Below are 133,532 nucleotides of genomic sequence, written 5' to 3'. Positions count from 1 at the left end.
CTTTCTCTGCTCCCTCCTGCTCTGGCCTGCTTGATGCAGCTCCTCTCTCTCTCTCTCTCTCTCTCTCATATGCCTCTATTGGAGCTACTTTGTCCCTCTCCTTCTCCCTCTCCTGTGCCTCTGTTGCTGCTGCTCTGTCCCTCTCCTTCTCCCTCTTTTGTGCCTCTATTGCAGCTACTTTGTCCCTCTCCTTCTCCCTCTCATGTGCCGCTATTGCTGCTGCTCTGATGTCCCTCTCCTTCTCCCTCTTTTGTGCCTCTTTGGAGTTGCATTGCCTTGTGTAGGAGTCCCATTGTTGCTGTTGCAACCTTTGCAAGCATGGTCACGAGAAAGGCTACAAGACCACGTAATGTTGGAGTAATGTTGTGACCTCTTGTGTCTTCCACAACACTAGAAATGCATTGGATGAGTGGATCCCTTGCACCTACAGCTTAAATGACTGGATAGTGATGAAAGGATCGGCCAAAGGTCCACACAAGCTTCCCAAGAGCAAGAGAGGTCACATCTTGCATGAGTGGAAGGGGCGCATCTTGAAGTTCAAGTTTGGGAAGAAAGGATGGCTCGCAAAAGTGCAACATGTTTACATGGCCGGGAAAAGATATGCGGCTTCCTCCATCATTCAATCAATCTAGGATACCATCACACTGTGAGCCTTTCTATCTGCATACCTTTTTCACCTATAAGTGTAATGAGTCCATTTGGAAATTTTGTGTTTGTTTTCTAAGAGCTCTTATTCATAGTGGCAGATGTTTTCCCTTCAGACTTCGAGGAGTGGGAACCTGTTGAATCATTCATAGGCAAGTTCACTATGATTAATGAGGATTTAGGTAAGCAAATGCATGCCAGGGAGAAGTTGGCCTCCTTGCGAATGAAGAATGTGTATTGGTTTAATGCAACATACATCACTCCAACAACATCATCAAGCTATGGTTGTCTGCAAACCATTGCACCACCACAACTTCAAGACATGGATTTCAACACTAATGTGGACTCGAGGACATTGCAATCGTATAAGGACAAGATTGCAAAGGATGTGGGCAATGCGGCCATGAAGTTTACATTTAGATCCAAATGGGGAAGGTTATCTTGGTTTATGCCTCAAGCTATGGCCGTCTGCAAACCATTGCACCACCATAACTTCAAGAGATGGATTGCAACAGCAATGTGGACTCGAGGACATTACAATTGTATAAGGACAAGATTGAAAAGGATGTGGGCATGGCCATGAAGTTTACATTTGGATCCAAATGGGCAAGGTTATCTTGGTTTATGCCTCTGCACATTTTTGCTTCTTTATTTCAGAATACATATGCATAGAACAAAAACTATGTGGTCCTACAAGCATGTAGATGAAAATGCTCTTGAAGATTTACTTGGGATGAATTGGGTAACTAGGTCAGGCAACCAAAAGGGTGATGTGTTTCAATGTCACGCATGTAAAGACAATGTGGTTATTAGATACCATTTTTCACGCCAAATGTTGTATTTACCTTTTCAGTATAGGCACTAGAAGAAAACAAATGGCCGGTGACTTCCCCTAGGCTCTAATGATGAAGACAATATGGGGGTAAGTTTTTCTATTGATGTTGAAGAGGGAGATGTCAAGAATGTGAATGTCACATCGCAATGGACTCTAAGGGATGTGTGAGAACACCTATTGGTCATGGAGGACAGCATGTCAGAGTCCTTCTACTTTACCTTAAATGGTGGTAAGATTAGCCCTCATGTGGAGAAGTGCCTACATAGTGCCAATTTCATTCCTTCTGCAACTTTGAAGATTGCTAACAATGTGTTTGACTAGTGCAGCAGTTAATTTTTTGTCTATCAAATCCTAGTTATTGCTTCAAAAGATGATGGACAATTAAATTAAAATGTTATTTCTTTTAATGTTTTCTCCTTTCAGGTCATGGTAAATGTTTTTCAAAAAATTTAGGGATTTTATGATTAATTTTAATTTTCAGGGTTTTGATATGTATTAAGGGGTAAGAGCCCTTTTTACGTCACATTCTCACTTTCACGTTTAGAGAGCCATAGAAACTCCCATCCTCAAAAGTTACTCCCTCCATTAGCTGCTGCTATTTGCCATGGATTCAGCTAGAACTCCGTTCCATGACTTCATCTCACGAACTGCATTTGCAGATCGTGAGGAAGAGCTATTTTTAGTATTTGATAGTACTTTAGATGTCCTAGGCACATATATGCGAGCCAAGGATGACTTCTCAAATCTCATCCTTTACATGCAAGATAATTTCTCAAATTTTGCTTATACACTTGACCACTCTTCAAAGAGATGGGTTCCCATAGATTACATAAAGTATTTGTTTGTAGAGGAACCCAAGATTGTAAAGTGCTTGGCTCGCTTTTGTGACAACCTTACAGACAAAGGGTTTAGGATAGTCGAAGTTCAAGACATCCTATATGCGGGGATCACAGGAAATACAGGCACCAAAAATTTCCTTTCATGGGAGATGACATTCATCTTCCTTCTCCAAGAAGGAAATTTAGAGGAAGAAGCCTCATCGTCTAGCACCCCCTCTAGTAGAACTACTGATCTAGTCACTAGACTTGGACATGCACATGGAAGAGATTCTTGACGATGCAATAGAGAAGCAGCTCAAGCATTGAGCCTACTTCAAGAGCCCCCAGTACAGCAAGAATCTACATCGAAGACCATTGACCCAGAATCATAATTATGGTCCTTGTCCCCCCTCATCATCGATGGAGAAGAGTACGTATTCCTCCATGACATAGAGGTTATTTTTGGACTATGAGACGATGAGGCACTCCGAGTCCTATCGGGGTTCGATGTTGACACAAGTGTCAAAGATCCCGGGGTTTTAGGTTTCGAAGACCAAACAATGGAAGAGTTTCTCTTGACGACGCTGGTTTCAATGAGGGATGCAGACATGTCTGTATATGATGCACAACCCTCTCATGCAGAAGCATCCACCTCCAACACAGGTCAAGAGAAAGCGTCCACCTCCCAAATGGAACATCACACAGCACCTGGTTCCATCAATGTTGCAAATTAGGAAGGGATAGAAGCCGGCAATGCTGTAGTGGTAAGTTCAAACAATATTTTTTATTTTGATGTTCTTTCAATATAATTTATTTTGTCAGTCTTCTAATGTTTATTGAATTGTTGCAAGACACATTTAAGCTTGATGAATTCTCATCTCGATGGGGTAATGTTCGCAATGCATTTGGACAAGATCATTCTTTGGCCCATTACCTTGGCAAAGTCGCAAAACATATCGTGGTCTTTCATAGCAATTTTTCTCCTTGAGGTCCTTCGGAGCTACTAAAGTGCCAGGCATTGTTGCGCGCTATCGAATACTCCAACATTACTTAAAATGCCAACAAAGTCATTTTGGTACACCACCTGGCTGCTATCAATGCCTTTGGATCGAACATTCATGGTAGGGAATTGATGGCAACGGCTGTCTTTGGTAGCAGGAGAGGAGGATGTTAGTGTTGTTGCGGCTAGATTTATATCTAGGAATCCACTAGGGGATTCAAAGACCCCTATTCGGAATGTACTCAAACTAGCCAAGAAGAAAGATAGCCTGTGAGGCCTTTTGTATATATAAACATATATTTATATGGATATTTCAATGGATACTTGACTACATGACTTTATTTTATTCCTTGCCCTTGTCTTAGCTGCTCAATGAAGGGCTCTTTCTATATCACCTTCGCAACCATCAGATCGGCATCCTTTGATATCAACGTGCTATCTTTGCTGGGACAATTCATTAGAATCATTGCTTTTTGGGTCTTGTAAAGTTGTGCTATGGCTTTTCATTTGTCTTCCAGAAGACTCTACAACAACTTTACTGCTTGTATGGAGTGTGATCCAAAAATGACCCAGTATCTCATCTTCTCAATCTAAGTAGAGTTCAAAGCTTGCAAAGATTGGTTTGTCTCCCATTTTCCTTCGGGTCAAAAGGCATAACATCCGCCATTACCAGATTGATGTGTGGGTGCTTGAGGTAGTCCTTTAGGAGATCTTGGACATGAGAACTTGTCACTCCTTGATACACCTTGTGTTGTGGTGCTTGAAAGCACTGTGTGACATCAATGTCAAAATCGGTGTGCATGCCAAATGGGTAGTAAGGCCTCCACTTTTCAAATAGTTGGATCCCTTCATCTGATCCAACATGCTTCCACCTCCAAGTTTGGATCTAGAATTGCAAGTAGGTTATTTTCATATGTTGCCACTTCCCTATTTTAGAGCATAGCCAACTCCATTGTAGTATCGTAGAGTAGGATCTCCAAATGTGTTCCAGGTACATGCACAATGCAGAAAACTTGAATAACGTTAATAACTGAAAGCAATGGAAGCTTGAGGATCAACACACAATTAGACACAGAGAGGATAACCAAAAAAGGACTGCATATACAATTCAAGATGCCAAAATTTACAAGAGAGTTGATGTATTACTCTGAACAACAACTAAGTGGTGCTGGTTGAGCCAAAACCAGCTAATACATCAATAAGATTGCAGATCGCGATAACAATCGCCTGTAGGAATCATTCTAGAGACAAAAGTCCAAGAGAGTGTTCTTGGAGGCAGTTAATAACCAATTTTCAGTTCCAAGATAGTATATCTGAATATTCTATTCCTTCACTTGGAGGTAGTGGCTTAGTGGGGTGGTGGAGCTACCCCTCAACATGAGGACAGTATTTAGAACTACGTGCATCCCACCTTTTGCCAAAGTTTGGGGTCAACTCCAACAAAGAGCTCAATTCACAGCTCTCACTCCGTGTTAGGGCCTCGATGTGGGGACCCCTCTAGCTCCAACGAGTCCAAGAGCTTGAATCAGGAGATGCAAGACCCTGCTAGCCCGAGGGCTTTTGAAGCCCCCTACACTAGCCTAGCTCCACCTCATTCTCCTTCTCCTTCCATAGCCTCCAAGTTAAGAGGTACGATATCCAACACGTTTGGACGGTTGGGTCAAACAGATTCAGCAAAAATGGAGAACCCCTTTGCCAATATGTCCATGGAAAGGGGAGGCCAACAGTGACAGCTAGTTCCTGCGAGGTTCTTGAGCTACAGGTAGGGATTGAGCCTACCTTTGTAGACTCAATACCCATAGTCTTCACAGGACACCCTGACTCTGAGCACATGGATGACGAAGAACCATGGATAAGGGACTTCATAGGGCAAAATCTTGGCCGAGGAAATGCACGAGACTTCCAAGTGGGAAACTCTTATCAACTTTCGACCTTCCAAGTGCCCCCAAAATTCGGCGACTACGTAGCCCCACAAGCTCCACCTTACTTACCAATGCAAGGAACATCCATGCAGATGCCTAGTAGCCCGTTTCCTCCTAAGGGCCTATAGTTTACTCCCGCAGCTGCAACTCCGATGTACGGGGTAGTAGGCTTCATAGCCCCAATGTCCGTACCAGGAATCCAATGGATCCCGCCACCAAGGCAAGGCTTGAGGCCACCTCTACGACCCATTAGGCCCACAACAACATAGACTCCACATGCTTCCCAAATGGTGCTATCAGATGAGGTGGGCATCCTGGTGAACACACTAGGAAGGGGGGCCGCCCCACCTCTGGTTGCACCTGTATTCCCAACAGGGGTCACCAATCCCATTAAGAGTCGACCCATAGCCATCTCCAAATTGTTAACTAAATTTCTTGGGGAAGGAGGTCCCCTCTCCCACGTGGAGCGATTCAAGAAAATATATGAAGCATTGGGTGCTCCCAAAGATCTGGAAATGGTGATTGCATTTGGCCTCATCCTAGATGGCAAGGCAGGCCAATGGTACACGGACATCAGTCTAGAGGAGAAAGTCAAGTGGGAGGCGTTACGAAAGGCCTTCATTGTAGGGTTCACCCCCAGCCCACTAGCAGGGCCAAGAGGGACACCACCCCAAGGGAGCGGAGAGGAGGATGAAGAAAAGGAGGACCTATGACAGGTACCTTCCCATTACAAAGCCTACACGATTGAGGATCATAAGATCTTATACCAGCAGGCCAAGAGAACCAGGGAAGAAGGGTGCTTCCAAGGACACGACAACCCAACTAAGGTTAAGGAAGTAAACCTGGTGCTGAAAGGGGTGGACCCACAACCACTATACATAGCAAATGACCTCACCCCCAACGAGGAGCGTGCTTTAATTTCCCTCCTTCGAGAGTACAAGGATTGCATGGCCTAGAAATACACAGACATGAAGAGTGTGCCCGTTGAAGCATGCAGCATATGATACCCATGCTAGATGATGTTAGGCCAGTGCGCCAACGTCCCTATCCTATGAATCTCAAATATGCGCTCATAGTGAGGGAGGATATCCAAAAACTCTATTCATCTATCAGATAGAGCATATAGACTAGGTGTCACCCATTATGATAGTCCAAAAGAATCATGTAAAGATTCGAGTTTGTGTAGACTTGAAAAAGGTCAATGCTGCTACAAGGGGCAACCACTATCCATTGCCTTTCATGGAACATGTTCTAGAAAGAGTAGCAGGGAAAAAAGCTTATAGCTTTCTAGATGGATTCTCAGGATATAATCAGGTATCCATCACCCAGGAGGATCAACATAAAACTACCTTCACAAAACTGAGTGGGGTGTGTATGCAGACAAAGTAATGATATTTGGACTTACCAATGCACCCGCCACATTTCAACGGTGGTGGTTGATGATCACCGTCTTCAAGGAGTACCTAAGGGACTTCGTAGAAGTCATCTTGGATGACATGTGCGTGAACTTGACATGGGATGGTCACTTGAGATACTTGGAACTAGTCCTTAAGAGATGCAAGTTGTACCAGATATCCCTGAATCCTCTCAAGTGTCAATTCTGGGTCAAACATGGTGTGATTCTGGGTCACATAGTGTCCAATAATGGCATCTCCATAGATTACAACACGATCAAGCTCATTCTAGAGTTGCCTCCCCCCACAAATGCCAAGAGAGTACAGAGGTTTATAGGCCGTATGGACTACTATCGAAGATTCATCCTATTTTATGCAGATAGGCCATTATACAAGTTGTTAGTAGTCTTTGAGTGGACCGAGAAGTGTTAGAAATCCTTTGAAACCCTAAAGCTAGCTCTAGCCACAGTATTGGTATTGCGGGCCCTATATGGGAATCTAATATTCCATGTCCATATAGATGCCTCAAACTTTGCCATTGGATGTGTGTTAGTCCAACCAGGGGAGTACAACTTGGGAGTACCCGGTGTACTTTTCCAACCGACAATTAAACAATGCCAAGGTTAATTACACAACAACAAAGAGGAAAGACCTAGCCATGGTCTAGGCAATTAAGAAGTTCGTCTTTTTTGTTGATCATCAAGCATTACTATATTTGATTAACAAATCCTGCATGACAGGACGCATCACAATGTGGATGTTAATCCTTCTAGAGTTTGACTTCACAGTCGTAGTGCATAAAGGAAAGACCCACATCCTAGTTGACCACCTCTCAAGGATTCCCAATGGGGAAGCTCCAACAAGAGTCAAGGATGACCTCCCAGATGCTCCCCTATTTCTTATTGACATAATTCTGGAATGGGCAACCAAAATAGGCCATTACCTAGCAAACGGGTTGCCTCTGGACAAAGCCCTCAAGAGGGATAGAGCTCACTAACTCATTAAGGACGCAGCACCATATCAACTGATTGCAGGCCAACTCTACCACATGGGCAAGTATGGCATCATGCACAAGTGCGTGTGCGAACATGAATATATCGACGCTCGAAGAAGCCCATTCTAGGATAGCAGGCGATCACTTCGCTGCTTCTCCTGATGTTATGGCACATAAAGTGTTGCAGGAATGCCTTTGGTGGCCAACTCTTTTCGGAGATACAGCCGATATTATAAAGTGATGCAATCCCTACCAAAGAGTGCGAATCCCACATAAAGCGGGCATGATGCCCCTAATGGGAATATTAACCGATCAGCCCTTTGAGAAATGGGGCATCAATTTATTGGTCTGATAAGCCCAGCAGCTAAAGGAACAGAAGCCAGATACGTTATCCTAGCCATAGGTTATTTCACCAAATGGATGGAGGGGCAAGCTACAAGGAAAGACGATGCATGGTCCATAGCTAAGTTTTTGTATGAATAGGTCATTACACAGTTCGGGTGTCCCTTGGAATTAGTCAACGAGATCGAGGAACTCATTTCCTCAACAAAACCATAACGATCTTAACTAGCAAATTCATGATCATACATAAGAATTCGACACCATACTATCCTAAGGCAAACGGCCTAGTTGAGAGCTCGAACAAAACATGCTACAAGATTATACCTTGCATAGTCAAAGCCAGTTGTACCGGCGGCTGGGAGCACAAGCTCATTGTAGATTGTGGGCCTACCAAACATCTTACAGGATGGCAATGAATTGCACCCCCTTCAACTTAGCCTTTAGGGTGGAGGCAATTATGCCAATGGAGTATGTAGTACCCAGCCTTCGCCTCATAGTCAAGGAAAGGCTTACTAAAAATGCCTTGGTGAAGCACTTAATCAACCTTGAACGATTAGATGAAACTAGATTACGCGCAGCCTATTGCCTTCAAGTGGAGAAAGGGGCCAAAAAAATGGTTCGATCGCAACCTCAAGAACAAATACCTCAAGGAGGGAGACCTAGCACTCCTCTATAGTGTCTGTAACACAAAGCACAAATTGAAATATAGGGGCATGGGACCCTATTGCGAAGTGGAGATTACTCCACAAGGTGTGCCGAATAGCTACCCTAGATGGAGTGGAGATGGACGACTACCTTAATGGTAGCAAATTGAAAAGATACTATGGCCCTCTCACTCTACAAACCCTCCAAGCCATACATAGGGAAAAGGATCTCAAGGCCAAGGTAGCCCAAATGAAACGCTACGCCATCAAAGAAGCCAAGGCACGTAATGTTAAAATCAGACAATATAAGCAAATGGCCTTTTTCAAGACAATAGTAAAACAGGTAGGGCTGACCGAGGAGCTAATAATAGATATGGCTAGGTTGTGTCCAATTGCAGGGCCCAAAAATGGAATGGACGGGCTAGGTGATGCATAGAATCGTGCTGTCAGCATGCCAAGATGCAAATCGTGAAGAAAATGAACACAAAAAATATATTGCCTTATTCACCTAATGTTAATTGTGAATGTGAGTGGGTGCATTGGAATACCATGGACTTGTGAGCTGCTAGTGCATGTGGGTAATATGCCTACCGTAAAGACTCACCTTTATGACTATCCAGAATGCAATGGAGATGTATGCCGAGCAGTAGTATACCATGTCATCAGCCAAGTAGAGCACGTGTTGAGTTTGTGCATCATCTTGGTTGTCTGGTGTATATCAACAACACTGTGGTGTTCACTTTGATGGAACTCTCTCAGGATAAGGCACATGGGTTCTTGTGTGGAGGTAACAGAAGCAGAAACAAGTTCTTGTTGTACCGCCACGACACTTGATGTGGCAGGCGGGTTATGCTCAAGTAACACCACAGGTGTTCCATTGAGTAAAGTGTCCTTTGACGACGTGCGTACAGCTTGGAGGAAGGTTTTTGTGTAACTACCCCACTTTTAGGGTTCAATTCTTGTGTTGCTTCCTCGACGACCTTGGCGGCCTTCTCCTGGAGTTGTGCTATATGTGGAATCATGACACTCCTTGGGCTTGCAGAATTGTTCATCGTGCTGGGCTCGAGGGTAGGTTCTTGTGGGTCTACATCAGGAGTTGATGCAGTTCTTGTGTTACTACCTTATGAATCCCAGCGAGTTGAGGTTGCGTATTTGGTGCTGTTGGAAGCTTTGGGACCCAAACATATTGCTCGCCTTGATAGTAGCCCTAGAATTCCAAGAGCTTTGTCGCAACCCAACGCTTGCAAAACTTTTGTTCGAAGGGTGTTGGAATTTGACCTTGCTGGCGAGGCGATTGGTGACGTCGAGCTCTGCTCCTTGATGGGATTGCATGTGTTGGCATGAGACACGAAGGGGTCAGAAACCCTTCCACAGCTTCGGCCTTCCAGGGCTATTGTTCCCTTTTTAAGTGGCATTGTGCATAAAGGACGGTTTCATGCACTTGTTGTTCACAGGATTTCTGGGCTGGGGGCTTTGTCTTGGGTGTGGAAAGTAGGGGTGGGAGAGCAGTTCGTGGCAAGTGTTTGCTGCTATCGAGATTAGGACTTTGAGCTACATTCATATGGATTTCCTTCTCAAGATGGGACCAGGGGGCACTAGAGGCTTCTAGAGCTTTGGGCCTGCCCTCATTTACAATTTCCTTGTCTCTTACGGGTGGTTGTACTGTGGGGGAAGTGGAATAAACTTTTACATAGCGGAATTATTGCAGTTTTTCCCCCATTCGTGAGAGTTGCAGTTCTAGCTCTCTAGTCGATTTGGCATTTCACGACATAGAACCAGGTGCTTCCCAATATCATCTGTTCGTCAAGTACCTTTGTGGGGAGAACATAAAAATGAATCTCTACCTCCTGGCGGACAACAATTAGTTTCAAGTCTACATACCCCAATGTACTTAAGAGTTTACCATTGATTGCCCAACTGAAGCAACGGTAAGGGTTAGGGGTACCTATAGCACTTCCCAAACTTTGCTAGAGATGAAATTATGGCTCGCTCCCAGATCCATGAGTGCCTCAATCAATTGACTTGTATAAAAGGCCAAATGGTTCATTTTGGTCTTCATTGTTGTATGCACAAGTTTGGAATACAAGCTCCCTCTTCTCTTCCAACATTGTCTTTGGGTGTTCTCTTGTTTTCCTTGTAGTGCCTTTGTGTTTGCCACTCCCTCCACCTTCATTCTTCCCTTTTCCCTCTCCCTCTATTCTTCCATCTCCCCTTCTCCCTCTCTTCTCCCTTCTCCCCCTTCCGTCTTTCTCTCGTGGAAACACATTGCAACAATCCGAGAGCCGCTTGAGTGACACCTGTAGACGGCGGCTCGTGCTTTACATTGCTCTCACAACGAGTAGCTTGGAGTGGAGGCTCATCAGCATTCCTTCAAGATCCCCACGAGACATGAGTCACTGTTGAGACTACACACCCTTCTAGACACCTCTTACAAGATCTTGGCCAAGGTCCTGAGTTTGAGGTTAGGCCCCACCTTCTAGATATCACACACAATACACATACTGGTTTTGTTCAAGAATGCGGTATCCTAGACAACATTTTTACTTTTGAGAGGTAGTGGATTGGGCCAACGAGGAGGCGCAGCCTCTTGTTATCCTTCTCTTGGACTTTGAGAAGGCTTACGACAGGGTGGAGTGGTCCTTCTTGGAGGCAATGATGAGGAGATTGGGCTTTTTGGAGAGATGGATCCGACAGGTTCCAGCCCTCTATGCAAGGAGTTCTAGTCACATGAACATCGCTGGCTACACAAGAGAGGCATTTACGCTATCCCACTCGATTTGATAAGGTTGCCCTCTATCCCACTCGCTTTAAGGTTGTCCTCTAGTCCCCTTCCTTTTCATCTTTGTGACGGAGGCCATGGGTTATTTTCTACAATCCCAAGCCATCTCCCGATCTAGTAGGAGGATGAGCTTCTGGATGTGGAGTTCGCAAACAACACACGTCTATATGTGGAGGGATCGGTGGCGAGCCTTGAGATGCGGTCAAGGGGGCTCCAGCCATTTATTGTGAGGCCTCTCGAGATCAGGACTCTTTACGGGCATGGAGGAGGCCCAACAGACCCGAGACTAGGGGACAACACTTGGCTTTAGACGGATGCCACATGGACAGATAGCAAGATACCTAGGGTGCTAGGTGGTTTTGGATATCATGGTGGAGTAGCAATTTGCTCCGGTTCTTATTGGAGCTTAGCCAAGCTTTCCTTCATAGGCAAGGCTCTAGATGCCAATCAAGATTTACTCGCCACATCCTAGTACATTGCTTCATGCTAGTGTTTCCATAGGGGTTGCATGGGACAGCCCATAATACTGGTGCAAAACTTTCTCTTGTGGGTTCGAGCATCACATGGAACACCAGGGCTAAAGTGGCCTGGCAGATAGTGATCCTTCCACAATCACGACGTGGGTTGGGCATCATAGACCCGAAAATGCAAGGCCTGTCACTCCTTGGCAAGTTAGTGGTTCAGGGTCTCACACTCTGCATAGAACCCTGGAAGATCCTCCTACAAAGACGACTTCTCAGGAACACCCCCCAAACAAGTGCGCAGTGGTAGTGGTCTTATTAGTGGATCTTCTTGGAGTCACCGCTCATAGGGAAGGGTTTTTCATTCATGAGGAGATTGATGAGGGTCTGGTGTAGGGTCTCAAGGAGACTCATTTGGGCCAGCCCTTCGTAGAAGGAAGAGTTTGAGAGACAACCAATTCTTTGGCATCCAGAGATTGGAGATACAAATGGATGGTTGGTAGGGGTAGAGGACAAACATTGGATGGGCACAGTGGGACAATGGACCAACAAGATCCTTTGGGACCTAGAGACATCTCCCCAAAGACCCAAAGGCCAGGGGATGGGCACTCTCTCATACGCGAGGAGAAAATATACTGGTGGCACCGATTGATGTTGTGAACCCTGGACACCCCACTGTCAGGACGGTCAGTTCTCGAGGACAAGGGTGCCTCTCAAGGTCCGGTACTTTAGATAGCATCTGGGATTCATCCGTTGTTGCAGGTTTTACAGGGTGGGTCATGGTGGTCTCCTACATGGTGAGTCAGAGAGGGAGACAAAGGAGCTAGCAGCCTTGAGGATTCGAAGTGGCAGATGATCAAGGTTGTTGGCCGCCTGGGCAAATAATGGCATATAGATCTGACCACGGTCCTATCTAGCATCTCTAGCTGTAGGTGGGCATGCCCCTTAGAGATGTTCATCAGTGGGACCCAGGGGAGTGGTTCTGGCTGGTACGATAGGGGCACTCTAATAGGATAGAGGAGGTGCCCTTCTTTTTATACACAACAGGTATTAGTAGACACATTTCTAGATAGAGGCAACAGCATGGACCCCCCCGAGAGAGTGACACTGGCTGGAGTAGGCGGTTCCCAGGGGGATCATCAGCTACTTCTGGCCATGATTATGGCCAGCTTGAGACCATGGAAGATATCGTACTTCTTCTGGATTTTTGGCTTTTTGGATTGTGCCTGGGACATAGAGGATGTGGAGAGATTTCACATGGGGGATGGTGGTGTGGCTCACAAAGGGACACCATGCTTTCTCCATTGATACGATCCATTCCGTGCCCGCTCGCAACCTTTGCTGGAGGATATTGTTTGGGAGATAGTGGCCAGCATCACTTCTTGGAACATCTAGGTTGCCCATTGCAGCAGTCAGGTGATGGGAGGTTCCTCTGGCAACTACAGTGGTGGCCATTTAGCTAGATATCATCTTCACTTTGCGTGCCAATTAGGAGCGGGGTGTATGCACAAAGATGCAACATAGAGACTACATGAAGGAGGGAAGAATTGCTCTTGTAGTGATATGTGTCAAGCTCTACAGGTGTTCAAAAAACAAGTTTTGACAGATTGTGTCTCATTGTTATGCCAATAGGGCGAACGTTATGACGAGAAAAATTCTGGTGAGAGCGCGAGTCCGCTTGTAATTCAAAATATCGCCCACCAACACATCGCGTCGTGGCCCCAAAAGTGCCCCTAATAGGCCAACATCACTTCTTGAAACATCTAGGTCACCCATTGCACTCAGATGATGTGAGGTTCCACCGCCAATATAGTGGTGGCCATTTGGCTAGAAATCATGTTCACTCTGCATGCTAGTTAGGAGCGGCGCGTATGCACGAAGATGCAACACAGAGACTACATGAAGGAGGGAAGAATTGCTCTTGTAGTGATATGTGTCAAGCTCTGACAAATTGTGTCTCATTGTTACGCCAATAAGGCAAACATTACGCCGAGAAAAATTCCAGTGACAACGCGATTCTGCTTGAGATTTAAAAATATCGCCCACCAACACATCGCATCGTGGCCCCAAAATTGCCCCTAAAATTGGCTACACCCAATCATACATCGACCCATAGGGAGAAAAGTAGTAGTGCCATTCTCCATATCCAAACGGGGCTTTTATGAAGCACTTAAAAACACATATTGGAAATACGTATTGGAAAACTGATTTTAAGAATTATCCCATATTAGAATGGTATTGTCACTCTCCCTATGAAGTTATGAAGAATTGCATTAACACCATTCTCCATAACCTTCAAAGAGTGAAAAATATTAAAATTAATTTAAAGTTTAAATTTAAAAACTAAGCAAATATTTTCAAATTTAGTTTATTTCCCGCTCTTTGCCTCTTTTAATCTCCTTCCCCATGCATTAAGACTAAAGCATCCCTCATTGGATTCTTAAACCCTAGTTCAAAAATCAAATTTTAAATTAAGAGTTGCGAGGAAGGGAAGAGGAGCGTTTCTATGGTCTAACAAGGGAGGTAGGGTTTGCATTTGCCCATGAGTCTTTCATCGAAGCTCCATACTTGTAGCATGAAGTTTGGCCACTCATATGTTTAGTTTTAACAATGCTATGATTGCTCCCATTTTCTCAATTATATTGGAGATTTAGATCCAAGGACCTTGATGGCAAAAGACCCTTGATGGGAGATCAACCTTTCTTGAGGAGGAATATGTTATACATTTACATGTATTGTTATTTTGAATGAGATATCTTGAGGAAAGCTTTTTGGGCATGTACCCTCAAATATCTGGTGGATACTCAACCCAAAATTTTGAAGATACATGAACTATTGATCCCCAAACACATAGGGACTATTGACTAGTCCCTAAATACATGGGGGTGTGAAAAAGGTGTCTATGGATATCCAAATTTTTCTCCTATAAATACGGGTAGGATTGTGCGAAGCAAATATTGGGTGTGCATGCTACTTTCTCAATGGTCACACAACCACTTACATATCAGTAGTCATAAACCATTTTTTGAGACATGGCTTCTAGATGAGCTTCTTTTTAGACTTTTGGAGGTTGATGAATCATACATTGAGTTTCCTTATATGTAGCTCATGCTAGGGATGATTTGATTTGATTTGTAATTGCCTTTGATGTTGACATCGACAACAAGCTCTCAATCCCACAATAAAAGGATTTTGTTCTAACATATCTTTCTTGTGGACGGATGTAGGTAAGAAATGCGTTCCCAATGCATTTTTCCATTTTTGTTGAATACAATATTCCTCAGCTTTGCAAAATTGCACCGTCGACTGTCTATGAGCCATAACTTGTCTTGTATATTTTGTGATTTGTCGGAGTCTTTGTATTTTTTGTGGAAGTTACACACACACACATGAGAAGCAAGTCTTTATAACTAGCAGGGCTATTGTCCTATTTTGGCTTTGTTTTAAATCACTCCTCCTTTAGAGTTGTTGCCTTCAACACCTACTGATACACAATGATAGTGCACATAAGCATTGCTTAACAATGCTCTATGCAACTTGGCCTCTTGTCATCTCCATTTTGAAGACTCTTGGTCATGTTAGGTTTATGAATAGAGCAACGGAGTGCCAATACTAGTGCCATGCACCCTCAATGCACCCAGTTGTTACATTGGAGAACTCATGTTGAAGAGAATGGATCGAGTGGGATGGAGATGTCGACAGGAAGAGGATGGAGAGGCCAAGTGTGAGGGTAAGGCTGGGTTAACACCACCCGCTGGCCATCCTCCAAAGAAGGTGCTGTGAAGAGCTATTGTCTTAGTTTGCCCAATACGGGGGGACGGGCCTAAACATTGATCCATGAAGGCGCCCACTCCATGGCCAACACCTACATGATTGGCCCATTCCATATCGCTACACCATTGGTGCATAAAGTAAGAACCTGATGACCGCGCCAGCTCGTGTGAATCTGCACACCCAACAGCCATCCTCCAATTCTATTTCCTCCTGCATGGGCGGGCAAGTGGTTTGAACCCACCCTGAGAATGACCAAGGACAAGTTGCATAAGAAGGGGAGGGGTTGCAAACCGGCAGACCGGATGTCAAATGTCAAATTAGGTTCACGTGTAGTGGTGTTGGAGGGTGGATGAAACCAGTTTCTGGTGAGCCATGAGAAGGGAAACCATGGTGAAAGAGTGGAGAGGCTCGAAGAGGGAAGTGTGGTTAATTAACCAAAGGATGGTAAAGTTGGGATAAGGTACGTGCGAGCGGGGGATGTCCTAACAGATTGAAAAGTTGGCCACCTTTCTTTTCTACCACCTTTCTTCTTCTTCTTCTTCTTCTTCTTCTTCTTCTCTATATCCATACAGCTCGTCTTGGCTATGGCGATGGCTTCCTCTCCCACCTCGCTCCATCCTCTTCGACCCTCCCACTCCTTTTCCCAATACCAGGGTGGCTCCTCTTTCACTGTCTTCACCGCCCAGGTCCGCCCTTCCCTTTCCTTTCTTCTCGCACTATCGCATTCCTGATCGCCTTCCCTCCCATATCTCCTTCCCAGCATTCATTGCCTACTTGTTCCTGGTTCCCGCAGTGTACCTCAGTCGCCCTCTTTCGCGGATTCCATTTCTTTCGCTCATAACAAAATCTGTTTGGCTTTGTCACTTTTGCAGGGCAGCAATCCCCTCGTCAATTGTAAAATCTCCGGAAAATACGTCCACAAGGTGACCCAACATCTGTCTTGCCTTTTCCGTCTTTTGCTCAGAGAAAATAAATAATGCTGGATATCAACATGCTTTGTACGGGCATGGATTCCCGGATCCTGCAATACAACTTTTATCATCTATAATTACAGGACTTCTTTATGTTTTCTCGTAAGCTTAAGGTCGATGCGGCGTTACGTTTTCTCGTAAGCTTAAGATCGATGCGGCGTTCGCGTGACCTTGTGTCATACTGATATAGCTAGAGATTCTGCTATCGACTGGCAGATATATGACAAATCTGTGAAAGGCTACGTGTATAGTTGCTCTGGTGGAATGTCCTCAAAGATCCAGTTGCCCAAAGATGATAGTAAATCAGGTCTGCAAGCCAGTACAATCTGTATCCGCAGTCACAGCTTTCCCTGCTGATGTCGTTGTGAAGCGTTCTTGTATTTGTGAAGGACGTCTACTGACAAATTCACAGTCGACAGGACTTCAGTTAATACAACCTTATCTGGTCCTACAGCTTTTCGTGCCAAAAGGGCAACACTTCTCTTTAGAGCTAAGGTAATAGTTGAAAATGCGTGCCACGTATCCTGCTTGCCTGCGTGAAGAAAATTAATGTCATTTGATCGTTGAACTTTCCGAAATCGCAAGTTTACTAAACCCTGACTTGATGTGTAGTGTTACTGACACGAAGAGCACACGAAGAAAAATGTATTTCTCTACATCTTTCAGCGAGCTGAAGGCCACACCCCTTCATTGCCAGATTCCTTTGTCAATGGTATGTCGCACTCTCCTCCTATGCAAAATCACATTCTATCCGAAACGTATTCTCCACGTAGAATGTATTGGTCTGCTCGTCATATATGGTATGATTAATTAATCTTAGAATAAACTATGCACGGGTTGATTATATAAGGTTTACAATGTGATGTAAAGACCTATATTGAATTGTTTAAGATCGATTAGGTAATGGGACTACCTGATAGCACAGGAGCGGGTTTTTTCCTTTTTTCAAAATCAAGCATTTAATGTCAATTTGAAAAGGAGGTCCAGCTAGAAGCTTATATTTGCTCGCATGTCTTGGCTTTCCATTATATTGTTGAGCTCAACATGACACAGAACAAATCGAGCAGCTTAGTGTGCTGGGTCAACATGGAATTGATTATCCACTTAATTTACCAAATATTGCACATAGAACAAGGTGTTGTGCTGCAAGAGGATACATTAGTCCAGCGTTTCGACATGGGACACGTGTAACGCCTGGAATGAGCTCTGAAGTTTTTAAGACTCTGTGGATAGAACAGAAAAGAACCTTAGAAGTCAAAAGAGAGCTCATGCAGAGTAGTTGTAAATAGTTTTCTGCCTGCAAAGATAGGGAAGAAAGGCATACAGTCGTTGCAAATCCCTGTGAAAGATTGTAATAAAACCCCTCAGACTCCAGGGTTTTGCCAAACAAAACTTGAAGATGATAACAGCTTCAAGGTTTAGCTATAGAACAATCCCAAATCTTTACAGGAAGTAAGCACATTCAAGGGTGTCAACCTCTGATGGGATCAATATCTGCCTGCCTCACAACAGTCCTGAAGTACAGGCGATTGCCCTCAGATAATTTCCAAGCAATGAACGTAGGGAACTACATAACAGATGTGGGATCGCTATAGTTCTACTTTCATGATTGCTCGTAGGTATCTTCCATAATCAGAGCAGGAGCATATTCCAAACTTCAAGCACAATTAGGAATGGAGAGCGAAGAAACAAGAGACTAATGCAATTCATAGTTCCAGATGTTTGGAATCTAGGCATGCACATTCCAAATGCCATAGAGCTTGCTCTCTTCGTCTGTCGCTCCCCCCCCGTCCGTCGCTCCCCCCCGTCGCTCGTCCGTCGCTCCCCCCCCTTCCGTCACTCCCCCCGTCCATCCCCCGTCGCTTCCCCCCGTCGCCCCCCTCGTCGCTCAGCCTCCGTCGCTCAGCCCCGTCTGTTACGCTCTAGTCGAGGTAGCGTGACCTCGGAAGAATCAGTCGACATTTCCCTTAAAGGATCTATCTTTGTAATATATTTGTTTGCGCTTCATGTAATGATCGGGAGGGAGTTAATGTCAAGGTCCTAGGTGAGGGCTGATAGCTCCAGACTAGGTAGATCTAAGGCCAAGGGCCTAATGCAAAGGTTGTGCCTAGGGGCAAAGAATTTAATGCATCCCAAGAGAGGGGTGAAATATTGCATTAGAAAGGCCCTATATGGATAACATGTGGCATCTAGATCTATCTAGGGAATTGGGGCTTGCTGAGGCTAGAGAGAGAAGAGAAGAAAATTATTCACGTTGATTTTCGAATGGAATCTCCGTTCTGCTCGTTAGCCTCAGCGAGATATGGCTGGGAGGTGATACATGGTGTTGCTCCTGTGATACGAAGTAGAGATTAGGAAAGAATGTTTTACAATTGGTATCAGAGCCGAGGCTACGAAGTGGAGAGGATAGAGCTAGATCGTCAAACGACCTGAGCGCCAAATCGACGGACTGACTGTTGATGCTATGTGGTGACGACAAACGACTGGCCTATGCATCGATTGGCGCTGGCATACGCAAGTTTGTCATAGAGCGTTGGAGCGGAGGGTTCTTGTAAGGCCCTTCGACGTTGACAGTCCGTGATCGATCGCAGATCAACGGAAAGCCCAGGCAGGCACGGGAGACGTGAAGCGCAGGTGTGAAAAAATCGTTGACGCCAAGAATTCGGGAGCAGGGAAACCAATTGGACGAAAGTTGAGGCTTTTGAGTCATTGTTAGAGCGTGGGGATCCCGTAAGGCACTGACGGACAACGGGAGTTCGTGACGGTGCCTGATCATCGCAGTGCGCTAGTCGAACGAAAAAGGTGGACGAACGTCATCCGTCTCGTCTTATCACTGCTTGGAACGCTGAGGTGGCGTAGATCAAGCTGGCTGGCCCGTGATTTGCTGATTTGGCACACGTGTGCTCTAAGTTCTCCAGCGCTGGGCAACCTGCTCGTAAGCAGTGACTGGAGCGACGACCCATCGAACCTTGGGGACGCAAATTGGGCGTAGGAGCGCAGGGCTGGTGAAGGTAGACGATAGGTTGACGAACAACCTATCGGTTTCGTCCAAGGCCACGCAGACCTCTCTTAGGCTGTGACACATTCCAAACATAAGTAAAAGAAAACAGAGGTCGTATCAGCTGCGAGCAGAACACTACGTGGAGGCTGCAGGCTTCGGGGACTCGAATTGCGTGGAGCTTCCAGGGAGCATCAAATTTTCCTTCATTATAAGATTTCAGTTTTTGTTGTGCAGCCTATTATTTCTGTACAGCAGAGTCTACAGTTACTATGCCTGTGTGTATGCATGTGTGCTTCGGTCAGAGTCAGTTTGCAGGAATTTCCCTAGTATAGGGAAAAGCGCCATCTGAGATATATGCCTATGTTAAATGCCTGATCAGTGTGAATGTGGGATTGCAGGAATTCCCTAGTATAGGGAATTGTGTCAGACTGTTAGCACACCTGTTAGCACACTGGATTGTGTCAGCTGGTAAATACAGTTTGCTAGTGGTGTTTTTAAAATAAAAAAAACCCCAAATCAAAACACAACAAAACAAACCAAAACACCCATTGAACAGAATGGAAGCAGAAGAAGGAGCTTCCAGGAGGGACTCTGGTGAATCAGGAGTCCGGCCGACCCAGCAGGTGTCGCGCCCAGTAGCTCATACTTTATCTGGCAGGATTGCATTGCTGGAGGATGCCTTGCAACAGTTGTTAGCGCAGCAATTACAGGCCAATGCAGGGCAGTCCGAACTTAGGAGAGCGATACATAGTATGTCTGCCAGACCTTCTCGAGAGGGAGTGGTTCGCAGCCGAGTGGTCAAGCCAAGCAGGCGAGACCGGCTGAAACTCCTAAACCAAGTACCACCATTGGAGTGAAGAGGAAAGTAACCCCAATGGCAGCCCGGGCTCGGTCTAAGTCTCCCTTGAACCCAGAACAAAGGGAAAAAGCGAGGAGAGAAGGCTTATGTTTTGGTTGCCTTCAGCCTCATCAGTGGAAGGATTGTCCACGTAACAAAGATCGTCGGATGGCTGAGATGGTGATCTCAGAGTGCGACGTGGAGATGGAGGGAAGTCCCAGAGCGGAAGAGATGCTGATTCAGCTAGCGGGATCTTCTCAGAGGTTAGTACCTTGTTTGTTATGTGTGTCTGTTGCTAAGCTAGTGACGAGTGCACCTGATAACATCCTATCTAAGCCCGCAGCAACGGGGTATACAGCCTTTAATGATACGGAGTTAATTAAAATGAAAGGGCAAGTGGCCAATCATGATGTCATTGTGTTGTTTGACTCGGCGTCAACTCACAATGTGATTAACTCCAAGCTCGTGAAGAGGCTGAAATGAAAGACAAGTCCATCTGACTATGTGTATACAGTCAGGATGGCAGATGGAAGTTCAACTGAAGTATGGGACCAAAGGGTTACCCAGCTGGAGCTTCGGATTTAGGACTATGCTGAGAAGCTTGATTTTGAAATGACCAAGCTTGCTCATGCAGATATAGCCCTGGGTATGGCGTGGCATTCTAGGAAGAATCCAGCCATTGATTGGAAAAAGCACGTATATCAATATGAATGATGTGCTTTATGTCTTGCGAGGTGAAAAAGATATACCTCAGGGACCGTTGGTTTCCGTGATGGAAATCCGAAAAGCTCAAGTAGAGTTTTTATTCCTTTACACAGCATCGGTAGAGCCGGTTGATGATTCTTCGGCTAGCACTGATGTTATGCAAAGCGGTGAAATGGCCAAGCTGGCTAATCTTATAACAGAGGAGTTCTCTGAATGTTTTAGGGATGAACTACCTTATGGGTTACCTCCAGAGCGGAAAGTTCAACATAAGATTGAACTGATCCCGGGGGCAGAACCTGTAAATAGACCTCCCTATAGAATGAGTTTTACTGAAGAGGCGGAGGTGCGTAGACAACTGGAAGAATACCTCAAGTTGGGGCAGATTCAACCAAGTTTCTCACCTTTTGCTTCGCCAGTGATATTAAAGAAGAAAAAGGATGATACGTTTCGCCTCTGTATAGATTACAGAGCATTGAATAATATCACTGTTAAGCACAGGTATCCGATGACTCGGATTGATGATTTGCTAGATGCATTACATGGAGCCGTGATTTTCAGTAAGATAGATCTTAAGTGTGGCTACCATCAAATCCGGATTAGAGCCGAGGATGTGCATAAAACCGCTTTCAGAAGCAGGTTTGGTCATTATGAGTTTTTGGTAATGCCCTTCGGACTTACCAATGCTCCAGCGACCTTCGTCATGCTGGAAAGTTCGTAGTACATTTTATTGACGATATCCTGATATTCAGTAAAAGTATTACTGAGCATCGTGAACACTTAAGAGTAGTGTTCAGTACTTTGAGGAAAGCCAGTCTTTATGTAAATAAAAAGAAAACTATACTGTGTATGGTTAGGCTTGAATATTTAGGGTTCATAATTACTCCACGGGGGGTAGAAATGGATCCGAAGAAAGTGGCTGCGATACTAACTTGGCCAATCCCTCAGAGTCTGACCGCGTTGCGATCATTCTTGGGATTTGTCCAGTTTTATAGAAGGCATATCAAAGGATATTCCGGAATAGTATCGCCATTGACTGATCTGACCTCAGATAAAGTACCTTTTACTTGGGGGCAGAATCAACAAGAAAGTTTTAACACCATAAAACAAGCTGTGGTCTCAGGACCGGTGTTAAAAATAGTTGATCCCCAAAAACTATTGTTCCTAGAAACCGATGCAAGTGGCATTGCGGTAGGAGCAGTTCTCCTTCAAGAGGGAAGGCCAGTAGCCTTTGAAAGCAAGAAGCTTTCTCCCTCTCAAAGGAATTGGCCAACTCATGAATTGGAGTTGTATGCTGTTATCCATGCTTTGAAAACATGGAGGCATTATTTGTATGGCTCAGAGTTTTATGTGGATGTGGATCATGATACTCTGAAACATTTTTGTAAACAGCCTGACTTGAGGGGCCGCCAAGCTAGATGGGCAAAGCTCATGCAGGAGTTTAATTTAACGATTCGGTACCGAAAAGAAAAAGACAATAAGGTTACTGATGCGTTGTCTCGCATTATGCACAACCTGAGTTTCACGGTATTAGAGAGTGCTCTAATGACCGAGATTAGAGAAACTCAAAAGGTGGACGAGTTTGTCCATAGCTTATGGCCTAAGGCTCATGTGTTAAAACCCGGGGAAAATGAAAAGGATGACCTGGCATCCAGAAAAGGCCAAACTTATGCAAGATATACCATAAGTGATGATATGCTGAAAAGAAATGGCAAGGTTGTAGTGCCTAGTCAGAATGATCTCAGGCAGAGAGTCATTCGACAGTGCCATGATAGTCCATGTGGGGGACATCTAGGAGTCGAGAAGACATATGATCTCGTGAAGCGAGATTTCTTTTGGCCAAAGATGAAAAAGCATATTCATGAATATGTGACACGGTGTTTCTCGTGTCAGGTAAGCAAGGCCGAGCAGGTGAAGCCACCCGGACTTTTACAGCCCTTGGAAATACCACTAAGTAAGTGGGAGAGCATTTCCATGGACTTTATTATAAGGCTACCTACGACGCAAGGAGGGTATGATTCTATCCTTGTGGTGGTTGATCGTCTAACCAAGATGGCTCACTTCATTCCGACTAGATAGTATGTTACTGCCCCGCAAGTGGCGGATTTGTTCATTAGACATATATTTCGTCTGCATGGATTGCCTAGATCCATAGTGTCAGACAGAGATGTCAGATTTACCGGTCATTTTTGGACAGTGGTATTTGAGACACTAAGGACTGAGTTGGGAATGAGTAGTGGGGATCATCCTGAGACGGATGGTTAGACGGAGAGAGTCAACCAGACTTTAGAGGATATGCTGAGAGCCTATGTGTCATTGAGGCAACATACGTGGGACAAGTGGTTGCCATTGTTGGAGTTTGCCTACAATGATAGGAAACATTCCTCTACTGGGTTCAGTCCATTTGAGCTGAACTATGGTTATAGACCAGCCAATCCAACTATAGTTGGAGTACCTCAAAAAGTGCCTAGTGCCGCGAACTTTGTAGTTCAGATGCGGGAGATGCTAGCATTTGCGAGAGCTAATATTTGCCAGGCTATGGATAGAGCCAAGGTGTATGCGGATGAAAACCGGTCTATAAGAGTATTTAAGGAAGGAGAAAAAGTTTTTCTCAGAGTTCCTTCGCACTCGAAGTCGCTGACTTCAGGAGAGTGTGCTAAGTTATCACCTCGATACTGTGGGCCGTGGTTAATTCTAAAGAGAATAGGCAGTGTAGCCTATAAATTAGAATTGCCACAGGGGTGTAAGGTGCACCCGGTTTTTCATGTTTCGCGTTTAAAGAAATTTTTACATACAGGTGACTCACTAATCGAAGGTGTGATTTTGTTTCAGGAGATAGAGGATATTGCAAGGCGCAAACCAACAAGAATCCTGGACCGAGGAATAATGCAAATACGAAATCGGAAGATACCCACGGTGTTGGTTGCATGGCATGGTCAGCCTCTATCCGAAGCTACCTGGGAATCCGTATACCAGTTGCGGAGAGTGTTCCCAGATTTTATCATCGAGGACGCTGATGTCTGAAGAGGGAAGGATTGTTACGCTCTAGTCGAGGTAGCGTGACCTCGGAAGAATCAGTCGACATTTCCCTCAAAGGATCTATCTTTGTAATATATTTGTTTGCGCTTCATGTAAATGATCGGGAGGGAGTTAATGTCAAGGTCCTAGGTGAGGGCTGATAGCACCAGACTAGGTAGATCTAAGGCCAAGGGCCTATAATACAGTTATATCATATCATCTCTCTCTCTCTCTCTCTCTCTCTCTCACACACACACACACACACACATATTTTTTAGTAATACTTTATATTACTATGTGGGAAACCTCAAAACGAGTTAAAAAACGACCATGAAGTACAAAAAGAAAAACATCACTTGTCAAAGGAGACAAGAGGTCGAGATAAAAGTAACCAAAAGGAAAAGGAGGCAATTTACATTCCAGCAGGTGGCGACATAAAGACAATATCCTCCAATGTGATTGTACCAGAAAACCATTGAGTGAAGCAGTAGTGCCATCAATAAAATGCAATTTCTTTTGACCCTTGTGATTCTTCTGACATGAGTAGGAAGACAAAACCTTTGTATCACTCGGTCAAAACTTGTTGGAGCATAGGATGTACATCCTCAAGTGAAAAAGTGATTTTATGTTCATGAGAAGCTACGTGAGTATCTTACTCTCTCAAATCCACATTCTGTTCCGCATACTGTCAAAACATTAGGAAAAATCAAAGCTCATTTTGGGGCCTTTTAGTCCAGAAGGAAAATAGCCCTCTGCCAATCAAAGAAAGACCAGCGTAATGTTGGAAAATTTCAAAACAAGGAGAAAAAAAGAAGACCATTGAGTTTGCATTCAATGAGGATACCTGAGCTACTTTATTATATCTGATGTAGGGTGCAGAATTTAGTGTTTTCAACATAGTGGCACGTCCGGAGCGGGCCAAAACCCTCGGGACGACTTTTGAAACGCTGAAAACGAACAACCGGAGCCCGGAGAAGGCAAAAAAGGCCCGGAAAACCAACTATGCAGAAGAATGCGATTTGACAGGTTGGGATCACCTGACCTGTCAATTCTGCACAATTGGTTTTCCGGGCCCTTTTGGCCTTTTCTGGGCCTCTAGTAGCATTTCAAAAGTTGTTCCGGGGATTTTGGCCCGCTTTGGACACACCGATGGACTCAAAAATACCAAAATCTGCACCCTATGTCGGATATAATAAAGTAGCTCAGGTATCCTCATTGAATGCACGTCTGCCTAGAATACGTACTTTGGCAGTTTGCTTTATGATAGCATTCATTTTTGAAGCAAGAAAAAAGAGAAATATAGCAATTTCTCTCAAGGTCCCAAAATGAGCTCTGATAGTTTCTAATGACTATATACAAAAGAGAGATATCCACCTATAGCTCAAAAGACTGCGACCCAATGAGCAGAGAGGAAGGCTGAGACTCAACTCGACTCAATGACGAGTGAGGACTTAACTCCAACCAAAGGAGACGACTGAACTGAAGAAGGCTCCCAGGAATAAAAAATATCAGCGCCAGAAGGTGTTGAAAGAGTGAAGCAAGAGAGAACATCAAGAGGATCCATTTGGGACATCAGCGGCAGCAAAGGTTCAGGCATAAGGGTATACAACATTGAAAGAGCCTGGAATGGATTTGACAAGGAACCGAAGGAGATAGTGAGACTGAATCTTTTCCTAAGGGTGCACTCATCTCCGTTATTTGTTATTCTTTGGCAATACACCTTACCAAACTAGAGAAGAGTAGAAGCCTGATGGATAGACAAAGTACCCTTCACATTGTGTAAATCCCAACAATTAAGTATTAAAAAGAGTCAAAGATACTGCACTTGTCATACTAAAAGGCTAGAGACAAAATAAGCACTTTGTGATTTTTCCAACAAAGAAAAAGGAAATGCCATAGCAGTGGAAATGTGACAGAAATAAAAACCCATAAGGCCAACTAAAGTCTCTTTTGAGAGACATGAAACTAGAGAAGGTGGGGCGGTTAAGGAAGCATTAGCCTGCATTGCAAACCTTGCAAACTAGCCCAAAGAAGCTTGATATCTCCTTTATGATGCTTGAGAAGATCCAATAAAGGTTCTAGCTGTACCTAGATTGAAACTTTCAAGAACTTTATGCATGGAGGTTTTTGTATGTAGTTATGGTTGTTGAGCTATTTTTGACTTGTGTTAGCATTGGCAACTTGAACTATAGTCTCATCAACCACATTGTGTGTAGCGTCAATGGGTGCCTCTATATTATTATCTTGATTTGTAAGAGCTTGCCTCCTCATGATTCTCATTCTCTTGTTGTGCTTCTAGTACCTATGTGTGTATTTCTTGCCTTCATACTGATAGCCTATAGATTTTTTTTCACTCACTCAACCTTCCTCAGTTCAAGACTCAGCTTCGAGCCTCCAGCAACGCTTCCAGCTAGCATATGTGCGAGGTTTGGGTGTCCTCTTTCCGCAGCATAGCTCCATCTCCCGCATGTCGTAGTTAGGAGAGTGGTCTTAGCACAGTTTTGTATGCCAATTTGGTAATCATGTATAAATAAAGTAGTGCACTACAGTTAGGTAAATCTCATGTGTCTTTCATGCTTGAGTTTTCTGCACAGCAAGTCTTAGTGCTACTCCAGGAACTGCTGGGGTAGTGAGAAAGCCATTGAAGCTAGGGAAGCAAAACTGAAAACCTGGGAACTTCACATGCACTCCTGGAAAGTGTGGAACTGTTGTCTGCATGACTGTAGTGAGGGAAAGCTGGAATGAACCGGCCTCCTCTGCTGACATGATAACTGCTGAGGGTAAAAACTCTGCCACCCTCTTGGAATCTGGAACTGTGAATGGAAACGTCTCCTGAAGACCTTGTGTGATGCCAGGAGCTGTGAAAACTGTAACTGTCTGTCTGAGAAACTTCGAGAGAGATGGAACTATGGGCTCTCTCCAAGGAGCTGAGCGATGACTAGCACTGCAGAGAACCCCTCCAAGGAGGAGACTGTACTAGATGCTCTCTGAAGGAACGGACGAGCTGCTGGGAACCCCTCTAATGAATCAACTGAATGGGATGCTACCTGAAAGAACTGAGATGTCCAGAACTGTTGAGAACACCTCGTCTACCATGAATCACTGGTATGCCTCTCAAAGGAACTGAGAGATGGCTGGCATAGCTACTTCCTGATGGGATACTAGGACTAAGCATGTCCCCCTGAGGTACTGAGGAAGTACTAAAGCTGCTGAGCACACCCTGATGAATCAACCGAACTGTTGTCATCACCAAGGGAACTGCCGGTGTAAACACTGGTCACTGCTACTGTTGGTGGCTCATGATCTAATGGAGAGGACACTATATGACTAATCTCGGAGTATAGGATACAAAAATGGGAAGGCCTCGTCAACCTCTCTGCTCACTGGTACTGCAACTGCTACATTGGCTCCTAGCTGCTGATGTTGCCCACACTGCTGTTGCTGCCCACACAGCTCTAGCTCTAGCAGTTCCGCCATCAACTGCAACAGAAGCCAGTCCCGTCTATTGAGCTCTCAGCAGGGGGCATCTCTTCTTCAATTGGACTTGCCCATACCCTAGACCACTCTACATCAACAAGTGATTTGCCCGGCATTGTGAGGTGCATTGCCTGATTGGGAGTCCTTCCATTGGACATGGTAAACATACTTTCTTGAAGTGATCTTGATGTGAACTACAATAACTTCTCCGATTACCTCTTCGGGTGCTCATTGTGCCCATGGCATCTATCTTGACATCGGTGACCCTCACTCATCCATTTTGAGAGTCACCATGTGAGTGCTCCATGTAGCTACCCCATGGACTTCACCGACACATATTTTTGGACATCCATGCCTAGTGCTTCATTGACATCGTCATCGACTTGCAGGGATGTGCACACATGTGCATTAGCTACTTGGAGGACATCTCTTACTCCTAAGAGATCTATTTTTATTATTCCTACAGCTTGATGTATTTTGGGATCCTCTGCCCTGAGTAGTCTCCCTAAAATGATATTATTGAGTGTTTAATTAAAGGTCCTCTGCCTTGGATAGTCCTCCTAAAAAGATGTACTGGTTTTCCTATTTTTTTGGTGTGTGGCTTCTTAACATGTCCTGTTATGAAGCCAAGGGGGGATGTACTGTGGGAGCCATATATATTGGCTTTGATAGGTCTATTTGTTTATCAGGCCTGGCTTGAGAGTTCCAGGATGTTGGTGCATTGGTCTCCTAGACCTCTGAGTTGGTCATGCATCCATGCATGATGAGCCTCTAAGCCATGCTAGATGAGATTTCTATGTTATGCTCACTAGTCTCTGAGCCATGCTCACTTGTCTTTGAGATTATGTGGGAACCATGTCTAGTTCCAGACCGGCATGCACAGTTTTGATGACCGTCATTGTCATGTTCTGTTCTTGGTTCCATTCCAGTAGTCTCTCACCTTGCCTTCATGGGGGGGTGCTGGAATATGAAGCCAAAGTGAGTCAAAAATGAGTGTACTAGGTGTCTAGGGGATGTTTTATAGTCTAGTGAGTCCTAGACATGCCACGTGTCATATTGGGAGTTATCCCATATACACTATGGCTTTTTAGAGTATAGTGTCACACTATATAGTGTTGTACTTGTCTTGAGTCTTTGACGTCAGTCAACATCAAGCTTTATATCATGTGAGTATTTTGGTTATCATTGCCTAGCACTTGTTCTTTCATTTGCTTTCCATTATGCTTTCCATATTTCCATTCCGTTCCTAGTTAGCTTAGCATTCTCCTACCTCCATGTCTCTTCAGAAAGAATAAAAGCTACTTGCAGGCCAAGCCTTGCAGAAACATTCCCAATGCTATGAGCTCTCCTAAAGCCATTGTGTCCCTACTTTAAACGAAGCACAATAGATGACACTATGAGGTACACTTGAAACCATCTTGGTCCTGCTCCCAAGTCAAGTGTAGGGTGTAAACAGTGTCCAGCCAGACTCTCACTGTGGTGGTCGCACGACAGGTTTGATGTCCACTCATTACTAAGCTGCAACTTTCAACCTAGATATGCCAGGCTGTAAAACTAGCCACCATCTCCCAAACATTATCCTTGCATGGAAGGGAAGGGCGCCATGGGGATTTATTACATCAGTAATCTATTTATGCACCATCGAGTCTCTTCTCGCCACGTATGCTAGGGATTCTCCCTTTGTTTTGAACTAGAAGGTATGAATGTCCTCTGTGAGCCAAGCTACCTGCTTCATTTAAACACACGAGGTGCAATGATCTTGAGCATGCACTTCCAAATCTATTGGACAATGCCATAACATGTTATATACTCATAGGCAACATATGTGGCAATGTCATTTTCTCTCGCCACAAACCAATTAGTAGGCCACTAGAGATCGTCCCTGGCCAGTGATGACTAGCAGCTGGGTTCAAAGTTTGGAGATAAGGTCATTTGAGACCTATTGTTGAAGCCAATATCTCTTATTCTAGATCATCTCGGGAAGGAGACAAGTTGGAGAGGTCTACCAATGCATGTAGTATAGGAAAAGAATGTTATCCTCATCACATTGCTTGTGTGTTGCCCTTGATTTTATTCCACTAAAGCGTCATAGTTGCAATCAAACGCATTTGGTTCAATCTCAAAAACTTCAAACTCTGCTTGCTTTGGCCTTGCGCTTACAAAAAGATCTAACAGGTATGACATATGAATCATGAAGGATGATTGTTCAATGGCAAGGGATTCTATCTACATCTTTTGTATGATCGTCTATGAATGGAGAATTATGAATGTTGAGTGGCAAATGGTAAATTCTAGTTCAGCTTTCAAGTTTTTATGCGTTTTGACACCTCAACAAGTGGAGTGTTGCATATATAACATGCATTTATAAAGTTCATGCATTTTCATAATGTTTATAGAATAGCATCTCTGCATATGTGTGTGTGTGTGTGTGTGTGTGTGTGCACGCACGCGTGCAGCATGGGGGAGGTTTGAGATGGAGTTCGACCTTGCTCCTCCTTTGTTTCCAAAGCCATCTTCTCCTTCATTTGTAAAGCTGCCTTCTCTCGCTCCATTGGACCCTTAGGCTCCTTTCACTTTCTAGTTTGTTGCAGCAGCTCCAACTGTCCTCTCGCAACATTCCGGCAAATAGAAGCGGGCACTTCAGTTCTCAAATTCCACACAGCTCAATAAGATGCCAACATTTGATTTCTCAAATTTCCTCCTTCATCTTTGTAGTTGGACCTCCTTTGTCATCTCTGTGAGGAGTTCTTCTTCCAAACACAAGATTTAGGTTCATCGATGTGTCGGTTCTCCCCTCTGAGTCTCTCCTCCATAGTATTTCTCAGATGCAACAGCATGGAATCTCCCTCAATTTTACGGGGAGAGTTATGATGGCATCTATGTTACCCACATGGTTGATAGCAGCAGTTGGCATCAATAAAATTGACTCTTTTGTCTTCCTCGACATGGGTTTGTACTATGCTCGTTGCATAGATGTGGACACAATCTATCAGCTGGTAATCGTGGGTAATCGTGGCACGGGAACATGGTGCTGGTTATTTTGCTTATGATATGTCTTGGGATTTCCTTTTCGACCAAAGCCAAGAATCTCTTGCATTATCGTCCTATGTGGGTCACCCTAAAAGCCTTGCTGATACCTCTTTTCCCGCATATTTTCTCTAGTGCAGCTGAGTGCTACACCTTCCCAAGTGGGATTTTTTAGTGTTGGGCAGGGAACCCCGAATTCCTATTTGTAGGATATGGAATAGTCATACCTTTGTGTTTAGATACTAATTATGGTTTGGCGCATCCATTTCGCATTCCTTTACAATTTACTTCCTTCCCAAGTACGTGTTACAAGTGTAGACAAATTACCCACTTGGCTCGGAGCTACCCTTCATCCTCATGTCAATCTGCCAATGTGTCACATGCACCAGGGTCAAGCCCAGGTGGCAGTGACAACTGGCTGCCTAGCCTGCCTGAAATGGCCCAAAAGGGCCTGGTTTTATAGGCAAGGGCCAGCACCTGGTCAGCCAAAACCGACCAGCCAGCTGGTTGTGCTGGCCCAAGGTTGGCTGGTTCCCAGACCCCGTATAAAGGGCCTTCAGCCCCCCTTGTCACTCACTCAGCCATCCTCAGGACTCAGCTCCCAGCCTCTAGCAGCGCTTCCAGCCAGCATATGTGCAAGGTTTGGGTGTCCTATTTCCGCAGCATAGTTCCATCTCCCGCATGTCGTAGTTAGGGAAGTGGTCTTAGCATAGTTTTGTATGCCGATTTGGCAACCATGTATAAATAGAGCAGTGTACTATAGTTAGGTAAATCTCATCTGTCTCTCATGCTTGAGTTAGCGTTTTATATTCATCTATTTTCCGCACAGCAAGTCTCTGCATGTTACATTGAAATCAGAGCAGTATGGTTCCTTCTAATCTGAGTTAGGTTAGAGGGAGTCCTGGCAGCAAAGCTTAGTTATGGGGACTCAGTTAGCAGAAGAGGGAGCATGTTTGGGATATTATCTAATTTTGGGTTGGGGGGAGTCCTGGCAGCAAAGCTTAGTTATGGGGACTCAGTTAGCAGAAGAGGGAGCATGTCTGGGATGTTATCTACTTTTGCATCTACCCCGGACTAGTGGTAGTACCATACTCCATTAGCCTCTCCCTCCCAACCTTTATCGCACATCGGGCCGGCTTCTGTCTTCACCCGTATGCATTTACACCTTGCGGGGCAAGGTTAGGGGGGATTTTTTCCCCCCTCTGGCAGTCATTATTACAGCAGTTGATGGGTCTACCAGCCTTCCATCATGGGCCTGTCCAATAGAGAAGCTCTCAAGAAAGTGTTCAAGGAGCAGGATCATCTCCTTGAGCAGGATATGCTCTTTTCTGAGCAGCCCGAACAGGACAAGAAGACAAAGGAGGATGCAACGACATTGGACCATTTTCGGCTTCTGTTGGAACAGGAAATCCTTGAGGCAGCCACGAAACTATCAAGACATCGTGCGGACTTGGCAGCATATGAGGTTCAATGCAGGCGAGAACGAGAGCAGATGCTTGTACAACACCAACAGTTTCTTGTGGCCTGCTCACAGTTTCTTTCCTCATCCGTAGTACCGAGACAGATGCAGGAGCGTTGCCTCGACACCCAGTTTGGGAGATCATAGGAAGCATCGCAAGCTGGCATATCTGGACTTCCAGATGCGCGCAGACTGTAGGAGCTCAGACTACCTCTACTACCCAGACCCTAGCAGATATCTGGAGCACGAACATTCACACACTCAACGGTTAGTGGGATCAGATCCAGGGAGAGTCCCGGGCAGGGAAGGAAAAGAGACGACGTTTCCTTCGCGACTGGGATCACCGGGAGTTATTCTTCCAGCACTCCACTCAGAGTCTTCAGTGGCATTACGCCCCTCCACCGTGGCTGTTTGTCCACTCTCCGATGATTATGCCCTAAGAGGCTTGTATTTAGCATTTTGACTTCTTGGGCTGAATCCGTTTTGTGATTACAGCCCGCTGGCCTTAAGGCCTTCTTGTACTCTCGCTTTCAAGTAATATAACTAGCACTACTTTTTGCACAAAAAAAATGTAGGCAGCCATTTCCACAGCGTGCTCTCAGGGGTCTTCCATCCCTAGGGCGAGCTTAGCTCATTCCGCATGGCCAGATGATGAGACTCTTGGGTCTACCACCCACGGGGATCATCTAGCTTCAGCAACCTCTTCTCTTGGAGTTTCCACCCGAGAGGATTAGTTAGTTCATGCAATTACATTGGATGGGTCTTTTACTTGACCAGCAGCTTTATCATGTCCAGTTAGCTCCTCTGGGTCTTCCACTCCGGGAACTCAATCAGCTCGATCAGCTTTAGCAGGGGAACAAATGGTTTTCGCAGCTATGAGGGACATGTCTTCCACCCTTGGAGATATCTCAGATCCATCAGCATTTGCCATAGATGAGCCTCTTGGGTCCATCGCCCGAAGGAGTTGTCTATCCCCCATAGTTAGTTCTCTTGAGGATTCCACCCAAGGAGGCACTCCAGATGCAACAGATAGGTGTGATGGATCTTCCACCCATCAGGCCTCTTCATCAGCTCTGGTCAGTTCCTATGGGACTTCCTCCCTTGCAGCTTAGTTGGCCACATTAGTTTTAGTCGGCATGACTCACATTTCACCTTCTCATTAGGAGTGTTCAGCACTAGGGGTCTCAGTGTCTAGTCCCACTAGCTGTGATGCTCAGCAGGAGAGGGCATCTCAAGAGTTTGCCAAACCAGTATCAGGCCTCGCAAGAGGGAGTACCCTCATAACTGGAGTCGCAGGTATAGCTATCACTAGTACGGAGGTTGATGATTCCTCGGTAGTTCGTGAGGATAGTCATGCAGTTCCCTCCGCAGCACCCCTTCCTCAGCACTTTAGGGAAGAGGGCTATTGCTGGTCAGCGGAGAGGAGCTGTTGCTGGCCAGCAGAGAGGAGATGAGCAGATTGCGGGTGGAGCCAGATGATTTTGCTATAGATCACGGGTGCAGTATGCGGAATCACAAAAATGGCAGGGGGATTTGGAGCAGTAGAAGCAAGTGGAAAGAGGAGAAATGGCGGCTCAGTTGGCTGAGCAATGGCGGGCAACTCCAAGTCGTGGTAGAATCTCAGCATCATGTCGTAGATGGGTAGCTTCACGTTGGTGAGGCTTGGGTAGGAGGAGAAGAGCTCACGATGGAAAAGAGGAGAGCTCAAGGGAGAGGTCAAGTGGAGGAGAGGACCTTCCAAGGAGGAGAGAAGGTAGCTTCATGGCTACTCTCTTACCTCAACCTCTTGGAGGTGGCTCTGATACCATATGAGGAGACATGGAGGTAGGATAATGCCAAGCTAACTAGGAACAAAATGGGAATATGGAAAGCATAGTGGAAAGGAAAATGGAAAGCAAATGAAGAACAAGTGCTAGGCAATGATAACCAAAATACTCACATGACATAAAGCTTGATGTTGACTGATGTCAAAGACTCAAGACAAGTACAATACTATATAGTGTGACACTAGACTCTAGAAAGCCATAGTGTATATGGGATAACTCCCAGTATGACACGTGGCATGTCTAGGACTCACTAGACTATAAAACACCCCCTAGACACCTAGTACACTCATTTTTTACTCACTTTGGCTTCATATTCCAACACTTTCATGGGTTGCAAAACCCACTAGTTGTTAGTCGCCTTGCTCCTTAGGCAATGAGCTTGAGCGTGGAAAAAGAGCGTGTGAAGTTAGGGGTGTAACTAAATGCAAACCACAAACAACTGATAATTTTCCTTTTGTCAACCCCCTTGCATATAAGCTGATCATTGTTTGGAATAATATAAATTGTTCTAGAACTAGTAGCATGTAAGTTGATCAATTTTTAAAAAATCTTTTGAATTTCTTAAATTTTCATTTTACTAATTGTGATCCCACTCTACAGTGTAGTGCTCTGAACAAGAGGTAATGAAGCATTTTAAATTGCACTAATTCTTCAATAGAGATTGTACATTAGGTCTCTCCTACATATTCCTGCATTCACCATATCCTACTTTGTTTGTAGTGAGCAATAATACTCGCGCACGGAGGATCAAACCACACTAAATGCAACTTATGGAATGGAAACATAACTAGTTCAACAACAGAGACTCGCAATTATGTCCGAAGACCTACAATTCCCACGAGTCCACTTTGCAGGCTGGACAAAAACCATTCCTATTATGTCCACGCATGGACATAACTAGGCTAGTGTTATGGAGGTTAGGTTAACCTATGGTCATGTGTCCTAACCTTGAGACAGTTAGGACACCTGGTACCTTTGGTACACTAAGGGGAGTGTTAGGCTTCAGACACATACATCTATATAAGTGAGAGCCATTACTCACTTGGGGGATTCTCGGGAGTAGGGCCTCCTTAGAATACCCAACTAGGTTAAGATCCCATCCAGGCCTGTGTCTCCCTAATGCATCTATGCATAGTTGGGGCTACGTGGTTTGGGATGCCTAGTCTTACCTGCGTCGGGCTATAATCAAAGGTTGCTTGACCTCTAGCTCGGGGGTGATCCTAAGGGATCTACGGTTGGGTGGTGATGCACTAGCCGATACCACAAGTGTCCCTGTGTTTATATTCTGATAGTGGTCTACCATGGAGATAGAGGAGACCTTGGATCCCTAGCTTAGGGGTTGTTTCATTTGGTATCAGAGGTCTATCTTCTTGATTCTAGAGCTTTGAATGCTTTGTCTCCTTGCTGCAATTTCCTGATTGATATTGCGTACAAGAGGATGGATTAGTGAATTCGTGGTGCTTGAATCTTGAGGTTTTGATTGGAGTTCTAGGCAGTGAGAGAGAATTTGAGCTGTTGGAGAAATTCATTTTTTGGATTTAGGATTTCGTTTTTGCTGTCCTGCCTTTGTTTGCAAGTTAGAACACCTTGCAAGCGCAGGGGAAGGTCGAGAGAAGAGCAGGAAGAGAATTTGCAGCAATTAGAGAGTGTTTTCAATGAAAACAAATTTTCAGAAATAGCTGACTTTGAAGGAAATTCGCTGCAGATTTGGGGCAGAAGCAGTGCCTGGCAGGATGGATTTCTGCAGAATTTTGATCGTACAACAGCTTGGAATAGGCACATTGCTGTTCCAAGGCTGGCGATGTAGAGAGAGGTTGATTGTGCCTGATTTTTTAGGCCTGGAGCAGCCTGGAATAGTCGCATGCCTGTTCTAGAACTGCAATTTGCAGTTTGGAGCTGCAGGCAAGTGCGAATTGTGGAAAGTAACTTTATGTTACATGCACTAGAGCCAGGCATAGGTGGCAGTGACAACTGGCTGCATAGTCACCATCTCATAACATCCCAACATAGCTTATTCGCATGGTTTTTGGGGCATTCCACGAGCCCATTGGCAAGCCCATCAGGTCACCCATGGGTCAGCATCACGACTAACCAAGTCAAGTCAATTGACTTGACCAAGCAAGTCGGTCAACCGATCCTGCAGGTCGGTCAACCGACTAGTCTGGTCGGTCAAAACAACAGCCAATTGGTTGGTTTTCCAGCTCGATATAAGGGGCTATTTTCCCCTCAGTTTGGCATTCGGTCTCCAGCCTCCAACAGCAGTTCCAGCCCTTATGCATCCCTCAGCTCGTCCCCAAGCACACCATATAGCAAAAAGTTACAGCCCTTGCAAGAAGTGACGAAATTTGTTTCTGCGCGCGAATTTTGTTCTGGAGCTCAATGATTTGACAGCCCAAGCATGATGCAGCCAGCTCAACATGGAGCTGTCCATCCTCTTCATCATTGACCTCTGCTCCAACCTGCCATTTGCTCCTTCTACTTGACATTCTCATGGAGCTGCTGCCCACAAGTTGGTGCCCGTATTCTGTCCGCCATTTCTTCCTCTCCTACATCTTCATTGTGCCCGTCATTTTTTTTCCTTTTGCCTACCATTTCTCCCATTTCTTCCTCAGCCCTCCATTTCTCCCTCAGCTCGCTTGTGCCCTTCATTCTATCCATCACTCTTCTCTCTCCTAGCTACCAGCTTTATGGGTTTGCTTTCCACCAACTCTCTCCTTGTGGACAAATTCAAGAGGGACGGATTTCCCACATGGCAAACAAAAGTGCAACTCCTTCTCATGAAGGAAAATGTTTGGGATGCCATAGAAGATGATGAAGCACTTGAGGCATCAACGGAGCTTCAAACACGAAAGATTTGGAAGCAACACAATTCGAGGGCCATCGCAATCATCGGGCTTTGCCTAGATGATTCATTGATTCATCACATCGACTTCAAGTCCAAGGCAAAGGAGATTTGGGCACGCCTTAAGAATATATTTGGTACCAAGATCACCAACTCCAAGGTATTTCTAAAAATGTAATTTTATAAGCTGAAAATGGAAGAGTCTGATACTTTGAGTGCGCATATAGCAAAAATTCAATCTTTAGTTCAACAACTCTCCAATTTGAAGTGTTGCCCGGATGACGAGGACAAAATGGTTGTCCTGATGACAAGTATGAAAGGGATTTCTCGCTTTGAGAATGCCCTTGAAGTACTTCACATTGCATCGACTACATTCGAAGATATGGTGTCTCTTTTGCTTGAAAAGGATCGCCACATTCAAGCCATTCAAGTGCACTTACTGCAACAAGCTCGGTCATACGGAGGACAGGTGTTACCAGAAGCTTGCTCAACAACAATCGAAGGATCATGCCAGTTGGGTGGCATCCACCACTAGTGATGATGCAGACGAAGATGACCTGCCGACATAGGATCATGCTCTTACAGTCTATCTCCCGCATCTAGAGGATGATGGAGATCATGATTTTGCTTTCTAAAGCATAATATATTTGGGTACTCTGCCCTGGGGGTGTTTCCCAAAAATGAATGCAATAAATCATGTGTGTTGAGTCAATAAAGGTCCTCTACCTTAGATAGTCCTCCTCAAATGATGTATTTCTTTTATATTTTTGGTGTGTGGCTCCATGTTCCTCATTAGTCTTTGGAGCCAAGTGGGGATGTACTGTGGGAGCCATGTGTTTTTTGCTTTGATAGGTCTATTTGTTGGTGCGTTGGTCTCCTACACCTCTGAGTTGATCCTCTGAGCCATGCTAGATGAGATTTCTATGTTATGCTCACTAGCCTCTGAGCCATGCTCACTTGCCTCTTGAGATTGTGTGGGAGCCATGTCTAGTTGTAGATCGGCATGCACAGTTTTGATGGCCATCTTGTCATGTTCTGTTCTTGGTTCCATTCCAGTAGTCCCTCACCTTTCCTCCATGGGAGGGTGTTAGAAAATGGAGTCAATTTGAGTGACTTTTAGTGTGTTCTAGAGTAGTACTATACTACTTTATATCCTAGAGTGCCATGTGTCACTATTGGACTTATCCCATATACATTTGACACTTAGAGTGTGTGTGCCTATCCTATAAAGGCATTGTACTTTCGTTGTCATTTTCATCAAGCCTCATGCCTTTCTTGATCATGTAAGTACTTTGCTTAGTTGTATATTTCTTTCTCGCATTATTTCATTTCCATTATGCTTTCCTAGTCTTGCTTTTCCTTTCCATTCCATTCCATGTCCTAGTCTTGCATCTTCAGAGACTCTGATGCTTTCTAGCGTGTAGAGAAACCTGAATTGTGTTTTTATGAAAATTTAAGTTCATTTTCTGCAAGACACACCTATGAAGCATGCCTCAGTTGTGATTATGTTAATGATAAGCTTGCTGTCTCAAAAAACAGCAAACAGGATAAGATTGCAGCAGCTGTTTTACTGATAATAACACTTAATCCATGGATTTGGGTGCCCACATTGTGTTGGGATATCTCAAGGTGTATGCCCCAGGCACACCTTGGTTTCTATGTGTGTGTGCTAGAGGCACAGTTAGGTGCCCATAAGCACTGTTAGGTGGTGGTAGAAGCCACATAGGATGATTGAGAGAATCTAGGAGCAGATTGAGGAGATGATTGTGGAGCTCAAAGGTCATCAGTGATGTCAGTGATCATGTAAGAGGTGCCTACTTAAGGACCTCACCTTTCTTCGTTCCATAAGCAAGAATTCTGAGTTTGTGTTCACTCCATGCTTTCTTTTCAGTTTACCAACATGGTATCAGAGCCCTTTGATCCCCCTTGAGCCCATTTGTGCCACATCATCTTCTTCTTCTTCATCTTCACCATTTCTTCCCAAATCTTGCTAAAGCTTGTTCTCCTCCGTTTCTCCTCCATTCTCCAAGCCCTTCCTGTTGGAGATACCTCTCAAAGGGGTGAACCTTAACCTGCAAGGAATTGAAGTATCATCATCTCTGCTCGTCGCCATTTCGCGCAAATCGTCGAATCTCTGTTCTACGTTTTCTCTGAGCCTGCTCCACCTTTCTCTAATTCCTTTCAGGGGAAGCTTCTCCATACTTTGGGCTATCTTGTGTTGAAATCTGAGCAGCAATGGCTGCATATTCAAGGAGAAAACAAAGAAAAACTAGTCGACTTTGAAGAAGCTAGCTATGGCGACGTGACGCGGATTTGCGCCTCTCCTCCTCAGTGGATCTTCTCTGGTATATGAGCTTTCTTTTGCTTCAGAAAGCCCCTTTTTCTTTGCTTTGGAGAGTGAGATACAAGCCCTCCAAGTTCAGGCCTCTGTTTTGGACAGTTTTGACAAGGTTGTGAGTTTGATGCTACATTAGATGCTAATTTAGCATTTCTAATGTTTTAAAGTGTTAAATAGCATCAGTACAACTGTGGCTACAGCTTTGCTTTGAGTTGTTACACCTAGATTTGCTTGGAAAACTTTCATTTAGCCACCTCTGTGAAGCATGTAAGTGAAAGCATCATTGATTGAAATTTGGTCACAAGTCTTTGCTACATTGAATGCTTATACTTTGAAGCTTTTCAGTTGTTTTTCTAGCCTTGTAAGAGAGAAGACACTGCCCAATTCCTGGGTTAGACCCTCTCATGGCTACCATATTGAATATAGATAAGTTCAATGGTAAGGGCTTCCACACATGGCAGATGAAGGTTAAATTTGCATTGATGAGGGAAAACCTCTGGGGGCTTGTCAAACCGGCTTCAACTTCTTCTTCAACAGCCTCCAATGCTGGAGAATCCTCAGCTCCGATACGCCCGGCAAGAGATCCTACTAGAGAGGAGAAATCATATGGCATCATTGCTCTTGCTTTAGGAGATGACTATATTCATCACATCTCTGACTTAGAGTCTCCTTTAGAAGCTTGGCAGAAGCTTGACATTATTTTTGGTGCTAGCTCTCACATCTCAAAATTATCACTTAAGATTGCTTTCTTTGAATTGAAGATGGTTAGTGGCACTCCTTTGGCTGCCCATGTCAATTACATGCGGAGTCTCATGACTCAACTTGCTTCTATCAACTCTCCTATCACTACAGATGATGCTATGGCAGTATTGCTAAAGAGTATGCCTGAAGATTATGATCATGTTGTTACCACTTTGAAAAATCTTCCTAATCCTAATCTTGAAGGTCTTATCTCTGCTCTTCAAGAAGAAGAAAGGCACATGGAACTCCGGAGAGGCAATGACACAGCCTATGCCATAAAAATCCAAAAGAGCAAGTTTTCACCTTGCAATCATTGTGGGAAGACTAATCACCTCTCAAAAGACTGCTTCAAGATCAATCCATGCAAACACTGTGGCAAAAACAATCATCATGAAAAGTTTTGTAGAGCCAAAAAGGAAGCAACTTCAAAGACAGAAAATGCCAATCTACTTTCAGTTGATGTGCCTCCACAAGATGAGGCATCCTTTGAAGATTATGCTTTTTGAATCATCTCCATGTATGCTCCAGATCTCTCTTTTTGTTGAGTCAAGGTACTCAGCCTGGATAGTCCTCCAAAATGAATGAAATAAACTATTGTGTTTTGTAAACACCTCTGGTCACTATATGATGTAGGCCATGTGTATGTGTTTTTACTCCATGGTACCTCCTGCAGACATTGTGTGCATGTACATGCAGGGGAGATAACCATTGGAAGGTCTTTTGTATCCCTTTTGTTTACCTTACACCCATGGGAACCCTTGCTAGCTTGAGATCCTAGCCATTGATAGATCCATGACCACCATGAGATGGCATGTGACACCTTGTGCTAGCTGTATCCTTGACATAGCCTGAGGCATTCCCTTGAGGGGGGGTATGTTGGGATATCTCAAGGTGTATGCCCCAGGCACACCTTGGTTTCTATGTGTGTGTGCTAGAGGCACAATTAGGTGCCCATAAGCACTGTTAGGTGGTGGTAGAAGCCACATAGGATGATTGAGAGAATCTAGGAGCAGATTGAGGAGATGATTGTGGAGCTCAGAGGTCATCAGTGATGTCAGTGATCATGTAAGAGGTGCCTACTTAAGGACCTCACCTTTCTTCATTCCATAAGCAAGAATTCTGAGTTTGTGTTCACTGCATGCTTTCTTTTCAGTTTACCAACACTTTGATGAGTCAACATTTGGTGAGCAGTGTGCGGATGGAATATCCGCTGCTCAGGATATTTTATTAACCTCCACTGTAATCGTCTTGAATGGAATACATTACCGTTTCTTGAGAAATTTTCCAAAATTTAAAGGCCAATTGGCAAACATAGATGAGAGCATTAAGGACAAAAAGTTGGTCTCCCTCACTTACAACAGCTTGGCAACATCATATAATGTGTTTGAAATAGCTCTCAATATCTCCCCAAGGGAAGCACCGTGCACTTTTGAGGAGCTGGTCGGATTGAGTAGAGAGTGCAATGTCTTAAGTGCAGATGAGGAAACTTACAGTTTGAGCCAAAAGGACAAGAAGAAGGAAACCTCATTATGCAAAGGATAGGGATGAATGAAAGTTCAAGAAGCATAAATGTAATTATTGCAAGCAATTTGGTCATTTCATTGAAGAGGATTGCAAACAGAAGAAAAAAAAAAGGCATTAGGAGCAAGAATTTTGTTGCAGATACATAGAAAAGGGTGATTCAAAGCATCATGCTTGTTGAGAATGGTAAAATATGTTTTTGTATTGCTTTAACATATGACACTATTGATTGCAAGGAAAGGATCCATTTACATGTTGTGATTCCTCGTTCTTGTGCTTCTACTTTAGATGGGACAGCATGTCATCTTGCTTATAATTGTCATGCCTCATTTTTTGTGCAAGGACAAGGGATACCACTCACGATATACTTGGATAGCAGTGCTTCAAGGCGCATGCCTCACAGAACAGAATTGTTTGAGAGCATCAAATCTGTTCCTAATAAAGAGGTTACTGTTAGAGTTTGACACATCCTGATGTGCAGTATGAGGGCTTCTTTGTGGGTGTGCCCACCCAACATAAGGTTCCATCAGGAGGGAGATGGATCCATCCTATGGCCACATGTACAGCTAGGGTACCACGCTAGATGCAGCCATGTTCAGGGCTGGTTCAGGATGTTAAAGTCTCTCTGCCTCCATGGCATTTTCTTGTATGTGAGTTTGCTATTTTTGCTCTCACTGCTCAGTTTGCTGTTCACAAATCTGATGCACTTTCATAGTTACTAATGCAGATGTGCCTCTTATGGCATAACAGGAGTAGAAGATGTTCCCATTTGTATGTTTAGTGGAACAGCTCGGTATATGTGATGTTTGGTATGCTCATCGATTGATGTAGATTTGGGCACGTTCCTTATAGAAGTCTGGCTTTCTTGCACAATCATCACATGATTGAGGGAATGCCAAGATAGAGCAGGCCAAGATTGAAGTGAGAGAGTTGTATTCTAGAAAGGTGCATTTCTCTTAATTTCCAAAAGTTGGTTCAGTATGACCATAGAGCTTGGGCACAAAGATGTATGTGGACCCTTGAAAAGTTCTAACCATGGGGCCACATACATTGTCACTTTTATGTACGGTTTTCCTGCTTTACCTTGGTTGTTTTCATGAAAAATCAAATTCTTCACTTACGGTCTCGAGTCCATAGCGTTGGCTGAAAACCAAATAGGCTGCACACTTTAAGACATTTAGAATGAAAAAGGAGGTGAGAACATGTCAAATTTTGTTCAGTCATACTTGAAAGAGCATGCGATTTGGAAATTGGCACTCAACCATTGGTGCCATGTAAGAAGGTGACACTTATGACCAGGTGAATGCTTTAGCACAAGCAGTTGTCAAAGGCATTTTGGGGAAAGTCTGTAATTGCAAGCTTGTGTGTCAAAACACATTGAAACCACTTCCTGACAGTGAGGCCCTGCAGTGGATCAGTGCTGTCCTCACTGACCAGCAGGTCCACAACCTCTGGCAGACTATTGACGTGGCTAATTGGTTATTGCTTCTCTCATCCCTGAAGGTGATTGACCATTGCAGTTTCTGCCTAAAATGCCTGGTCTATGACTGACTGTCCTCGTGGCAACCCTAGAGTGCAAACAATGCCACAAATTGCATGAGAGGATGCAAGTAACAGGGGCATCTGCAACATTTCTTTTATTTGGTAACTAGGGAAAATATTATCAGGTTGATTTCTTCATATTATGTTTGGAAGACTCATAACTTTGTAGACAAAGAGCTCATTTTCTGGTTATCAAGCTGCACATTAGGTTGCTCCTTCCTTCCCCTTAAGAGGCCTTCATTGTTGGCTTTCCAGAATATGCTTGATTTTTTTCATACGGATTTTAAACTGGTTAGACAGATAGTATTAACTAGAAAAGAAATCGAGGCATGAGGCTTGATGCTAGGCATGGCGACGCTCGAGGGCCATAGAGAAAAAAAGGGGATGTGAGGGGAGAAGCGTGAACATGGGTGGGGAAAAGGGATTAAGAGGGGTGGGAATGAAGAGAGGGACTATGGCACAAGGGGGAAGGGAGAGGGGGAAGAGGAGCATGTACATGATGAGAGGTGGAATGTAGAGATGGAGACATCAAGGGAGGAGAGTCATGCTTTATTTGAAAGGAAGAATGGGGGAGGAAATCAGAGTACTAGCTAGGTGGCTTTACAAGATTGAGCGTGTCCCATCAAGGAATAGCCCTCTCCTTTTATAGCTGAGAGAGGGGGTCTCTCCCAATAAATAAATCCTCCCACATGCATGGTGTGTGTGGAGGAATCTCCCATGTAGGCTAGGTGGGTACGCACTCTCAATTGTGTGCGACAACCCTTTGCCTCATTTTTTCACATAAATCAAACCCCATATCTCAAGTCTAAGATACTCCCTTGATCTCCTAATACGTTCAAACATTTAAAAGGACAAGTGGAGGGTTGGCACAAGAAGTGTTGCCACCTCATCCTACTTTTCCCATTATTTAACTTGCATTCTTGGACTATCTATACCCCCCCACATGGGCCTATCCTACATGGAGGGAATAATCCAATATAATATCCATCTCCACCTATTTTATATTACTTCTCCCATGGTCCTTGGGCCATGTCTCACTAAATGTAGGCATGGGGCCGCCTAGGTAGAGGGATGGCATATGGAGGAACCATGCCACCTTACCATTTTATAATATAACTACCATGGATTATGTACAACACACCTTATGGGTCCTCTTACGTGGAAGGGTGGCACATGGTCATGCCCTGCCACCTCAACCCTGGGCCCTATGCACACCATATTTTATTATACTATTGCCACACATACAAGCACACTCATATATTTATGCCTTTTACCTTGGTCAAATTTATCCATAACAGTTCCCGCCCCTAGGCAGGGAATGCATAGCATTTCCATGCCTGGGACCACCATCACGAACAAAGAAGGGCTTGAGATAATGCTTGTTGATCACCTTCTTGCCATATGACTCATGCAGCTCCTGTACTTGCACAGACCCATTGCTACATTCATTGATGACTTTGTATGGACCGGTCCACAGTGGAAGGAACTTTTTATCCATTTGGTGGTCCAATCTGTTATCAAAGCATAGCACAATATCCCCCTCAGCAAAGTGTCTTTCCCATCCCTTGCGAGTCTTAGCATCCAAGCGGGTCTTTTGTCAGTTCTTTTGGATCTCTGTTTGATGTAATGCAAGGTATCGGGTTTCATCTAGCTTCTCAAGTTGTACCAACCTGGCCTCTATATGTTCATCTTCTGTCATCCTCCGTTCTTGTGCCAATCTCAAGGCCGGAATCTCTATTTCTAGTGGTAAAACGGCCTCAGTACCATACACCAACTCAAAAGGAGTGTGACCTATAGACGTTTTATGGATGATGTTGTAAGCCCAGACAGCTTCAGTTGTAAGAAATCCTAGATTTACTATATTTAGAAATGTGCTAAGGAACAGAAAGAAGACTAAAAATAGCAGAAAACAAGGAATATTTGTATTGCTTGAGTGTCTGTAGCGTGTCATCCATACAGTTGGGCCTCTCTTATATAGAGAGTAAAGAGTCACACATGAAAAGGTGTGTACTCCAAAGTGTATGTGCATGACGAGGTGTGTACCCCTTGTGAAGGGTGTGACCTGTAAGAAATCCTAGATTTACTATATTTAGAAATATGCTAAGGAACAGATCGAAGATTGAAAATAGCAGAGAACAAGGAATATTTGTATTGCTTGAGTGTTTGTAGTGTGTCATCCATACAGTTGGGCCTCTCTTATATAGAGAGTGAAGAGTCACACATGAAAAGGTGTGTACTCCAAAGTGTATGTGCATGAAGAGGTGTGTACCCCTTATGAAGGGTGTGACCCTTGATGAGAGGGTACATTACAATGGGAGTGTCTCTTCAATAGAATGTCTCTTGTGAAGGGTCCTACCTCATAGGAAGTGTCCCGTCGAAAGGGCATACCCTTCCACAAGTGTCCATTCATCAAACCATCCATAAGTCTAAGATATAGAGAAAGGAATACGTCATAGATCGTGACATCCCCTCCCACTCAAAATAAGACCCTGGTGGAGATAATGAACTGATGTAGAAAATATCACGGTAAATTCTGAAAATACTGCTGTAAAATGTCAGGGTATTGCTGTAAGTCTTCATCAGATTGCCAAGTAGCGTCGGAGTCGTCCAGATCTCGCCAAAGAACAAGGAATTCCGTGATAAGTCGATGTCGAGTCTCTCACTGTCAATGGTCCAGAATACGCTCAGGAATAAGGAGAACATAATCGTCTTCGATTTTTGGGACATAATCACCTGCAGGAGGAACTGCTTCATCGCCTGGAATGTACGTCTTTAGCCAAGAAATATGAAATGTCTGATGGATTTTACCCCATGATCCCCATGATTTGAACTGCTTCATCGCCTGAAATGCCTTTTGGGATAAGGAGCGTCATCTGGTGACATCACGTCATCCTCTGTATGTGTGGTACTACGAGAATCTTGGAGTTGTTGGACTTTCTAGACCAAGTCGGAGATGCTGTCTTGAAGCTGAGAAATTTGAAGTTGAAGTAGTGCTTCGCCTTGTAAGTTTACTTCAGGGGTCTTTTTTGGACTTGAGTCGCTTATCTCCGGAGAGGCTTCACGCGAGCGTTGCGACATATCTGAGGTCCTTGTGAGAAGAGCACGAACCTGTGCTCTAGTTTGTACCATTCCTGGAAGAAGATCCGGGCTGCTCCTCAAGGTTGCTCATGTTGGAGGGCAGGAGAAGCAGGATGGAACCAGCCGTGGAAATCTGGTAAAGGAGGTCCTGTCTAAGGTAACACTGGTGATGCCGAAGTGGGTGTTAATGCTCGTGAGAGTACAGGGGTAGGTTGCAGAGTCCACGGATCTGAGAAGGGATAAGGAGCTGCTGTCGGGAGTGGAGGATATCTAGGAGAAGGAGTGCCTTCAGAGTGTAAATACTATCTTGGGGAAGGTACAACCTGTGCAGAGGATATCTGGGAGCTGAAAGAGGTGGAGAGTACCCTGGAGATGCTGAAGCTGAGGGATAAAAGTCTCTCCAAAGATGGACAGCAAATTCGTGAGAAATACTGGGTATGTATGTGTCTCGTGGAACACAACCTGGACTGTGCTGAGGTCATCGATGCGAGATGTAAAATCCACCGTCGAAACCTCCTTATCGGGTTTCTTACACTCAAAATGAAGAAATCCAAAGACAGGTGACCGAACTACTCGACAAAGGTCACATTTGGCCTAGTCGCAGCCCTTTCGGATCTCTTGTACTACTTGTGGAAAAAAAGAATAAGTCAATGCGCCTCTGCATCAACTACAAAGCCCTCAACAAGCTCACTATCAAAAACAAGTATCCATTGCCTCGCATCGATGACCTCTTCGATCAACTTCTACACGCAACACAATTCTCAAAGATTGATCTTCGTTCAGGATATCATCAAATTCGCATACGAGCAGGCGATGAGTACAAGACAGCTTTTCGAACAAAGTATGGACACTATGAATGTTTGGTCATGCCTTTTGGGTTAAACAATGCCCCGACCACATTCATGACACTAATGAATGACATCTTCAGGCCTTTCTTCGATAGGTTCGTCATCGTTTACCTCGATGACATCCTCGTTTTCAGCAGATCCCTACATGAGCACAAACAACATCTTCACCAAGTTTTTGAAGTTCTCTGCGTAAATTCTCTCTACATCAACATTGAGAAGAGTGAGTTCTTCAAGACCCAAGTCGAATATTTAGGACATGTTATTTCAGCTCAAGGCATCTCTGTGGATCCCAAGAAGGTCGAGGTAATCCGAAACTGGCCTACTCCTAAGACTGTTCATGATGTTCGCTCGCTGACCTTGATTACTCGAGTTTTTTCTAAACTTGGGGTTATCTTGAGGGCAACTACCTTTGGACATAGTAGAGTTCTATGTTCTATTAGCACTCTGCTTCCCTGTGTTTTGGAAATCTGTAATGCGCTCTGCGTAAGCAATAGTGCTAGCTGTGGTGGTGATGTTTGCTTTGAGGACATCAATGCGTAACGAGGGGTTTAGGCCTGAGATGAAAGCATGAAGGCAATCATCATGAGTTAAACCATCAATCTCCAGCACCAATGTGGTGAACTGAGAGATGTAGGAAGACAGGGAGTCTGTTTGCTCTAACTATCTGAATTTTGAACGTGCTTGGAAGTTCGCATTGGCAGGTATGAACTGCTTACGGAGCACGTGTTCAAAACGTTCCCAAGTTAACACACTTTTGCCGTCCTTTAAGCGTTGTTGCCACCATAGGAAAGCTGTATCCTTGAGGAGGGAGGCTGCCAAGGCAATCTTTTTGCCTTCAGTGAGGTCAACAGTATCAAAGTACATGCACAGTTTTGCGAGCCATTGGTCAACTGTTCAGCAATTTCGTTGACCAGTGTAGGCTTCCAAAAGTTTAATGTCAAGTCTTTTAGTTTTGGAAGCTTGGAGTAAGCGGTAGAGGGCACAAAGTTCAGTGTTTTCTACCTCAAGTGGGAACGAGTCCACATAGTCGTCCGGTGGCGTCACGTCATCCTCTCTATGTGTGGTACTGCGAGAATCTTGGAGTTGTTGGACTTTCTCGACCAAGTCGGAGATGCTGTCCTGAAGCTGGGAAATTTGAAGTTGAAGTAGTGCTTCGCCTTGTAAGTTGACTTCAGGGGTCTTTTTGGGACTTGAGTCGCTGATCTCCGAAGAGGTTGCATGCGAGCATTGCGACATATCTGAGGTCCCTGTGAGAAGAGCACGAACCTGCGCTCTAGTTTGTACCATTCCTGGAAGAAGATCCAAGCTGCTCCCTGAGGTTGCTCATGTTGGAGGGGGCAGGCGAGGCAGGATGGAACCACCGGTGAAAATCTGGTAAAGGAGGTCCTGTCTGAGGTAACACTGGTGATGCCGAAGTGGGTGTTACTGCTCGTGAGAGTACAGGGGTAGGTTGCAGAGTCCACGGATCTGAGAAGAAATAAGGAGCTGCTATTGGGAGTGGAAGAGGTCATCGATGCGAGGCAATGGATTTTAACCCAAAGGCATGACCAAACATTCAAAGTGTCCAAACTTTGTTCGAAAAGCTGTCTTATACTCATTGCCTTCTCGTATGCAAATTTCATGATAACCTGAATGAAGATCAATCTTTGAGAATTGTGTTGCGTGTAGAAGTTGATCGAGGAGATCATCGATGCGAGGCAATGGATTTTAACCCAAAAGGCATGACCAAACATTCATAGTGTCCATACTTTGTTCGAAAAGCTGTCTTGTACTCATCGCCTTCTCGTATGCGAATTTGATGATAACCTGAACGAAGATCAATCTTTGAGAATTGTGTTGCATGTAGAAGTTGATCGAAGAGGTCATCGATGCGAGGTAATGGATACTTGTTTTTGATAGTGAGCTTGTTGAGGGCTCGGTAGTCGATATAGAGGCGAGGATCATGGTAGTGTTGTAATGAAATCCATGGAAATACTTTCCCACCTTTCAGTTGGAACTGGAAGAGGCTGAAGAAGTCCTCCTGGAAGTCGTTGGCTTGCTTTCATTTGTTGACAAGATAAGCAAGATGTAACCATTTTGATGACATGGCTTTTCATCTGAGGCCAGTAGTATGTTGCACTGAGTAATCTATAAGTCTTGTTGATGCCTGGATGGGCAGCATAAGGAACTACATGATGCCCTTTTAACAAAAGACGTCGAACATCCTTGTCATGTGGTACACAGACGCGATCTTAATAATACAGAAGGTCGTCCGTATAAGAATAGGATGAGAATCTTCTGTTTGGAAGTTGAAGGTTGATCTTTTGAAGGAACTTGTACTGTTATGCTAAAGTCTTTATCATTGAAATACTTCCCTTTGAATGAATTCGGAACATCCACAAATAATGTAGAGATTACCATAGCCGATGCTAGAGTTAACCTGCTGAGAGCATCTGCAACTACATTGCGTAGTCCTGGAATGTACTCAATGGTCATGTGAAAGTTGGCCAGAAACTCAACCCAGCGTGCTTGTCGAGCGTTCATGACTGGCTGAGTAAAGATATACTTTAGAGAGTGATGGTCTGTCTTGACCACCGAGTCGGCTCCCATGAGATAATGTTTCCAAGAGTGATAAGCATATACAACGGCAAGAAACTCCTTATCATAAACCGGGTATCCGGTTTGGATATCGGAATGTTTATGGCTGTCAAAAGCAATAACTCTGCCTTCTTGCATCAAGACTGCTTTTGTAGCGATGTCGGAAGCATCGGTCATGACCTCAAATGGAAGGTTTGGGTCAGCAATACCCATAACTGGTGTGGTAGAGAGTACTTGCTTGAGTTGTTGGAAACTATACTCTGTTTCGGGAAGCCATTGAAAAACTGCTGTGCTTTTCAATAATTCGGACATAGGAGCTGCGATTTCGGAAAACTGATAGACCTTTGTATGGTAGAAGTTTGCCAATCCGAGAAAAGAGCGGACATCATGAACATTCTTAGGAGTAGGCCAGTTTTGGATTACCTCGACCTTCTTGGGATCCACAGAGATGCCTTGAGCTGAAATAACATGTCCCAAATATTCGAGTTGGGTCTTGAAGAACTCACTCTTCTCAACGTTGATGTAGAGAGAATTTGCATGGAGAACTTCAAAAACTTGGTGAAGATGTTGTTTGTGCTCATGTAGGGATCTGTTGAAAACGAGGATGTCATCGAGGTAGACGATGATGAATTTATTGAGGAAAGGCCTGAAGATGTCGTTCATTAGTGTCATGAATGTGGCCGGGGCATTGTTTAACCCAAAAGGCATGACCAAACATTCATAGTGTCCATACTTGGTTCGAAAAGCTGTCTTGTACTCATCGCCTTCTCGTATGTGAATTTGATGATAACCTGAACGAAGATCAATCTTTGAGAATTGTGTTGCGTGTAGAGGTTGATCGAAGAGGTCATCGATGCGAGGCAATGGATACTTGTTTTTTATAGTGAGCTTGTTGAGGGCTCGATAGTCGATGCAGAGGCGCATTGACTTATTCTTTTTTTCCAGAAGTAGTACAGGAGATCCGAAAGGGCTGCAACTGGGCCGAATGTGACCTTTGTCGAGTAGTTCGGTCACTTGTCTTTGGATTTCTTCATTTTGAGTGTAAGAAACCCGATAAGGAGGTTTCGACGGTGGATTACTGCGGGGAATAAGTTCAATTGGGTGATCCACTGGTCGTCGAGGTGGTAACTGCTTTGGCAATTCATGTGGAAAAATATCCAGGTAGGGCTGGAAAAAAGGTTGGTTGAGGTATTCAGGAGGATCCTTTGTTGGTGTCTCCTCTACTTCCGTAACCAACAGAAGTGTGTCCATAAGCTGCTTGGAATGGAGTCATGCTGATGGCACTATGGAAAGAGTTATTACAAGCAAACTCAAGGAGTGGTAGATACTCTTCCCAAGCTACTAGGCGTGACTGAATATAATGTCGAAGCATTTCTTCCAGAACTTGGTTGACTCTTTCAGTCTGGCCATCTGATTCTGGGTGGTAGGCTGAACTGAACAGTAAGTTGTACCCAAAGATTTGAACAGTGAAATCCAAAAGTGACTGGTAAACTTTGGATCTTTGTCGGAGACGATATTCTTGGGCAATCCATGGTGTCAGAAGATGTGTTGTATGAAGAGTTTGGCGATGTCTGGAGCCTTTGCACTTCTTTTGCAAGCAACAAAGGGTGCCATTTTAGACAATCGATCAACAATTACCATAATAAGTGTTACCTCTGGAGGATCGTGGTAGTGTTGTAATGAAATCCATGAAAATACTTTCCTACCTTTCAGTTGGAACTGGAAGAGGCTAAAGAAGTCCTGTTGGAAGTCGTCGGCTTGCTTTCATTTGTTGACAAGATAAGCAAGATGCAAGCATTTTGATGACGTCGCTTTTCATCTGAGGCCAGTAATATGTTGCACTGAGTAACCTATAAGTCTTGTTGATGCCTGGATGGGCAGCATAAGGAACTACATGATGCTCTTTTAACAAAAGACGTCAAACATCCTTGTCATGTGGTACACAGACGCGATCTTGATAATACAGAAGGTCGTCCGTATAAGAATAGGATGAGAAAATCTTCTGTTCGGAAGTCGAAGGTTGATCTTTTGAAAGAACTTGTACTGCTGTGCCGAAGTCTTTATCATTGAAATACTTCCCTTTGAATGAATTCGGAACATCCACAGATAATGTAGAGATTACCATAGCTGATGCTAGAGTTAACCTGCTGAGAACATCTGCAACTACATTGCGTAGTCGTGGAATGTACTCAATGGTCATGTGAAAGTTGGCCAGAAACTCAACCTAGCATGAGATAATGTTTCCAAGTGCGATAAGCATGTACAACGGCAAGAAACTCCTTATCATAAACCGGGTATCGGGTTTGGATATCGGAATGTTTATGGCTGTCAAAAGCAATAACTCTGCCTTCTTGCATCAAGACTGCTCCTGTAGTGATGTCGGAAGCGTCGGTCATGACCTCAAATGGAAGGTTTGGGTCAGCAATAGCCATAACTGGTGTGGTAGTGAGTGCTTGCTTGAGTTGTTGGAAACTATACTCTGTTTCGGAAAGCCACTGAAAAATTGTTGTGCTTTTCAATAATTCAAACATAGGAGCTGCGATTTCGGAAAACTGATAGACCTTTGTATGGTAGAAGTTTGCCAATCCGAGAAAAGAGCGGACATCATGAACATTCTTAGGAGTAGGCTAGTTTCGGATTACCTCGACCTTCTTGGGATCCACAGAGATGCCTTGAGCTGAAATAACATGTCCCAAATATTCGAGTTGGGTCTTGAAGAACTCACTCTTCTCAACGTTGATGTAGAGAGAATTTGCGCGGAGAACTTCAAAAACTTGGTGAAGATGTTGTTTGTGCTCATGCTGGGATCTGCTGAAAATGAGGATGTCATCGAGGTAAACGATAACGAACTTATCGAGGAAAGGCCTGAAGATGTCGTTCATTAGTGTCATGAATGTGGCCGGGGCATTGTTTAACCCAAAAATTCATAGTGTCCATACTTGGTTCGAAAATCTGTCTTGTACTCATCGCCTTCTCTTATGCGAATTTTATGATAACCTGAACGAAGATCAATCTTTGAGAATTGTGTTGCGTGTAGAAGTTGATCGAAGAGGTCATCGATGCGAGGCAATGGATACTTGTTTTTGATAGTGAGCTTGTTGAGGGATCGGTAGTCAATGCAGAGGCACATTGATTGATTCTTTTTTTCCAGAAGTAGTACAGGAGAGCCGAAAGGGCTGCGACTGGGCCGAATGTGACCTTTGTCGAGTAGTTCGGTCACCTGTCTTTGGATTTCTTCATTTTGAGTGTAAGAAACCCGATAAGAAGGTTTCGACGGTGGATTACTGCTGGGAATAAGTTCGATTGGGTGATCCACTGGTCGTCGAGGTGGTAACTGCTTTGGCAATTCCTGTGGAAAAATATCTAGGTAGGGCTGGAAAAAAGGTTGGTTGAGGTATTCAGGAGGATCCTTTGTTGGTGTCTCCTCTACTGCCATAACCAACAGAAGTGAAGTCTTTACTTGACGTTTACAAACCCACTTCTTTACTTGTAGGGCAGACGCAACTGGGGTTGAAGGAGAGTCCCTAGAACCAGTTAGCTCAATAAGTTTTCCCTGGTGGACAAACTAGATAGTATGGCTGCGAAAACTGATTGATGGATCATAGTCGTGGAGCCACTGTTGTCCAAGTATGACATCGTACCGAGAAAGAGGCATGATGTTGAAGTTCAACTTGTCTGTGTAATGTTGGATGCGAAAAGACAAGTTTTTTATCCTGGTGTTGCACAAGAAGGTAGTTCCATTTGCGAGTTCAATCTGATAGTCCATGGGACTAGGACTGGTGGTCAACCAAAGTTTGTCGACCATAGAACTAGCTAGGAAGTTATGAGAGCAGCCACTGTCGATGAGGATAGTGACCGTTGTTCCATGAATTGATCCTTGGACACAATGTACTTGAGTGGCCAGGGAAGGTTCGGGGTTGCTGGCAAGGCTCATGTGGATGGTATTTGCCATTCGAACAGCTTTGCCTTTCTTGTCTTATGCTGGGTAGCATCTTCTGTTTGGGAAGTGCTAGGTTCCATATTGGAATTTTGCTTTGGTCGCTTGGGACAATCGAACCATCTATGGTCGCCTGTACATATGGTGGTACAAAGTCCTTTTGTGCTGGAGTTGTTCTTCTTATCAGTGGCTGCACCTTTATGTTGGGGATGACGATCATGACTTTGTGGAGGAGTGCTTCTGTTGGGATCCAGCATACGATTTTCTGAGACTTGTGGGGATCTTGAGACTGTCGCTGACCTTGATTACCTGAGTTTTTTCTAAACTTGGGGTTATCTTGACGGCGAGCACCTTTGGCCATAGTAGAGTTATGTGTTCTATTAGCACTCTGCTTCCCTGTGTTTTGGAAATCGGTAATGCGCTCTGCGAAAGCAATAGTGCCAGCTGTGGTGGTGATGTTTACTTTGAGGACATCGATGCATAACGAGGGGTTTAGGCCTGAGATGAAAGCATGAAGGCAATCATCATGAGTTCAACCATCAATCTCCAGCACCAATGTGGTGAACTGAGAGATGTAGGAAGACAAGGAGCCTGTTTGCTCCAACTGTGTGAATTTTGAACGTGCTTGGAAGTCCGCATTGGCAGGTATGAACTGCTTACGGAGCACGTGTTCAAAACGTTTCCAAGTTAACACACTTTTGCCGTCCTTTAAGCGTCGTTGCCACCATAGGAAAGCTATATCCTTGAGGAGGGAGGCTGCCAAGGCAATCTTTTTGCCTTCAGTGAGGTCAACAGTATCAAAGTACATGCACAGTTTTGCGAGCCATTGGTCAACTGTTCCGCGATTTCATTGACCAGTGTAGGCTTCCGGAAGTTTAATGTCAAGTCTTTTAGTTTTGGAAGCTTGGAGTAAGCGGTAGAGGGCAAGGAGTTTAGTGTTTTCTACCTCAGGTGGGAACGAGTCCACATAGTCGTCCGGTTGCGTCACGTCATCCTCCATATGTGTGGTACTGCAAGAATCTTGGAGTTGTTGGACTTTCTGGACCAAGTCGGAGATGTTGCCTTGAAGCTGAGAAATTTGAAGTTGAAGTAGTGCTTCGCCTTGTAAGTTTACTTCAGGGGTCTTTTTTGGACTTGAGTCGCTGATCTCTGGAGAGGTTGCACACGAGCGTTGCGACATATCTGAGATCTCTGTGAGAAAAGCACGAACCTGCGCTCTAGTTTGTAGCATTCCTGGAAGAAGATCCGGGCTGCTCCCTGAGGTTGTTCATGTTGGAGGGGGCAGGAGAAGCAGGATGGAACCAGCCGTGGAAATCTGGTAAAGGAGGTCCTGTCTAAGGTAGCACTAGTGATGCCGAAATGGGTGTTACTGCTCGTGAGAGTACAGGGGTAGGTTGCAGAGTCCACAGATCTGAGAAGGGATAAGGAGCTGCTGTCGGGAGTGGAGGATATCCAGGAGAAGGAGTGCCTTCAGAGTGTAAATACTGTCTTGGGGAAGGTAAAACCTGTGCAGGAGGATATCTGGGAGCTAAAGGAGGTGGAGAGTATCCTGGAGATGCTGAAGCTGAGGGGTAAAAGTCTCTCAAAAGATGGACAGCAAACTCGTGAGGAATATCGGGTTCTGGATATCTACGTGTCTCGTGGAACACAACCTGGACTGTTCTGAGGAAGTAATGTAATTGAGGTGCCTCACGCAAAAGGTATAGGATGTGGTCCAAGTCACTGGAAAGGCACATGACACAGAAGACCCACGATGCAAAAGCTTCGAAATGGGCTGGTTCTGAACACGATATTGTGTGGTAGATGATGCCTAAGGTGTCCTTGAAGGGACTGGGGAATTACCAGGGGTTTCTATGCTTTAAGGAGGAGGCTTCTAGGTCCTCTAGGTACCCTTTTGTAGGGTGCTTGGTGCCAAAAGGTGTGCCTATTCTAAGGTGTGTGACCCTTGGAATAGGTGTACCTTTTCATGAAGGGGTGTGACCCTATTTTAAAAAGGGGTGTCCCCACATGAAAAGATGTGTCCTTTTTTCCACGATGGGGTGTGTCCCTTGGGTGAGGAGTCAAAACTCTTCATCAAAAGGTGTGTCCGATGGTGGAAAAGGTGTGTCCCTTGGTTTTGGGACAGCCCAAGCACATCAAGAGACACGATTTTTGTCGTGTCCATTCACATCAATTGTGATGTGGGGGAGATGGAGAGGCCATTGATGACTTTAGGTGGGGTTGGTGCTAAAAAAAATTTATGCTCATTCTCTCCATCTCTTCCATGCACAATGTGCGTGGATATCCTTCTAGCGGAAAAAGATGTATCAGATAGGCGCTAGAAGGTGGGGGGCATTTCCTATAGGCAGGAGCGAAATTTGCTCTGATACCACTGTAAGAAATCCTAGATTTACTATATTTAGAAATGTGCTAAGGAACAGAAAGAAGACTGAAAATAGCAGAAAACAATGAATATTTGTATTGCTTGAGTGTCTGTAGTGTGTCATCCATACAGTTGGGCCTCTCTTATATAGAGAGTGAAGAGTCACACATGAAAAGGTGTGTACTCCAAAGTGTATGTGCATGAAGAGGTGTGTACCCCTTGTGAAGGGTGTGACCCTTGATGAGAGGGTACATTACAATAGGAGTGTCTCTTCCATAGAATGTCCCTTGTGAAGGGTTGTGCCTCATAGGAAGTGTCCCGTCGAAAGGGCATACCCTTCCACAAGTGTCCATTCATCAAACCATCCATAAGTCTAAGATATAGAGAAAGGAATACGTCACAGATCGTGACATCAGTGACCTTTTGATCCCACTAGCTCCTGTTTCCTATGGCCATTTTTCCCATGGATTTACAAAGGAGACTGTTGGTCCGCTCCGTTTGTCCCATGGACGCTGGATAATAGATGCTAGAAGTGCGGTGATCAATACCCATGCGATCCATGAGCAACTCCACTGCTTCATTTAAGAATGGACTCCCATGGTCAGATACTATTTCCATGGGTGTCCCAAACCTTGTGCAGATACGTTCAAATATGAAATTTGAAACTGCCTTACCATTTGCAGCGGGGAGGGCGACAACTTCAGTCCACTCAGTGACATACTGAGTGGCTACCAGAAGATACTTCTTTTTGCGGGCAATCATGGGCAGGGGCCCAACAAAATCTATTCCCCACTTATGAAACAGATGGATGGACATCACTGGGTGATGTTGCCCGGGACGCAAATCCTTCCTACCAAAGAATTGGCATGGTTCACAAGTTTTGCAATACATAGTGACATCCTTGGACAAGGTCGGCCAATAGTACCCAACATGTAAAATCTTCTTAGTTGTAAAGTCACCGGCATAGTGGACTCAACAAAATCCATCATGATAATGCTTCAATACCTTAGGTACTTCATCTACATCAATGGCCCGTCTTAGTACCCCATCCATGCCTTGACGGTACAACACCCCATCAAAGAGAGTGTAGCGTCTACTATCTCTGCGGATCTTCTTTCTCTCATAGCTAGTACTTTCTGGAGGAAAGGAGAAAACGGTCAGAAATCTGTAGATACCACCATACCATGGATCCCCAACTTCTATGGCCGCTACAAGGGTTACATCGAGGCACTCCTCCAAATCAATCAAAGCATTCTTCAAGTTGCAATAACCTCCTTCTACAATTTTGAAAGAAAAATCATATTCTTGTAAAACTGCCAACCATTTGGCCAACCGGCCCATGGGATTTGGTGATTGAAGAATCTGCTTTGCAAGACCATTGCTAGAGATTATAATGAAGGACTTTCAAGCCACATAATGCTTAAATTTCTCGATGCAGAACACCAAAGACAAGGCATGCTTGTCGGCCTCAGAGTAGCGTCATTCAGTTTCGAGCAATTGTCGAGAAGCAAATCGAACGGGATACATGAACCGATCCTCCCCTTGCTGGTGAAGAATACCCGCTAGAGTGTGCTCACCAAACCCAGGATTGATATAGAAAGTCTTTGACCAATCAGGATTGCGTAGAATGGGTTTTGAAGCCAGAGCACTCTTGATTTGTACAAATCCATGATCACAACCCTCATTCCAAGAGAAATCAACCCCATCTTTTAATAGCATAGTCATGGGTCGCGTCAAAGCAGTATATTGATCAATGAAGCGACGATAGTATCCTGCTAGATTGACAAATGAGCGTCAGAATCCTCGGTGCCTGATTCACTTAGAAGATTCACCCTTGGAATATTGGGACATTCGGTGCGATAATGACCCTTCTGGTGACACTCGTAGCATACAACATTGGCACATTCTCTTGGAGGGCGATTGGCTTGATTTATGATGCCCACCATCTCAAGACGAAGATCGTTCAGGGCCTTGGCTAGGTCATTGACTCCACGTTCTTTAGTAGGAGGGGCCGGGGAAGTAGGAAGGAGGGGGGCTCGTGGGCGAGGCTGGAAAAATCCTCCAGGCGGAGGGTGAGGATATACACCTTGTGGAGGGTAAGCATCTAAGGGAGGACCATACATTTGAGGTGGAGGCGGTGGATACATCCCTGATGGGGGGTGGGGGTATGCCCCTGAGTTGGACCCCCCAGGTTGTTGTTGCAAGAATTGAGGGGGTTGCGAAGGGACAACCGTCTTCTTTGAAGCAGGGTCAGATTGAACTTTATCAAACTTTTGAGCAATCTCTTGTGCTTGCACCATGGTCTCTGGATTCTCCCATTTAAGCTTGAGGCGGAATTCATTACTTGCTTATGCTACAACGTAGCCCAGCACATGCTGAGTCATTCCAGCTCGAAATCCGGCATTGTCCTCCTGCGTGGCAATTAAACGGTCCAAGAGCACGGCCGCTCGATCCACATATCGACGCGCCATCTCACCTTCTGACTGCTTCAGGTTTGCCACCTGCAGGTACACGTTCTTCGGCTCCTCTTCTTTGCCGAAATACTCGATCATAGCTGCTGTCAACCTTGGCCAGCTTTGGCGGACGTCTTCGGCTTGCTTCTCATACCACACTTGAGCCAAACCCTCTAGAAATGTGGGAAGAACCAACAACCATCTATCTTCAGTAAGAAAGTTGAGAGAAACACAACGGCGCTTGAAGGCCACAAGATACTCATTTGGATTTTCTTCAACCTGCGATGTTACGCTCTAGCCGAGGTAGCATGACCTCGAAAGAATCAGTCGACATTTCCCTTAAAGGATCTATCTTTGTAATATATTTGTTTGCGCTTCATGTAAATGATCGGGAGGGAATTAATGTCAAGGTCCTAGGTGAGGGTTGATAGCACCAGACTAGGTGGATCTAAGGCTAAGGGCCTAATGCAAAGAATGTGTCTAGGGGCAAAGGATTTAATGCATCCCAAGAGAGGGGTGAAATGTTGCATTAGGAAGGCCCTATATGGATGACATGTGGCATCTACATCTATCTAGGGAGATGGGGCTTGTTGAAGCTGGAGAGAGAAGAGAATAGTGATTTTCACGTATGTTTGATTTGGAATTCTCTGTCTACTTAAAAGCTTCAGCAAGGTTGGCTGGGTGGATTAACTCCGGTGCTGCTTTCGTGATCTACAGTAGGAATAGTTGTTTAAATGTGTTACATTTGGTATCAGAGCCCAAGGCTAGGAGTCAGAGAGGGATCGTGGTATACGACAGATCCAGCAATGGTCTACGATGGAAGCGATTCGTGAATTGAGATCCATCGACACTGATTGACGCGGAGAGAGGTGGGGCGTAGGTGGCGAGTCGACTCCTTGTAATCTGCGACGTGTTCGACGAAATCAGAGAGGGGGTTGCCCGTGACGACGGACAGCAGGTGAGAAGCGGAAGGCTGGTGCTGTCGTGATCTACTACGGAAGGTTGGCGCTGCTCGCAATCTACGATGGAAGCGTGGGGGATCCCGTAAGGCTGTGACGAAACGCAAGGTAGATGGACGCACGGGTGGTGGCTCGTGAATGAGGGAGACCCTTCGATGTTGATAGTCCGTGACTGACACCAGATCAACGGAGAACCCAATGGAAGGGACTAAGAGCGTAGAGCGATTAGGCTACTGTTGACCTGCGACGGACGGACGAACACGAACATACGTATCGAGGTGTTCCAACGTGCAGCGCAGAGGTGACGCAGATAGGCGTGGAATGCTAGTCGACGAACAACTGGCCCCATATTCAGGATTTGAACAGAGCACGTAGCTGTGACTGCAGACTGGTCGCAGGAGCGCAGGGGCTTGAACAATGCGGCAGATTGTTGGCGGGATCTACTTGGAACCAAGAAGGCTGTGGTGAAATCGTTGATGACCAAGGAGCTCTCTTTGACCTCCATCAGTTTCGTGTTTTTTTTTCTTCTTGATTTAGTCGGTTGATGCTCTACTTTCATAGACAGGATCTCGTGAGTGATCAGCCTGCATGAGGCGTTGATGTTGTAGCAGGGACAGATTATGCTTGAGGTTATGCCTATGTGCTACAATCTGAGTTTGTTTGCAGGAGATTCCCTAGGATAGGGAAAAGCGCTGTTTGAGAGATATGCCTGTGTCAAATGCCTGGTCAGTGTGCATGTGGGATTGCAAGTATTCCCTAGTATAGGGAATTGTGTCAGAGTGTCAGTACACTGAATTGTGTCAGTTTGTAAATACAGTTTTCTAGCGGTGTTTTAAAAAAAACAAAACAAAACAAAACACCCATTGGACTGGATGGAAGCAGAAGAGGGAGCTTCCAGGAGGGACCCTGGTGAGTCAGGAGTCCGGCCGACCCAGCAGGTGTTGCGCCCAATAGCTCACACTTTATCTGGCAGGATTTCATTGCTTGAGGATGCCTTGCAACAGTTGTTAGCGCAGCAATTACAGGCCAATGCAGGGCAGTCTGAACTTAGGAGAGCGATATACAGTATGTCTGCCAGACCTTCTCGAGAGGAGAAGGGAAAGGCTCCAATAATGGAACCGGAGTCTAGTGTCCATACGGTCGAGCCTAGGAAGGCTAAAGTGCCAAATATTGCCAATTACAGGCCAGAAAAGTATTCTGGTCGGGATGAACGACCGTAGCTCCGATGTCATTGAGACCTGGTTACACAAATGGAACGAGGCGTTCGCCATTTGTGAAATCAGAAATGACATCAAGAAGATCCGTGAGGCCACCCACATGTTTAGTGAGGCAGCGGATCGGTGGTGGATTAAACAACAAAAAGATGGTATAGCATCCACTACCTGGGAGGGGTTTAAAAGAGAGTTCAGGAAACACTTCTTACCTCCTGACGAAGCATTCCGAGCTTGGAATCAATATAGGAACCTTCGTCAGAGAAATTTATCGGTGGCAGAATACACTGATAAGTTTCGAGAGAGTGTAATGAAGGTTGATGAACCCGTGCCTCAACCAATCCAAGTGAAAGATTTCATATTTGGATTGAATGATCGAATAAAAATGGAAGTTCGGGCTAAGTACGCGAACACGTTAGATGATGCAATAGCTATAGCCCTGAACTATGAAGATGCCAAAGGTAGCAGGCCAAGTGGGTTTGCACAGGTTGGAACCCAATATGGGTATCCGAAGAAATCTGGGTTCAAGAAGAAATGGACTAGTAGAGGGAGTGGTTCTCAGCCGAGTGGTCAAGCCAAGCAGGCGAAACCGGTTGAAACTCCTAAACCAAGTACCACCATTGGAGTGAAGAGAAAAGTAACCCCAATGGCAGCCCGGGCTTGGTCTAAGTCTCCCTTAAACCCAGAACAAAGGGAAAAAGCGAGGAGAGAAGGCTTATGTTTTGGTTGCCTTTAGCCTCATCAGTGGAAGGATTGTCCACGTAACAAAGATCGTCGGATGGCTGAGATGGTGATCTCAGAGTGCGACGTGGAGATGGAGGGAAGTCCCAGAGCGGAAGAGATGCAGATTCAGCTAGCGGGATCTTCTCAGAGGTTAGTACCTTGTTTGTTATGTGTGTCTGTTGCTAAGCTAGTGACGAGTGCACCTGATAACATCCTATCTAAGCCCGCAACAACGGGGTATACAGCCTTTAATGATACGGAGTTAATTAAAATAAAAGGACAAGTGGTCAATCATGATGTCATTGTGTTGTTTGACTCGGCGTCAACTCACAATGTGATTAACTCCAAGCTCGTGAAGAGGCTGAAATTAAAGACAAGTCCATCTGACTATGCGTATACAGTCAGGATGGCGGATGGAAGTTCAATTGAAGTATGGGACCAAAGGGTTACCCAGTTGGAGCTTCGGATTCAGGACTATGCTGAGAAGCTTGATTTTGAAATGACCAAGCTTGCTCATGCGGATATAGCCCTGGGTATGGCGTGGCATTCTAGGAAGAATCCAGCCATTGATTGGAAAAAGCACGTATATCAATTCAAGATGAATGATGTGCTTTATGTCTTGCGAGGTGAGAAAGATATACCTCAGGGACCATTGGTTTCCGTGATGGAAATCCGAAAGCTCAAGAAGAGTTTTTATTCCTTTGCACAGCATCGGTAGAGCCGGTTGATGATTCTTCGGCTAGCACTGATGTTATGCAAAGTGGTGAGATGGCCAAGCTGGCTAATCTTATAACAGAGGAGTTCTCTGAATGTTTTACGGATGAACTACCTTATGGGTTACCTCCAGAGCGGAATGTTCAGCATAAGATTGAACTGATTCCGGGAGCAGAACCTGTAAATAGACCTCCCTATAGAATGAGTTTTACTGAAGAGGCGGAGGTGCGTAGACAACTGGAAGAATACCTCAAGTTGGGACAGATTCAACCAAGTTTCTCACCTTTTGCTTCGCCAGTGATATTAAAGAAGAAAAAGGATGATACGTTTCGCCTCTATATAGATTACAGAGCATTGAATAATATCACTGTTAAGCACAGGTATCCGATGGCTCGGATTGATGATTTGCTAGATGCATTACATGGAGCCGTGATTTTCAGCAAGATAGATCTTAAGTGTGGCTACCATCAGATCCGGATTAGAGCCGAGGATGTGCATAAAACCGCTTTCAGAAGCAGGTTTGGTCATTATGAGTTTTTGGCAATGCCCTTCGGACTTACCAATGCTCCGGCTACATTCGTCATGCTTATGAACGATTTACTACGTCCGTATATCAGAAAGTTCGTTGTACATTTTATTGACGATATCCTGATATTCAGTAAAAGTATTACTGAGCATCATGAACACTTAAGAATAGTGTTCAATACTTTAAGGAAAGCCAGTCAATATGTAAATAAAAAGAAAACTACACTGTGTATGGTTAGGCTTGAATATTTAGGATTCATAGTTCCTCCAGAGGGGGTAGAAATCGATCCGAAGAAAGTGGCTGCGATACTAACTTGGCCTATCCCTCAGAGCTGCGATCATTCTTGAGGTTTGTCCAGTTTTATAGAAGGCATATCAAAGGATATTCCGAGATAGTATCGCCATTGACTGATCTGACCTCAGATAAAGTACATTTTATATGGGGACAGAATCAACAAGAAAGTTTTAACACCATAAAACAAGCTGTGGTCATAGGACCGGTGTTAAAAATAGTTGATCCCCAGAAACCGTTGTTCCTGGAAACCGATGCAAGTGGCATTGCGGTAGGAGTAGTCCTCCTTCAAGAGGGAAGGCCAGTAGCCTTTGAAAGCAAGAAGCTTTCTCTCTCTCAAAGGAATTGGCCAACTCATGAATTAGAGATGTATGCAGTTATCCATGCTTTGAAAACATGGAGGCATTATTTGTATGGTTCAGAGTTTTATGTGGATAGTTTTATGTGGATGTGGATCATGATACTCTGAAACATTTTAGTAAACAGCTTGACTTGAGGGGCCGCCAAGCTAGGTGGGCAGAGCTCATGCATGAGTTTAATTTAACGATTCGGTACCAAAGAGGAAAAGGTAATAAAGTTGCTGATGCACTGTCACGCATTATGCATAACATGAGTTTCACGGTATTAGAGAGTGCTCTAATGACCAAGATTAGAGAAACTCAAAAGGTGGACGAGTTTGTCCAGAGTCTATGGCCTAAGGCTCATGTGTTAAAACCCGGGGAAAACGAAAAGGATGACCTGGCATCCAGAAAAGGCCAAACATATGCAAGATATACCATAATGGATGGTATGCTGAAAAAAAATGGCAAGGTTGTAGTACCTAGTCAGAATTATCTCAGGCAGAGAGTCATTCGACAGTGCCATGATAACCCATGTGTGGGACACCCAGGAGTCGAGAAGACATACCTGAAGGACCCTTCTAATGATGTTCCAAAGTCGGTAAACTCGTATCAAATATACACAACACTTAGTTTCATGATGACCACAATCTATGCATTCCTTACAAATAATCACCCTCATTCGTGGCTTGCGGCTTTGTTGGGGCGGTGCTTCCACTTGTTTCATGTGTGATTAAAGTACAAGCTTCACGTTCCAAGAAATCAGCAACTAAATTTTGAGCTCGAGGGATATGCTGAATTTTTACCTCTTCAAATTGTTTACAAAGTTCCAATGCTTGTTGATGTCGTGGAACCAAGCCTTTGCTCCGCACCTTCCACCTTCCACTAACTTGTTCACACACGAGTTGAGAATCTCCTCGTACCTCAAGTTGCTTGATGTGATGTTCTTGCGCCTTTTGTAGCCTAAAAATGAGTGCTGAGTACTCAGCTTGATTGCAAGTACTTGCAGGTGCAAACTTGCTATAACAATACATCTCATCGCCCGGTGAAGTGAGCTTCACACCCACACCAACAGCCTTGGTCGAAGGTTTGTATGCTCCGTCAAATTGAAGGATCCAAGATGTCATTACACCAAGACTAAAATCCGGACATCCCAGGTTTCTCGGTAGTCCAAGATAGATAGAAGGAGAGGGTGGGAAAAATTCAATACTTGAGCAAGACGTTCAGCGCCAAATAAACTTACAATGCTTTGTTGATAGTTTATCTTTCAACAAAAAAGAATTACAACTTGAAGCTCAAAATATGGCACGAAGGGTTGATTAGGTACAAAGGGATTCCTTGGTCGAAACATTACCAACCATAGCCGAGCCCTAGAAACCTTGTAGTGAGATCGAGAAGAAATCATGCAAGACGAGCTTATCCACCGGGATTAATAAGCAGATGCGCCAAATCTTAATAAAGCTTGTGGAACATCCCACCCTTGGAAGAATGTCACCCTTTTAATTACCTCCGATGCAGCAAGTAGCTCGATCACCGCACAATGAGTAGAAGTGGAATCAAAGCCCTCCTAGTGTATCACTAGGTCTTCACCTTGAATTATCCACGGTGTATCATCCCACCCGTCGTCTCCTCGAGCAATGCATTGTACAATCAGTTGTTGAAGATGGACATGAAGATCAAGAAAGAGATCTCGCCAATTGGTAGCCGTAATGAGCGGAGGATCAAGCGCCGAATCCTTGAACCCGTCGAGAAGTGACATAAATATACACCCTCCTCGTGTGGCGTGCGTACTTGAAAAAAATTCAAAATCTACAATCTAGTATGAGATATGGATGGAGCACATGAAGTGAAGTACTTTTGCTTTTTACAACAAGAGGAAACTCCCTACGGTTAGAGAGTTACAGTTCATGAGATTTCAAGATATAAGCAATATCATTACACTTTAATCACTTCCTATTTGCTGACCCATTGGTAAGTCTTCCTTTTGTCAATGGGGAGGTCTTGGGTTCAATTTTCACTCCTTAATAAGAGGAGAAAGAGAAAGAGAAAGAGAAAGAGAAAGAGAGTATAGAGGAAGAAGGAGAAGGAGAAGAAGAAGAAGAGTATAGAGGAGTGTGAGGTCTGTTACATGAAAATTTTTTTAAAGCGCGCAGAGGCCGCGACCAAAAGGCGCTGAAACGCACAGCACAGGAGACGTGCGGCGCGCGTTTGCACAGAGATCGCGTCCAGAACGCCGCACGGAGACCGCGTCGCAAGATCCAGAAAACGCGCGACTAGATTGCGACTAGAAGACGCGTAGGAGCTGCGAACAGAAGACACGCAAACTGAAGGTGCAGAAATGAAGAAGTTTTACAACCGCAGAGACGGAGAACCGCGAGCAGATGTCACCGATTGGAAGTGCAGAAACAGAGAACCGCGTGCAGTAGATGCCGCAGAACCGCACACAATTGTAGGAATAACAGATGTCGACAAACGGATTGTATGCCACTAGTCGTGGAGACTTCGGATCCCAACAGCCACACCAATTCTATTAACTAGAAAACAAATCGAGGCGTGAGGCTTGATGCTAGGCATGGCGACGCTCGAGGGCCATAGAGAAAAAAAGGGGATGTGAGGGGAGAAGCGTTAACATGGGTGGGGAAAAGGGATTAAGAGGTGGAAATGAAGAGAGGGACTATGGCACAAGAGGGAAGGGAGAGGGAGAAGAGGAGCATGTACATGATGGGAGGTGGAATGTAGAGATGGAGACATCAAGAGAGGAGAGTCATGCTTTATTTGAAAGGAAGGATGGGGGGGGAAATCAAAGTACTAGCTAGGTGGCTTTACAAGATTGAGCGTGTCCCATCAAGGAATAGCCCTCTCCTTTTATAGTTGAGAGAGGGGGTCTCTCCCAATAAATGAATCCTCCCACATGCATGGTGTGTGTGGAGGAATCTCCCATGTGAGCTAGGTGGGTACGCACTCTTAATTGTATGCGACAATCCCTTGCCTCATTTTTTCACATAAATCAAACCCCATATCCCAAGTCTAAGATACTCCCTTGATCTCCTCCCAATTTTATAATACGTTTACATCTAGGAGGACAAGTGGAGGATTGGCACAAGAGTCTTGCCACCTCATCCTACTTTTCCCATTATTTAACTTGCATTCTTGGACTATCTACACCGGCCTATCCTACATGGAGGGAATAATCCAATATAATATCCATCTCCACCTATTTTATATTACTTCTCCCATGGTCCTTGGACCATGTCTCACTAAATGCAAGCATGGGGCCGCCTAGGTGGAGGGGTGGCACATGGAGGAACCATGCCACCTTACCATTTTATAATATAACTACCATGGATTATGTACAACACACCTTATGGGTCCTCTTACGTGGAAGGGTGGCACATGGTCATGCCCTGCTACCTCAACCCTGGGTCCTATGCACACCATATTTTATTATACTATTGCCACACATACAAGCACACACATATATTTATGCCTTTTACCTTGGTCAAATTTATCCATAACAATAGTTGTGCCATTTTGTCTCGTTTTCACATGCTGACAGTGTTTTCTTGCCTTGCCATTCTCATGCATAACTGTCTTCCTTTGGGCTTCTAAAGCCCTATGTATACAATTTTAATCTCTTGAGCAAAGAATGGTGTTTGAGGGGAGGGGTTCCTATCCTTCCGGAGGTGTTACCGGAGGCCAAAGGCCACTGGCATGAGAAGCATGAGTTTTGCAATGCTCTAATGCAATGGATCGTGCAGAGCGCACCGTGGAGTAGTGTGCGAGTGTCGTATGATATACTGCAGTGAACGACGACGTACGAGTGCACTCGTACGAGTGCACTATGCTAAATGACAATCACCGGTGAACTCCACAACATAAGCAAAATAAGAAAATCCTACACTGGTGAACAATCCCCATATCCGGAAGAGACAAGAGAGATGAGAAAGTGACCGAGTTGGCCAATGTACATATCACTGTGGACGTGTCCCCAGGTCACAAGTCGCAAGTCACAAGAATACACAAGTCGCAAATCACCAGAATACACAGGTCTATCCCCACAGTAGACAAAGGGTGCACACAAGTCTCTCCACATTCTCTCCTTGGCGAGCTCGTAGCTCTAGCCTCTATCTCTCCTCACTCTCCTCTCTTTCTCCTCCCGTCTCGAATGCCGAATGCCGAATGCCCAATGCGAATGCCTCCTCTTCTCTCTCCCTTCTCCTTCATCCTCATCCCCCGCCTTGGAGGGTCCCTTCTTCGCTGAGAATTCCCCTCTTTCTTCCCATTGGTCATCCTCTTATCTCCTTAGCTGTTGAGGATAGCCGTTGCGCCGCTGGCTCTCTTGATGGCTTCGGCGACTTCCTGACTCCCTGACTCGCCAGCCTGATGGTGTAAATTCTCCATGTGCAGGTGAGCTGGTTCACCGCACCTCTTGATGGCTTCGGCGACTTTCTGACTCCCTGACTCGCCAGCCCGATGGTGTAAATTCTCCATGTGCAGGTGAGCTGGTTCACCGCACCACTGCACCACTGTATCACTGAACCACTGTGTAATATAAATACTCCTGACTGCTCCATGTGCTAAGCTCTTGATGAGATCACTTTGGACACGGTACTCCTGGTTGACCTGTGTCGACCTGTGGTTGACCTATGTTCACCTGTGGTTAACATGTGTTCACCTGTGGTTAACATGTGTCGACCTATGGTTGACAGCCTCGGACAGTACTCCTGATGAACCCGTGTGATCGCGTGGCTAACTTGTGTTGACACATGGTCAACATGTGGTCAACAGATGTCGTCATGTGGTCAACGCCTGTCGACAGGTGGTCGTGTGATAAGGTAACAGTTTCCCCCGCCACTATCATTCACCGTCCCGGTGAATAGAAAGGTTGGACGAATTCGTCATAGAAAAATAAAGATGAACTTTCAAACCATGGATATGGTGATGGAGTGGGAAAAGGACAGAGTACAGACCATGTGGTTGGCCGTGGGAGTAATCCAAGATTTGTATTAAGTGGAGATGTGAAAAACAAACTGCTGTATTACAAGGGACAGCATGGAAAATTGCAGAAAAAACTGAGTACAACTTGAGGTAAAACACTGATTTTACAGTGAGGGCCAAACAGCTTGGCAAAATCTAACAGTGCAAAAAAAAACCCAAACACCAACAGCCATGTATCAACTCTTCTATGAGATTACAGAGGGTGGTAAAGCTGCAGCCTGTTCCTCTGCCTTCTCCTCTTCCGCCTTCGTATTTGCCTCTGTGGCTTTTTGCGCATCCCTTTGCTCTGGCTCAGTCATAGGTATCTGTGGATGGGGTGCTTCCTCCTCACACTCAAGCGTGTCCATCACATTTCTCAGATTGTCATACTTGTCTTTATATCGGTGGTATCGCCGGTAGTAATGATCCTTTTGCTCTTGCAAGGTGGACTGGGAAGTTTGGAGGGTGGCCAACTGCATCCGAAGAGCTGTGAATTCTTCCTCCATGGATGCACGCTTCTTTTCCAATTCAGCCACTCTGGATTCTGATTTTTCTTTGGCAATCTCAGAGGAAGACAAAGACTCTTTTAACTTGGTAATCTCCTGGTGAAATCTGGTCACCTCGGTGACATGCTGGCTGTGCAAAGTTGCCAGGGCTGCAGCATGATGGCTGCGCAAAGATGTCATTGCTGCTTCCCATTCCTGCCTGTGATTATGGAGGCGATCCTCAAGGGCAGCCTTCTGAATATTCCAAGCGATGTCACGCTCATGTATTGCTGAGTCCTTCTCTTTCTGCCACCTTTCCTCCTGTTGTCGAAGTGTTACGCTAGTGGCGCGCTGCTGGGCTGCCTGAGCTCTCTCGAATTCTAACTTTAAATGTTGCTGTTGAGAGAGGAGCTTATGAGCATAACCTGTGGAATTGAAGACCGCTGTCCCAAGCTGTGTGAAGGTGTCATCCATGATACGCTGAGCAAGGTGCAGGGACCTTTTCATCCACGCATACTTGTCGCTGTAATTCATCCTGTCCGCCAAATTAATGACGTCCCCCAATTCCTCAAACATGTCAGGAAGAGCTCCCTCTTCCTCGGTTGACAGGTTTCCTGTAGGTGCCAATTTGTCCAAGTGCACAAAACATGTCGGGGCCCTGAAGATCTTTTTGTTCTGTGTGAGGCAGTCCTGCAAGGGAATGGTGAAGATTTGAGTGAGATCCTCCTCTTCCCCACATACTGGTGAGCGTTTTTTGTGAAGGACAGATAGTAGTTGGCTGTAATCTTCATTCTGTTTTTCCACCAGGGAAATATTTGAAAGAGGTGGGCCCGATGAAGCAGCTATGTAAGCTGTGAACATATCATTTTCATGAAGGGGTGGGCAATCCACAGATTTGGGCAGAATCCCTCCCTCAAATACCTCCTCTGAGGCTGAAGTGGCCGATGGAGCATCTCCGCGAGAGGGGCTCCCACTCCCGTCTCTAGTCCTGTCTCTGCCTGGGGAGGCTGAAATGTGAAGTACACCCTGGGATGACATCTCCTGAGAAAGCCCATGGGAGTGGGAGTCGGGTCCCAGGCTAAGATTCAGGTCCAATACCTGGTCCAAAACATGGTCAGAGGTCGCCTGAACTGTGGTGATGACTGCATCGGTGAAAGTGGTAGGGGGTGAAGACGAAACAGCTGCAGTCCTGCGTAACAATACACCTGTCGAGGAAGTCCCGGGTACAACAGTCGTCGTCACGGGTACAACAGGAGGTGTACCTGGTGCAATCCCTCCCATGGAAAGTCTGGAGATCGCTGGAGAAGCCTGGACAAGTGTGACTGATGGAGAGGCAAGTCCTGGCACGGGCACGACTGATGGAGATACAAGACATGTCACTGATGGTAACCCTGTGGCACCGGTAAAAGAATATGCTGAAGAAGCTCCGGTGCAGACTTCCGGAGGTGGCGCTCGCCGAGGTGTCCTCCTGAGCGAAAGAGGAGAAGAGGCAGTCCCGAGGGAAGGAACACTGGAAGTGACAGTGAACGATGTGGAAGAGGGGGTGACAGGAGGGGAGAGAGATATGGAAGGGAGGTGACCTGTGACAATGGGCGGAGGGTTGGCCTTCCATTGATGAAGTAAGAAGGTGAGGTGGGGCCCACAAGTACAGGTATATGTGCCCCGACGCTTGCGAACTGTGTTACGAAAGGCAGAGTAGAAGAGTGAGGCGAAATCATAGGGAGTGACCGAGAGGATGGAGTCTAAGGCAGAATGGATCGCCTTGGTGATGAAGAAGTGGCCTGGGGCAGAGTAGAAGTGTGTGAACAAATACCTCGCTAGAAGCGCCTCTCGGCTGTTTCCCTCGAGAACTTTCTTGCATTCATGTCCTCTGCGATGAGTTTTGCAGGTAGACAAGAAGGACAGGAATGTGGGTGAGCCAGTGTGAGGTGGCAAAAAGGGAAGTGTGGGAAGACGGAGATATGTGGATACGAGACTAGGAGTGAACATGTGACGGGAATTCAAGAATCCGAATGTGTCTGTTGCAAAGTCATAAGACTGAATGAACGCAGTACACATTTGGACGTCCACCTGGGGAAGTGTGACATCATCAAACTCCACGAGAGACATGCGGGCTATCTCATCAGGTGACAAGATACTAGACAGCTTGAGTGTGGGATCGAGGAAAGGTTTGAAAACCACCCGAATGATCGAGGAGGATGAAGCTGGGGGTGGAAGATCACAAGCCGTACTTTGTGGGGCCAAATCACCGCCACCGTTACTGTGACCACTGTGCCCACTGGATGCCTTGGATGGTGTTTTGATTGTACCTGTGGGGGGCAGATAGTCAGAGCCTCCATGATCTGAATCAGAAGAACTCGAAAAGGGGGATAGCTCCTCATCCGATATGATAGTGATCCTGTCGGAGGGAGGTGAATCAACTGCTCGAGGTCGTTTCGAAGTGCTTTGTGGTGTAGACCCGGCACCCAGGTCATCAGTGGTGCGTTTGCCAAGTGATGCCATGGAAGATGGTCCCGATCCTGTCGTGTGGCCTGCTCGAGCCCGATGGAAGTCAACGAATAAAGTATCGCGGGGTAATCTGGGTTTGTACTTGTGGCGAGAGGCACGGGTAGGCATGAACGATGGCGTCGGATGGAGAGGAAAAGGGTACGGAGGGGGTGTCGATGTCGAGGTCTGGAGAGGCAAGGAGGGAGGAGGAGGTGTTGATGTCGAGGTTCAGCCCGGAATCTGCTACGAGAGGATTCCGTAGCAGAGCCACCAGTGCAGGCCCATGCTTCGATGGAGAGGAAAAGAGTGAGGAAGGGGTGTCGGTGGAGAGGGAGAGTAAAAGGACGGATGTAGACTAGGGGGAAGGAGGGGGGCTGGAGCTAGGAGGGGAGAGGGGGAGATGCAGAGGGTGTAGGGAGGAGAAGGGGGGAGAGCTGCGCAGGAGAGGGGGACGTAGGCAGGTAGAGGGAGAGGGGGGGAGGGGCTGCGCAGAAGAGGGGGGGGGGGCAGGGTGGCGGGTAGAGGGAGAAAGGGAGGGGGCTGTTGCGCAGGAGAGGGGGGGAGGGCAGGTAGAGGGAGAGGAGGGAGGGGTTGTTGCGCAGGAGGGGAGGGGGCAGGTAGAGGGAGAGGACGGAGGTGCTGCGCAGGAAGGAGGGGGAGAAGCAGGGTGGTGAGGAGAGGAAGAGAGGGGGGCTGTTGCGCAGGAGGGGAGGGGGCAGGTAGAGGGAGAGGAGGGAGGGGCTGTTGCGCAGGAGGGGAGGGGGCAGGTAGAGGGAGAGGAGGGAGAGGCTGGTGCGCAGGAGGGGAGGGGGCAGGTAGAGGGAGAGGAGGGAGAGGCTGTTGCGCAGGAGGGGAGGGGGCAGGTAGAGGGAGAGGAGGGAGGTGCTGCGCAGGAAGGAGGGGGAGAAGCAGGGTGGTGAGGAGAGGAAGAGAGGGGGGCTGTTGCGCAGGAGGGGAGGGGGCAGGTAGAGGGAGAGGAGGGAGGTGCTGCGCAGGAAGGAGGGGGAGAAGCAGGGTGGTGAGGAGAGGAAGAGAGGGGGGGGCTGTGTCGCAGGAGGAGAGAGAAGCGGTGGTGAGGAGAAGAAGAGAGGGGGCCTGTTTCGCAGGAGGGGAGAGGAGGGGTGGTGAGGAGAGGAAGAGAGGGGGGCTGTTGCGCAGGAGGGGAGGGGGCAGGTAGAGGGAGAGGAGGGAGGGGCTGTTGCGCAGGAGGGGAGGGGGCAGGTAGAGGGAGAGGAGGGAGAGGCTGTTGCGCAGGAGGGGAGGGGGCAGGTAGAGGGAGAGGAGGGAGGTGCTGCGCAGGAAGGAGGGGGAGAAGCAGGGTGGTGAGGAGAGGAAGAGAGGGGGGCTGTTGTGCAGGAGGGGAGGGGGCAGGTAGAGGGAGAGGAGGGAGGTGCTGCGCAGGAAGGAGGGGGAGAAGATGTGTCGCAGGAGGAGAGAGAAGCGGTGGTGAGGAGAAGAAGAGAGGGGGCCTGTTTCGCAGGAGGGGTGGTGAGGAGAGGAAGAGAGGGGGAGTTGTTTCGCAGGAGGGGAGGCAGGAGGGGAGGGGAGGGGTGGTGAGGAGAGGAAGAGGGGGGGGGCTGTTTCGCAGGAGGGGAGAGGAGGGGTGGTGAGGAGGGGCGGGGTGGCGGGTAGTAGAGGGAGAGAAGGGGAAGAGAGGGAGCTGCGTGGAGAGGGAGCGAGCTGGTTGCCAAGGGGAGGAGAGTTGGGAGGAGGATAGTTGGCCACCCAACTAGCACGCTTGTGAGGGTGGTATGTAAAGGGTGGAGAAACCAATGGAGGGGAGAGAAAGCCAGAAAGCAAATCCGCCAAACTTAGCCTTATCCACCAAAAATAGCATATCCACTAAATTTAGCATATTCGTCAAATTTAGCTTATTGCCAAATTTAGCATATCTGCCACATTTAGCTAAGTGCCAAAAATAGGTTGGACGTGCATAGGATGATGGAAGATGGAAGAAAAGGAGATGAGTGTGACAAAGGTGGAAAGAGAAGGTATTTGTAAGAGGGAGGTAGGGGTTTGGTCATAGGGTGGAAAGAGAAGGTGTTTGTAAGAGAGAGGTGGAGAGTTGGACATAGGGTGGAAAGAGAAGGTTTTTGTAAGAGAGAGGTAGAAGTTGGACATAGGGTGGAAAGAGAAGGTTTTTGTAAGAGAGAGGTAGGGAGTTGGACATAGGGTGGAAAGAGAAGGTTTTTGTAAGAGAGAGGTAGGGAGTTGGACAGAGGGTGGAAAGAGAAGGTGTTTGTAAGAGAGAGGTAGAAGTTGGACATAGGGTGGAAAGAGAAGGTTTTTGTAAGAGAGAGGTAGGGAGTTGGACATAGGGTGGAAAGAGAAGGTGTTTGTAAGAGAGAGGTAGAAGTTGGACATAGGGTGGAAAGAGAAGGTTTTTGTAAGAGAGAGGTAGGGAGTTGGACATAGGGTGGAAAGAGAAGGTTTTTGTAAGAGAGAGGTAGGGAGTTGGACATAGGGTGGAAAGAGAAGGTGTTTGTAAGAGAGAGGTAGGGGGTTTGACATAGGGTGGACAGAGGGTGGAAAGAGAAGGTGTTTGTAAGAGGGAGGTGGAAGTTGGACATAGGGTGGAAAGAGAAGGTGTTTGTAAGAGGGAGGTGGAAGTTGGACATAGGGTGGAAAGAGAAGGTTTTTGTAAGAGGGAGGTGGAAGTTGGACATAGGGTGGAAAGAGAATGTTTTTGTAAGAGAGTGGTAGGGAGTTGGGTGGAAAGAGAAGGTGTTTGTAAGAGAGAGGTAGAAGTTGGACATAGGGTGGAAAGAGAAGGTTTTTGTAAGAGAGAGGTAGGGAGTTGGACATAGGGTGGAAAGAGAAGGTTTTTGTAAGAGAGAGGTAGGGAGTTGGACATAGGGTGGAAAGAGAAGGTTTTTGTAAGAGAGAGGTAGGGAGTTGGACATAGGGTGGAAAGAGAAGGTTTTTGTAAGAGAGAGGTAGGGAGTTGGACATAGGGTGGAAAGAGAAGGTGTTTGTAAGAGAGAGGTAGGGGGTTTGACATAGGGTGGACAGAGGGTGGAAAGAGAAGGTGTTTGTAAGAGGGAGGTGGAAGTTGGACATAGGGTGGAAAGAGAAGGTGTTTGTAAGAGGGAGGTGGAAGTTGGACATAGGGTGGAAAGAGAATGTTTTTGTAAGAGAGTGGTAGGGAGTTGGGTGGAAAGAGAAGGTGTTTGTAAGAGAGAGGTAGAAGTTGGACATAGGGTGGAAAGAGAAGGTTTTGGTAAGAGAGTGGTAGGGAGTTGGACAGAGGGTGGAAAGAGAAGGTGTTTGTAAGAGAGAGGTAGAAGTTGGACATATGGTGGAAAGAGAAGAGTTTTGTAAGAGAGGTAGAATTTGGACAGAGGGTGGAAAGAGAAGGGTTTTGTAAGAGAGAGGTAGGGGGTTTGACATAGGGTGGACAGAGGGTGGAAAGAGAAGGTGTTTGTAAGAGGGAGGTGGAAGTTGGACATAGGGTGGAAAGGTGTTTGTAAGAGGGAGGTGGAAGTTGGACATAGGGTGGAAAGAGAAGGTGTTTGTAAGAGAGAGGTAGAACTTGGACAGAGGGTGGAAAGAGAAGAGTTTTGTAAGAGAGAGGTAGAAGTTGGACATAGGGTGGAAAGAGAAGGGTTTTGTAAGAGAGAGGTAGGGAGTTGGACAGAGGGTGGAAAGAGAAGAGTTTTGTAAGAGAGAGGTAGAATTTGGACAGAGGGTGGAAAGAGAAGAGTTTTGTAAGAGAGAGGTAGAAGTTGGACATAGGGTGGAAAGAGAAGGGTTTTGTAAGAGAGAGGTAGGGAGTTGGACAGAGGGTGGAAAGAGAAGAGTTTTGTAAGAGAGAGGTAGAATTTGGACAGAGGGTGGAAAGAGAAGAGTTTTGTAAGAGAGAGGTAGAAGTTGGACATAGGGTGGAAAGAGAAGAGTTTTGTAAGAGAGGTAGAATTTGGACAGAGGGTGGAAAGAGAAGGGTTTTGTAAGAGAGAGGTAGGGGGTTTGACATAGGGTGGACAGAGGGTGGAAAGAGAAGGTGTTTGTAAGAGGGAGGTGGAAGTTGGACATAGGGTGGAAAGAGAAGGGTTTTGTAAGAGAGAGGTAGGGAGTTGGGTGGAAAGAGAAGAGTTTTGTAAGAGAGAGGTAGAATTTGGACAGAGGGTGGAAAGAGAAGAGTTTTGTAAGAGAGAGGTAGAAGTTGGACATAGGGTGGAAAGAGAAGGGTTTTGTAAGAGAGAGGTAGAAGTTGGACATAGGGTGGAAAGAGAAGGTTTTTGTAAGAGAGAGGTAGGGAGTTGGACAGAGGGTGGAAAGAGAAGGGTTTTGTAAGAGAGAGGTAGGGAGTTGGACAGAGGGTGGAAAGAGAAGAGTTTTGTAAGAGAGAGGTAGAATTTGGACAGAGGGTGGAAAGAGAAGATTTTTGTAAGAGAGAGGTAGGAGTTGGAGAGAAGGTAGAAGGAGAAGGAGTTTGTAAAACAGGATGAAAAGGGGAGGCCGTAGTTAGAGAGAGAAAGTAACACAGAGTGAAAAAGGGAGGCCGCATTTTAAGGGTGGTCATTTAGAGAGAGATAGTGGCACGGGATGGAAAAAGGTGGTCACACTTAGAGAGAGAAAGTGGCTCGGGGTGAAAAATGGAGGGCTCACTTAGAGAGAGAAAGTGACATTCGGGTGGAAAGAGAAGGACCCATTTAGAGAGAAAAATTGGCACCAAGGGGAGAGAGGAGGAGCCATGTAGAGAGAGAAAGTGGCACTAGGGGCAGAGAGGAGGACCCTCGTAGAAAGAGAAAATGACCCTCACTCAGAGGGAGAAGATGTCACCAGGAAGGAGAAGGACTAGGAGGGTGCTTTCTCATTGATCATGGTACCTCTTGATGCGTGACCCATTCACCGGGGCAGGTAGAAGTCTGCCTTCTAAAGTGGCCAAGTAGACTCCGCCACTTGGGATAAGCTTGGCAATGAGAAATGGACCTGTCCAACCACTCACAAACTTAGGTTTGTGTTTGAGAAACTTACTGGAATACAAAAGTACTAAATCTCCGACTTTGAAATTCCTTTTTCTGAGGTTCCGGTCATGCCAAGCTTTTTGTCGCTTCTGCCAAACTTCTTGAGCGAAAACTGCTTCACGTCGATGCTCTGCCAGTGCTTCCAAATCCCACAAGCGTTCCATTGTGCAGGCTTCAAGGTTGTCATTTTTGTCTGGAAGAATCCTGTGAGTGTCAAGATGAAATTCATAAGGCATAACGGCCTCCAATCCATAGACAAGCTCGAAGGGTGAATACCCAGTACTCGCCTTGTAAGCCGTTCGATAGGCGAATAAAGCAGCTGGGAGTACGTCGTCCCAATCGGCTAGAGAATTTAGGCAAAGTCGATGCACGATCCCGCACATTGTGCGATTTGAGCTCTCAGCTAGACCATTGGCACGTGGGTAATAGGGAGATGAAAATTTGTGAACTATTTGAAGCAGGTGAACTAGTGCAGCAATGGTGTCATTTAGGAAGTGAGACCCTCTATCACTTATCAACTCAACAGGACAACCAAACCGAGAGATGATCTGGTCATATAGAAATGTGGCTACTACCTGGGCTGTACAGTTTTTGACTGCCTTGGCTTCGACCCATTTGGTTCCATAGTCAGTGGCAAGCAGAGCATATTTGTTCCCTCGGCGTGTGGCAGGAGAGATGGGCCCAATGAAATCCAATCCCCAGCGATAGAAGGGAGGCACCGGAGTGAATGGTTTGAGAGGGAGGTACTCACGCCTTGTAGGCTTGGGGCCTGCTCGTTGACATGAATCACATCTGGTCACATGATCATGGCAGTCGCGGAAGAGCTTGGGCCACCAGAACCCTGCTCGCATGATCTTACGAGCAGTAGCATCTGAGGCCATATGCCCTCCACCTATGCCAGCATGTGCCTCTTTAAGAATGGATTGTGTCTCGTGCGGAAGCACACACCGTCTCAATATTTGATCCTTCCCAAGCTTGTACAATTGACCTGCAATCAACTTGAAAGGAGCAGCTTGAAGGATCCGTTTGCGTTTCTCTGTTGGAGTTAATCCTGGAGGAAAGCCACCTGTAGACAAGAGGTGTACTATGTTGGCATACCATGGTGGGAAGCAGTCCACCGCAAATAGGCATTCATCAGGTAGTGCTGTTATTCCGAACAAGCCTGCATCGGGTAAGTCATCGGTGATACCACTGGCTGGTTCCCCGGAATGTAACCTGGACAAGTGGTCTGCAGGTTGATGCAGTCTCCCAGCCCTCACCACAATGTCGAATTCAAATTCTTGAAAAAGAAGAATCCATCTGCTTATCCGGCCACCAAGAGTAGGCTTATTCAATAAATACTTAAGAGCTTGATGATCAGTGATGATCACAAACTTGTTGCCCAAGAGGTAGTGACGATACTTGGTCATGGCATAAACCATGCCGAGGCCCTCCCTTTCTGTGGTACTGTAATTGCGTTCTGCTCCATTGAGTTGTCGACTCGCGAAGTAGATGGGCAAATCAATCTTAGTATCCTGGTTAGGTTGAGCCAGTATAGCACCTACTGCCCACCCACTAGCATCCACATGGACATGAAAAATTACATCCCAATCGGGCTGCCTGAGGATGGGGGCCTTCACGAGGCGATGCTTCAGATCATCAAAGGCTAGTTGTTGTGGGGTGGCCCAGACAAACGATCGGTCTTGATGTAGGAGTTCTGTCAGTGCAATAGCAATGTCGGCATAGAAACGTATGAACCTTCGGTAATATCCTACATGCCCTAAGAAGGACTTCACCTCTTTGGGTGTACGAGGAATGGGCAATGAGATGATCACCTCTACCTTTGCGGGATCTGTGGTCATGCCCTCAGCAGAAACAATATGACCAAGGAGAACACCTCGGAGTGCGAGAAAGAAACATTTGTCAGGGTTCAAACACAAGCGCACTTCTCTGCACTTATCAAAGACCCATCTCAACTTATGTAGATGATCATTTTGTATGGCCGGATCAAGATGGGAGGCCGATTTGCCATTAAAAACAGAGAAGTCATCTAGAAATACCTCAAGAAACTTGCCGATATTCTCTTGAAAGAGTTTGGTTACAAGTCGTTGAAAGGTTGCCGGGGCATTACATAGTCCAAAGGGCATCATTCGGTAGGCGTATGTTCCCCATTGAGTGACAAAGGTAGTCTTGGGCTGATCCTGTTCTTTCACTCGAACTTGGTTGTACCCGCTATATCCATCCATGAATGAGTATAAAGCATGTCCTGCCACTGTCTCCAACACTCTATCTGTGAAAGGAAGGGGGAACCTATCACGTCGTGTTGCAGCATTCAAACTCCGATAGTCAACACATATTCTAAGTTTGCCGGTCTCTCTTTTGGGTACAATGACAATTCCACTGACCCAATCGGAGTAATCCACTGGGTAGATTAATCCTGCTTGCTCCATTTTCTGTATATCTGTTTGGACTGCCTTGCCGTAGTTGGGATTCATGCGGTATGGACCTTTAATCACAGGGTCTGCATCGGGATATAAGTCGATGCTATGCTCCATGAAATCAGCGGGCACCCCCTTCAGATCCTTGTAGGACCAAGCAAAGACATCCACAAATTCTTTAAAAAGGTCGGTGACTGCAGCTAGAAGATAGTCATGTTCCCAGACCCAAGTGGCTAACTTCAAATGCCTGGGTTGGTCCTCACTTCCAATGTTGAGATACCGCCAGTTCCGTGCCTCATCAACAGGGGCAATGCATTGGGATGTTGAGGTACTTGGTTCACCCATTCTCAGTCCTGTATGTGCTGGAGTATCTTCAAGGGGAAAGTCCCCCTCCACTTCTCTCAACCAAGATGAGGGGTAAGTAACTGGGGGGTTCTCAGGCATTGACTGAGATGTAGAATCAGTAGATGTTGCAGATGTTGTGTGCCTTCGATGCCTCGGTGACTGTTTCAGCATGCCCCGGTAAGGTAAGCCTTCCACCTCATAAGTGGTTTCCGGAAGGTCTTGAATTGAGGGGTGGTCGGCTTCTGATAAGAAAAGGTCAAGCAAAGTGAGATCGGCCATGTCCTCATCTCTGTATCCGGTATGCACCCTGGGTCCGCCCAAGACCTCAAGCTGTTGGTGGTGATTCTCCTCAAGTTCAGCAATGTCTATGTCACTTTCTTCTAAATCACTATCATCATCAGTCTCGTCTTCATTAGTGTTCCTGTTTTCTCTATCACCATCATTGCACTTAGCAGCACCATGGTTGTACACCGTAGTACCATGGTTGTGCACCGTAATACCATGATTGTACTCTGAAGTACCATTGGTGGGTTGTGCCCTACTAGCCTCGTCCCTAGTAGATCCTTCATTGTATCCTATAGTATTGTCAGCATCATTTTGACCAATGTCCTCCATGTCGGCCATTGGACGATCCTCAATGTTTACTGCAGTACCATCATTGTCCTCAGTACGATCTGTGGTGTCCACTGTAGTACCCCTAGTGACCATTCTCTTATACATGTGTGGACTATTGCAAAGTCCAAAGGGCATCCTTTCATAAACTAGTTCAGCCAGACCCTGTCGTTCTGGGTGGATTTCTGATACTGCAAGTAGGTGTTCTTCTTGATCTTCTTGTTGGCATAGTTCCACCATGTTGACCGCTAATGAGCCCAGGGCTCCCATCCAATCCAAAATGACAGCCTCCTCGTCTTCTTGATCAGCCCGATCCAACAAGTAGGTCAAACTTTCAAATCCTTCTAGGGTTGTCTCCTCATTGATACCTTGGTCACCACCCCTGGGCCAGTCCCCACAGGCCCAATGCTCCTCTTCGACTCCGGCTTGTTCTTCAAAATCCTCCTCTCCTAGTTCTATTGGTATGTGCCTTGCCTGCCCTGTGACCATATCTATTTCGAGGGATGTCGATCCCAGGGGCAATCGAACTTCATCAGTTGACCAATCCTGAATGGCTTTTGAAGACCGCAACCATGGCCGACCAAGAAGTAGAGGGTAAGTTTGTTCATTTTCGGTCATATCAAGGACAACAAAATTGGAGAGAAAAGTTACTCCGCCAATGTTCATGTGAACACCTTGGACTGCACCCATTGGTTTTACTCTGCGTTGATCAGCCATGCGTACCTGAAAGTGAACATCACTTGTCAACTTCAACCCTAGTTTTTGGAGTGTACCTTTTGGCATAATGTTCACAGCCGCCCCACCATCGAGGAAGACGTCCTTCAGCTCCACTCCATGGATCTCCACGGTGAGCTTGGGGCTTTGTTCACAAGTGAGGGCAGCGTAGGCAGAGAAGTGGTCCGGTGTAGACCCATGCTGAGCTGGTAATGTCTCTGGTGGTGGCCCACTCGGAGTAGATCCCTTGTGTCGACCTCCTGGGAGGCGATTCAGAAATGTAATAGTCTGATGCTTGATTTGGGGGGACAATAGACAAAGTTGTCGTAGAGTGAGGTTGGGTTTGAAATTCATAAGATCTTCAAACAAGGAGTAGTGGTGGACACTAGCATTAGCCTTTTGCAACTTCATCCTCCTAGCCTCTGGCTGAGGGTCGAAGCTTACACGAGGATGTGGATGTAGGTCTGAACTGTGAGTCATTGTCTCCAGTGGTTTCTCTTCCATTACTCCTTCCCCTTTTTCCTGGGCAGAACTAGGTCTTGTCCCCATAGCCTCTTCTCTGTTGAGTGCTGTTGGGGACAAAGTGGGTGGACCTACTCGTGCCTCCTTATCCCGGTACTGTCCGAGGGTTGTCACTTCTGTTGCAAACCTCACAGTTCTGGACTTGCGGGATGGAAGCTGAGGTGTGCTACCTTCATCTTCAGAACTTGTTTGAAGATCTCTCGTGACACCCTTTACTACCTCCTGATACCTCAAAGGCATAGAGTGATCCCCCGAGGATGAGGCACTCCCAGAGTTAGTGGTTGACCTTAATGGCTGTGGGCCCTTCGAGTTGGTTTCTGAATCACTATCAGAAGCCAGCATGGGTGGTCTATTCCTGGGCGTACTGTGTACCTTGGAGGAGGAGAATGACCTCGGTGGGGGAACACTTGTCGAACTCATTGGTGCTGAGGTCTCCGGTGCTGACTCTGTGTCACCCTTACATTTGTCACCTTTTGTATGTGACCGTGTCACAGCGCCCAACACTGCGCCAATCAAATGGGGATTGTTGCCCTCCCCCGCCACTACTACATCAACCATATTCACTTGGGATGCGAGTTCCACTCTTCTATTGGGACAATCTCTGGTGTAGTGGTCGTTTGTGTTGCATTGTGTACAAGAGGGTCCCCCGAACGGCTGTGTACAATCATCTTGGTAGTGGCCGTACTCGCCACATCTGTAACACATGATGGGTCTTCTAAAGTTTGTACCTCTGCTTGCACCTCCGCGTCCACCTCTGAAACCACCCCTTCGACCGCGTTGATAAGAGGGTCCATAGCCACCTCCTGACATAGGTGGTTGGTACGGGGCATAGTATGGCTGAGGATAGAAATAAGGGGAACCAATTGAATTGGGGGCAGGAGCTTGGAGCAAAGGGGGAGTCGGAAGCAATGGAGGTGGCATGACAGGAGGAGGAGGTGGCTCAGATGCTCGTGCAAGAGGGGGAGCAGAAGATACTTCTGCTGGACCAGAAGTTATGGGTACCGTTCTGTTGACTGCAGCAACTAGAGGTTCCCCCGAGGTATACTCTGGAAGAAGCTTCCTTAATCCTTTGAGGTACCTACACTCAGAGGCATCATGTCCATGGATCTCACAAAATGTACAAAATGAGGTAGAAGTAGGTACCTTTCGCTTGGAGGGGCACTCCCAGTAACCATGGTTAGAACCCTTGCATTCGGTGCACCAAAGGCCACTTCGAATTTGGGCCTCAAAGGACGATTGGCCATCCACCTTTATTCTATCTTTCAGGCCTTCTTTGATTTCTTCTAACTCCTTCTTGAGTTGCTGCCATGCGGATGATCCCTCCTCTCTTGGGAGTTGGGTGGTCGTATTCGTTGACGAGGCAAAGCTTAACTGTGACCGTTCCATCTTGACAGCTTCTTTTAGGAAGTCTTGAAGTGAGGCATGTTCAGGGAGTTTATCCACCAACCTTATAGCAATGGAAGGGGGTAATGCTTTCAAAAACCATCCCTTCATAACAGCATCATTAGGTGGCACAGACATCTTTGCCGCCAAGACCCTCATCCTTGTGTACATCTCAGAGATGCTTTCTCCAGGCTTCATGGTGTCAGTGGACAACTCTTGGACAATCATGTGTTCGAATTTTTCCAACTTGAAAGTGCGTAAGAATTCCTCCCTTAGGTCTGTCCACGTCTGGAAGTGGTCCGGAGGAAATTGACTGTACCATACATCCGCTGCATCCTCCAATGACGAAGGAAAGATGTGAAGGAACGCATGCTCATTCTCCACACCTTTAGCTTTACATGCTGTGAGGAACTTCCTCACATGAGCTTCCGCATCCTCATGGAGGTGGCCTTTGAACTTTTGAGTCTTCACGTGGACCTTGTTGAGTAGCTCAAGAAGTCTAGCTCTGTCTGGGGGACTGAGAACGGCCATCCCCACCCGAGAGGTTGGAGAAGATGCAAGAGTTGGAGGGAGTCCCGATGGGGCTGTAATGAGTGTTGGTGTTCCCAAGGAGGAGACCACCCCGACAACTCCTCCTGTGGAGGACCATAATGGGGAAGTCACTATTGGTGTAGTCATAGAGGGAGTGTACCCAGATGGTAGCGCGTAAGTGGGGGGTCTCGGTGTTGCAGAGGGAAGGGGTGAGAACATGGAAGATGTGGGGGTGAAAGAGGATGGGAGAGCATTTGGGAAAGAGAGGGACGGAGCTGAAGTCATGGATGAGTAGGCAGAAGGGAAGGAAGGAGGTGGTGGAAAAGGCAACACCGGTGTGGATGGAAAGGGAGATGAAACCATCGTGGCAGGTAAAGGCATGGCCGGAGCAAAAGTACCCCCCAATGGAATAGATGTAGAAGAAGGATTAGCCAGGAGCCCGGAGCTATGCATAACAGATGAGGTAGCAGCTTGTCCACACGAGGTTGAGGCGGGAGCAGATGGAGTCACCACTCCGGTAGAAGAGGTGGTTGATGAAGACATCGTTGCACGAAGAGAAGAGGGGCTTCCTTGACCTTGATGAGTCCCTGAGGAGCCCTCGTCCTTAGTACCCTCTTCTTTCACCTGTTCTCCGCTTTGCACTTCTTCTTCTCCGGAGTCCGGATCTGACCACCAGGGTTCCTGTTGATCCAAGTCAATGAGAGTGTCGATGAAGTTACTTGCTCTGGCTACTGCCCCAGTGGGCTCACTTTGTGCTCGAGTTGAGGGCTTCGCAAACTTACGTCGCACGTAATGCTTCTTGTACCTAGTTTGGTCTGCCGGAAGTCTTTTCTCCACTCTCCTCAAGTACCTCCTAGTTCTCTCACTAGCTCCTTCAAAGGTTTCAGAACTACTCGGCATAAGACCTCTCTCTAGGACCTTAGATCACCACTTCACTCGTGCTACTCAATACCAGCAGAGTCCCACCGTGATCGCCATAAACTGTTTGAGGGGAGGGGTTCCTATCCTTCCGGAGGTGTTACCGGAGGCCAAAGGCCACTGGCATGAGAAGCATGAGTTTTGCAATGCTCTAATGCAATGGATCGTGCAGAGCGCACCGTGGAGTAGTGTGCGAGTGTCGTATGATATACTGCAGTGAACGACGACGTACGAGTGCACTATGCTAAATGACAATCACCGGTGAACTCCACAACATAAGCAAAATAAGAAAATCCTACACTGGTGAACAATCCCCATATCCGGAAGAGACAAGAGAGATGAGAAAGTGACCGAGTTGGCCAATGTACATATCACTGGACGTGTCCCCAGGTCACAAGTCGCAAGTCACAAGAATACACAAGTCGCAAATCACCAGAATACACAGGTCTATCCCCACAGTAGACAAAGGGTGCACACAAGTCTCTCCACATTCTCTCCTTGGCGAGCTCGTAGCTCTAGCCTCTATCTCTCCTCACTCTCCTCTCTTTCTCCTCCCGTCTCGAATGCCGAATGCCGAATGCCCAATGCGAATGCCTCCTCTTCTCTCTCCCTTCTCCTTCATCCTCATCCCCCGCCTTGGAGGGTCCCTTCTTCGCTGAGAATTCCCCTCTTTCTTCCCATTGGTCATCCTCTTATCTCCTTAGCTGTTGAGGATAGCCGTTGCGCCGCTGGCTCTCTTGATGGCTTCGGCGACTTCCTGACTCCCTGACTCGCCAGCCTGATGGTGTAAATTCTCCATGTGCAGGTGAGCTGGTTCACCGCACCTCTTGATGGCTTCGGCGACTTTCTGACTCCCTGACTCGCCAGCCCGATGGTGTAAATTCTCCATGTGCAGGTGAGCTGGTTCACCGCACCACTGCACCACTGTATCACTGAACCACTGTGTAATATAAATACTCCTGACTGCTCCATGTGCTAAGCTCTTGATGAGATCACTTTGGACACGGTACTCCTGGTTGACCTGTGTCGACCTGTGGTTGACCTGTGTTCACCTGTGGTTAACATGTGTTCACCTGTGGTTAACATGTGTCGACCTATGGTTGACAGCCTCGGACAGTACTCCTGATGAACCCGTGTGATCGCGTGGCTAACTTGTGTTGACACATGGTCAACATGTGGTCAACAGATGTCGTCATGTGGTCAACGCCTGTCGACAGGTGGTCGTGTGATAAGGTAACAAATGGAGATCTTTCAGTCTACACATCTGGATTCAAAAACTGTATAAATTTAATGTTTTACAATTCTTTCGTACGTCTGTGTTTGTTTGATATTTGAAAGGCAACTCATTCACAAAAATATTAGTAAAACTATAAAAAGATTGGTGAATTGAGTCTTTGAGAATAAGATCAAATTATGCTTAGTAGCTCTGATAAAGGCAAACCTTTTTTATGCAGGTAATGCGGAACACTTGGCTTAGTCTATCTTTACATGTTGCTGATCTGTTTCGCAGCTGTTTCCGGGTAATTACTTTTCGGTGAGAACATGTGCCTTTGAATAGGACATTGATATGCTTCTTACTCACTGTAAAAGATAAGACCATAAGAAATAAGTTAGATTTTAAGGCTTCATTATCCCTTTATTACAGATCAATTGATGTAATAGTGATAGGTCCAGTATGCAAGCTGAGAAAGATTTTTACGATGAGGAGCTCTCTAGCTCTCTCACTTGCTGAAGCCAAGAGCAATGAAGAATGGCTTCCTCCTGAACACCTGTATGGATCTGGTGTTGAAGCATTGATTCAGGTTATTGATATGGAAAAGTTGCAAAACATTGTGGGCACAGTTTCAGGCCTAGAAGGTACCAGATAAACAATTGCTACTGCATCTTAACATTTAGCATGTTTCAGCTACAGAAGGGGCTGTCATAGAAGGAAATCAAAGCTAAAACTGATGTGAGAGAATAAACTGTACTAAGTTCAGAATTTTAAGCATAAAGAGGACCATGGTGTGCCAATGTTTGCCAACTAACTGTGCACAGTGTCTCCTTATCACACAATCCTGACGTTAATTTCCCCCTTCAGACATGGAGCTTCCACTTTAGATGCCTACACTCGTGATGTTAATAATGAAATTCGTCTGAAGTATTTTTTCTTTATTTTCTTCTGTCAGGAAGGCGAGAGATTGCATCTGCTCCAGTTCTTAGTGTGCAGAAAATGCATCAAAGTAAAACAGACCAACACGTACATGTGGCTTTTGGGTCAAGAATGCCTTTACCTCTGTCCACAGTTCAAATAAACACAAACCTTCCTCATGATGCAAACCTGAGTTTGGCAAACGATCAAAAGCAGGTACCGGGTCTCAGATCCTTAGGGGAGCCATGCCTCAAGACTGGCGAGTTTAAAGGTTCTGAACCTGTTCATTACCCAACTAGAACAGGTTCAGGTCCTGCTGGAAAACAGATAGAAATGAAGAAGATAGATGAAAAAGCTGCTAGCTTTATGGCTCCTTTATGGGATAGTGTTAGTTTTCCTGTTCAAGAGGAGCCACACACAGAAAATTTGGAAACAAATTTCATGGCCATGGAAAAGTGTCCAAATCTGCTTAGTAAACAGGGTCAAAAACTTCAAAGGCTAAACAGGATAAAAGAAGAAAAAAGCTGGAAGCGGCATCACCTGATGATGAGGCACTCACAAAAAGAAAACCCATTGGAAACCAAATGCAAGGAGAAAAAAGCACCTCTAATCAATGAGTCTCCACCTGGAAGCCCACCTTCTGGATGGGAAAATAATTCAAATGGAGGACTTGACAGCTTTCCTTTCAATCAAGATTTTCATGATGGGCTGTCATTGTTTGATACTGCTAGTGCTTCACCAGATTGTTTTGAAAATGGTTGTGTTCCTTTTGACACCTTCAAGGAAACCAAATGTGGGCCTTCTGGAAACGGGTGTGTTTCAGATAGCGAAGACATCTTCAATGGAAAGGGAGATGTTATGCCTTGCGGCTTCAATGAGAGGAGCACATTGGACACACATACAATTTCCAGCTTCGATCAGGAACTTGGAGAAATAGAAAGCTGGGCCCCCAGCCATTCGTCAGTCCAAGCTATTGTTAGTATACCCAAGAAAGACATTGAAAGGCCATGTGAAAGCCGTTTCGTATCAGAAAAGCTATTAGATTTATCATCTCAAGGCATATACCAACCTCTTTATCTTTTGAAACATATTCAGTACTCTGGTTTTGTAAAAGTGCATTGGAATGTGTAAGCTTGGAAAATTCCAGATTTTTATAGTTTTCTGTTTCCCTTCTATGTGCCCATTCAGTGGGCAGGATTTCCTTCTGAGATTCCTGAAATGGCATTTCTAAGACTAAGTAGTTCAAGGAATTGCACTTTCACATTATGGCACAGATTTTGAAAAGAGATTGAAAGAGGTATTTCTTCAACTTTGGCAGGAAATAAGCTTGAGGAGGATGGGCCTTTGGGCTGCACAGAAGAACTCTGGATTGTGCATGAAGAGGCAAGTATAGTCTGTATTGTTTGATAAGTCCAAAACCTTAAGTTTCAGTCGTGTCTTGCATCGCTAATATTACTGCCGCCACTGCAACAATGCAGCATCTTTCCTTTTTATTTGCGGCCTGTGTGTACCCCAAACCTGTACCTAAATATATCATTAGTCTCTATGAAGCAGAATGATCTTATCGAAGCTTCAACAACTGCATCTGATACTCTTAAAAAGCAGCATGCATCACCCAATCAAACAGCAACCGATTTAGCTAATACTCTCGCTGCCACAGCAGAAAAGGAAAGATCAATTCCTGATTGGTAAATTTCTGTAGCTTTTCATAACTGCATATTTGAAATTGTAAAGCAAAGAAGGTTAGAGCTGATTGAATTTTACAATTTTTGATATATTGTCCTCTTAGTAGTTTGAAGCATGTTTATTTTCTTCTAGCTGGCTTGATTGCTTTTGAAAAGAGGAAAAGTGAACATTGTGTAAGTCTATGGTCTTATGGTTTCAGAAATTTTGGGAAGTGGAGCTTGAGAAAGAAAGAAAGTCTATTCATGTCCATGGGAGACCAAGAGGCCATGGACCAAGAGGTCTCCCATGGACTTCTTTGAAATTGTATATTTGAAATTGTAAAGCAAAGAAGTTTAGAGCTGATTGAATTTTACAATTTTTGATATATTGTCCTCTTAGTAGTTTGAAGCATGTTTATCTTCTTCTAGCTGGCTTGATTGCTTTTGAAAAGAGAAAAAGTGAACATTTTGTAAGTCTATGGTCTTATGGTTTCAGAAATTTTGGGGAGTGGAGCTTGAGAAAGAAAGAAAGTCTATCCATGTCCATGGGAGACCAAGAGGTCTATGGGACAGCATAAAACCCAGCTAATACATCCGTTAAGGGAGGGCACAAGGCATCTCCCAAGGAGTGCATAAAGTGTTAGAACATGAAGTCAAGGGTGAATGTACCTAGTAGGTGAGGCATTAATGCCACCTCCTAGTGGTTGGTGTGTTAGGGGTGTGAGAAGATAAGGCTGCCCAGCCTATAAATGAGGCTCTTGTACTTGCTTATGATAACTGAATCTCAATCTAGTGTATGTGCCTCATCCCGTCTCCATCATGTGATTGCCTATCTCTCTCGTCCTGTTCCTGGTTTTTCATGTGGTATCAGAGCTGGTTCATTCAGCCTGTCGTCTACTTCTCATGGAGGGTTTCTAGATTTCATCATCGACTTCTTGTAGCCCATTTGCTGATCTATAGCTGAAGGCTACCAAGCTACTCCTAACGTTTCGTTACACTAGTCTGCAAGAACCTGTGTAAGGCCTTGCGCATCTTCTGCTGCCCTGTTCAGTTCTTCTGAAGATACCTTTGGTGAAATCACTGCTCTTGCTGATGTTCAATATCAAGGCGATACTCTTTGTGCTGGCAAATTAGAATCGAATCGTGCCCCTGTACTTGAGTTTCTACATGCAGAAAATTGGCTCTGTGTTGATAACGAAGGCTTGGATGTATGCTTGATTTCTTGCACAAAGAGAAGTCTAGAATCTCGCATGAAGAATCGTATGATAGAAATCCCATTTGTGAAGCTGCTATCATCTGAAGGTATTGAGCAGATTTGTGATTCGCTTATTTCTTGGAACGTTTTGAGTTGGATTGGACAATGCAGGAATCCACTTGTACAAGCGCAAGCCAATTCATAAGTCTTGACGATTTGGCTGATGCAACACATGGGCTTTGTCTAGACATATTTGGTGGTGACCTTCGACCCATTCACGCTCCAAGTTCGTTGTAACTTGATTCAACGCACTTGGCCAGAAATGGTGTGGAGCACCAAGACGAACAATATTGCCATCGCAATCTACCCAAATTTGCAAGAACAAAACTTTGGAGATGAAGAATTTCTGCTGCATTGCCTTATTGCGCTGGAGCGGCAGTGACAAAGCAAATAGATGAAGAGAAGCGAGGTGTAGCAATTTCGAGAGTATATTCGTGGGTTCTCAATTCAGCTGGGGATCTTCGCAATACATTTTGGGTAGTTGAACAGTGATGTAAAAACTTCAATCTAGAGAGAATTGTTGTGTATAAGGATTTGAGGGATTGCTTCGTTCTTGGCCATGGCTATGGCTTCTTGATTGATTCTCTGCACAAACATCTTTTGATACCCTCTTATGGACTTCTTCTAGCATCAGATTTGCTCAGATCCTTCACTGATTTGTACAATCGTTTGGGGATTTTGCTGCATTAAGCAAAATTTCTCCATTTTGAGCTGCGTTGTTCGACACTGGTAACTTCCAGCCCCTCATTTTGAGAGTCATGCTGTGATTGCCTCATGTAGTTGCTCCTATGGGCTTCATCGACTCATTCTTTGAGGGCATTCAGTTCGAGTGCTTCACCGACATTCGACTTCAAGATGTGCATACATCGGCATGCAGCAGCTGTGCGGAGGAGGACATCTCTCATTTCGAGAGATCTACATTTTCTATTACTTTATTTACTTTATGTATTTGGGTCCTCTGCCCGGGTTGTCCCCCAAAATGAATGTAATGAAGTGTTATTGAGTGTCATTGAGTCAAAAAAGGTTCTCTGCCTTGGATAGTCCTCCTACAAAGATGTATTAGTTTTCCTGTTTATTTGTGTGTGGCTTCCTACCACTTCATGTTATGAAGCCATGGGGGGATGTATTGGAAGGAGTCCTTCCATTGATGAGTTCTCCATTGTTGATCCTCTAAGCCATGCTTGGTAGAGCCTATGAGCCTATTGTGCCATGCTCTCCACCCTCTGAGCCATGCTCTTAGTCTTTTGCATCCATGCATGTTGGGCCTCTAAGCCATGCTAGATGAGCCTCTAAGGCTGTTATACCATGCTCACTAGCCTCTGAGCCATGCACACTTGCTCTGAGATTGCATAGGCTAATAGTTAAATGTTGTCATGGGTGTGCCTTCTCTCCTCTATTCTCTCACCTTTCCTTCATGGGGGGGTGTTAGAACATGAAGTCAAGTGTGAATGTACCTAGTAGGTCAGGCATTAATGCCACCTCCTAGTGGTTGGTGTGTTAGGTGTGTGAGAAGATAAGGCTGCCCAGCCTATAAATGAGGCTCTTGTACTTGCTTATGATAACTAAATCTCAATCTAGTGTATGTGCCTCATCCCGTCTCCATCATGTGATTGCCTATCTCTCTCTTCCTGTTCCTGGTTTTTCATAAAGCAACTCCAAATTTTATTAAGATACCTACAATGTAATATGAAAATGAGGACAATAAAATGGTCCTACATCAGCTTAAGACTGATGGTCTTTTGGTTTGTTTGGATTTGAACTCCTTGATGAGTGCCATGCCCTCACGATATACTGCCCATTTTCCATCCTTCCTAACATCCTTGACCTTGGCTAATTCTGTTGCCTTTTGGTTCAGTTGAGCTCATGCGAGTTCTTTGGCTATCCATATCTTGGTATCTTTCAGGTTGTGAGATTGGCGAAGAAGCTTGATTCTTTTATCTCATGTGCTGAATATAATTATAGCATGTTTCTTCCGGCCATTCAATGTTAGGGGTGGATGCTTTGATGTGTGCTAGAGTCTCCTTGTATTTATCCTCATCATCAAACCAGACTTTAGGAAGGCCTCCTATCTTGATCTTTAGCGCATTGTTGTGTTTGGCCTCATGCTCGTGCTCCTTGATCTCAACCTGAATGTCAATTTTATTTGCCTATGTATCCACCTTTACAATCATTTCCTCTTGAATGTTTGCATTTTTTGTGTCAAAAAAGAAGATCCTCTTGCAGGTCTGTATTACCTCATCGATTATTGTTTGCTTCACGGGCCCTTCAAGGACCTAGATTCGGGCTACCATAGCTGCCATCTGCAACGTTAGCCCTCGTACTTCTTGCTGGAGATAGAAATTTCGCTCTTGGGGACCAACAATGGGCTGGTTAATGCCCCCTCGTTGGTATGTCCTTGCATAGTGAGAGGGTGTTGAGGTAGCAAGTATAGAGTATAGGATCTTCCTAGTTGGAGTCAAAGTTACAAGCAGGGAAAGGGGATTTCAAGGAGCTCCATATTAGCCATGGTGTCTGAGTGCACACCCTAGCTGAGACTAACCCTAGGGTTTGGCTGGCGGTTCAGCCCAACTCCAGGTGGGGGAGACCAGAATAGGAAACTTTCATTGTGTGCCTCTACAAGCTGCAAGAAAGGGGGTGTGAGGGAGAGTGGAGTGGCTGTGAGGGACTAAGGGAGTGTTGGAACATTGTGGACAATGAGGCAAATGATGAATCACAATGAACAAGTCTTTATTCATGAGTGGTTACATATATAGGCAACTGCCTCCATGTTGGTAGATCCCAGATCCACAATCATCTCCATAATTAGCTCAATCAGTTACCTCCTATGATCACTCCAAATCCACACATCACATCAACCTGACATACCTAACTGCCAAGTCACTAGACTCACCTACTAAGGTGCTCACACAGCTTCACACATTGTCCTACAATCAATAATGTCTAGACCATATGCTAAGCCCATAATCAATTTGTTCTAACACCCCCCCACAAATTGATGACCTCACCCTCGATAGAAGTACATGGGATCCTCCAAGGCTTGCCCACCATCATGTGGCAGTACTCATGGCCCCAACCTGTGACTCACTCCTAGGATTCTTGGTTTACAATGGGTGGTGTCTCTAGAACTACCAAGTACATGGACAACAAGCACACTCAATTGACTTAAAGGAAAAACATATCATTTTAGGATGGACTATCCATGGCAAAGCACCTTATTGACTCAATCACACAATCCTAATCTAAGAGTTTAGGGCCAATGCCCTCCTAGATGAAAGTCTCCTCAGTCGATTCCTCATTGGTAGAGGTATTTGCAGCATCTTGGTCTGGTTCTTTCTTTTTGGTCTTCATAGTTTCCGAGAGCACAAGCATATCATTGTTGGTACAGCTCCTTTGTTTTACTGCTCCTTTCTTAGTGAAGTATGCTATGAAAAGAGTAGCCTCCAGCAAGTTCATATACTCGCAACAAGCTCCAGGTTTGGAAATGCTAGGCCTCTTAGCAAAGCCAGAGCGTAGCTTCATCAGTTGGGAGGTGTCTGACATGCAACCCATCGTGATCGAGAGGAGTTTGAACCAAATTATGGACGCCCTGTTGTTGCAAATTGCCTCTTATAAGCACTGCAAACTTGCGGGAGCTCCTATAGAATGATATAGAGACGTGAATAAACCGATTCACAGCTAATGCAAAGCTGACGAGACGTGCACTAGGAAAGCTAGAAGCGACTCAGAAAAGCTCCCACGAAGGGGTGGATAAGTGGAAAGCTGGCCGATTGAAGGGAGTGAAAGTTTGGAATCGGAAATTCTAAACACTACGTAGTCACACCTTGCAGATAGTTTACAACAAGAACTTCATCTGAGCGAGATTTCCACGGATCATTGATTGTGCCAGCAATCTCTGCAACAACACCGATGGCTTACTATGATGTCTTGCTGAAGCTATTCATACCGATGCTGCAGCTGACAGCAAACTCTGCTTCACAATTAACTTCTCAAATGAGATCAAAATGGATGTGGAGAATTCGCTCCTACAAGGTCGAGATAGAAGAGAAAAGAAAGAGGAAGCTCATGTTTGCAATGAGGAAGGTGGACATGTGGCATAGGCTAGGTAGGCGTGGCTAGAGGTGGCTAGAGGCTCTGATACCACATGTTGGAACATTGTGGACAATGAGGCAAATGATGAATCACAATCAACAAGTCTTTATTAAAGAGACATGGTAGCTAGCTAGGAATGGAATGGAAATATGGAAAGCATAATGAAAGGCAAAATGGAAAGGAAAGAAAGTACAAGTGCAAGGCAATAACCAAAATACTCACAATGTATTGATAGCTTGATGTTGACTAATATAATAGACAATAGACAAGTACAACACTATATAGTGTGACACTAGACTATAAAACACCCCCTAGACACCTAGTACACTCAAATTTGACTCACTTTGGCTTCATATTCCAACACCCCCCCATGAAGGCAAGGTGAGAGACTACTGGAATGGAACCAAGAACGGAACATGACAATGACGGTCATCAAAACTGTGCATGCCGGTCTAGAACTAGACATGGTTCCCACACAATCTCAGAGGCAAGTGAGCATGGCTTAGAGGCTCGTGAGCATAACATAGAAATCTCATCTAGCATGGCTCAGAGGCTCATCATGCATGGATGCATGACCAACTCAGAGGAGACCAATGCACCAATATCCTAGAACTCACAAGCCAGACCTGATAAACAAATAGACCTATATGCCTAGTGCTTCATCGACATTGTCATCGACTCGCAAGGATGTACACATATGTGCAGTGGCTACTTGGAGGACATCTCTTACTCCTAAGATATCTATTTTTAATATTCCTACAGCTTGATGTATTTTGGGTACTCTACCCTGGGGTTGTTTCCAAAAAATGAATGCAATAAATCATGTGTGTTGAGTCAATAAAGGTACTCTGCCTTGGATAGTCCTCCTTGGCTCCATGTTCCTCATTAGTCTTTGGAGCTAGGAGGGGATGTACTATGGGAGCCATATGTATTGGATGCTCCAAAATATGTGTCGGTGAAGTCCCAGGGGTAGCTACATGGAGCAGTCATGGCATGACTCTCAAGATAGAAGATGGAGAGTCACCTAAAAGTCGATGTAGAGGCCGGATGTGCCACAAGGACTAGTAGAGTCACTCAATGTGCAAGCCTAGCACCACGGGCAATCAGAGAAGTAATTGGAGAAGCTGGGAAGTAACCGTACGGTGTACCTCACATCAAGATCATTTTTCTTTATCTTCTTGATGTAAATTAGTGTGGAGTCTACACACCGTTATAGAAGGCGGATGAGGTGTGCAATGTGGCAGCTCGAATGGCGAGAAGATAGAGCTTCGTGGGCAACAGGAGAAACGTGGGCAGCAGGAGGAGCTGCGTGGGCAGCTAGAAGCAGCGTGGGCAGCTAGATGGCGGGCAGAGAGTATAGCTACGTGGGCAGCAAAAGAAGCTGCGTGGGCAGCTAGAAGCAGCGTGGGTGTACGGGTAGGTCTTGGCAGCAATCCCGAGCTTGGAGCGACAGGTGTACGGGCAGGTTGTACAGGCACTCAGCAGGCTGGAGCAGCAGATGTACGGGCAGTTTGTACGGCCCTGTTGTACGGCACAGCAGCAGCATCAGCGTGGACAGCATGGATTGCAGGCGGGCAGGCTGTACGTGCTGATGTACGGCAGGTACGGGCTATGTACGCTGATGCTAAGGCTAAAGAGCAGTCGATGGTGAGGCTTGGGTAGGAGGAGAGGAGCTCATGGTGGAGAGGCAAAGGAGGAAGAGGGAGTGCTTCAAGGAAGGAGAGGAGGAGAGTGGAACTAGAGTGGAAGGAGCTAGCCTCTCCATAGGTCTGAGATGGACTTCAAGGCCTCCTCATTCCTTGAGGAAAGCTAGCTCTAATACCATATGAAGAGACATGGTAGCTAGCTAGGAACGGAATGGAAAAATGGAAAGCATCATGAAAGGCAAAATGGAAAGGAAAGAAAGTACAAGTACAAAGCAATAACCAAAATACTCACAATGTATTGATAGCTTGATGTTGACTAATATAAACAAGTACAACACTATATAAAGTGACACTAGACTCTAGAAAGCCATAGTGTATATGGGATAACTCCCAATATGACACGTGGCATGTCTAGGACTCACTAGACTATAAAACGCCCCCTAGACACCTAGCACACTCAAATTTGACTCACTTTGGCTTCATATTCCAACACTTATTCATGAGTGGTTACATATATAGGCAACTGCCTCCATGTTGGTAGATCCCAGATCCACAATCATCTCCATGATTAGCTCAATCAATTACCTCCTATGATCACTCCAAATCCACACATCACACTAACCTGACATACCTAACTGCCAAGTCACTAGACTCACCTACTGAAGTGCTTACACAACTTCACACATTGTCCTACAATCAATAATGTCTAGACCATATGCTAAGCCCATAATCAATTTGTTCTAACAGGGAGGAGGGGCTAAGTGAGGAGAGGCTGTTGGAAAGAGAGTAGTGGAGCGGACGGGGGCTGAGAGCTATGGGAGGGGACTGTAAGCTGCTTTGAGGAGAGAGAAATGCCATGTGGCATTATCACATAGAGATGGAGAGTTTGAGATGCATGCAGGCCTTGTGGAGAATTTAAATTTTCATGGATACTTCATCTAGAAGATTTGTAGGACATTCCATTTTTGTTCTAGCATCTCTTTGATCCACTTACTCTAGACTACTATATTTTATTCCTTAGACTTGGAGGGGTTGTTCCCCAATCCTTGGTATTTAGCTAATATAACTATCTTTATTGAATGAGTATTACTGCCTCGGTTCACCGCTATGCTTTCTATAAGTTACCTAGAGCCAGCAGCCACCATCTTGGGCCTCATCAAGTTGAGTCTATGCTTTGCCTCCGTTCTTGACAAGCTTGAGAACAAATTGGCAAGAGTTGTTGGTACCACATTGTGATGGAAGCTAGACCTTCTCATGAGACAACTCTTGATCTAGGTTAGTTGCCCATGATCATCTTCACCGAACCAAAGACTTGGAAGAAAGCACATGATGCACCATTTTAAAGCCACTCGATCATAGAGCTCTTCCATCTCACCCCCGAGCAAATAGAGGTCATGGGTAAGGTCCACGATCTCACTCTCAATAGACATTTACATCCTATACCACGGATGGTAGAAGGGAGGTATCAAGCTAGCTTGCCAATAGATTCATAATTGAGGTGTTGATCAATGAATGCCCCTTGTCCAAAGCCTTCATGCCAATGTCTAGCTTAGGCCATTCAGGGCTAAATATAGCCAAAATGCTTTTACCGCTTGGACATTCATTCTAGATGGTTCCCTTTATTGTTAGTCCTAGGAGGCTTGCATTCCACCCTAAGCTAATAGCCTAGGACTAGCTACTAGTTAGCCAAGGATTTAGCCAAGGATGTAACATACTCCCTCCCCCCCCCTTAAAAAAACGATATTAATGTCTCCATAAATGACGATGTCTGTGGGAATGTAAGTGACTATCATGAGATTGAAACTGCACTATGTGTTGTGTTTTTAGAGGATGAGTTTGGGCATGTTCCTGGATTCATCTAGATAATGCTTCGGCGGTATTAGCAGACATGCAAATTGCACCTTGTGAAGTTCTCGTCCATATTGCGGCTTGTTGATATTGCAATAAATTCTTTCTATCTTAGTGGTGCATTGCTCTATCAACTAGATGTTCTAAGCATTTGTTTTTCTTAGATGCACGTCTGAGAGAGACTAAAATGAAAGCGTATAGTCTTCACAAGATGTTGTAGCTTGAATGAAGAGAATGTGGACTACTTTTTTATTAGCCTTCTCCTTTAGTGCTAGCCTTTGTCATAGCTACACCTACCCTTCACCTCCGGCATGCCGACAGAAACTTAGTATGAAGACCTTTGTATAATGGATGCTCAAGTATGTGTGGGTGTGTGGATTTGCATGTGTGAGAGCATATGTTTATACTATGGTCTACACCCATTATTGGGGGTGTTGATGATGTCAGTGGTGGTGATGTCATGGTTGCTAGTCTCTGCTATGCATGATGGAGTTTATGGTTTTCAATCTTATGAGTGACTATCATGAGATTGAAGCTGCACTATTTGTTGTGTTTTTAGAGAATGATTTTGGGCATGTTCCTTGATTCATCTCTCTCTCTCTCTACACACACACACACATATATATATATGCTGGAGCCCTCATCTTCGTGGCAATTCTCACTTCGTATGGATCTACAAAACACATAGTCTACAACACATTAACTCTGAGCTTCATTTCAAAGTCCTCCATAGAAGTTGTTCTGATTTAACTCAAGGCTCTAGCTGTGATCAGAATACCCTATGTATCGAAATTTTACATTCCCATGTAGAATAACTGTTAGGTCTTCCAAATGATTTCTCAGCTCATCTACAATAATCAACATATTTCTTTCTTCTTGCTCATAGAGAAAAGAAGTAAATGAATTCTAATAACATGAGAGAATTCTAATTTGACAAGCCATATCACCAAACATGATCATAAGAGTAATGCCTAATTGAGCTTCATGGTGATAGCATATGATGCTCTCCAAACTCATAATAATCTATGGGTGTCTTCAAATGCACCTACACTCATATGAGGACTCCACTTAGATCCAATCTTGCTCTTCCTTGAGCACCTATATCTTAATTCTTGAAGACTAGTATGAGGATGTCAATGTTAGATTCAATCTTGCTCTTCCTTGAGCACTTTGCTTCCATATCTTTAAAGTCCAGGGATGATAGAAATTTAGATTAAAGTTCCTACATAAGCATAACCAAAATATGGAATATAGCCGTATGCATATTCGAACAGTGGGCAAGTTTTCTCCAATGGGATATACCTCTCCTAATCTAGTGTTCAACATGAGACATATGTTCCTGGATTCATCCAAGCATAACCAAACTATGGAATATAGGTGTATGCTTATTACAAGTTTGAGCAAGTTCTCCCCACTGGGATATACCTCTCCTAATCTAATGGTCAACACGAGACATATGTCCTTGACAGATTCTCTAGTATGCATTCAGCTTAAACTTATTGGCTTAGCCAGTCTTTTCAATCAACTCCAATATTCTTTATTCCATGAATTGTGCTAATACCTTACAGAAAGATACGCCTTAATGTATCGACCTCAAATTATTTGGTTAACTATGTAGTATTATTTTTGTTTTCTTTTGGGTCAGCCTACTTGAAATTCTAAACTTAGGATGTGTACCTTGTCTAGTGAAAATGTGTTAGAAGAACATACTACTAATTTGAATTCATCATATTTCCAAGTAATCCACAAGTATCTGAGATTACAATCACGAATTAACTCCTAAGTTTCATCATTGTTAATGATAGGTTTTATCATTGGAATATGCAATTTCCCATAATACTTAGCTATTCCCCAAGGCAAGCATACTAGATTTCATCAAAAGTTTTACTTGAATCTTGATAGCTAAACATGGGATTCTACCCCAAAGTTTGTACTAGTATCAACACAAGTGGAATTCATGTTTCGTCAAATAGACTTGTTCTTATTTTGGTTGATTTCATAGGGATATCCAATAGTCTCAAACGACACATCATCGTGAGGAGAGCTACAAAATGTGCTATGAAGACTTTGTAATATTTAAACAAGTCCCCCCCCCCAAAAAAAAATAAAAATATAATAATAATAATAATAATAATATTTTGCTATCCCAGAGTCATGCTTACTTTTCTATGGAGTAATTAATCATATTTCAAATATTATCCTCACCCAAGAAAAGAATTTGTAAGTCTATTCATATGGCCATCATTGGTCACATAAGATTTAGTTGCTTAGGTCTTTATCATTAGAATGGCTTCAATTCATGTACTACCTTCAATGAGTCAGATTACTCCAAAAAAATTATAAGATTCGTTTCAATAAAAATAATTTCATGACTCTTACGGATATGAATTGATTCTTTCAACTTTGTCTTGTTCCCATGCACACATCTATACCAATCTTATACTCTGCATCTATATACACGCACTAGTACAACTTTGCTCATAAACTACCCTGCACATCACACGACCACTACTGCTGCTGCTCTCTCCTAGTCTACTTGCTCCATCAGCAGTTTTCCACCTGATATGGTGATGTGTAATATCAAAGAGACTTACTCAAACAAGCCATTGTAGCATCCACGTTATGAGTAAGTGTGAGATCAGATTTCAGTATGCAATGTTTAGTGACACCCATACTTTTAACTCCACCTTGTCGCCAGTCTGGCTTATGGTGCGGGGTGCTTTACTCATTCCATCTGGCTGACGAGAAACCAGATTGCCTTCAAGAACCACACATAACTGTCATGAGTTGGATCAGATCAAGGGCCTGTTTAGAACCCTGTTGAATGATGCTGCCTCATCTGTCCCAGGCAAGTGCAATACCATGTGGTGCTCTTTTGGTATCCGTGTAAAGCTTTCGTTGAGCTGCCAAGCAGTGCTGTTGGAGGAAATCCCGTCCCTTTCTGTATATTGAGTCTGACTGACCCCTTAATCAAGGCTGGCCCTTTAAAAAAAGAAAACATGTCATATATGGGTATGTGTATGCGTCGATGTATCACAAGTCTTACTGTCATCACCACAAATAACAAGCACATGGACATAAAACCAAACAAGGACGATGGTACAAGGCCACAAGATGGGAATCCAGCCACGAGTGTGAGGTAATAGTCACATGACCGCTCTCCCAACGCTCTAGCACTAGACTATTACAGCTGTATTAGGCAAAATAGCCATTGACCTTAACATTTTTTGTTTTAAAAACTGCATGTATGCTCATCCTTGATTTGCTTTGACCTTCCTACAGCACTTCACACTCATTCGATAAGTTTTCAGAACTGCTTGGCTCATGTACACAACAAACAAGCTTTGGATCCTCAGCAGACATGACTAACCCTACTATTTTGGATGCAAAATCTGCCCCATGCGAAAAAACAGATACAAGCATCCATAACAATGAACGAAAAGGTGAAAATGGAAATTTTAACCTAACATTTCTTCACAGTATTATGTTCTTTGTTTGTCGCGTCTTGCATATTGCATGGAAATAGTTTTTTTTGCAAAGATGCAAGAAAATAGTTAAATGTTCTCAGTAATGCTAACAGGTCTCAGTCCTCGTTGCAAATTTATTGACGTTTTCCAGGTATTGCAAGTAATGCAATGAATGCTGACAAAGAACTTGACTTGCTTTATGATCCTATTATGGATTGCTATTATGATCCCAAAACAAACCGCTACTATGAACTAAAATAAGGAGCTATCCATCACTGCATTGATGTGAATACATCTTGTAATTATGAGGATGAGGTTCAGATTTGGGCAGTGGAAAGAACTAGTGTAGGGTTGAAGGAAGCCTACAAAGTGCTCAGAAAGGTTGCAGACTCCCTAATTGATTGATCATTGCCATAAGGGGCTTTCCATTCTTTTGTATTAGGGCTATGAAGCCGAGTCTAAGTGAAGCGGGCATTTAATTATGTGATTTCTCATGGGAGAAAAATTGCCTGTTTGTGCTCGTTGGACTACAGGAATTGTTTGACTTTCAAATTTATGTATAAAGGAGTTATGGAAAGATGCTCACGAAAAAGGTGTTCAATCTGCATGTACCTTCGTCCTTTGTATACATACAGTCCATATAGAGAGTTTTAAAGAATGAAACTTGAAAGTGCAACAACTAGCACCTTTTGTTGAACGTTCATATCTCCTGCTGAAACTAGGCTTACAGGCACAATCATTCTAGATATTTGTGGCCACCACATGAGAATGTGTCCAAGTCAGCCAAAAGCCCTTCAGTTTCCTAGGATGTCAGCGACAAGCAAAAAAATGACAGATTTATTGAAAGTTGTGCAGGTTAATATATTGGGCACAAGCCTTGTGTACACTTTTGTTCAAAATTCATTGGACTGCATGATTATTATGAATACTTGGAACACGTTTGTATACTATCAGGCAAGGTACTTGAAAACACACTTAAAGCCTTTCATGAAACCAATGGAATAATGTGTGCACAATGCCATACTTGGAAACCTTATGTGGAAAGTGAGACTACGAGAGCATTAGGTCTCTACTTTTCCTAAAATTCATGCCAACTTTGTACATTAACACCTATATTCTTGCATAAATGGGTACTTTACCTAAAAATCCATATACAGTGACACACAAATTCTTCATCAGAAAATCACATGCACTACCACTCTAACCCAACCAGACCGACCAGATCTGAAGTGACTTGACCTGACACCCCTCGCAAACCCGCAACAAAACACACGCGTGTATACAGACAAACTTCCAGAAATTAATTAGTCCCAACATTTACAATCAACACGTTTCATATATGATTTAAGGTTTGCAAAGAGGCCATGAAAATACTCATGAATCAATTTGTACTTTAAACTTTTCAACAAGATCACAAATCCAAAAGCGAAAGATTAATAGGAATCGTATCACTGTACAACGCAGCTCCTGTTACAACCCTGTACAACCCTGTTGTCATGACCAGACACTAACGACGACTTAAGTAGATGGTTCATCAAAGACTTGACCAAACAACGGAACCATCAGGATGTAATTTGTTGAGACTTCGGAACATGACACCCAATTCGATCTCCCATCCTAAACTTGAAAAACTATTTCATCAAACCTGGCTTATCCCACTGTATTCCCACTTTAGAATGGGTTTAATGAGGGAATTCCAAATCCTACATCTTGTATCTCCTCATCAAGGCCCAACGAGTTCATTTCTCTAGCCCCTCTTCCTCTGACAACCTGAGGATAAGCTCTCGGTAGCCGCCAGGACTCTTATCCCTTCATCACTCCATCCTAATCCAAACTAGCCCATGTGTTAAGACCATAAGTATTTAATCCATACCTTAAGGAGCCTTTGAAAATGTCAACATCGAGCGAGGGAAAATCGTCACTAAATCTAGAATGTACAATTACCATCCGAGTACGTCCCTTTGGTATGCGTGCCCACTAGGAGTTCCTTCAATTTTCTAGGAAACAATTCACAACAAAACTCCGCAAAACATCATTCACTAAAATATTCAAAATTAGAAACCCGTTAATTCCCAAATCCCTTTAATTGCAACACCGTTAACTCTCATTAATTACAGCACCACTAACAAACAAGGTCGCAAAGCCCCTATAACCTTGGACAAGGTTAATATAAAGTAGCTCAAACAAAAGATAAAATAAACAATTGCATTGCCAGGATTCCCAATGGGATCTTTGTAGAGCTTAGATTACTCATCAATGAAACATGGCAAGAATTACTCCTAGCACATAGAGTACATTTCAACTTCTACTCTTAGTTTCAATTTCGACATTAGACTCTTAGGGTACACTAAACACCTCGTGATCTCCTCTCAACGGTGTTTTTCCACATGATGTAGTTTGATTTGGGGTCATAGGCCTCTTGGTAACCTTTCTTATTCCCTCCTCCTCCTCATATTCCTGTGGTATATGGATGGCTTGCATTTAGTTTGTCTAGGGTAGGCGCTAGGTACTGGTGGATATGCTAGCTCAAGCTTAAATGTGACTTGTGAGGTGAGTTAGCTTATGTGTTGTTGGGTTAGTGTTATACAATTAAGTAAGTTTCATGCATGGAGCTTTCGTTGTGAATTATGTTTGGAAAATTAGAAACCTATTGCAATTGGTTAGATTGCAAGCGTTGTGCACTATTAGGTTTAAAAATATAGACTATGTGAAATTTGAGCATAGGATAGAAAGAGATGATCTAATAATGGGGAAACAAAATCAATGAATTAGTGGTAGAGTTGAAGGAGAGATATGACTTCTAGCATTTCTAAAACCTTGCCCTACCTCTTGTTTGATTCTTACCACTGGTGATATCAAACATGCAACCCTAAAGTTATACAATAGTCGAGTCAAAGATCATGAAGGGCTATGAGCTCAATTCATTGCAATTTGATTAAGTACCCTAGCCATGATCTTGGCAAAGCTATTTAATGAAGTACTTTGCACTAATTTCCCTCACCACATAGAACCTTGCTACCATCCCTCTGATTCATAAGGCAAGGGATTCTATGAGCCTAGAAAACTATAGGACCATTATGATTGGGCATGTCATGTCAAAAGTATATGCTTTAGTGCAAGTTAGTTAATTTGTGGAATGTGAATCCACTACAAAGCAGGCTTTCAAATCAATCATGGGACTATGGACCACATCTTCACTTTGCAAGGAGTCATTAAGGAGGCCAGGGCAAGGACATACTTACAGAGGATTTGACACCTAGGTTGAAAAATGACCGATTGGTTCCTTGATACTGCTCTTCCATGGCTCTGTTGTGGAATGATATGAAATTCTATACACACTCCCACAAAGACAATGTGGTGTATCTCTCCACTATAGTGTATGATAGTGCTCTTACAGCCTCCCACAAAGATATAGTGGTATTGTTTCCTATTTTGGGTTCAAATATCAGTTTTGGGTGTGCATTAATGGCTCCACCCTTAAGTTTTTCTAATTGTATCTAGTTTCTTTAGTCTCATAGACCCTTTTGTCTCTGAAGACTATAGGCAAAGTGCACAAGTGCATGTGGACACTGCCTCCTAGTCTAGTGGTAAGCGGTGCTTTTTTATCAAAGGGGAAGCTAATGATTTTTTTAGTGAGTTGGGCTATTAAATGGATGTTTAAGTCCAATTTGTAGAATGAACTCCGTAAAATCCATCCCAACTCATTTAACCTTTTTTAACAATACACATGAAAATTCACAAAGTAGAATCCAATTCTCCAATATTACACTACCTCTAAGGAGGAAATGCTAGTAGTGTTGAGAGTTGTGGTGCCATGAGCACATGTAGAGCAAAGGTATGAGCAAAGGGCAAGCTGCCACATGGCATGGAGGACATATCCCACATGTGAGCAAGCAAATGGATGTAAGTACCCTCACCTATAAAAGGGAGGTTCATTTGAAGTAATATCAATCAAGCACTTTGCACTATCTCAAGATTCTCTTTATGAGTCCAAGCTAATCTATCTTGGAACCTAATTGACTTGAGATACATGTCATGAGCACTCTCTTCATCATGTTTCCACACAGGTTCCATCCACCTTAGAGTGCTCCATAGATCCTGAGGCACACATGTTTTATCATGGTATTAGAGCATAGGTTTAGCTCTCCTAGTTTAGCTCATTAGTAGTTCACTAGGATTGCTCCCATTCCTAGATTAGTTTTAGAATGTAAGATTAGTTTTAGATCTCGAGAGTTCTTCATTTAGAGAGTTGAGTTCATTGTGAGCTTGAGTGTTTCTTGCTGAGAGAGAAAATTCCATCCATTCAATGAAAATTATGTTCATTGCTTTAAGATATTTCCATCATTCCTAATGAGAGAGAGAGAGACAGAGAACTTCTTGATTGAAAGCCATAGAGAGTTGATTAGCGATCTGTAGGCGGGCGGCCAAAGCTTCTATGACTGGCTCTGGCCTACGCTCCTACGCCAAGCTCCATGCCAATGGTCAGCACACGGTGATGGAACTCCCACAGGCTCCACACACGCTGGGAGGGGATTTTAGCCTTGTTATCAACCACTAAGTCCATCGACACCTCGGCCCTTGGCTTCTCCTTCGCAGAGTCACAATGAAATAGCCCACCTTGCCTTCAACGACTCAACGTAACTCTGCTCCAGCGCCATGACTCAAGAGCTCTCTACAGCACTCGAGTGAAACGGCGCCCACGCAGCGAGGCAGCCCCCCTGCAGCCAGCCGACAACCAAATTGGCCTCTGCATCTTGGGCAACAAACAAGGCCATTTCCATCACCGATGGCTCACGGTAAAATCCAACAAAACTCCAACAATCTAACACGCTGCAGAGCCATAGCTGCAAAGCTCGACTCAGCCATCTCCTGTGACACAACCTTTGTAGACAATAGCTCCAAAGCTCACAGTGGCCAACAACACCGCTTCAAAGCAACAGCCGACTACCCCGACAAAGAGACAAGCAAGATTCCTATCTACAATGATGAGCAACTAAAGGAGCGGCGCACATCCAGACTCTTATCCTGTTGCGTCTCTCCAGCAGTCGAAGCTCCTCATGGCCGATTCTACAGAAGACTACGTGACAACGAGATGCGACTCCTCCACCCGTCATCCTCCAGCTCTCTCTGTCGAAGCCGTCGTCGTCGTCGCGCCTCTGCAACCTCTCCTTCTTCCTTCTCCAAGGTCTCCCCATAAAAAGACACGTGGCAAATCAATACTAACCAGGGTTGGTTAGAAGCACCCTTGGTTGAGTTTGAAATCACTATGGTTAAGTTAACCTTGGTTAAAGTTTATGGTTAGGTTCAGTTGGACCATGGTAAAGTTAATGTAACCATGGGTAAACCTATTTGGGTTTAAAGATTGCCACATGGCACAGTGCCACCTAAGCACAGAGTCCCTTGCTAACCTGTGCCACATCATCAACGGCCCTCTTCTTCACAAAACCTTCAACAAGCCGTAACTTGCAATCCAGGAGGAATTTGCACACGCTCCAAAAAGGAAAAGTGATCGCCTTTTCAAGCTCTACGCGTCTGTCAAGTCAAATTAATTGTATGCAATTAGACACTACCAATATTGAAAGAAATCAATTGGTAAGACCTTTGCAACAAATGATAAAGCAAAGCATGAATGCACACATCGTTGTCATAAGCATGCCAAAAGCTTAAGTGCATGAGATGACCATAGCACGAAGCATGGCATCCACACATAAAGCCTCAAGGCACATGGAAGAACAAAGCATCATGCATGAAGCTACACAAGGAAGAAGATTGCAGATTGAAGAACCAGCAAGTCAACTACGTGGAGTCATCATCAAGCCATGAGCAGAATGACGAGAACAAAATGTATTGAGAAGCAACAAAAACCTTGCCAACCTTGCCTATATTTTGTAAATCAAGCCTGACCACCTAAGAGTAGCCATGTAGGCACCTAGGGGAGGATTTGATCTTGTAACTCACATTTGACCACCTTGCAGTAGCCAAAGGATCATGGCACCAAGGGGAGGTGTTGAGAGTTGTAGTGCCATGAGCACATGTAGAGCAAAGGTATGAGCAAAGGGCAAGTTGCCACATGGCATGGAGGACATATCCCACATGTGAGCAAGCAAATGGATGTAAGTACCCTCACCTATAAACGGGAAGTTCATTTGAAGTAATATCAATCAAGCACTTTGCACTATCTCAAGATTCTCTTTATGAGTCCAAGCTAATCTATCTTGGAACCTAATTGACTTGAGATACATGTCATGAGCACTCTCTTCATCATGTTTCCACACAGGTTCCATCCACCTTAGAGTGCTCCATAGATCCTGAGGCACACATGTTTTGTCAAGTAGTCTCTCTCTCTCTCTCTCTCTCACTCTCTCTCTCTCTCTCTCTCTCTCTCTCACACACACACACACACACACACACACACACACACACACACATGCATGCATGCATACACATGCAAGCATGTGTGTGTGTGTGCATATACACGCACATGCACACACATGATGTGATTGTTCTAATGATAACTTAGAGTATGATGCATACCTGATGAGATGTGTTGGAATCTATTTCAGAGACACTTTTATTCTTTTGATATAGCACTTAGTACATGGAGACACTTCCATTTTTGATTTCCCATTATGAATAACTATTGTCTGATTGCTTTAAAATAGTTTGACAATCTTGCATATGCCGGTGACCATGCTGCTATGATGACTGGTAATGCAACGATATATGGGTTATTTTCATAAATACCCTGCCAATAGTAATTTCCGTGATCAACATGCGAGACATGATTAACATGGAATGAACATGTTATTGATGCACTACATTTATCTTGGCTAGCCTATTGTGTGTGCTACACGAAGTCATGACCATGGCTTACGTAGAGGTGGTTTGAAAAGGAGGAAAAGAGCCCTAAACTAAAGATAATTTTGGCCAAATATTGTTGCACATATTATGTAGTAAACGTGTCTCTACTAAGGGTTAATGCACCATTATGACTCCCATACTTTTTACGTAACACGTGATATGACGGACCGCATAAAGATACATTTCATGATATAAAGATATGTTCTACACTATGCATACATGATAACCATTTGTGTGATGGGATTACGTATGTTCTTACTCACAGCTAATAAGAAAATTGAATATCTCTTATAGAAACTTCTGCCCAAGTTTTGTTCATCCCTCTTCTCTTCCATTCATTCTCTACTTATTTCACTCTCTCTTAGAAACCAAAGTTACGACCTAAATCTGCTTGGAAGGAGTGAGAAAAATTGGTGTTCTCTCATTTTTTGTTCTTTCCCTACCTTTTTGGAGTATAGAGAGTCAACTCCTAAAGTTGCAACCTAAATCTGCTTGGAAGGAGTGAGAAAAACGGGGGTTCTATCATTTTCGACTCTTTCTCTATCTTTTTGGAGTATAGAGAGTCAATTGCAAAAGATGGAACACATACTTTCTAGGTAATGAAGTGATTTCACCTTGAGAGTTTTGTCTGTATTAAGTAGATACGTTTTTGTATCACACTTTGTCTATATATTTGTTACAAAAGACAGGGAAGAGGGAGGGATTGAGGTAGACGATATTTAAAACTACAAGACAATTTTCAACATTTTATTCTTCACTGGTATAGGAGGGATAGATAGAGGAAGGGAAAGAGAGAGAGAGAGAGAGAGAGAGAGAGAGAGAGAGATTATTTCGAACTGCTATGCTTTTTTCTATTTGAGGGGATGAGTGAGGGAGAGAGACATAAAATAGTTCTTTGTTTCTTCATTAGTATAGGAGGGATAGATAGAGGAAGGGAAAGATAGATAGATAGATAGAGAGAGAGAGAGAGAGAGAGAGAGAGAGAGAGAGAGAGATTATATTTGAAACTGCTATGTTTTTTAATCTATTTGAGGCGATGAGTGAGGGAGAGAGATAGAAAATAGTCGTTTGTTTCTTTGCTAGTATAGGAGGGATAGATAGAGGAAGGGAAAAGAGAGAGAGAGATTATATTTCGAACTGGTATGTTTTCTTCCGTTGAGGGGATGCTTGAGGGAGAGAGACAGAGATTGTATTTCAAACTGCTAGGTTTTAGAAGTATTTGAGAAAGAAGGTAGAAAAAGAGATCCTAATCAAAGAGTTTTGGGAGGGAGAGAGAGAGTGATATGATATTGATAATGTTTTCTTTGTTTGTGGAGAAACTGAGCAGGAAGAGAGCATATCTTAAACTAACTATTTCAAAATAATTTGATGTTTATTTGTGTGAGGGGTAACTTGGAAGACAGACTGAGAGAGAGAGAAGTATTCTATGTTTTTTGAAAGAATATTTTGTTTGTTTTTGTGAGAGGTTTAGTTAAAGGGGAGAGAGAGAGAGAGAGAGAGAGAGAGAGAAGAGAAGAGAAGACATAAATTTTGAGGGCCTATGGAAGTAGAAAGAGGTAGAAAGAGCTAATTTTAATCATATGGTACAGGGGCAAAAACTATGGAAGTAAAAAATGATAGATATAGAAGTAGTTTACAGTCTATTGTATTGAGGAATGTTAAGGATGAGCATAGGGAATGGATTCCTCAGCCCTACACTAAATATTCTTGGATCACAATGCAACCCACCCCCACTAATCATGGGTGCTACAAAGTGGGTCGGAAAGATGCAATGGACATCTCCAAACATTGGAAGAGAAGGATCTTAGATTTGGAAATTTCTCCTGGCAGTAACACAGTGACACAAGTATATATTCAGCATGTCTTTACCCATGCAAACATATACGTGCATCCAAATGCAGGACTTCCATATCATAGGCCCAATTGTAAGTTTTTCAATGTGTACTAGTACTTCATTTGCATTTTAGAGTATTTGCATTTATTTGGGGACTTTGACACAATTGTCTTATGCCTTGTATTTGTTTTACAGATTTATATCCATCTACTTACAAAGAGTGGGAGCCTGCAGCATGCGTAACTAGGGTGTTGCATGTCCTCCTTGTTGAGGATCGAGAGTCTTCAGTATGAAGATTGCACACCATCAGAATTAAAATTCTATGACTCAATGTTCATTGTGCCAGATGAAGAAGGACTATATGGTAGATTAGAATCTCTTCCCTTGCCTTCTTTTGATAGTCCAGAATGGCCGCTTCCAAGCATGGAGATAAGTGAATCATATAGAAATAGAATGTTTAATGATGTGAGAAATGCTATGAAACCAACTACTGGTTGAAGAAATGCTAGGTTGAGCTCGTTTCTTCCATTTCCATGCTTTGTTGATTTCTTGGCAAGTTGTACGCAATTAAGGAAAACAAAGATTACTTACACTTGCAAGGGCTTAGAATTGGACTAGCTGTCTGAGCTATTTGACAATGGATGGACAACAAGCACATATCATGCTGAAGATTTAGTACAATGTCGATTGGACACTTCAAATGTGACATTTTGGTGAACACATCTTACAATTCTTATTTGTATAAAAAATGATCAGGATAGTATGTATTAACACATCCCAAATTTTGAAGGTATTTCATTGGAAGGCAAAATCTCTACATGACTTTCACATATAGAAGGTTTAGATGGAAGAACCTACAATGGGAAGCAATGGATGATGATCTGTGCAATGCGACTCATGGTCTTGTTGTCGAGGTATCAATTTATCGACAAGGACATCCAGATCTAATGTTGGAGTTGGAAGAGGAGTGGATCATGCGATTTATCCAGTAGGGAAGAATTGTAGTTAGCAACGGCAAGCCCTCCCCAAGACTATTATTTTAGACTTGATAATCGCAAAGTTAGATATAGGGATGAGACAAGTATTTTTTGTAAGAATTGTTGCCCCCCCCATACTCTAGAGATAGTAGAGACATGATGGCAAGTATTTCATAATATCCAGTTTCTTGGATCCTTAGTGCTTCAACAATGCACTTAGCAATGAGACATTGTTACATGTATGAATAGGAATCATAAATAATACAAAGTGTTGTTTCATTTATTGTTAAGATTTTATTTATTAAGTTTGCACCTCTAGATTGATGGCTCTCTATGGTCTATGAATAATAAAGTGATAAATATTTGTAATTTTAAATCTGTGTGGGTATTTGTATATCTGTATTGTGCAAGAGAGAGAGTGTGTGAAAGAGATAGATAGCAATTAGAGTGTGTAAGAGAGACTGTGTGTGTGTGTGTGTGTGTGTGAGAGAGAGAGAGAGAGAGAGAGAGAGAAGTTGAGAGTGCAATAAGCGACACAAATAATGCACCTGGCCATGAGACAGAGCTAGATGTATGAAGAGAGAGAGAGAGAGAGAGAGAGAGAGAGAGAAGTTGAGAGTGCAATAAGCGACACAAATAATGCACCTGGCCATGAGACAGAGTTAGGTGTATGAAGAGAGAGAGAGAGAGAGCAGTCAGGGACACAAATAATGCACCTGGCCATGAGACATTGTTAGATGTATGAAGAGAGAGAGAGAGAGAGAGAGAGAGAGAGATACTATGAGAGAGAGAGAGAGAGAGCAGTCAGGGACACAAAGGGAAGGAAAGAGACAGAGGGAGGGGGAGGGAAATATGGAGATGGAGACAGGGACAGAAAGAGGGAGAGAGGGAAATATGGAGATGGAGACAGGGACAGAAAGAGGGAGATGGAGAGTGGGATAGAGAGAGAGAGAGAGAGGTAGAGAATGGGAAAGAGAGAGAGAGAGAGAGAGAGAGAGAGAGAGAGAGAGAGTTAAGATTACATTGATTCATTTGCACCTCTAAGTTGAGAAAGAGGAAAACAAGAAAGTTAATTAAGGTCTTTGAGAGACTATGAGATTGAAAAACAATTGATCCAAAGGGTGGAGCCGCTAACAAAATACAAAAAGTATATATGTAAAATCAATGTCCATGACATAGATAGCTAAGGGCAACAAGGCAACAAGATGGTCATCGGGTGTCAGAGAGAGAGAGAGAAAGAGCAAATAGGGACACAAAGGGAGGGAAAGAGATAGAGAGAGAGAGAGCGAGGGGGAGCGAGAGAGAGAGAGAGAGAGAGAGAGAGAGAGAGAGAGAGAGAGAGAGAGAGAGAAATGAGGGACACAAAGGGAGGGAAAGAAAGAAAGAAATATTAATTTCCTTGGAAGACCTTGTGGGTCTATGAGAGAGAGAGAGAGAGAGAGAGAGAGAGAGAGAGAGATAGCTAAGGGCAACGAGAGAGAGAGAGAGAGAGAGAGAGAGAGAGAGAGAGAGAGAGAGAGAGAGAGAGAGAAGGAGAGGGAGATAGCTAAGGCCAATGAGAGAGAGAGAGAGAGAGAGAGAGAGAGAGAGAGAGAGAGAAACACTTTCTAAAGTAAAAACAATAAACATAAAATTATTGTAATTAAGAGCATTTTTAAGGGTAATGCCCATTTTATAAAGTACACTTCTAAAGTCATTTTCACATTTTCAGTTTTCCACTCTTCAGTAACCTTGCATTCCACATCCTCCTCTTTCGTCTTCGCGAGCATCCTCCTACACTCATGGCTTCCCCTAGAGAGGCTTTTGACCAGTGGATTTCATCCACTGATTCCCATGCCTCTGCAGATCAGGTTTATCCTATCTTCTGCAAGGCATTCCATCTTGAGTCTCACTTGAGAGCTCTCCTTCCTGTTGATAATCCCTCTCTTCATTTTTTTGATAGACTTATCCATGGGCAACCTGTCGCGATTGCTAACTCCCCTCACCAATGGGCTTCATTGGATATTTTGAGCTCTTTTGGCTAGAGTGCTAACTTCAAGAAGACACTAGGTAGAGCCATGGATAATGTCCCTATCTCTCTCTGTGAGTACGCTATTCCTACATCATCGATGATTCATCTTCCCCAATTCATTTGATCAAGAAAGATGCAGCCCTTACTGCTCTCCTTGCATCTAGCAAGTTGGATGATGATGTTGGCGAGCAGCCCGAGGGTCTTGCATCCACAAGTTGTGGAGCAGGTCCATCAACAAGTGGTGGAGGAGATGACATAAACCTAGACTTGGAGCCTAAGGAACATACTATTAACCTAGTTGAGGAGCAAGTTGAAAGCGAGGTCATCTTATCATCATATCCAACTCGTGCATATCCATCCTGTACCTATAATCCAGGTAAGGCAGCAACCAAGCCACACCTTGCTTCAGTTGATCCAATTAGGATTGAGGATGAGGAATACCTTACCCTATTGGAAGTGATGGAAGAAGCCGGTCTTCGAGAGGATGAGGTGCTATGTCGGCTCTCGAATGACACCTTTGATTATGTCATTGACTTTGATGCTCCGGTCAATCCAGCAATTGAGGAGATTGCATGCTTTAATGACTCGAGCCTCACCAATCTGGAGGCAATCCAACTAACATAGAAAGCAATCGAGGATCCCGCACTAGAGTATGACATGTTCAATGAGCAATTCATGAATTTGAAGAGGAAATTTTTTGGGGAGAGAGATGAAGAAGCTGGCACCTCAAGCCAGCATGAAGTTCAAGACCAACCACAAAAGGGAGTCCAGTAGGACACTGTAGTAGTAGTTAACGTAGTCCACGATGAGGCAGAAAAGGTATGTAGCTTTGCCAGCTTCATCGCGTGATTCAAAATCATCAATATAATTCTAGGTTCTATTTTAGCAACAAAAAACATTGCTTTGTCTTCAATTGGTAGGGAATAAAAAATAGGGTTTAGGGTTTAGAGTACAAAACCCAACCAAATTTCATGATTTTAACCCAGGACATCCTGCCACTGCGCCTTGCCCCTGCCACTCCATTTGCAAAAACAATTAGGGTTTTGGTTTTCTAATATAGCAAAATAATATTTTTTTAAAATCATATTTGGGAGGCCACTGAGACATCAACTACCATGTGCATCATTTGTATGTAAAAAAAAACCCTACAAATCCTAAATTTGACACTATGCAACCAGAGCCCAGTTTCTCACGATGTCGAATTTAGGGTTTGCAGGGGTTTTTTGGGCATATAAATGATGCACATGGTTGCTGATGTCTCAGTGGCCTCCCAAATATGATTTAGGGAATAAAAAATAGGGTAAATTAGGGTTTAGGGTACAAAACCCAACCAAATTTTATGATTTTAACCCAGGACATCCTGCCACTTGCCCTTGCCACTCCATTTGTGGAAAAAATTAGGGTTATGGTTTTGTAACAAAGGAAAAATAACAGGTTTATGGTTTTTATTCAGGCCACATGGAAAATAATTAGTTTTAGGGAATAAAAAATAGGGTTTAGGGTTTGGAGTACAAAACCCAACCAAATTTTATGATTTTAAACCCAGGACATCTTGCCACTGCCACTTGCCCCTACCACTCCATTTGTGGAAACAATTAGGGTTATAGTTTTGTAATATAAAAAGATAATATTTAAAAAAATCATATTGGGGAGGCCACTGAGATATCAGCAACAATGTGCATCAATTTTATGCAAAAAAACTCCCTACTGCAGCAAGCCCTAAATTCGACATCGTCCAACCAAGAGCTCAGTTTCTGCACAGTTTCTATAGAAACTGAGCTATGGTTGTGCACGATGTTGGATTTAGGGCTTACAAGGGTTTTTTTGCATAAAAATGATGCACATGGTTGCTGATGTCTCAATGGCCTCTGAAATATGTTTTTTTAACATATTATTTTTCATATGTGAAAAACCCTTATTCTTATTAATTCATGAAAATTGATGTTTTATTAATTTATATAATCTTCGGGTTTTGATGTAATATGTTGGTTGTAGGATATCTTATGGGTTGATGAATATACCGAACGCAAGGGTGGAACCAGAGGGTCTTTCGGGGGGGATGGCTTCGATCGGCCACTACATCAATAGAGTGGCTTAACACGACAATTATCATGAAGTTTAGGGTCCTCAGTCGGATGGTGAAGATGAGGCCCATCCGTCCTATTGCAAATCGTGTTGTTTTGGTTAGGCGTAGTGTAGCTTTATTTTTATTCTCGGACACACGATCTGGTCCTCTCCATCGTATCATAGCTATTGTAGGGCTAGCTGGCGTTACAAATCCCTAGGCTATAGAGAATAAAATTATGCAACCCTCTCTGCTTCAGCAAGCAAAAAAGGGATCTGAACCAAGCAGGAAGAAGCGTAGACTAGAGTAGCTTGTACGTTCAAGTAGGTGTTCTTTGTAATACTACTCTATGTCAATAAAGAATACAAATTTCAAATTATTTTCTCTTCCCGCCGCTCTACGGAACATTGTTTCCTTTTCCATGTTAAGTAAAATTGAGTATTATTTCCTTTTGCATGTTCTATTGAGGTTTGATGTTTATTATTTCATTTTGCTATTGTATACGTCATAGAAAAGTCTTTCGTAAGTAAATTGGGTTTGCATGTAAGTAAATTAATAGATTGCAAATACAATGAAAATAAATTTGAGATTGCACATACAAAGACAATTTAAAAAAAGTCATTTTATTATATTGAAAAGAGGCTGATACAAGACAGATGCCCGTAGACAGAGTACATGAACATGAACTCTAACTATCACCCAAGATGGAGCATACAACATCCCTAAGTGCCCTTGGGCTTCCTAAGACGGACAATAAACTGCATGTCTTTGGCGGTTACCATCCTTCACCCATAGCACCATAGTGTTCATCATGATAGACATGAGTTTTGGAACACTCCTATAAGCTCTCACTCGATGCATCCAATGACCACTTTTCTTGGATATTTCATCCATTGGATGCAATTTCCTCTTACGTAGTCTTGGACCCATTGGAGTATCCTTCATGAATGATAATGTTTTTTCTAACTTTTTGATCTCATCCTTTAGAGCTGTGTTTTGCATCTGTAAGTGAATTGCATTTATTGTGTTCTCTCCCAATTGAGCATCTAATGTTTGAACCTTTACCTGTAATTCTTGATTTTTCTTCTCTATGCCATCATATGTAGACATTTGAACACTTGTAGCTTGTATAGATGATACTAAATGTTGATTCCAAGCCTCCAACATTGCGATCCTTTTGTCTCTTTCATTAAGCAAAGATTTATATTGACTATGAAGGCTACTTGCTCCATGACCAATCAACCTTCGACAATATCCTAACAAACCATTCTCACCCTTACATAGGAACTTTATTAAGTTGGTCAATCCATGGAATTGAGGAGTCTGACAAGTTTGTGGATCTACTGGATATATTTTCCCTTCTAACCACAAATTCATATGTGTTTTTCCTTGATTTTGAAGAGCTACTAAATCACTTCACTTGCTAAGGAGGATTCATTACTCTTTAAAAATGGTGCATTATTTGCATCTATTTGAAAATGGATATCCACCTTTTTTAAATTCTGAGTGGCTTGCATGATTTCATGCACTTTCCACCTAATATAATATAACATTGACATCAACAAACAATACACAAACATCACATGTTTCAAAAAAGTATCAAACTAAGCAAAAATGAAAACCCCAATTGCATGCAAAATCTAACGATTGAAATCTATAAATTCAAAAAAAAAATTACTTACTATCAAACACTGTTAAACTATGTGAATGAACAATACCTCACAGGGATCTTTGAAGGAAAAATGTGATCAAACTTGTCCTCCTCAATGGTCCCTCTTGTAATCCAGGATGCTGAAGTTGATGTATTTTCCTCCGAAACTAACTCCAAATCTATTTCAAACCATCTTCTATTAAAAACCTCAATAGGAAGAGCGTATCTTTTAAAACAAACAAATCTTTCTTCCTCTTCAAATCATGTATTAAAAGAAAAAACATAATTACCAAAACAAACTACAAATTAACTACTTCTTCAAAGTTGATGAGTTGAAAACTAAAAACATTCTAAAACTACATGAATGAACAATACCTTATTCTTGGAGCAAGGTTCTTTGAAAGAAAAATGTGATCAAACTTGTCTCTCTCAGTGGTCCCAAATGTGTTCCAAGAATGATGAAGTTGGTGGTTCTTGCTTCAAAACAAATTATATGCTCCCAAACATCTTGAAATCTATTTCAAGAAATATTTGTAGAAAACTATTGATAGTAGTAAGAGTGGAAAAGACTCATTTCTCATGGAATTTCTTACAAAACAAACAAAAATTTCAACGTTTTCAAACCATGTAATAAAACAAAACAACACAACTACACAAAATGAACTATGAAGTAACTGTTTCTTCAAAGTTACATTATTAGCAAACAAATCTCGTCATAATCACTATGTTGCATTGTTCCAAATATTATCTCACTTGAACCTCCATACAAGCTATCTCGATGGACCCCAAACCTTCACAAATGGTTCGAAATCATGCACCCTTAGAGATTGTAGCAGGGAAAGTGACTAGTATTGAGAGATGGGCAAAATAAAGATTGATTTTCATGCATCAGCAACTGCAATTCCTGAAAGTCAATCTTCTTTGATCCCCCCTTGGGCCTCACATATTATGAGAAATATGTACAAATATTAAAATCTTGCATATTTTTCAAGGTATATGCCTTATATTTTGTGGGAGGGGGGACATGAGATTTTCATACTTTTTCCTTGCATATTTGAAAATTTTTAAGGAAATCCATGCATATTCTTTATGGACCTTGTCCCCCCATACCCTCGATTTTGGACGAGGGTAGTAACATAATACATATTGAGTTGGCACCCCGTCACATGTAGGTTACAACAATGTGCCCGTGTGGCCCTATTTGCTTAGGTGGCACTATGATGACATGGCATGCTGACTTAGCACTGTAGTGATGACATGGCATGGTACCAACTGATGATGTGGCACTTGACACGTCTCCAATGATATGGCACTAAACAAGGTGCTAATGTGGCATATTGCCACGTGTCTTACTAATGTGGCAGGGGTAAGACAGGTGATGATGTGGATTTGGTGACCTAGCAAGGTTGATGTGGGGATTACGTGGATTATTGATGTGGAACTGTGTGGCCACTGATGATGATGATATGCTGATGTGGCACAAGGTGGCACAGATGACATGGTAGTGTGCCACATGTCAGCTGGTTGACCAAGCCTTTACCTTATCTTGACCAAGGGTGGTGAGTAAACTACCACTTGGGTGGAGATAAGATCCACCAAAATATTCCTTGATGTGCCAAAATCTTCTAAGATGCTGATAGAATCTTTTAGATTTTGTCTATGTTCTAAAAAAAACCATCGACTGTGTGGAAGGAAGACCGCTGTAGTAGCCGGTGGTTCGGTGGTTGGATCCGAGCATTGGAGCTTCATTTACTTGCTATGGTGAGCATGGTCACAACCCAAGATTGGCGGACTCAGATTATCCCTCCTCTGTTTCCAGTCAAAGATGAGACAAACATTTGATTGCCTTTTACTGAAGCTGGTACTCTTTTCCTTGATTATGCAAGGTACTTCTCCCTCCACAAGATGTGTTAGAGCAGTTTACCCCATGACAACAGAGTAGAGCAGGTGCTCTAAATTTTTGGGGATGGTCACTGATCATTGGAATCTTTTGTCTCTAAATAGCTATTCCTCCTCATAGGAGAAATTTTTGTTCAACATGGACCATTTTGTAAAAATCTTATGAATATAATATAACATCAACTTCTTTTGCCCAAAAAAAACAACAAATTTCAAATGCCCATAACTTTTGTTCTAGGTAGAATGTGGAGGTGATCTTCAAAAAAAATAAATCGCCAAATCATGCTCTACGTGATGAGCACCCCAGATCTACATTTTGACTTATGAACAGGTAAAAAACATCCAATCCTCATCAAGGGAACCACCTCCTTATCCATTGCAGCCAAGACATAAAATGAATGAACTAAAATTCATTTGCTGCATTTTGTGCTTCGATGTGTAGTCTAGATATAGACTAGCATATCCATAGGGGAGATTAAACTCCACTAAGCCAAGTAAGCCATTCCATATCACCCTAATCGTTCCCATCAGCATCAGTCCCTTTGGATCTATCATTGGTGGTGTATACATTCACACATCTGACACTAGCTTAGTCCCTTGGCATTCGGCAATTCAGCACTATAGTGTGACACTTGGCAGAGTTATCCTCCTCAGATTCAGGATTGTTGCATTCTTCTTGCACACCCATATGCCACCCATGTACAATTATTTTTTGGCATTGGTTCCTACACGTATACACATCAGCCAACTTGTATAGCCTCTTGGCTTACTCCTGACACCTAGTTGTCATCACTTTACTACAGGCTTGATCCTTGGCACACACTTATTCTTCCATCACATGATTTTGGTTCAGAGTTTGACAGATTTAGCATACGCCCCGCAATGGTGGTAGCTTTCACACAATGTTCTCATGGGTAGACCCTCTCACCCGTACATGGGTAAGCCTCTTGCTTAGAGCACTAGGCTACCTCCAGCATCGAGATATTCACATCACGCAGTTGATGTACCATTCATGACTCCATATGAGATCTGTGAGTGGAAAGATAACCTACTTCAACCATTCATTGCCACAGGGGTATGTACCAGTTTCTGATGCAAACTCGAGTCTCATTGGTTTGGAGAGATTGGCCACAGATGCTCCGCATTTTAGCATGAATCAGCCTTCACATTTTGATCATGCACATTTGATGATAAGCCCTGAGCATGAGGCATATTTGACGGTAAGCCCTTAGCATGAGGCAGTCCCATTGACATTACCACAATCTGATTCTAGTGATGCAGAGCCATCACATTCATGCATGGATCTGACTCCCTCTATTATCACATCAAATGCAAATATACAAAAGAAGTTCACCAGTGACCATGCTAATTTTCAGCCCAAGTAAGTCCTCAATATGAGGCACTTACATCTCCAGCAACATGCGAAGATATATGCCATAGTGCATTCAGCTCTTCAAGTGATTCCATTCCAGCATCCATCATTGACTCTTTCACCTTTGTCACGGAGCATACCTTGGACATAGTATCCACGAGCAGTTCAAACTCTTTAAGTAACCATCTAAATCAGTTTTGGCCATTCGAAGTAGCTTTGATTTGAGCTATCACAACTGTAATGTCTTTGGGGGAATTATTTGTTAAGGGTGGGACCGAATGTCTTTGGCTAAGACAACCCAGGTGATGATGATCTATACGTGACACGACAAATGCATATGCTATTAGGTTGGTAGCTGCTCAATTGTCAAAATCAAGGAAGGTAATGGCAACATAATAGGTTAAACATTGAGCAAGAAACTATTTTGTTGGAGGCATTAGGAACCTTGGAGCTTTAAGGTTGTAAGAGCTATGTCAAGCAGCCAAAATTTAGGCCAATTGGTTTGTTTTGGCAATGTTCTAGTAGCCACTTGGGTTAGAGGCTTACATATGCTCACCACATAGTAGAACTTACAAGATATAAGTAGTAGACTACTACGAGCACTATACATAAGCAAGCATTTAACAAAGAAGCAAGTTGAGGCAACAACAATAGTGACACGAAGTGCAAGCCAGTGACAATCGCAATGGACTTTATACAAGACTTTATAGTAGTGTGACTAGCACAACAATTAGTAGGCCAGCAATGCACTAGACCTACTCAAATTCAATGACTCACAGATGATGCTAATACTACAATGACAAAGCTATCTAAAGCTAGCCATAGTTGACTCGATGTAGCGAACATGCCCAGATGCAAAGCGAATATGCAAAGCGAATCCTAGTGCAAAGTAACCAAGGCAAGTAGAGAAACTCAATGCATGATTCAAGTAAGAGAAGAAACACGACTACTTCAAATATGATGCTATATAGCATGGTGACCAACACACCAACTAATTATAATAGAGTTGCTAAACAAACTTGCAATAGCAAATGATGTGATGTCTTTAGAATTTACAACATCCTCCACCATAACCAGACAAAGTGATGCACAAAAGGCCATGTGGTAGATAAAATGCAGCCACATATTCTGACATGTGGCAAATAAGGTGCAACCACATATTCTGACATGTGGCAAATAAGGTGCAACCACATATTCTGACATCAATCTACCACATATTTTGACATGTGGCAAATAAGGTGCAACCACATATCCAATCATCAATCTATGACCTCATCCCTATGCCACCTTAGCATAGTGTGCTAGGCTAGCACTCATATTTGTAGCATATGCACACACTTTCCACACATCACCTCATCAACATAATGCTTCATAAGCACACCCCTCCACTATCACACACCTTGCATGTGCACATGAAAGATGCATCATCATTTTCATGCACAATGCATTCCACATCCATTTTTTGATTTAATAAATGGATAATGTAGCGAATGGTTATGCAAGTTTGAGCCGCTAGGTTAGTCCAAAGAACCAACTCCACAAAAGCCAAATCTCACATATTAATTATGACACCTAGTGACCATGACTTTGGCTAGTCCATGGCCATGGTGCACACAAAGTTGTAGAATGAAAGAAGTAGTGAGATGGTGCTATAGCATGTGGTAAAAGTAGTATGGAATAATTTATTTACAATGACGAACATTTGAATCATGTGATATATGGACTTAAAGATGGAGCCTCCTAATAATTACTCCATGGCCATGTTGCACACAAGGTTGTACAATGAAAGAAGTAGTGGGACGGTGCAATGGAAAGGCTAGAGGTTGCAAGTGACCACAATTATGGCATGTGAGAAAAGAGAGAGGCCATGAATTCCACCTTGGGGAAGAGAGACCAATGGGTGGCTAGGTGACAAGTAGAGTGACCCATATAAGACCCATCCCTAACATTTTGGGCCAAGTTTTGTACAAAAGGTCTTTTGACCCCCTTACTAATAAACTTGGCATTTTATTTTCTTTTTTCAAAAAAAGACCCATCCCTCTAGCACAAGAGCAATACACCCTTGGGAACTTTTATTTTAAAAAAATGCTGGATATATTGCACGGGTGGTCGGCCTAGAAAAAAAAAGACCATACTTACAAAAATTGGTCCAGAAAGGGCTTCCTGCTCGAGACCAGCACTATGTGTAGCCAAGAACTATCATGGTGCCACGAACCTTCCCACATCTTCCAGCGCTGCACTAACCATTGGATCATTCCCTACCGTGATGATGTTGAAATCTTTGAGGTATGCGCCTACCTCTTTTGCAATGGCCCTTACCATGAAACCTTTTTGTGTTTGGTGTTTGAAGACCGATCTGTTCCTAGTTTCCCACACTGCTAGAAGTATCGCCGCCCTTATAAGGGGCCAACTCCGCTAGCCTCAATTGGAGCTTGTAAGTGTCCCCAAGGAGTGCGGCTCTCGACCTTGGCCCAATACTAAATTGCACCATTAGACCTGACTTTCTCACATCTCCCTCCACCAAATGCCACACTTCCCGTGCGATGGGGCAACCTCAGAAGAGATGTCTCACGAATTTGGGAGATTTGCTGCAGATTCTGCACATGGGTTAACTTGCAAGCGTTTTGCCAGATTTCTCCGAACTCGGAGCCACATATTCAACACCTTCCACATGAGGAGCCTAGCTTTCCAAACTGGACATTCCTTCCAAAATTGCGTGCATCTGGCCTTCCACCAAGCCGGGCCGTGTTTGAGGTTCCACTTCCTATTCTAGTCGCCAACTCAGGACTCGCTAACTAGCAATCATTTATACATGCCTCTAGCATTAACTTTGCGTAGGGGGTCTTCTCGACAACCCATTGGTTAGATTTCCAATCTTCCAATGGGACTGTATTGGAGGGCCACAAATCAGGAGTCTGGTCAATCACAGCTTGTAGCAGACCTTCCTCCCCATCAGTTAGAGCTAGCATCGAGATGCTCCACCCTGACCCAATTCACCCCCATTGGATGATCCCACAAATCCTCCCAAGTCCTTATCCCTTTCATGTACAGGCTCCTTGCCCTCTTAAGATCATGCAACACGAACAATTCTCCCTCCCTATCAGGGGCCTTGATCCACCAAACGCTTTCCTTGAGGCTCGCATCCCCTCTCAGACCCTTCCTTCCCTTCCAAGATACGAGCTCCACACACATCTTCCACACCTTAAATTAAATCAAACCTTGGACCCCAGACCTCGGATTAAATTCGCTTGGTCAACACACTTAGAATGTAGTCCCATTTGACCCTATCATAGGCTTTGTCGAGGTCGATACTAAAGAGGAGGAGCTTCTAGCCTGACTCTCTTGCATAATCAATTGGCCTCACCACATTCAGAATATTCATGAAGATATCCTTGTCCTAGACAAATCCTTTCTGTTCCTTGTCAACTACCACTCTCAGCATACCTCGATGATTCGGATAGTTAGGGAATTGGCAATGATTTTGTAGGTGTTTAGAGGGTGTTTAGCATAGTTATTGGCCGCCAGTCTCCTACTTTAAGCTTGGTCTGTCTTTTTGGAAACATCTTCATAAGACCTGCGTTGACATCGTCTGACATAGACCCCTCTCTCACAACTGCATTGGCCATCTTGGTGAACTCTTGCCCTATGGAACTCTAGAAGGTGCAGTAAAACTCTATGGTTAATCTATCCGAGCCTGGCGATCTATCATCTACCATGGATGTGAGAGCCTCTTCAAGTTCCTCTTTACATAATGGTTTGCCAATCCGGCTCCTCTGGTAGTCTATGACCTGGACCTCGAGTCCACTTGTGACAGCGGCCATACTGTCCAACCATACTGCGTCCTGCATGGCATCTTCGCCCACGATGGCTCCCAATTTCTTACGGAAGACCTCGGCTATGTGCCAAAACTCTGTGATCAAGTTACCACTAGAGTCCACCACCCTGTCGAATTCTATCTCTTTGCTGGTTTCACTGAAAATAGGTGTTGGAAGTGCAATCACCCCCTACCAGCCAGGTCAACCTGCTCTTGATGCGCGCATCTTTGGTCTTGGCCAGTTTTATTTCGTGGAGCAAAGATTCTATGTCTAACAACAACGTAGCCACTATTTGATCTCGAGGGGTCTCTTGGAGTGCCAACCAAAAATCCTCCCTTGTTCTGATTAGTCCTTCCCAGTGTAGCTTCCTTCCCATCCTTAGCTGTTTATTGGCATCCCTGGTAATGGCATTAACTTAGCGGGTCCCTGCATCCCATCTGACCATCGGATTTGGCATCGTCACGCCTTCTCACAGCTATGCAGTAATCTTTCGGCTTCAGTAGCAGCAGGGTAAAGCTTGAGGGGCACATCGAATGATCTACCTGCATTGCATGGCACACCGAACTTCCACAAGATCGGCATATGATCTGAGATGGAGGTCGAAGCAATATACTCTCCACGTGCTGGGGCACAGATTCACTAGACTTCCTCCAAGAGGTAGATACGATCAAGACGAGCTGCCCTAAACTCCGCTCCCTTTTGGCGGTGCGACAAAGAGAAACCCTTTAACCCATCGTCATCCACTTCTAAGGCATCAATTAATTCATGCTTGAGGCAAAGATTATCCCGCTCTGCGCCTAGAAGGGAAGCCGCTAGGTCACCCTCACTCTCAGTAAAATTCCAGTGACCACCCACTGGCTACCTATCAAGCTGGTGTTGAGCCCGCTCCAGCAATCTCTCCTCTCGGATGACAGGTTGGGGGCATAGACACTTGCTACACGAAACTCGAACCTGTTGACGAAAACTCTACCCCAATCGCGGAGCCTTGAGAGTCCCTAAAAATTTCATTAGGGGACAGGGAGCCCTTCACAACCACAGTCGCTCCCTCTCTACAATTCACAAAGTACTCATATCCTAGTCGGCTTAAAGAGAACCAAATCCTATCCTCACATCCACATTTTAATTCCTGGAGCAAAACTATCTTAGGTCTTAGACGACAAATCGCTAACACACACCCCCTTTGTTTCGATTCGAGACGACACCCTCTAACATTCCAGGACAAAAATCGATAAGCTAGAGCTCCCCTCCCCCCCTCGCATGTTAATGCACGAGGGCTTTGTAAGCATCCTTAAGAAAATTGAACCTATTGTCTTTACCTTCTCTAGCCACCTCTTTTATCCGCTTGGAGAGGCTTCGGTGCGGGATTGTTGACTCTTTCTCTCCGGATTTCTCCGAGGGTTTTTCTTCATGTAGCCGTTTACGCTGGTTGGCATCCGGCATCTCCTCCTCTCTCTGGGCTTCATAGCCGGAGAGTTGAGTCTCTTCCACATGCGACGCGAGTTCCATACCCGTGGCACCAACCTCTCCATCCTTGGGAATATCAACCGCGACCACCTCTTTTATCCGCTTGGAGACGCTCCGGTGCGCGATTGCTGACTCTTTCTCTTCGGATTTCTTCGGGGGTTTTTCTTCATGCAGTCGTTTACGTTGGTTGGCATCCGGCATCTCCTCCTCTCTCTGGGCTTCATGGCCGGAGAGTCGAGTCTCTTCCACTTGCGACGCGAGTTCCATACCCGTGGCACCAACGTCTCCATCCTTGGGAATATCAACCGCGACCACCTCCTGGTGAGCGGAATCTTTCGCATGAGAGAACGCGGCCATTTCAATATGAGTCTAGTGCTGTGTCTTGCCCTTCCATCCCACCACCATCCAATGTTCCGTCCAAGAAGTGGGGAGCGGACTTGTCTCGTCATTGCGACCGCCGGGGGGGGGGGGGGGGGGAGCCGTTCAGCCGAGCATCGAATCCATTTGCATCGGCATGTGTCCTAGGATCTCTTCTGATTTCATCCTGCATCTTTTGGAGTTTTGGCAAGCCCTGGTTCCTCTTGCCTTTTCTTTGTGTTAACCATCGTCTCTTCTCCTCTAGCCAATGTTGTGTTAGCGGGTTTGAGGGGATAGTTCCGGGCAAAATGCCCCAACTCTTGCAAACATAGCACGCATGTGGGAACGGGTTGAAGTTGACATGCAAGGGCAATGGAGGACTGCTGGAGTTGTATTTCAAAGAAGTCGGGGATTTTTTTTCGTCCTATCCCATAGCACCCAAGCTCTTTTTCTCTCGGACGGAGTTCTCACTGATGGAGGAATCTGGAGCACACATCCCAAAGATGTGGCCAGTTCATTTCCCAAATGTGTCTTTCAGCCATTATGAGATGTAGGGGAACTCCACCCAAACTACCAGTACAAGAGGAAGGATCTCCCCAACAAATCCTCCTTGATGGCCTCCGAGACGCATTGCACCAAGAAGAAACCTTTCCCCGTAAACCACGCAAAGTAACTGTTCGATGAAAGTTCGGATTCGTATGACATGAACTACTCAGGCTCCACCTGAGATGGAGCTTTACCGGTGAAGAACAAGTAGACGACACCTCTCGCCGACCGCTCCAGCTGTGGGTCTGTCCGTAGCATGCATGTCGTTTTGTGTCTTTTGCTCGTCTCAAACCAGGGTTGGCGCTCCACTTCCTTGGCTCTCCTATCCAGTTCACATGTAGAATAGATCTTGCCTCCTCCTCCGGCAACGCAGAGAAATCGCTATGGAGCTTCTTGGCCAGCACTTTGATGTATTATGGGGTCTCATCGGGCTCAACGTTGCTGTGACGGGGTTCCACTCGGTCCCCTTCGGCATCTTTATCGAGGGCTTTATGCATCATTCACGTCACGGACACACAGAGGAGACATGACCCCATCTTCCCCACTCATTTTCTCCTGTATCTCAGGCAAACTTTTTGGGGAAGAGAGAGACCAATGGGTGGCTATGGACAGGTAGAGAGACCCATATAAGACACCCCCTATGGCACAATAATATCATCCGTTGGGGAATTGAATGTGATCAATAGTGTGAATCCCTTGTCTATAATGCTCATGCTCTCATTCTTTAGCTTGCACATAATTCAGGGGATGCTCCAATCCCAATAAATTGATTTCTTGATGTGCCACTAGTGAACACAAATCTAAAGACCATTCTTTTGCTCTTCTTGAGTCTAGTTTTCTAAGTGTAAGATTATCATTCTAAACCACTAGATATCATAAGTTATCTTTCTAAATCACCCGATATTCTCAAAGAGCTAGGTGTCCCTATTAATGCCTACCCACTTTCATCAACCCACAATTATCTTTCACGAGTCTACAAGCCCTTTATGAGACAAGTCCTACAATGATTAAGGTCAAAACTAGAGAACATTCATGTATGAACCAGGTGTCCCCATCTATCATGTGCTTGCCTACTTGCTTTCACCAACCCATAGCTATTGTCCATGAGTCTGCAAGCCTTTTACAAGATCAGATCCTACAATGATTAATTTTAAAACTAGAGAACACTCATGGAAACCCTATATTTACCAATTTTAAACAACTTTGAGATGCTTTTTTCTTTTTTTTTTTGCATTGCATTGAAATTGAAAGTGCCAACAATGCCCCCATATGGGTTGACCAAGATATTATCTTGAGCTACGCGTGGGGCTTGAACTCGGGAACTCAGGACCGGCACATACACAACCACGCGTTTTAGTCGCTTAGTCTAAACGCTGTTGGCAACTTTGAGATGTTGGATGAGGGGCTTTTGCGTTTGTCTATTTGTAATGACCATTTATAGAGAGGATAAAAATACGTGTCATTTCAATTTAGGATACCCGAACCCCTGTATTCTTTTATTGCAAAATTGACGACACCGCCCTCTTGTGGATATTAATGTTGATCATGACCATTTCACAACCATTCTCTATTAAAGGTCAAACCATCTTCATGACCATCCTCTATTAAAAGTTAGACCTCATTAACATTTGATTTTGTTGATTTCCTTAGGCATTTGGACTTTCAATGTGATAACATTTAAGGCAATTTATAAAATTGACTGACAGATGCATTTGGAGGTGTGGATGAAAGAATCTTATCCCAAACAATTGAGAAGTGATTCACTTAGGGGGGGTGTGAAAAGGAGGGGCTTACTTAACACGATAGAGGTTCATTAATGTTTGACTCTTTTAGCAAGAAGAAATGAGAGAAGGTGGGGGGTGAACTCGTTTATGGGAATCTCTAGAACCCTCAAACCTAACACCCCATTTGAATTAGAGAGGTTTGAATCTATAATTGACTTTATCAGAAAGGTTTTGTAGGCCCAAGAGAGTATCCTTTTGGCAATCCTTGGTTCTCCCTTGCAAGGTGTCACTCTTGAGGTTGATAAGATTTTTGGAGTGTTTGGGTCTATATGGGCTTCTAAAAGTGGTGCGAAGTCGGAAATGGGAAATGGTGCAATTCACATAACATTCAAGTGGCTTTTTGTGCTTACCAACTCATGCACCCACCCAAGTACATAAGCGATGACAAAATGGGCATCGATTCTTCTACTCCAAGAATCAAATTATTTAGTCTATTTGGGTGTCTCCTCACCTCGTCAAGGCCGTTGGTTGATGGACATAAATCTCCGGCGGACGCCCTAAAACTCAAAAACTATTGACACATCTGCAGACCAAATAGAGAACTTCCAACAAAAAGACGACAACTCAGCAACAACATTAACTACATAATGACACATCATCATGGAAAAGACAATGTTGTTGGAGGGAACGATGGCATGCTCCGATTGGCTTAAATGGCGGCATGCACATGACTAGGCAAACATGGCCAAACAAGTAAAATGCGACGTGTTGATTGGAGCAATTTGTGACTATGATGACAAGGCAAAGCACCTTGATGGCCGAGAAGGGCACATGTTGCCTAGTGTGTAAGAGGTCGTTCTCGTGTGTAGAAAAAGAGGACATATTTGCCTCTTTTTGCCACCGCTCGCCATGTTCCCATGTAGAATTCCTATTTTCACGATGCTAAACCCCAGCAAATTCTCGCCTCGATGGAGACGAAGTTTGGGGCTCTCTACTTGGGCAAATCGGGGCTACCAGTGAGTACAAGGCTGTCATTTGTCACAACAGGCAGTGGCTTCAGTTGGCAGTGTTGCAGAATGATATATTGAGTCGAGCAGTAGGGCCAAATCCGGAGCATTTGCAACAGTGGGAAGCAACTTCCTTGTAGAAACAATTGCCATGCCTTGCTTCGTTATGCCAGCGGACTGTAGCCATGGTGTACACTGTAAAGGGGGTAGTAAAGAGATGGGTGCCTTTACAATGTCACCACCCTCCCCTATTTTCTCCATGGAAAGACCCAATAAAGAGGCATGAAAAAGGGAAAATATACTTAGGTGTCGAGCTCTTATGAAAAGTTAAGATAGTCTAAATGTGGCACAGTACTGGCCCACCAGTGCCTTTAGTATTGGGTATGTAGGTTTTCCACCAAGTTAATATACTTTTCTCTTTTTTTTTTGAAAAATTATATCCTTTCTCTATTTTTATTCATGCAATGCCCTTACATTTTGAAAAACATCAAAAAAACTATAGGCGCAGCCCCTTACACTATGAAAAAGATGGGGTTGCACAAGACTGCCCCCTTTACCCTAAACGCCCTTACTTGTCTGGCCGAGGGAGCCCACCGTTGCCTGGGCGACGGAGATAGTGATGGAATGAACAAGAGAAATATCTTGGGAGATTTCGGCTTGTGATCGTAAAACAAGGTGAATGATATTCAATCATTCATAAGGCCTGCTAAAGATAAAAAAAGTAAACAAAAAGGAATCCACTGGAAATGGTGTGGAGAAAGATTGGAGGAGATAAAGGGGGGAGAGAGAGAGAGAGAGAGAGAGAGAGAGAGAGAGAAGGGAGGGTCTAGAAGAAAAGGTGGAGATAATGTGTAAGAAGACTTGAGGAGATAAAGAAGGGGAGAGAGAGAGAGAGAGAGAGTGAACCACTTTAAAGTCTGCATTGAAGTCCAATGAAGAAGACCCAATAGGAAAAATGCACTTCCAAACAAGTGAAACAAGGTGAATTTCATTCATGTGGCTGCCCTAGATGGTGAGCTAAAAAAGGGGATGAATTGGAAGCTGAGAGGGGAAGAGAGAGAAGGAGAAGAAGACAGGGGAGAGAGAGAAGGAGAAGAAGACCACAAAAAGTGGAGGATTGGGATGAAGAAGAGAGAAAGAGAGAGAAAAAGGTGGAGAATTTCATGGGATTCTCACATGCTCCTCCAATCAATGGATGCCAAAAAAAATCTATTTTATTGAATTTTCATCAAAATTTGAGGGATATTTTTACGATAGGCAGCCTAAAGGGATGTTTGGCTTTCAAGAGCTCTCATTAAGCCACTTGTCTCAATTTCATACATTGATTTTGTCAAGATCTAATGGTGTGGATTTGGAAAGCTTTGCTTTTTTATTGAATTGAGTGTATGAGGAGCGCTTTGCTTTGTGCTTTAAAAACAAAACTCTTAGTAGAAGCATATGAAACACAAAAAGCATACACACGCTTTTCATGATAAATCTATATAAACGTTCCAACTTTGAAGCTAGAGCAGAACTCGTTATTGTGAAGAATACCATAAGAAGAATTTGTTGGAGAAAGTCCAGCAATAAGAAAGTGTCACTCCAAACTCTGGTTCCTCAGAAATCCCAAGACCAAAGGCTTTGTCGAAACACATCTGCTCAGGTACGTGTCTTTTTTGTTGTTTGCATTGCTTTTTCTATCGTTTCCATTGCTTTGCGACCTTCTCTTCACTAGCTAGGATGCCGAGTTGGGCGCGGGAGATGTTTTATCAACCGCGCAAGATCCTCGACCATGTGTGAGTTAGTGTTTTTTTCTTCAAGGAGAGAAGCCTAGGATTGGTTCCTGGTCTCTTGAGATGATCGTGTTTGTTCGGTTGCTTGCGGACGTTGGCATTGAGCTGATGTTGGAGGACTCATGGCCGACTCCTTTGGGCATGTAGGACGGATCCTCCTACAGTCGTAAGAGAGTAGCGGGAGGCATGGATGGGGGAGGAGCGAGGGGAGAGGGAGGGCAAGTGGAGGGGGGAGGCCAAGCGAGAGCCAAAGAACTGTAGGCTTGATACGCTCTTTCTCCCTCCCCCTCTCGCTTTCTTTGTGAGAGAACCTTCTCTACTTCGTAAGGAGACCACAATTCCCTCAAGCTTCTCCAATCACATATCTGTCCCTCGAATGCCCACCTATTACTTCTGTCTGATGGCGTCAGAACGACCTCCAAAAGTGCAGCGCTGTTGGTAAGAACGGATAGCCACAACGAGTGCCAGAGATCAATCCCTCGTGTGTCATACCCTCCCAGCCGCCTCCTTTGCCATTGCTTTATTCTTCCTGCTCCCTGGCCGCTCTCTTAAGCCTCCACACTGAAACAAAGTTGGAAGCTTAGCGTAGCTATGCAATTAAGTACCCTTGGCCTTCAGTCAGCAGTACTGGCAATTGATTTTTGTGGTTTGGAAGAAAAACTAGCCAATGCTTCGACCTTCACGGAGGTCGCAAATGAGATACATTGCCCCCCTCACAGCCAGCAGACCATCCCTCTCCATCACCCTCGGCTCCTCCTCCACCATCTGTGATTACCCTTGCCCCATGAACCAAAAAGAACAAAAAAAAAGGGAATTCAAGGTAGCTAATCCCTCGAGTCTAAAGGGAGCCATCAAAGCAACAGTACCCAGCGTAAGCAATAGTGTTCAAAGCAGCTCTATGGCGCTAATTAGTTTGATAGACAGCCCCTTCAATTAAATTGCAAGTTGCTCATGATCCGTGCGGTGCTTTAGACCGCGCTTCATAAAAAACTATGCCATCACAGGTAGCAGGATACTCTTTGTGGCGCATTTCTGAGAATCTTCGATCGTGGTATAGGAAGAGAACTCATGCCTATTTGCGATAACACAAGAATCCCACTCCATATGTCTGCTGCTGCGAGCCTTGCTGTATTGAAAGCCAGACATCCTCCTGAAAAAAAGAGGGTGATTCTTCCCCAAATCAGTCCCTCTATCAAAATTGGAAACTTGGTTTGAATCGCCAACGTCAATTGCGTAGATTTGAATGCAGATCATCAATCGTAAGCCTAGGTCCCAGGAACACCACTAAACCCCTTGCATTTGTTTATGGTACAGATTCCCCCATTATATCCCCTTCATTAGCTTGTGTTACCTCGCTAGGTAGTGTTTGTTTTGTTCAGTTGGTTGGAGGGGGGGGGGCATCGATCCCTCTGATAGCCTATGGTATATTGATTGCCATGATAAAATTTTTGAATTTGTTAAATTCATTGTACGATATCAACTTTTTACCTTGGGGTATTTTCGCAAGGATCTGCTCATATGGTATATTGTTTGATGTTGTCTTAATTACCTTAAAACCCAGAATAAGGAAGATTACAGATGCATGATAATGTTTTTACACATGCTGTCAACTTTGTACCTTGGAGTATTTTCGTAAGGTTTTGCTCAAATGGTATATTGTTTGACCATGTTTCCAACGTAAATTTTTTTAATTATTTGTTAAGTTCACTATACAATATCAACTTTGTACCTTGGGGTCTTTCCGCAAGGATTTGCTCATATGGTATATTGGCATGATCTTGACTTTGCAATTATAATATTGTCACATAATTTTAAATTTTCTGTCACTTAACTTTGTATTTTGCTTTTGTTTAGGACGTGCTGAACGTATTGACATATCACACATGGACAAGACAATCATCGCAAAAATCGGGGACGATGACACTCTGTTAGATGTATTCAAACAACATGTGATGCAAAGGTTTCAACCCCAAGCCTATACTAAGTCCTACCCTGGGGGCAGTCCAAAAAGATGAATGACACATGTCATTCAATAGGCTTGCCCAAAATAAATGGGGAGGCGAAGGGGGGGGCTAGGGACGAGTGGTGGAGTGAGGAAAGCTAAGAGAGAGAATGGGGAGGCGAAGGGTGGGTGGGCTAGGGACGAGTGGTGGAGTGAGGGAAGCTGTGTGTGTGTGTGAGAGAGAGAGAGAGAGACCCAAAATCGTTAGTTGTGCATAATTGCCCCATTTATTGGGTTGACAGCTTTAACAAAGGCCAATGAAAAAATTCTAGAATTTATGAAATTTAAAAACTCCCCTATTTTAGCTTTGCCAAAGTAGAACCATTGCTAAGGCTACCCTGTAAGGGTAGGCCAAAAATTCAAGAAATGCCTAATTTTTGCTTTCCCAAAATTACATATGTTGCTAAGGCAAACCAGAGGGCAGGCCAAAAACTTGCATCGTTGCTAAGGCTACCCAGAGGGCAGGCCAAAAATCTCGGCCTTGATGGGTTATGTGTCGGCCATCCTAAGATTTCGGCTCGTGGATCGATAAAGATTCCAACTCTGGGCCTATGGTCGAAGGATCTCCCATTCCTCCTGGGAATGGCCTCCCACTGGCCCTTCCCTACCCGTTAGGAGTCATGCCTTGGATGATAAAAGTAAGAAAAGAAGAAGAAGAAGAAGAAAAAGAAGGTTTCCACTGAAAAGTATGGAGGCTCATCTGGCAGTGATGGTGAGGATGGAGGCTCATCTGCACGGGTTGTGAGCCTGTATGGAAAAGTATGGAGGCTCATCTGAACTGGTTGTGAGAAAAGCCTCGTAGGGTGAGGATGGAGAGGGTAAAGGCTAGGAATGCATCGGAACAGGGCCGGAAGCACGAACGCGATCGCAATTAAGAAGAAGAAGAAGAAGGAGAAGGAGAAGGAGGAGGAGGAGGAGCTGGGAAAGGACAGAGAGATCAAGAGGAGACGGCGTGGAGGATGAGTGCACAGGCACGAAATCGAAGAAGACGCGTAAAGCTAAAGGGGGGGTTTCCATTTTCTGAGCAAAAATCCCCGAGCAACGAGCGGACAAAAGGTAGGAGGGGTCAAAATATATTGACTCAAGTCATTTTTGGGGAGCAAAAAAATCCAAATTATTTCAAGGAATATGTAAGTAAATATGAAATACTAATAAATAGATACAAATATAAATATACCTTTATATAATATACATATATAATGTCCGAGTGGTGACTTATTTTATCACTTTAAAAAATCCTTTCTTTTCCTTTTACCATTGGTTGGATCATGAAATTTTGAGCAAATATCCTCTTTATAGTTCCTCAGGATGACCTAAGAAAATAATATAATACTTTTTTAATAGACCCTCTAAGTGTATTTTCCCATAGGAATATGGTTTGAAGAGCTTGCTCCCCAACCCTATTCCGCCGTCGGAATACCCTTGGAGAGCCTACGCAAAAGGGGTCATAACTTTTGCTCCTTATCTCAGATTGAGGAGATGTAAAAAGGAAAAATGTTCAAATTTTCATGATCTATGCAACGGTAGGCTTAAAATTATACTTTTGATAGTTATAAAAGATAAAAAGTAAAAATTTCAAGATGTATATGAGAGTTACAACTTCTCCCTAATTCATATTATGGTAGGAAGGAGTTCAATAGGGACCACATTTCCTTAAAAGTACTTAGGTTTGGAGAATTGGGAATATTTTAAAAATTCGTTCCTTGCCTTCCCATATTTAATAATGTATTAGAGATTAATTTATGATAGATTATAATGGCCTCAAGTATGAGGTTTCCAATATCTTTTTCCTACTCATCCAAGGAATATGGTATACATTGTTATACGAGAGCTTCAAATATGGGATTGCTAAAGATTAGGGAAACTCTTTTAAATTGATTTAATTACCATAATCCTCAAAAGAGAGAATGGTAGGGGGGTATTTATAGGAGTTTCTAAAGTGTTCACTATTTGTTCATATATAGATGATGTTCTCTAAAATGAGGGTTATAATGAAAAATAAGTAAGTATATGGTTCCATAAATGAGAAATTGAGAAAGAATTGTATATTTCTTTGAGAAATATACAAGCATGGTTGGTCTCAAAAATTATGCTCGGACTTTTTGCTCGGAAAGTGTATGGGACCTCTGGGTGGAGATAGCGAGGGGATGTACAGAAAGAAAGCTTCAAACGTGATCGACAGTCTTGCGACGTAGGGAAGTTTGCGCGTTGCAACGTAAAGTTGAAGCTCGGTGAGAAACGAAGACCGGGTCTTTGCCGGGGATCGCAGATTTGTTTGCGCGTCTGTGAAATTTTCAGCGTCACGAGCTGCCTTGCCGTCCCCGGCGGCTGCCATTCTGCAGAAATTCACGCACAGAAATTCTCGCGAGGGAGAGATCGATCATCGGACTCTTTCCGGTAAGACTCCGTCCCTCGAATTGCGTTCCGACAATCGGAGAGTTTGGAGTTTCTTATCCGATCGTGCTCGATCGTGCTATCCGCAGTGACGATTCGATTCCCATTCTCTCGCCAAGCTTCACAAGCATGCTCCGTGCCAGCCTTGGCCACACACCCGCCTCGGTTTCTTCCCCCCTTTTGCTCGAACACATCCCCGACATCGCCCGCGCTGCCAAGAATGTTGTCGTATGCCGTGAGTGCTTCGCTCAGCTTTCTTCCTTCCTCGAGAAGACCCAGGAGATATTCGAGGACGTCCAGGAAGCTTCGCTGGAGAGCAGATATGCCTTTCAAACAGCTCTCCAGCCTCTGGCAACGGAGCTCCAGAATGCCAAGGAGCTCATCAACATTTGCAC

The 133,532-nt window shown here is 44.3% G+C and overlaps 2 protein-coding genes and 1 pseudogene across 3 annotated transcripts in view; 2 read left to right on the top strand and 1 right to left on the bottom strand.

Annotated features, from left to right (window-relative positions):
• The first annotated feature begins 16,192 nt into the window (after positions 1-16,192).
• On the top strand, positions 16,193-99,866 carry LOC147896292 (uncharacterized). Its single transcript, XM_087382259.1, has 14 exons — positions 16,193-16,294; positions 16,481-16,531; positions 16,796-16,886; positions 16,999-17,074; positions 17,192-17,291; positions 84,741-84,820; positions 84,932-85,143; positions 85,455-86,519; positions 86,736-86,800; positions 86,972-87,105; positions 93,670-94,083; positions 98,768-99,058; positions 99,202-99,362; positions 99,538-99,866. The coding sequence occupies exons 1-14, from the start codon at positions 16,193-16,195 to the stop codon at positions 99,645-99,647; spliced, it is 2,952 nt and encodes a 983-aa protein (XP_087238385.1). The 3' UTR covers positions 99,648-99,866.
• Positions 52,326-59,630, bottom strand: LOC147896293 (uncharacterized; annotated as a pseudogene).
• A 33,031-nt stretch (positions 99,867-132,897) lies between the features above and the next one.
• The window catches only part of LOC147896291 (U-box domain-containing protein 44-like), a 4,215-nt gene continuing 3,580 nt past the window's right edge, over positions 132,898-133,532 (top strand). For both annotated transcript variants that reach the window (XM_087382469.1, XM_087382470.1), the window contains exon 1: positions 132,898-133,532. This exon is cut by the window's right edge and continues 958 nt beyond it. In XM_087382469.1, coding sequence (XP_087238595.1) covers positions 133,267-133,532 — 266 coding nt within the window. In that variant the 5' untranslated portion in view covers positions 132,898-133,266.

Source organism: Dipteris shenzhenensis, chromosome 12 (assembly GCF_047967505.1).
Source record: "Dipteris shenzhenensis isolate YYH24624 ecotype China chromosome 12, Dip_SZ_1.0, whole genome shotgun sequence".
NCBI lineage: Eukaryota > Viridiplantae > Streptophyta > Polypodiopsida > Gleicheniales > Dipteridaceae > Dipteris > Dipteris shenzhenensis.
The sequence above is the reverse complement of the archived record's forward strand: the minus strand, read 5'-3'. Positions and strand labels throughout refer to the sequence as shown.

Bases quoted from the DNA above. Each gene is read 5' to 3' on its own strand.
- LOC147896292 (XM_087382259.1), top strand. From the start codon at position 16,193: ATGGCGATGGCTTCCTCTCCCACCTCGCTCCATCCTCTTCGACCCTCC. The intron at 17,075-17,191 runs GTAATAGTTGAA...CTTGATGTGTAG, and splicing joins CACTTCTCTTTAGAGCTAAG to TGTTACTGACACGAAGAGCA. The intron at 86,520-86,735 runs GTTTTGTAAAAG...CAACTTTGGCAG, and splicing joins GAAACATATTCAGTACTCTG to GAAATAAGCTTGAGGAGGAT.